At 44.3% G+C, this 121,896-nt stretch overlaps 3 protein-coding genes and 1 pseudogene across 9 annotated transcripts; 2 read left to right on the top strand and 2 right to left on the bottom strand.

Annotated features, from left to right (window-relative positions):
• The first annotated feature begins 29,013 nt into the window (after nt 1-29,013).
• LOC127686102 (vomeromodulin-like) lies at nt 29,014-40,431 on the top strand. The gene is made up of 14 exons (XM_052183983.1): nt 29,014-29,278; nt 31,206-31,704; nt 32,014-32,115; nt 32,840-32,995; nt 33,791-33,875; nt 34,223-34,280; nt 35,018-35,088; nt 36,206-36,352; nt 36,959-37,081; nt 37,243-37,310; nt 37,563-37,593; nt 38,646-38,706; nt 39,400-39,479; nt 40,203-40,431. Exons 1-14 carry the CDS (start codon nt 29,014-29,016, stop codon nt 40,224-40,226), a joined length of 1,770 nt encoding a protein of 589 aa, XP_052039943.1. The 3' UTR covers nt 40,227-40,431.
• An 18,192-nt stretch (nt 40,432-58,623) lies between these two features.
• LOC127684663 (14-3-3 protein sigma-like) lies at nt 58,624-59,519 on the top strand (annotated as a pseudogene).
• A 1,283-nt stretch (nt 59,520-60,802) lies between these two features.
• Cdk5rap1 (CDK5 regulatory subunit associated protein 1) lies at nt 60,803-93,259 on the bottom strand. 5 transcript variants are annotated; one of them, XM_052183987.1, is made up of 15 exons: nt 93,118-93,258; nt 92,597-92,716; nt 90,836-91,158; nt 89,028-89,131; nt 88,442-88,476; nt 86,224-86,324; nt 80,611-80,821; nt 78,958-79,078; nt 78,045-78,275; nt 77,038-77,135; nt 76,075-76,130; nt 73,920-74,050; nt 72,087-72,236; nt 67,562-67,702; nt 60,803-61,037 (listed from the first exon to the last, which is right to left on the bottom strand). In XM_052183987.1, the coding sequence occupies exons 3-15, from the start codon at nt 91,137-91,139 to the stop codon at nt 60,951-60,953; spliced, it is 1,770 nt and encodes a 589-aa protein (XP_052039947.1). In that variant the 5' UTR covers nt 91,140-91,158; nt 92,597-92,716; nt 93,118-93,258; the 3' UTR covers nt 60,803-60,950. The 5 variants fall into 5 exon arrangements, with proteins under 5 accessions (XP_052039947.1, XP_052039949.1, XP_052039945.1 ...); XM_052183989.1 differs by lacking the exon at nt 93,118-93,258 and adding an exon at nt 93,021-93,111; XM_052183985.1 differs by lacking the exon at nt 92,597-92,716.
• Nucleotides 93,260-96,979: 3,720 nt separating this feature from the next.
• On the bottom strand, nt 96,980-121,010 carry Snta1 (syntrophin alpha 1). 3 transcript variants are annotated; one of them, XM_052183993.1, is made up of 8 exons: nt 120,585-121,010; nt 116,764-116,949; nt 103,948-104,152; nt 101,836-102,043; nt 101,603-101,733; nt 98,788-98,963; nt 97,677-97,864; nt 96,980-97,578 (listed from the first exon to the last, which is right to left on the bottom strand). In XM_052183993.1, the coding sequence occupies exons 1-8, from the start codon at nt 120,874-120,876 to the stop codon at nt 97,486-97,488; spliced, it is 1,479 nt and encodes a 492-aa protein (XP_052039953.1). In that variant the 5' UTR covers nt 120,877-121,010; the 3' UTR covers nt 96,980-97,485. The 3 variants fall into 3 exon arrangements, with proteins under 3 accessions (XP_052039953.1, XP_052039952.1, XP_052039951.1); XM_052183992.1 differs by having other exon boundaries at nt 98,767-98,963; XM_052183991.1 differs by having other exon boundaries at nt 98,758-98,963.
• Between the last annotated feature and the right edge of the window lie 886 nt (nt 121,011-121,896).

Below are 121,896 nucleotides of genomic sequence, written 5' to 3' on the forward strand. Positions count from 1 at the left end.
CCAGACTCCGGCTCGGGGAAATTTCCCCCTGTTCCTGCTTGTCCACAGACTGTCCCACCACCAACACACTCACCAGTTTCCACTCAAAATAGCAAACTATAGTGGGTTTGCTGCCACTTGTGGCTCTCTAAGGAAAGCTTTAGAGGTGTGTCCTGTGTCTCCTCCACCTCCATCTCTCATTAGAGCTCATTCTCACCCTCCACACTTTTTCCCACTAAATGGGTCTGGAGGTGTCTTTCCTTATAGCCATCATGAGTTAAAATTATTGGCCACAGAAACAATTGCTCAGTCACTGTGAGATGCTACAGCTATTTGTGCTGACCATGAAATCTAGGATCCCAGTGTGAACAGGTTGGTGGGTATCCTAGATGAAGCAGGCATGGAGAATTGTGAAGACTAGCTATAGAGCAACAATGGAGAGAGAGAGAGAGAATGCAACTGTCCTTGCGTACACAGCCCAGTTGAGTTTTCCCAATCTTTGCTCACAGTTGGGTCTAAGACTGTTGCACTCAGTGCCTTCTGCTACTTGGTCTCTGTGAAGGATGGCAGGAGGCTACCAAGGGATCTCGCAGGGATGGGTGAATCCCACAGGACTGCTTGGGGGCTATATGCTGAATCTGGCTGACTTGCCTTAGGATAGCAGAACTATTCTAACTAGTATTACTCTACACAGATGACCACATTCCCTGAACCAGAACCTTGTAGGAACAAACAGATAAGCAGACCAGGCAGGCATAGCCCAACCCCAGCCTATGCCATATCCACCAGGAAAGAATACAGAGAATGTTGGTACCCAGATAGTTTTTGGCATCCTTTTGGATCAAACCTTACTCTGAGCAGGATGCTTTTAGAGGTCATCATGAGGATAAATACTTTTTTAAAAGATTGATTGATTGATTGATTGATTGATTTCATGTATGTGAGTACACTGTTGCTATCTTGAGACACACCAGAAGAGGGCATCAGATCCCATTACAGATGTTGTGAGCCATGATGTGGCTGCTGGGAATTGAACTCAGGATCTCTGGAAGAGCAGTCAGTGCTCGTAACTGCTGAGCCATCTCTCCAGCCTGGGGATAAATATTTTTATGACTTGGAATCTATGTGCAGAAGTATATGGAAACCTGCAATCTGCATATGTTTTCCTGTGTTAGAGCCACTGGACAAGATTATAGACACATAACAGCCTGAACTTCAGAGTTCTCTCTCTCTCTCTCTCTCTCTCTCTCTCTCTCTCTCTCTCTCTCTCTCTCCAATTCTGCTGTGCTCCTGTGGCTGTCTAAAGCCATGCCAGGCCAGTCTATGCTACCTGGCATCAGCTGCCAGGGAGCTCAGAAGTTAACTTGAATGCAGAGAAACAAAGCAAAAGGACTCTCCTGGTGACACTGAAAGAAACAGGACTTGATTCTGAGTGTCCTGGCCCAGTGCTAGGACAGATCCTCAGAATGATTCCTGCTGAGCAGTCCCTCCCTCCCTCTTGCCAGCCCTTCTCGCTCCTCCCCAGCCTCGTGGCAGCATCCTCTGCTATCTATTTCTCTTGTTTTCCTTCTTCTGTTTTGTATGTACGCCCCACCCAACTTGAGACCCATCCCATGGGCAAGAAACAATCCCTGACACTATTAATGATACTCTGTGTTGCTTACAGACAGGAGCCTAGCATGACTGTCCTCTGAGAGACTCTACCCAGCAGTTGCCTGAAACAGATGCAGAGACTCATAGCCAAACATTATAGACTGAGCTCAAGAAGTCTTGTAAAAGAGTTGGGGGAAGGATTGAGGAACCCAGAGGGGATAGGGGCTCCACAGAAAGACCAACAGAGTCAACCCACCTGGACCCTTAGGGGTTCCCAGAAATTGACCTACCAACCAAAGAGATACAAAAGCTATACCTAGGCCCCACCCCATGCATATGTAGCAGATGTTCAGCTTAGTCTTCATGTGGTTCCCCAACAACTGGAGCGGGGGATTAGCCTGACTGTCACCTGCCTGTGGGTCCTGTTTCCCTAACTGGGCTAACTTGTCTGGTCTCAGCAGGAGAGGATGTACCTATTCCTGCAGTGCCTTGAGGTGCCAGGTTAGGTTGGTACCCAGGGGGGACTTCCCCAGGGAAGGGGAGAGACAGTGTAAGGGGTGAATGGGAGGAGGGGCCTTCAATTGAGATGTAAAGTGAATAACTAAATAAATTAATAAGAAAAAAATAAAACTGTCCCCAAGATCAACCCATATGCTGCACCCTGGGGCAGACCCTTCACCCAGTAGCCTACATCACTATCAATTCAGGTACAGTACCTGAAGGAGTTCACATCACTATCAATTTAGGTACAGTACCCAGTGGACCGCAAGGATGCTACTCCAATGGCAGACTCAGTAACTAAGGAGCTTCAATATTCACAGGGAAGACTGTATAAAACAGAGAACCAACCACACACTTCTTGATTTTAAGGAAGGCCCAGTACTCAGGAGACTACATAAACTGTCCATAGGGAAGGCCCTATTTCTAGAGGGCAGCTGCAACATAAACAATACTAGGGCAGACTCAGTGCAGAGGGGACCACCCACATAATTTTGACAAAGTCAACACAGCATCCTCTAAGCCCACAGCCTTCTATTCTACAGTACTGCATGGGCATCCAAAAAACAAGTAGCATGATGACGTCAGGGCAAGATCAGCATCCCAAAGCTACTTGAGTTCTAATATGCTAGCATCATTAGAACCAATTGAAACCCACAATGCCCTTAGGGTAGCCTCAGTGGTACCCACACATTTCCCTCAGTACAGGCCCAGTAACTAGTAGGCTGTTCCCATGCCAACCTCTGGGAAGAAGCAATATTGTTTAACCTATTCACATTGACCTCTGGCAGGCCCAATACCTATGCAAATGCCCACATGCTGAATTCACTGTAGACTCAGTACCCAATAATCCAAATGTAGGTTGTCCCTCGGACTGGTAAGTACCCAGGGGACCGTTTGCATGTGTTGACATCAGAGAAGACTGAGTGTGAGCACACTCAGGTTAGCCAAAGTGAAGAATATCTAGGTAATCTTTTCCAGGATATCCAATATATAGGAGGCTGCCAGTACCAGGGACCCACCTCATCTGAGGGCAGGGCCTGGAGAAGGGTGGATGCAAGAGCAGAAAAGGAGAGGAAGGATCAGGCACAGGATTTCATTCATTTCATAAGAGATGGGACAGAGAGGAAGCACAACGCAGTATGTTTTCTCCTACTCTGACAACCTTTGCCTATTCAGGCTTTACTTACACATAAAATCATTTCCTCAGAATTTTTATTCATTGATAACACAGCTTTCAAAATACATTTTTCTTCCCACGTTTTCCTCTGTTACATAATATGTTGAAAGAGGAACAAAGCAAGCAAACAGCAACTTTATGGGAACTAAAAATTAACAAAGTGATAAAATCAATTTTCGTTAAATTCAGTATCTTCTTCCTTAAGATTGGTGTCATAGCCTCATAAAATTACAAAGTTTCTGTAAGGCAAAGGACACCATCAAAAGGACAAATCAGCAACCAACAAACTGGGAAAAGATCTTCACCAACCCTACATCAGATAGAGGGGCTAATATCCAATATATACAAAGAACTCAAGAAGTTAGACCCCAGAGAACCAAATAACCCTATTAAAAATGGGGTACAGAGCTAAACAAAGAATTTTTACCCAAAGAACTTCAGATGGCTGAGAAGCATCTTAAAAAATGCTCAACTTCATTAGTCATTAGGGAAATGCAAATCAAAACAACCCTGAGATTTCTCCTTACACCAGTCAGAAGGGCTAAGATTAAAAATTCAGGAGATAGCAGGTGTTGGCAATGATGCAGAGAAAGAGGAACACTCCTCCACTGCTGGTGGGATTGCAAATTGGTACAACCACTCTGGAAATCAGTCTGGCGGTTCCTCAGAAAACTGGGCATGTCACTTCCGGAAGATCCTGCTATACCACTCCTGGGCATATACCCAGAGGATTCCCCAGCATGTAATAAGGATATATGCTCCACTATGTTCACAGCAGCCCTATTTATAATAGCCAGAAGCTGGAAAGAACCCAGGTGTCCCTCAACGGAGGAATGGATACAGAAAATGTGGTATATATACACAATGGAGTACTATTCAGCCATTAGAAACAATGAATTCATGAAATTCTTAGGCAAATGGATGAAGCTGGAGAACATCATACTAAGTGAGGTAACCCAGTCTCAAAAGATGAATCATGGTATGCACTCACTAATAAGTGGATATTAACCTAGAAAACTGGAATACCCAAAACATAATCCACACATCAAATGAGGTACAAGAAGAACGGAGGAGTGGCCCCTTGTTCTGGAAAGACTCAGTGTAGCAGTATAGGGCAAAACCAGAACAGGGAAGTGGAAAGGGGTGGGTGGGAGAACAGGGGGAGGGAAGGGGGCTTATGGGACTTTCGAGGAGTGGGGGGCCAGAAAAGGGGAAATCATTTGAAATGTAAATAAAAATATATCAAATAAAAAAATATATAAGGTATAAAAATTAAAAAAAAAAAAAAAAGATTGGTGTCATAGGGCAGAGCAGCTGGGCCAGGGTTTGTCCAGGCTCCACCTGCACCCAGGAGTTGGGCAACAGCACAGCCATCTGTGCACTGATCCTGCCAGGGGAGAACTGCTCTGCAGGGAGTGATTTGACTCCAGGCTTTGGAGGTGAGGCTGCCATTTTCTATCTGGCACCTGAGCAGGCGGGTACAGCCAGGATCGAAGGGAGCACAGGAATGGCAGAGCAGCTGGGACAAGGTCAATCCAGGCTCCACCTGCACTTAGTAGCTGGGCAGCGCCACAGCACTCGTGCCCAGGGGTGCTGAGACAGGCTTGCAGGCCCATGGGGACAAGCTCCAGCCAGAGATAGCAGGACCAACTAGCACCAGAGATAACCAGATGGTAAAAGGCAAACATAGGAATGTTACCAACAGAAATCAAGACAACATGGCACCATCTGAAACCAGTTCTCCCACAACAGCAAGTCCTGGATACCCCAACACACTGGAAAAGCAAGATTTGGATTTAAAAATCACAGCTCATGAGGCTGATAGAGGGCTTCAAGAAGGACATAACTCCCTTAAAGAAATACAGGAGAACACAGGTAAACAGGTAGAAGCCCTTAAAGAATTACAGGAAAGCACAACAAAACAGGTGAAGGAATTGAACAAAGCCATCCAGGATCTAAAAATGAGGTAGAAACAATAAAGAAATCACAAAGTAAAACAACTCTGGACATAGAAAACTTAGAAAAGGAGTCAGGAGTCACGGATGCAAGCATCAACAACAGAATACAAGAGATAGAAGAGAGAAGCGCAGATGTAGAAGATACCATAGAAAGCATTGACAAAACATTCAGGAAATCCAGGACAAAATGAGAAAAACCAAACCTAAGGATTATAGGTATAGAAGAGAGAAAAATTTCCAACTTAAAAGGGCCAGTAAATGTCTTCAACAAAATTACAGAAGAAAACTTCCCTAACCTAAAGAAAGGGATGCCCATGAACATACAAGAAGCCTACAGAACTTGAAATAGATTGGACCAGAAAAGAAATTCCTCCCATCACATAATAATTAAAACACCAAATGTACTAAACAAGGAAAACATTTTAAAAGCAGTAAGGGAAAAATGTCAAGTAACATATAAAGTCAGATATCAGAATTACACCAGACTTCTCAAGAGAACTATGAAAGCCAGAAGATCCTGGGCATACCTCATACAGACCCTAAGGGAACACAAATGCCAACCTAGGCTACTATAACCAGCAAAACTCTCAATTACCATAGATAGCGAAACCAAGGTATTCCATGACAAAAACAAATTTACACAATATCTTTCCACAAATCCAGCCCTTCAAAGGATAATTAATGGAAAACACCAACAAACGGAGGGAAACTATACACTAGAAAAAGCAAGAAATTAATCTTCTTTAACAAACCAAAAAGAAGAGACCCACACAAACATAACTCCACCTCTAATAACAAACATAACAGGAAGCAACAATCACTTCTCCTTAATATCTCTTAATATCAATGGACTCAATTCTCCAGTAAAACAATAAACTAACAGACTGGATACATAAGTAGGACCCAACATTTTGCTGCATACAGGAAATGCACCTCAGGCACAAAGACACATACTACCTCAGAGTAAAAGTCTGGAAAACAATTTTCCAAGCAAATGGTTCCAAGAAACAAGCTGGGGTAGCCATTCTAATATCGAATAAAATTGACTTTCAACCTAAAATAATCAAAAAATATAAGGAAGAACACTTCATAATCATCAAAGAAAAAAATCTACCAAGATGAACTCTCAATTCTGAACATATATACTCCAAATACAAGGGCACCCACATTCATAATAGAAACTTTACTAAAGCTCAAAGCACACATTGTACCCCACACAATAATAGTGGGAGACTTCAACACCCCACTCTCATCAATGGACAGATCAGGGAAACACAAACTAAACAGAGAAACAGTGAAAATAACAGAAGTTATGAACCAAATGGATTTGACATATATCTATAGAACATTTTATCCTAAAACAAAAGAATATACCTTCTTCTCAGAACCCCATGGTACCTTCTCCAAAACTGACCATATACTCACTCGGTCACAAAACAGACCTCAGCAGATATAAGAAGATTGAAATAGTTCCATGCACCCTATCAAGTCACCATGGACTAAGACTGGTCTTCAGTAACAACAACAGCAACAAAAAGCCCACATACACCTGGAAACTGAACAACATTCTACTCAACAATAACTTGGTCAAGGAAGAAATAAAGAAAGAAATTAAAGACTTTTTAGAATTTAATGAAAATGAAGGCAGGAACAACATACCCAAACTTATGGGACACAATGAAAGCAGTACTAAAGATTTGATATTTGAGAAGCAAACTGTCACAGTGTTTTTTGGAAGGTGGAAGTGTATTTAAGATTATTTATTATGATATGGAATACTTCTATGTAAGTGTATTGATGTAAGTGCTAGTGATTTCTTGCTGTCTTTTAGTCTGTTTTGCTTCTCATAGACATGTTTGTACTTTATCATTGCCTTTTATTAAATGTGATGTTCTAAAAAAAAGAAGAAGAAGAAGAAGAAGAAGAAGAAGAAGAAGAAGAAGAAGAAGAAGAAGAAGAAGAAAGAAAGAAAGAAAGAAAGAAAGAAAGAAAGAAAGAAAGAAAGAAAGAAAGAAAGAAAGAAAGAAAGAAAGAAAGAAAGAAAGAAAGAAAGCAGTGCTAAGAGGAAAACTCATAGCTCTGAGTGCCTCCAAAAAGAAACTGGAAAGAGCAAACACTAAGAGCTTAACAGCACAGCTGAAGGCTGGAGAACAAAAGGAAGCAAATACACCCAAGAGGAGTAGATGGCAGGAAATAATCAAACTCAGGGCTGAAACCAAGTAGAAACAAAAAGAACTATACAAAGAATCAATCAAACCAGGAGCTGGTTCTTTGAAAAAACCAACAAGATAGATAAACCATTAGCCAAACTAACCAGAGGGCACAGAGATAGTATCCAAATCAGCAAAATTAGAAATGAAAAGGGAGGCATAACAACAGATACTGAGGAAATCCAAAAATTCATCAGATCCTACTACAAAAGCCTATACTCAACAAAAGTGGAAAATCTAGATGAAATGGACAATTTTCTAGACAGATACCAGGTACCAAAGTTAAATCAAGATCGGATAAATGATCTAAACAATCCCATAATCCCTAAAGAAATAAAAGCAGTCATTAATAGTCTCCCAACCAAAAAAAGCCCAGGACCAGATAGATGGGTTCAATGCAGAGGTCTATCAGACCTTCAAAGCAGACCTAATACCAATACTTTTCAAACTATTCCACAAAATAGAAACACAAGGAACACTTCCCAATTCGTGTTATGAAGCCACAATTACTCTGATACCTAAACCACACAAAGATCTAACAAAGAAAGAGAACTTTAGACCAATTTCCCTTATGAATATCAATGCAAAAATACTCAATAAAATTCTTGCCAACTGAATCCAAGAACACATCAAAACGATCATCCACCATAATCAAATAGGCTTCATCCCAGGGATACAGGGATGGTTTAATATACAGAAATCCATCAATGTAATCCACAAACTCAAAGAAAAAAACCACATGATCATTTCATTAGATGCTGAGAAAGCATTTGACAAAATCCAACATCTCTTTGTGATAAAAGTCTTGGAAAGGAGCGGTCCCTGGTTCTGGAAAGACTCAGTGAAACAGTATTCGGCAAAACCAGAACGGGGAACTGGGAAGGGGTGGGAGGGAGGACAGGGGAAGAGAAGGGGGCTTACGGGACTTTCGGGGAGGTGGGGGGCTAGAAAAGGGGGAATCATTTGAAATGTAAATAAATTATATCAAATAAAAAAATTAAAAAAAAAAATCCTGTTGACCATAGAACAGGCTAACAGAGCTCTCAGCATAGAACAGGCTGACAGTTCTGTCAGCACAGAATAGGCTGAGAGTTCTCTCAGAATAGAGCAGGCTGACTGAGCTCTCTCAGCAAGGGAGGGAAATGGCAGGTCAGAGAGTTTCCTCAGTGGGAAGAGGGCGCCACTGAGAGCTGAATGTAAGGGCTGGGGCCTGTTGACAGGTGAGAATGAAGACTGAGGAGAACTACTGCTGGCAAGAGAGAGCCGCACATACTGGACTGATTTGGGGGAAGGACAGGCCTGCCTTGGATGCATAGCAGACTGTCAGGGAGGTTAGGACCAGACGGGATGGGAAGTGCTAGAATGTGTGGGGACAAGGGACAAGAGAGGAAGGTCTGGAAATGTAGACTGTCCTAGCAACAGGATGAAGTTCGAGCGGAAGAGATACTAAGAAAGAACATCCATTTAAGAGCTGGGTATGTCAGTTACCAGACAACCAAAGCCTCGAGTCACAGCTGGTTAAAGCCACATACCATTTCCTTTTTTTTCCAGTTCTTTTGGTTTTTTTGTCTTTGGCCATCTCTGAAAGTTAGAAATATTTTTTTTGAAAAAGCTTGAGAAATGAACTTTCTCACTGTCAAGTCAATGGAGAAGTTCTAGTTTGTGATTTTTAAATTAATAGCCAAGTGAATAATTATTGGACAAAACTTATATCCATTCTTTTCCTGTGAAACATCTGCGTAACACTCAGGTTACACCTGAGTGGCTGGTTCATAGTGTGTTATTGCAGCAGTAGAAACCACAGTTTAGACAAGGACAATGTCCGGTTTCAATGTCAGAAGATTGGGCATCCTTGAGAAAGAAGTGACATAACATTTGTATCCATTATCTCATTTAATCCTCTTGCCTGCCTCTAACTTTTGAAGTTAGAGGATTAAGTTCATCACAGAAATAAAGACTCTAGAAGAGTGTATAGTCTGACTAAGGAGACAAGGTTAGTCATCAGCAGGACTAGATGTCACTCAGAGATGAGTGATTGAAGCCAGCATCTTGCCCCCTGTTTGTCTTTACGTGGCACTAGGTGACAGGGTCCTAGTTTTGGTAAGGGAGGACTGAAGTGGATTTTGGCACTAGAGAATTTTAGGAAGGGTCGTAGACATTAATCAGCCTTTGTATAAAATAAAAATCTGGCATATCAAAAAAAAAAGTCTTGGAAAGATCAGGAATTCAAGGCCCATAACTAAACATAGTAAAAGTAATATACAGCAAACCAGTAGCCAACATCAAACTAAATGGAGAGAAACTTGAAACAAACCCACTGAAATCAGGGACAGGACAAGGCTGTCCACTCTCTCTACCCGTTCAATATAGTACTAGAAGTCCTAGCCAGAGCAATTAGACAACAAAAGGAAGACAAAGGGATTCAAATTGGAAAGGAAGAAGTCAAAGTATCACTATTTTCAGATGATATGATTTTATACTTAAGTGACCCCAAAACTTCCACCAGAGAACTCCTAAACCTTATAAACAACTTCAGCAAAGTGGCTGGATATAAAATTAACTCAAGCAAATCAGTAGCCTTCCTATATTTAAAGGATAAAGAGGCTGAGAAAGAAATTAGGGAAATGACACCCTTCATAATAGTCACAAATAATATAAAATACCTTGCTGTGACTTTACCCAAGCAAGTGAAAGATCTGTATGACAAGAACTTCAAGTCTTTGAAGAAAGAAATTGAAGAAGATCTGAGAAGGATGATCTCCCATGCTCATGGATTGGCAGAGTTAATATAGTTAAAAAAAAAAATGGCCATCTTGCCTAAAGCAATCTACAGATTCAGTGTAATCCCCATCAAAATTTCAACTCAATTCTTCATAGAGTTAGAAAGAGCAATTTCCAAATATATCTGGAATAACAAAAAACCCAGGATAGAAAAAACTATTCTCAACAATAAAAGAACTTCTGGCGAAATCACCACCCCTGACCTCAAGCTATACTACATTACTATGTAATGACAGCTTCTAAAAAGCCTCCACCTATTTCAAGTCAGAGACTCCAGACCATGCCATAGATATTAAAAACAATCATCACTAAGTTTTGGTGGACATGAGGTACAAAGAGGACTTAGTATCAAGTTGAGCCAAGGGGTATGAATAGAGCATGTGGGCCCTCTATTGGCTTGGTCCATTATAGCATGGAGAAGAACTAACTAATATCATAGAAATTACCACACTCAGTCTTTGTCCAGTTCTGCTATACAGCATCACACATCATCTCTCTCTCTCTCTCTCTCTCTCTCTCTCTCTCTCTCTCTCAAAAATAAAACTCTAGATAAGACCCCTCCCACTTCTGGAATTTCTCACTTTCCTATAATTCTTTTTTTGTTTTAAAGATTTCTTTATTTATTATATGTAAGTACACTGTAGCTGTCTTCAGACACACAGGAAGAGGGCGTCAGATCTCATTACGAATGGTTGTGAGCCACCATATGGTTGCTGGGATTTGAACTTAGGATCTTCAGAAGAGCAGTCAGTGCTCTTAACCACTGAGCCATCTCTCCAGCCCCTCTGTAGTTCTTTAATAAAGCTTGCTTCCACTTTGCTTACTCCTGCAAGTGTCCCTGTCTTGAATCTTGACTGGTATGAGACATGAATTTGAAGCCACTGTCCCAGGATTGCACTTAAAGGTCCTTTGGTCAAGCACAACTTGGATGAGAAAAGTCCCATCACACCAAAACATTATATCAACCTCAGAGATGCAACTGCAACCCTTGGAGATCCAGGACTCTGGAGACCACATGCACAATGACCTAAGTGCAGCACTTTAACCAGAGAATCCCATTCAAGTGGATTTCAGAGCTGGTCTAGTACCTAGAAGACAGCCCACTTAATAAATCCAGGAAAGGCACAGTACCCAGAGTGTCATGTCTAGACTTCCATCAGAATAGGCTTAACACAACTTAGGACATGCCATTCAGACCCTGTATAATCCAAATGTTCTAAGGCTAACTGAACACTGCCCTCAGTGAATTGCTACTACCCATGGTACAGCTGGAATATGTTCCCTAGGACAAATTCAGTACCTCTTACTGCCTGAAGGATAGACTCAGTTCCAAAAACATGGTATTTTGAAAACAGTATAGGTCCAGGACTCTAGGGAAACTCACACACTGGACTTAGTTTAGACCTTTCCAACTAGTTTCAGGGTAGACCCGATACCAAGCAGACTGACTGAATCCTGTCCTTTAATTCAGGCCCAGCATCCAGAAGACCATATCTCAATGAACCCAGGACAAGACCATAATCCAGAAAACCACTTACATACTGTAGCTAGTGCAGGCCTAGTAACTAAGGATCCAAAATCATACTTCCTCTACATCAGTACCCAGTACCCAGGAGGCACCCTCACACTGACCAGAGAGTATCCCAGATCCAAGCATATGACTTCACGCTGAAAGCAGGTTTTATGTGATAATATGGGATGTTCAAATACTGACTTAAGTGTAGACCTAGTACACAGAGGACCACCATCATACTGTCCCTGGTGTAGGTCTGCTACACAGGCTCCTGTTGGTACAATGTTCCTAGGACACTCTCAATAGCCAGTGGCAGCCTGAATGCTGGCCTCCACCCTAATTTCATCACTGAGGCGGCCAGACATACATGCTTAGTTAAAGTACAATTCCTAAAGTCTACTGGAATTATGGCCCTAGGCTAGACCCAGTTCCCAGGGAGCCAGGTGCATAACACTCCTTGTTCAAGGCCTATGCCTCAGGGGAGGGTAGGCTGTCTCTATGCTGACCCTGTCAACAGAAGTAATAAATACTCTGTGGTCCAACAATTTGCTGATCTAAAAACAAGTCCAGTATTAGGAATACCTCCCACACTCCATGGCAGGCCCAATTCCTAAGACCAGACTTGTAGACTACCAGACTACTATAGTAGATCTGGTAGGCCAAGTGCTAAAATGACGATGGGCACAATGCCCACCCTTAGGGTGATCCCAGTTCCTAGGTGTGGGACGTAAAAACATGCCAGGAAGTTTGGTAAGGCAGAGCAAGCTGAGACCCAGGGACTCAGTGGGCACACACCTGAGGCTGAGGAGACTCTCAGCTCCCTGATTCCTGGCCTGAAACATGTACCATGTTCCTCACATAAAAGAAGCATGTCAGCCAGGTGGTGGTGGCGCACAACTTTAATCCCAGCACATGGGAGATAGAGGCAGACGGATTTCTGAGTTCGAGGCCAGCCTGGTCTACAAAGTGAGTTCCAGGACAGCCAGGGCTACATAAAGAAACCCTGTCTCGAAAAAACAAAAAACAAACGGAGGAGGAGGAGGAGGGAGGAGGAAGAGGAGGAAGGAGGAGGAAGAGGAGGAGAAGAAGAAAGAAAGAAAAGAAAGAAGAAAGAAGAAAAGAAAGAAGAAGAAGAACAAGAACAAGAAGAACAAGAACAAGAAGAAGAAGCTCTAGGGTCAGTAGGCTCAAACAGAGCTCTCCACGCTAATGAGGTATCCAGAGGCCCAGAGGGCTTAGACAATAAGCTTCTCTTCCCAGACATTCCTCCCTGCAAAAGGTATTTAACCTCAGGCCTACCCTGAGAAGTGGGGATGTTTTTTTATGCATCCATTTTCCACCATGAACAACCAATGAACTGTTTAGAACCATGCACCATCTCTTTTGTCACCATCCACCATGAGGAACCTGGGGAAGGCCTTTGTCTACACAGGGCCGTGTAACTCCTGTAAGAAGGTCCCTCTGTGCTCCTGGATAAATGTGGCTAAGCTAAGCCAGCATTCCCCTCCCCACTGCCCTAGCCTCATCGCAGGCCTGCAGGCCCTCTCCATTCCCAAGTTCTCCTTGAAATTTCCAGCAGCATCTGGATGTCTGGGAGTCAGGGAACCCCAAGTTTGGCCTATGCCATTTCTCACTCAGGCTGAAGCCCTGATCCTAGGCTGCATTCTCTCAACCCCTGAGAGATGTGTCAACCCTTCCCACAAGCCCAGCACTTGATGGCAGTGTAGGGTAAAATGCAGTGCAGCAGAGTTCACACACTCTGGTGGTAAGACTGAACGCAAAACCAAACAGCATCAGGCTGGAGAGATGGCTGATCAGTCAAGAGCACTGACTACTATTCCAGAGGTCCTAAATTCAATTCTCAGCAACCACATGGTAGCTCACAACCATCTACAATGGGATCTAATACCCTCTTCTGCTACACAGGTGTACATGCAGATAGAGCACTCATACATAAAATAAATAAATCTTTTTTAAATGTTTTTTCTTTAAAAAAAAAAAAAAAGCACTTGGGAGAGCAGGCCTCGTACCTCTCCTAGGCAGTGGAGTAGGGCTGGCCCTGATGGCGAGGTATGTGTGAGCTAGTCCCAAGGGTGAGAACAATAGAGAGGTGGCCTTATAAATCATTCAGCTGCCATAAGGTGGTATGGGGGAGGGGGTAATGCCCTCTGTCCCCTTGTCCCTGGCCACCTGTGGTAGTCAGGAGGAGAGCTAGCCCCAAGGATGTGAGAGCAGGAGGGCTAGCCCTGTCCCCTCACCAGCTGTAGGACTTGGAAGAGGGAGTTCTGCACCTGCACTGCAAAGGCAGGTGAGCCAGCCCCAAGGGTGTGAGAGCAGGGGGGGCTGGCCCAACCCCTCCATAGGCTGCAGTACTTAGGGGAGTAGGCCCCTGTACCTCAACTGGGCAGCACATGGAGCTGGCTCTGGAGGCATGGGTGGTGAGTGGGCCTGCTGACCCTGCCTCTTGATGATGGCAGCACTGGACAGCCTAGGGGGAGCAGTGCTGGAGAGCTCCCCGTGATGGTGCAGATACGGGAGAGCTGCTGTGCTGACCAGCTGGACCAACCTGGCCCAGGTCCAGGGCTCTGAGTTAGCCCAGCACAAAATCTATATCATCTGCAAATGGTTGGGGTTCATGAAAGGGCTGGTCCTGCTGATCCAAAGCTACAGGTTCTGTATGACACAAGGCAACAACAGGATAACCAGAAAAAATCCCTGTCAGGATCCAATATTGATAGTGTCACAGAAGCCAGAGATCTTGAACCAGCCCAACGAATGACTCATTGTAATGAACACTTACAAGTGAAGATGTGCGGACAAGAGGGTATGCTGTAGGGCATAACCACTGTGACATAAACGGTTTCCATGATGAGATGTTTTCTATGCTTTGGCTTGGTTTGGAGGGTGATTATTTTCAGTTTGGTGTGTGTGTGTGTGTGTGTGTGTGTGTGTGTGTGTGTGTGTTTTGGCTGTGTGAAGGGCGGATATGATGGGACTGGGAGATGAGTGATACTAATAAAGTGCATGATATGAAGCTCACAAAGGATCAATAAATGTATCAATAATACATTTTTAGAAAGTGTAGCATCTTATATATAGTTTGTAGGGGGAGTGGGAAAGATTGAGCAGAAAGGGATGTACAATGACACAGAGTCAGCAGGAAGGTAAGCAAGCACACAACAGTCTATGGATTGATAACCATAACCTCTCAGAGTAGAAAGAGCAGAGCTTCCAGGATTTGAAGAGGAAGCTCCCCCAAGGCCCTGGCCCAAGGTCATTACTGGCCTTGCCAAGCATGCTCTTGGTTTTAGACAAGGAACTATATTCCCTCTTCACACACAAGGGTCTCAGGGAAAGCTTTGCATTGGCCTAGCTCCCAAAATGTGTGGTAGACATACATCTTAACACTCAATCCTTTCTGGCCTTGCCACCTCGGTAGAGACATTACAGATAACCTTGTTGCAGGATTTTCCCTGTCCAATCACATTAGGGCAGTGGGCCTGTGACTGGACAGGAAAAAGGAGGCAGAGCTCAGAGTTACAGAGGAGGGGAGCATCTCGGGGTAGGGAGAAGAACCAAAATAGCTGTTGATGTGTACCTGCGTGGCATTTTCCAACCACAAGTAACTATAATTTCACAAGGTTAGAAATATTGAGATAGCCGGGCAATGGGGGCACACACCTGTAATCCCAGTACTCTGGGAGCCAAAGGCAGGTGGACTTCTGAGTTCGAGGCCAGCCTGGTCTACAGAGTGACGTCCAGGAAAGCTAGGGCTATACAGAGAAACCCTGTCTCAAAAAAAAACAAATCCAAAAAAACAAAACAAAAAAACAAAAAAAGAAATATTGAGATAAAGCTTTTATCATTATCATTTGTCTCTGAAATTATTATATTGGCATCTTACACATTGTGATTTTATTGATACATAAATCTGACTGGTTAATTAAGCTTTAAGAGTCATGATTCTACCAGGTAATTAGGTGTTGAGATGGCTGACCTTGAGGTGCGTGGGGCATTGCATGATATCTAGATAAACGTGAGGGCCCCAGCTGAAGAGATGCTAGAAGAGGGAACGCTGAGTGAGATGGCCTGGTGGGAGTCCTGTGCCCCAGTAGGGCCGGAGAGTTGGTGGGCCAAGAGACCACATGAGTGAGATCACCCAGCAGGATCCCTGTAGCCCTGTAGCCAGTTGATTGTCGGCACTAGTGTGGAAGGTGCCAATTCATTTTTCTAATATTTTCTGCAACATAACCTTCTTATCCTGATAAGCTTTTTGAAACTTCAGAGACTCCTGGGACAGTTCTGACACTGAGTGCCCTCTCCTAGAATAGCCTGAACTTATCTGGGGCCTCAGCAGCTCTTCCTACACTACTAAAGTCCTATACTCCACAACAGGATTCCCTAACATCTGAGAAACATTCACTAATATCTAAGCCTGTCACAGTTGCCCTTAAAGACTCTTACAACTTTCCTCGAAGGCACCAATATTATTTGAAGCCTAAAGCTTACAAAAGCTTATAACCTCCCATTGATAAATTCATGGATAACCCAGTTCCTATGGCCACCTGAACACTGACTTCAGGATAAGAGCAGTGCCCAATGTGATAAATAAATGCTTCCCTCAGGGCCCTGTACCCAATAGCGAGTAGGCAGCCCACACACTGCCAGCTAGCACATGGCCAGTATGAAGGAGATGCTAGCCTGTTGGTGCTGAGGCAGATTCAGTATCATTTGTCCCAGAACATAGAAAACTGTCTAAATCTTGACCTCATGGAAAGAACAATAAATACCCAGATCTGATACCAGCCAACTGACCAACTGTATCCCAGGTCAGACCCAGTCCCCAGGTATATGTCTTATACTTTCATCCAATTCAGGGCACATACACAAGAGGTAAGCACATGCTTCTCCCTAAGGAGGCCCAGGACCTAGTGAGATGTCCATATTACTACCGATATTGAAAGACCAGTCCTAGTACCTAGACTGTGGTCTCATATATCACCTCAGGGAAGGCACATTACCAGGAGGGCCGCATAGACTCTACCATCTACACCTGGATCAAGATTCAGGAGGGGCCCTATTGCTTCTATTTAATTCAAGATGAGTAAACAGGGGAGCAAATACTTACTTCCCCAAGCACCCTTAGCACCTAAAGAGCCACCTGCACCCTGACCCAAGATTGTAACAGTCCCAGGGGTCTAACAGCATGCTGCACCAACCCAGGCCACATGACCAACAGCCTGGCCACAGGCTTCTTGGCATGTCTCAACTAATTTAAATCTATAAAAGCACTAGAATAATGTTACATTCAAGTATTCGTGACAAAAGTGAGGTCTAGAAAAGCTGAATAAGAGTCCAAGACCACACACCCTATAAGCAGCTCAATCATACTTCACTCCCAAAACCTGTGACCTGGAATCCTGCCTCTTTCCAAAGTATGCCACTGCCATCCTTTGTAAACCACCAAATCTATCAAGAACTTTATTCAGACCCCATAATCCCAATTACTCCAGAACTGAGGCAGATGGTCACATGGTCGAGGCCACCCTGCACAAATTATTCAGACTAGTCACAAAAAATTAATCTGTTTGTAGTACCACAAATTTGGAATCCTTGCACTGGGGAGGTAAAAGCATAGAGATCAGGAATTAGAGATTATTCTCAGGTAAAAAGAAAGTAGGAGGTCCACCTGAGATTAATGTCACCTCATTTTAAAATAATATAAATAAATAATTCTTAAGGTGCTTCTCAGCCATTGGAATTTCTTCAGGTGAAAATTCTTTGTTTAGGTCTGTACACCATTTTTAATAGGGTTATTTGGTTCCCTGGGGTCTACCTTCTTGAGGTCTTTGTATATCTTGGATATTAGTCCTCTATCAGATGTAGGATTGGTGAAGATCTTTTCCCAATTTGTTGGTTGCCATTTTGTCCTTTTGACGGTGTCCTTTGCCTTACAGAAACTTTGTAATTTTATGAGATTCCATTTATCAATTCTTGATCTTAGAGCATAAGCTATTGGTGTTCTGTTCAGGAACTTTTCCCCTGTGCCTATGTCCTCAAGGGTTTTCCCCAGTTTCTTTTCTATTAGTTTCAGTGTGACTGGTTTTATGTGGAGGTCCTTGATCCACTTGGAGTTGAGCTTAGTACAAGGAGATAAGAATGGATCAATTCGCAATCTCCTGCATGCTGACCTCCAGTTGAACCAACACCATTTGTTGAAAAGGCTATCTTTTTTCCACTGAATGTTTTCAGCTCCTTTGTCGAAGATCAAGTGACCATAGGTGTGTGGATTCATTTCTGGGTCTTTGAAGAATTGATTCTATTCCATTGGTCCACTTGCCTGTCCCTGTGCAAATACCATGCATTTTTTAACACTAGGGAAATGCAAATCAAAACAACCCTGAGATTTCACCTCACACCAGTCAGAATGGCTAAGGTTAAAACCTTGGAGACAGCAGGTGTTGGCAAGGATATGGAGAAAGAGGAACACTCCTTCACTGCTGGTGGGATTGTAAGATGGTACAACCACTATGGAAATCAGTCTGGCGGTTCCTAAGAAAACTGGTCTTGACACTTCCGGAAGACCCTGCTATACCTCTCCTGGGCATATACCCAGAGGATTCCCCAGCATGCAATAAGGACACATGCTCCACTATGTTCATAGCACCTTATTTATAATAGCCAGAAGCTGGAAAGAACCCAGATATCCCTCAATGGAGGAATGGGTACAGAAAATGTGGTATATATACACAATGGAGTACTATTCAGCAATTAAAAACAATGAATTCATGAATTTTTTAGGCAAATGGATGGAACTGGAAAATATCATCCTAAGCAAGGTAACACAATCACAAAAGACTACGCATGGAATGCAATCATTGATAAGTGGATATTAATTAGCCCTGAAGCTCTGAATACTGAAGATACAATTAGCATATCAAATTATTCCCATGAAGAAGGAAGAAGAGGGCCCTAATCCTGGAAAGGCTTGATCCAGCATTATAGGGGAGTACCAGGACAGAGAAAAGGGAGGGGGAAAGAGGAGAATGGATGGAGAGAAGAGGACTTATAGGACATATGGGGAGGGGGGAACTGGGAAAGGGGAAAGCTTTTGGATTGTAAACAAAGAATATAGAAAATAAAAAAATATATTCATAATAAAATAAATAAATAAACGAACAAACAAACAAATAGGAAAAAAAGAGGTTTGGGGATGTACCCAGTGGTACACTACTAGCCTAGCATGCACATGACACTGGGACCAATACCTAGTACTAGAAAATAACAAGTAAAAAACAGCACATCAGACTGCAATGACGACAAAGTGGCTAAGAGCACTGACTGCTCTTCCAGAGGACCCAGATTCTATTCCAAACACACACATTGTGGCACACAACTGTCTAACTCCAGTCCCAGGGGATCTGATGTCCTTTTCTAGACTCCATGGGTACCAGACACACATGTGTTGCACAGATATTCATAAAGGTAAAATGCACATAAAATGCAATTTAAAAGGAACGAAAGAACAAAAACAACTCATTACAGTTATGTCACCACAAAAGCAAGGCTACAGTGCTGCGCACCTTTAAATCCCAGCACTCCAGAGGCAGAGGCAGCATGGTCTCTGGGTTTGAGAAAAGCCTGTGGTTCTAGGACAGCAAGAGCAAAACAAAGAAACTGTATCTTAAAGAACCAGAGAACAAGAGAAAGACAGAGACAGAGAGAGAAACAAAGACAGAGAAAGAGATAAACAGACAAACAGAGACAGAGAGACAGAGGGACAGAATGAAAGAGAGGCAGAGACACAGACACAGACAGACAGAGACGGAGACAGACAGTAAGAGAGAATGTCACCTTCACAGACAAGACAACATTACAGCTAAAATTTTAAAAGGTTCAAAGCACAAAGTAGCCAAGAGAGGGGCCCTGTGAACTGTGGCACCACAAAATCGGAATGGATCACCGCACAGAAACAATGACACAAGAGGCCCAACTCAGGCTCTCCTTGCAGGAGACCAGACACAGACAAACACATGGCAAGCAGAAGTGTAAGGCCGTCCAGCAGGTGTGCATTGTGTGTAAAGACACAGCAATCAAAGGTGGAAAACTTGATGCCTGTATCAACAGGGCACCTTTGGCTCAGCTGGCCTATAGTGATCTCTTCACACAGAGGCCATTAAGAGTTGGCACCTACCTTACTTATCAAAGGCAATTGTGATGTCAGGCCAGCTTTGGACAGCCTTCAAAGGCTCTCCCTTCAAAGGCACATCAGCAGGTCAAATCACTTAGTGTCTGAAATAAGCTGGCTTTTGTCAGCCCTTTGTGCCCAGATGGGAAATCTGACCTGAATGACATACTCCACACATGCTGGATTAGAAGAACTCAATGATTGCCCCAGCTCCTGAGGATCAGAGACCAGGAGCCTCCACAGTGCCTCCCGATGTGCCCACTCTCTACCTCTTCCATAAGTCATTTGTCTCTAGAGGATTACTGAGGACAAGAAGAGAGGTCAAATCACTGAGAGGTGGCACAGCTGGCATGAAAAACATGGCCGAATGTCCCTCAAATGTCCAAAAAATAAGACAGAACATTGGGTTCTGTCTTCTACTGAGCATCATGGGTAATGTTCTGAGTTGTGCTCTGAGAGAAAAGGTCAGCTGCCCATTGCTCTTTGCATCTGAATTTCACCAAGACCACACTGGGGACTTTGGAGAGGGAGCGGTGGCAGACATTCAGAGCCAGAACAACTGTGGTCAGGAGAAGACCTGCAGTGGGCATGCTGAGGCTGCAGGAAGGACCAATCAGGAAATAGGAAGACTGCACCATGCTCAGCACGTGGGGAACTGGAACTGCCATGGTGACCTGGGGTCACACAGCCCTATGCTGCTTCAGCCCTGGGATTGCACCAGACTCTGTGACATCATGAACAAGAGGAAATGGTAAACATTTCAGGGAAGGGAACCCAGCAGCCTTCTTTGGAGGTAGAAGGAAAACCTCGGGCCCAGAAGAGAGGCACGGAAGCTTGAGAGACACAACGTGAGAAAAGAGACAGCAAAGGCTCAGGCCATCAGACAGCGCCCTACGAAGAACAGAAGAGACGCAAGGCAGACCACTAACATCATCCATGGCCCATCCTGTTACAGAAGTTAGCCTTACACCAGTGCCCCATGCAGCAAGCCACTTTTGGACACCAGTTCTCCGTAAGACAATTAAAAGTCAAATGAGTGTAAAAAGCACACACAAATAAGTTTTAATCACTATGCCTATGCTGGGAAGCAAAAGAGAGACACAGTGACACACTGTCCCCTTCGAGCCCATGTTCAGGATGCTAGCATGAACTCTCAGTAAGTAGACGTCAGAGCTCTAAGCAGCTCTGTACAGCGAAGCAGACCCAGTCAAGATGTGCTGGCTGCCATCATGGCTCCCCTGCAGTCTCAGCTGTAGCCTGCTGATGAGCTGCCAGTTGTGAAACTCTCCCCAGGACACAACAATCCTCTGACAGGGATAAGCTCCGGCCTTTCTGTTCCTAGATTCAGAACAAAGGTGTAAACTCCAATCCACAGCAGTGCCTGGGTTCAGTCTGCTAGCCAGGGGGAACACACGTGTGTCTTTAAGATATCCTCATCCTAAACCCTTGCACACAACATGCCACTCAAATGGGCCCACTCCTTCCCTGACCAATAGGCAACAATTTCCTCCAGGATCTGACCCCCGCTGCCATGACATTTGAATTTACACCAAGATCCTCTACTCCCACTTTCCTGCCCTACTGCCCTGCTCCTCCGCAATCTCGCATCCCTGTGCCTGTGGGTAGGCCGGCTACTTTCCACCACACATGCCACTCAATTACTATGGGTATCTCATTTGCTATCAACACCAAGCCAACTGCACAAAACAATTTCAATTGTTTTCAAGAAAAACAATTTCAATTGTTTTCAAGAAAAACAATTTCAATTGTTTTCAAGAAAAACAATTTCTTAAACAAACAAAAAAAAAATGCCTACACAGTTTCAAATGGAACATGGAGCCGGGCAATGGTGGCACACACCTTTAATCCCAGCACTTGGGAGGCAGAGGCAGGAGGATTTCTGAGTTCGAAGCCAGCCTGGTAGACAGAATGAGTTCCAGGACAGCCAGGGCTACACAAAGAAACCCTGTCTCAAAAAAAAAAAAAAAAGCAAATGTAACATGGGAAGGTTTGTGACAGGAGGAAAGAACCCAACCTTCACTTAGTGGACACGGACAAGGAAGAGCGCCATGCTGAAAGCATGGCTTTTGTTAGGTTTACTCTGTGGGTTTTCTGTCCACTGTGCATTGTTTCCTTGTGTATGTAAGCAGGCATCCCTGCGGAGGCTTGAGAAGGCCACAGGGCATATTAGGTCCCCTAGAACTCACTTACAAATGGCTGGAAGTCGCCTGCTATGGGTAATGGGAACAAAATTTCTAGTCTTCTGCAAGAGCAGAGAGTGCTCTTAAGCACATAGTCATCTCTCCAGCCCCAGCATGTAGCAAATTTCCAACGAAATCACACAAGGACATTTCCCAAGCCTACAAAAAAAAAAAAAAAAAAAAAAAAAAAAAGATGCCTATTCATGTACAAGAGGCCCATGGGACAGCAAATAGACAGGACCAGAAAGGAAACTTCCACAACAAACTGCAATTAAAACACTAAAAACAGAATATGAAAGTGTATTCCAAGCTGCAAAAAAAGTCAAATGCCTTGTGAGAGCAGGTTCATAACAATAATATCTGATAATTAGGTAGGAACCTAAGGCCAAAAGTGCCTAAAAAGACATATTCCAAGTTCTAAGGCCCCAACTGCCAAAGCACACTAATGCATCCAGCAAAATCACCTATTAAAGGAAAGAAAAATAAAAACATCCTATACTAGCAAGACATAAAGGAATTTATGGCCAATGACCAGCTCTACAGAGAATACTGGTGGAGACAGTGCAGACTGAAGAAAAGGATAAACATGCCAAGGGGAAAAAGCACCTGGGCATGAATGAATAGGGGTGTGGAAGGAGAGACTGAGGGATGTGAGGCATCCTCTCAAAAAGGAAAAGTGTATTAGTGAACTATGTGAAAATCTGTGGGCTGCTTTCATCCCTATGTGGAAAACGGTGGCAACCATGAAAAATTCTGGAAACCAAGGGACAAAATTGGGAAGAGCAAGTGAAGAATTTGCCTGAGATGTTCAGGAAAGCTGGCTTTGTCATCAAAGCTTTCACTATACTCCACACCTCTGTGAAGGCGGCAAGGACAATAACTACTGCGTTCTGGACTGCGCTGTCTTTGTTCCCAGACTAGTATAAACACATGGAGTCCTAAGTCTTCAGAGTCGGCCCTGGGATCTGCCCTCCAGGAGAGGAGATGCATCCAGTGATGTGAGGGGAACCTCTGGGGACTCATTCACAGTATATTGTAGGAATTTAAAAAGCCAAAATACTAATTCTTTTGTATTGTGTAAGGGAGTGTTTTTAAAAACAAAGCCCAACTCCTCGTGTATTTTTAATCAACTCTTTCCTCAGAATCTCGCTCCAATGCAGGTCACTCTCCAATTATGAAGGAAAATATTTTTTATACTTAATTGCTGTAGGGACTCATTCCCAGAAAAAGCAATAGTCATGATTCTATGGAACTGATAAATGGATTGTTTCTAATAAATTAAGTCTGGCAATGAAGCTGTCTATTTAATTCCAAATATTGGTTAGAAAAAAGAACTTTCATGTTTAGAAACTCCTTCTCTGTACGGGACAGATGGCTCAGCAGTTAAGAGCATTGACTGCTCTTCCAAAGAGCCTGAGTTCAAATCCCAGCAACCAAATGGTGGTTCACAACCATCTCTAAGGAGATCGGATGCCCTCTTCTGGGGTGTCTGAAGACAACTACAGTATACTTACATATAAATAACACACACACACACACAAAAAAAACCTTCTCTTACCATTCAAAAAATGTTTTTAATCAGGTTAATAAATGTTTTTGAGATGAAAAACAGAAAGAAAGAAAGAAAGAAAGAAAGAAAGAAAGAAAGAAAGAAAGAAAGAAAGAAAGAAAAGATAGATAGATAGATGGATAGATAGATACACAGATCAATCGATCAGTGGGTTAGAGAGATGGCTCAAGGATGAAGAGCACTGACTGCTCTTCCAGGGATCCTGAGTAAATTCCCAAAAACAATATGGTGGCTCACAACCATCTAAAATAGGACCTGATGCCCTCTACTTGTGTGTCTGAAGACAGCTGTACTGTACTCACATGCATAAAAGAAACAAATGAAACTTATTTTGAAAACATAACAAAACGAAACTCTATGATCATCCAGTGCAAGGAAGGAAATTTTATTGGGACAGAATGTAACACAGAATATTAATGTCATAAAAGAAAACTAAAGGTTTACATGGGATAAGGGGTCAGGGAGAGAACAGAGGGGTAAAGAAGCCCAAACCAAGAGAACAGGAAGATCCATTATGGAAATCCACTAGTTTGTAAGCTAATTAGAAAACACTTCATTCTTCTTGTTTGGCGAGCACTGGATATCCTAGAACTCACACTGTAGACAGGGGAGGCCACAAACTCAAGATCTCCATGTCTGCACCCAAAAGGGTCCATTAAAAGCATGTAACAGCATGCCCATCTGGAAAATACACTTTTCTAAATTACTCTGAAACAGAACTATCCTGCATGATTAGACACTGCTACTCCCAAAACATGAGTTATTACAGGAAAAAATCTCAGTCCCTGGCACAGAAAACAATCCTCAAGTTATTGGACAGGGAGGTCCCAGAGGTACCCAAAATGGGACAGGCTACTGCTCTGGGCTGCTGGCTTAGAGTATCTATTGATGCAACAAAATGCAATGACCAAAGCAAACTGGGTGGAAAGGGTTTATTCAGCTTGCACTTTCATCTGACAGTCCATCACTGAGGAAAGTCAACACAGGAACTCAAACAGGAAATTTAATCAGGCAAGAGCTGATGCAGAGGCCAGGGACAGGTACTGATGACTGGATTGTTTCCGCATAGCCTGCTCATCCCACTTTCTTACAGAACACACAGACATCAATCCAGGGTTAGCAGCACCCACAAAGAGATAGATCCAACCCAAAGTATTACTAATTAAGAAAATGCTTTATAGCTGCACCTTATTGACGCATGTTACAAGTGAGGCTCCCTTCTCTCTAGTAACGAGTCTAGCTTGTGTCAAGGTGAAAATAAAGTAAGCAGCACAGTTGTCTACCCTAAATATTTTATACAAAGCTATTACAAAGTCATCACACAAAAAGATACTAGACCCACAGAAATTGAGCAGAGGCCAGAGCTATGTCCAACTAAGCAGCCCCAGTCAAGATGTGCTGGCTGGCTGGCATCATGTCTCCCCTGCAGTCTCTGCAGTAGGTTGCTCTGATGAGTTGGGGCTCAATGGACCAGAAAACTCACTCCATTCTGGGTAGCTTACACAGTCCCAGAAGGTACAAGGAATGCTTCTAGGGGAAGTAGGGAAAAAAACATCGAAGGGCTGACCCAACACTGGATGCTAAATACCATAATACTGATCTACATGACAAGATGTGCCCACGGGTGCAGTAGTGGAGTGATGGTTACAGGAAGAACCAAGCACTTTCTGAGTGAATGTGAGGCCTATACCACAGACAGACTTCATGGCTGCTATTGTAACCCGGTCAAACATAAATGAGGAAGGATCTCATAGGGCCGGGGGAGAAGACTAAATCTTATGTTGCTGCAAGTTCATGCTGTCAAATCAGTTTCTAAATTCTTGTGTATACACAGACATTTGTTGCTCTTGACTTTGGTCAAGACAATTCTTTTCATAGTGTGAAGAACTTAACATGGTCTCATGACTGGCCAAAATGTGCAGTATAAGTAAGAGTGAGCATTCATCTACAAGTAATTGACACCAACCTGACCAACCCAAGAATCAGGAAATGCCATGAAAGAAAGAAGAGCCAGAAAAAAATTTAAAGGAATGGGGAAAAGTATGAACTGCTGTCTTCTGAACATGACTGTCATACACAACTGTTCTATCCAGTGGTGTTCACCTGCAAAGCACCTCCAAAGATCAAAACAGTCAAGAGGCCAATATGGAAGAAGCAATGCAGCATACAGACCTGCCCTTAGAGGATGAACTATTGGCAGGTGTTGATAGCTAACATGGACTGGAACTCCTTAGCAGACGGTACAGGTACATCACCAAGACAACAGTGGGAAGCCTTAATTAGGCTTAAAGGATAGAAATACCAAAAGAAGGAAAGTGTGAAGCTACGGTGGAGAAGAAGCAAGGGCACTAGAAGCAGGTAATGGCAAATAAATATCATCAAATTTCATTGAATAAATATCATTTTCAAAGAATGAATGAATAATAATGAAAATATAAATGGACACACAGTTCTTCATTCATGGCAAGCCTGTGATGATTTCAAAGAAATAAGTGAAAGGGTCTCACACAATTAAAGAACTACTCTGCTTAACATAATCCTAGATAACTGCTATGTTCCCATCAGTTCACTTTATCATTACAGCCATCCATCCCTGTGCATCCCTTAATCATGGGTACATGTAGATATGCCAAGATGCTTCATGTCACTCATCCCTGAGACCAAGATTTGACAAGAGGTCATCACATAAAACCATGACCAAAGGGACACCATGGCTACACCATGAAAGCCAACCATTCTGTTGATGGGTAGGTGTCAGGTTTTACATAGGACCTTATGAAACACCATAAAAGTCCTTTCACATAACTGCTCACTGTCATCCCAATTGTGGACCTATCCATTTTGGTATTTCATGCAGTTACCCAACATCCTCAGGAATACAACACAGCAATACAGAAGAAAGGTTATGAGGATATAAAATAAAAAGAGGACAGATAAAACTCCTTAGAGAGCACTCCATAAACACATTAATGAGCTCAACTCCCTGGCCTCTCCCCACCCCAAGGTTGAAAACACAATACAAGAAACCATCAGGGGCCTAAAGGCATGGCACACGTTCTATATGACATGTCTGCTCTGCCATCCCAAGATCTCACAGGCACAGGAACATGCCAACAAAAGCAAGAACAAAGGTCAGCTGCTATTCTGGAAAGCATCACACCTGTCTTATCAGCACATCTACATCAGGCCCCTTCCTCCATCATGACCTTTAAGGAGGCACTGGATGTGCTATAAAAAGAGGATGCATGCTTCAGGTAGACAGAAGAAGTAGGAGCAGAAGAAGCAGCTCCTGAAGACAGCAACCCTTCAACAAGGGGCGAGGTAAGGACTGCCCAGAAACCCACACACAAGGGCAAACCTGGGGGAATGAGCATGGAACAAGTCACCTCTGGACAGATAACTAGGGCTTACTCCCTGGCTCTAGAATGTTCCTCAGCTGATGAGCTGAAGGACATTGTGACTACCCTAGGATGGGAGATAAGAATGGCCTAATAGACTGCTTTAAGAAAATGGGAAACTGAGTGCTGGACTCCCAGAGACATCCATTAGGTCAGCATATACCAGCTCTTCAATAGACACACATACCTTGCTTTTCCTTAGAGTGTGTTTAGATGAATGGCATGCTAATTGGATTTCCCAGAGTGCAGAGAGGAAAGGGAGAAAGCTAGTGAAAATGTGGTGAGATTAATTTCCAAAAGAGAAATTTGTTCAAGACAAGGAGTGTACCATTGGAATCATTTTACTAGAACCACAGTCTGATGGTGATGGCACCACAGGGTTTGATTTTGTTAGGTTAGTGCACAGTGCAAACCTAAGCCAGCATGCCCATCCTCTAAGATTCAGAACTTTTCAGACACAGGTCAGCTCATTTCTGGGAAGACTCAGTCACTCAAGACTACAGGAGTAGGCAAAGAGGTCAGGATAAAGCAAGATCTTAAAGATGAAAGGACAGGAAATTTAGATGACATTTTGAGAAAATATCAACTAATTATCAGAGTGATACCAGTCACAGGTGGAGGAGACACTGGACAGTGATGCCATGGAAGCTATGTTTCTGTCAGATTGATTAGTATGTTTATGGAAGAAATGCCACCATCTAACCACCCTGTACAAACATGTCATGGACATATACCTCAGCACCACTATACATGCTAGAGAGGGGCCAGTCAGATCATTCAGCTGGTCAAAGTACCTGTCTCCATGCTTGAGGACCTCAGTTTGATCTCTGGAACACAAATGGCAGATGGGAAGAACCAAATCAATCAAACGCGTTGTCATGTGGCTTACACACATTGCTTGGAACACACATATGCAACAATAGAAAGTAACTAATGCATGGAATTAGACTAAAGACAGGCCAGGCAAGGTGGTGCACAGCTTTAATCCCAACACTAAAGAGACAGAGAGAGGAGGATCTCTGTGATTTCAAGACCAACCTGGTCTACCAACCAAGAATCAAGAAACCCGGATTAACAACATAACACCTGTTTCAAAAGTTAACAGAGCTGCCAGGCAGTGATGGTGAAGGCCTTTAATCCCAGCATTTGGTAGGTAGAGGCAAGCAGATTTCTGAGTTCGAGACCAGCCTGGTCTACAGAGTGAGTTCCAGGTCAGCCAGGGTTACACAAAGAGACCCTGTCAAGAAAAACAAAACAAAAACAAACAAACAAAAAAGTAAATAGAGGTAAACTTCAGAGAAAAAGGCACTTAGAGCTAAGGGCAAGCAAGTAATCTAAGATGGTGAGGTAGGGAATAATCTCCAAAAGTCACCAGCACAGCTCAGATCTATCAAGAATGAGTTATGCCACCCAAGACAAGGGAAACTGGGATCAGAGGGGTTTTGCTGGCATGATTAGGTAGGGTGTCTCAGGAAAAGTCCTATACAAATGACTCACTAAGAAGATACTTAGTGAAGGGTACTGAGATGGTAGGTAAGGACACATTCATAGAATATGACTGGGACACTGATAAAGGGCTGAGGACATAATCCAGGATTAGGGCAATGCTGTAAAATGTAAAAGTCCTATGAGTAATCTCAACACTGAAAACAAAACTGTAGCAGGGACATATATGCTAGGGATGACTTGCTGCAACAAATCCTAGCAAAATGTTGAGGCACTGGAGAAACAATAAAGGAGAATGAGGGGTTCATCAAGATGTTTACTGCCATATATCCAAACAGAATTCCCATAAACAGAGGAGAAACAGGGTTGTCAAATATGTCAGTAATAAACTCTAACAGGGACCAGGGAGTCATCTACACAAAGTTCAATGAAATCTCTAAGATCCCTGGGGAATGTGACCTGTGACCCATTTCTCTTCTTCAGGTTTCAGACACAAAGATGTGGGTTCTCCAGGCCTTGGCCATCATGTTGAGCATCCAAGCAGGAACACTTGACCTGGTAGAAACACCGCCAGTGGTGGCAAGTCTTCCTGCAGTTGTGCCTGGTCAACTCAATATCCCTTCAGTACTCCCAAGTTCCCCAGACCTCAAAGGTCCACCCAAGCATCAAGGGACACCTCCCAAAAGGCCTGTACCTCCATTCAGAGGTGGCAAGTGTGTACCTGCAGCCAGATACTTCCTCTCCAGTGACAAACTCCAAGACTGTAAGTAAGATCCATTTCACATCTTATCTTGAGTCCTGTTCATACTTTCCAGAGGCTGCTCATTTCTGAGATCAGAGGGAGTTTAGGAAACTTTCTGAACAAGTAGATTTAAACATGATGACACTCTAACATATGCTTGGGGCCTATAGAGTCAAGGGACATTAGGGCATACCTACAAAATCTGGTGCAGCAAGAGATTGAATCCAGCTCATCCGAACACACTAGGATAAGGTGAAGTTGCTTGTATGTTCACACAGGTGGTCCAGGACAAGCCTATGCTACCCTGGACAAAGGAACTGTCCAGCTACAATGGCTGTCTCACTATCTGCCTTCCAGTTGACTCTTACCATCTAGAGGCTATGTCACACTACAGGTTCCGTCTTGCTGGGCCTGAAGCTTGCCTCCACTCCCGCAAATCCACAACCCTCAGCCTGATGTTCAGCATGACAAAACAACAAATTTAGTATTCTCTTACAAGCCCTTGACCACATATGTTCTCTCAAAACCCTCTTCATCTCCTCCTGGAGATAAACATTGTTCTCTGAGATAAAAATTCTATTCCCCGAGACTCTCAAAGGCTAAGAGCACAAAGATGTAATTCTCTTTGAGAAACAGAAAATGGATAGGACTCGTGGGATAAATGCCAAGAAACCCTTACACTTTTCTTAGCAGCTTCCTACAGTAATGGTCTAGCAAAGCCCTGCATCAGAGCGTGGCAGGATAAAGATAGAGGCCATAAGCCAATGAACAGGCAGAGATAAGATTCCTCAAAAAACCAGTTTATGAGGCACAGAACTCTTGGGCTGAGAAGGAGCAACTAGGCTGGAAAAGATGCCTTCTTCAACTTTCTTCAACTGTGACACTATTGAGCCAGAAACATTCCTTGGCTCAATCATCTTCAGCTGTAGATTCAGCAAGGCTGACCACAATCAATACTTCACTGACATTGTTCTATGCCATTCCTTGTACAGCCAGAAAGGAACTCAGAGAAAGAATTCTAGAACCTTGACAATTCGTCAAACCGTGGCTGACTCAGCCTCTTCAAAAATTACCTGCACTTCATCTACCTCTTCCTACTTAAATCAGATCGAGGGGGAAAAAATAAGCTCCTTTCTGGCCTCGAAAGCCCAAGTCTTGGTCAAAATAAAAAGGCACAGAAGTACTTCCTTCAAATATAGCGCATTCAAGGAAAAAGAATCTTCCAGATTAATAGGAGGAAAATGAAAAAAAGAACAGAGATATCTGGGACATAATGGCCTAGAAAGAAAATAATTGTCCTTTACTCTTCAAGACACTGACACTTCTGTAGACCCTCCACCTTGTAACAGATAATGACACTCATAACCTTTTCCTTTGTCCACAAGCCATGCACCATATCCAATTATAGATCTCACCAAATAAAGACACTGTGATCAGGGAAGCCATAGAGACTCTAAAGAACATACCTGCAATTGGGAACTGTACACAAGGACAAACAAACAAGTAAAACCATGTTGGCCTGACGACCCTCTTCACCAGAAGAGGACCAGATCAGATGCCCAGCATACCGAGTGCAAGTGGGTCTGGGCCAGGAAGTTGGAATCTTTTTATATCATTTGCATTAAAAGTAAATAAAAGCATAAAAAAGCAAGACAGAAGAAAAATGACAAACAAAAATGAGGTCCCACCCTCACTCCATGTCCATGTACCTTTCAAGGAAACACTCTCCTCACAAGTTATATCACTGTAGGCTAAAAGGAGCTGTTCGTGTCACAGAAGGGATAGTTCTCTGACAGAAACTAACTCTTAACTAGGGCAGAGACAAAACTCAAACTAGGAAGGCAGAATACAGAGTCCCTATGTGCCCCATATTTCAAGATGCTATCATCCAGAAAAGAACATTGCAAGGGCAGAACTGACACCAGATCTCTCTCTTGATCTTTTTTAGACCTCATGAAGACACTGCCCCCACAGATTGAGAACTTGGTGAAGTGTGATGATGTTGACCTGGGAGGCATGATTGGAAGTTTGATAACCACGTTGGAGGACTCTGATGTGCTTGCTATCTTAGATGTCACTTCCCTCCTAAATGGGGGAGGAGGCCTTGGCATTGGTGGACTCCTAGGCAATGAAGGTAATGAGGATTCCTCAAAGCACTCATCTGGCTCCAAGGTTGCTGGTGGTCTTGGTCAGCTAATCCCAGAGGGCCTCCCAGGCACAGATGTCCTGGGTGGCTTACTAAACCTTGGTGGAGACAAGAGCCCTGGAAAAGGACTGCTGAATGGGAATGGGCTCTCCAATATCAAGAAGCCTCTAGATGACATTGTTGAAGATGTAAGCAATCTAAAAGATACTGTCCATGACAAAGTGACCAATATGGTCCCAGATACCATCAAGGAGCCACTTGGAGATCTGCTCAAGATGGACATCAAAGAAACTGTGCTCAAGTAAGTGCTTTCTTACTCTTGGGTTTTGGACAAAGAAGCTGCTTTTGGAGAACCCTCAGATTCAACTACAGCAATCCCAGGGACAGCCACCCTGCCATGGAGAAACATACTTAGTTCTCCAGGAAGTCTCTCTGCAAAATAGGACCAGGATTCCTTGAGCTCAAACCTTTACATGGTGGAAAGGGAAGCTCGGGGCCCATGGGATTGGCTGGGATCAGTTGGTGGTGAACTCTCTGACTCACAGGTATTTCTCATGAGGGCCAGGCTGTTGCCATGGCACACAACTGAGTCTCTGCTGTCACTATGCAGATTAAAGGTCTCACAAGTAACAGTGGACAGCACGGATATAGCCGTGGGAGCTGATGAGATTCAAGTTCTCTCCGCAGTTACTGCCATCATAGAAGGACAAGGGTGAGTGTGTTTACACAATGGTTGCCTGGATCAGCCTGGATGAGGGTACACATGTGCTATGCTACAGCCAGATGACAAAAACATAATATGACAAAAGAGGATTGGCTTCCCACAGAGCCAGGCTTACAATAAAATACATTCTCCCAAAAAAGAAATACATCAAGCCTGGTGGTGATAGCACACACCTGTAATCACAGCACTCTGGGAGCCAGAGGCTGGAGGATTTCTAATCTCGAGACCAGCCTGGTCTACAGAGTGAGTTCCAGGAAAGCCAGGGCTATACAGAGAAACCCTGTCTTGAAAAAAAAAACAAATCCAAAAAACAAAAAAACAAAAAAAAAGAAATACATCATATTTATATATGTATTTCAATCATATCCATATACTGAAGAATAAGAAGTAGCCACAGTCGCTTCTGGCAGATGGATGTCTCTCATGTACTCAATAAGGAACATCCAATCCTTAGACTTGGGTGAACATTAGGGTGACCTTTTCAGGCTTGCTAAGACAATTGTTTGTGAAATACTGAATGGCTGCCCCCAAATGACCAGGCTCTTCTCCCTGTGGCAAGGGACTGAGACCCTAAGACCATGTGAACTGGGATGCGCAGTCCTGCCCTCTAAAGGATGGTCCTGGCCCACAGCTCTTTCCCAAATGCCTGTCCATCCCCTGGAGCCCCACACCTCAGGCAGCACTCTGTTCACCCTTACCTTCCTCTCCACAGCTTGCTTGGACCAGTCATCAACCTAATGCAGTTTCAGTCTCAGATGGACGTAACAATGAGAATTGCTGTTTCCTCCAACAACACCCAATGCGTCAACCTTGATGTGCAAGACACCCATATGCAGGTCAAGGAAATGAACATTCAGCTAATAGAGACGTACGTAAACCCTTTCTTTTCATTACTACCTTGATTCAAACATGTCTCAGAAGGCCCCTGCAGCTTTCCCAGAGGTGAACTGGTCCACCATAGTACAACAGACAATCAGGAAATGCTGACCAGCTAGCTAGAAGCTCACTAGCAACATCCTACTTGTTGAAGTACAGCCTTCTCACACCTACATCATTCCTCCTGCCTGTTTTAGTAACCCATCCCATATGTTTCATGAACTGTACACTGATCAGATCCAAAATGCAAAACAGGAACCATGTGGCTCCACAGTGAAAATCTGTCAGCTGTGTGGCCTAGTTCCCCTATCCTGACCTAGCAATAGCATGCAGGCTCTACTGACTTAGGGTCACACTGTCACTGGGGAAACACATGGACAGAGAAGCTTGCAGGCTGTAACTTCTCAACCTGCACAGGCCCAGCTTTCACTTTCTTTACTTCCCTATGCTATGGCCAAGGGAGGATCTATTACATTTTCTTTAGCTAGAGCATAGAAAGCTGTGTGTTCTGATCCACAACTACACAAGAAAACAAACAGGAATGTGAATGAATTTGCTCCACTGTCTGAAGGATGAAGTCATCCACGTGGACCTCAGGACTAGGTGTCTTGTGCATTGGTCAGGTACCGTTGCATCTTCCTTGAAGACCAAACCAAGAGCTCAGGTCCTCCACATAATGACATCACAGGCACCGTCCTGACTCCTTCATCAGTGAGATGATTTCTTTAACACATAGACGAATCTAGAAATACAAGGATCACTTGTTTCAACATGTATTCTTTCACAGAGTCAAAGAAACTGTGCCTCTGCCTGTGCCTCTGCCCTTGAATTCGGTCATCCCAGTACTCCTGACAGCAAAAATAAATGAAAATGTAAGTCCAAGGAAGGGAAGGCAGAGGATTCCCACAGGGAGCTAAGTCACTGGGGAAACACAGGGAGAGAAAAGTTCACAGGCCTGATGTTAGGAGAGCATTAGGAACAAAGCCAGGGCCCCCTGGAGCCCGAGGGCCACCTTGGACAAGCAGCACATCTGAACTACACTGCCTGGCAGCAGAACTACATACAAATCATGACACATGGCAACTATGGATAACTTCAGCCCAGGAGAGGCTAGGAAAGTGTCACATGAGAGGAAGTCAAGGGGAGAAGGGCAGGAAGCAGTGTGGCAAGACAGGCTACTGAAGCTCCCTCAGCTAAGGTCTGTGTGCTGACTTCACAGATGGAGAAATCCAACTCCTGTGCCATCGTCCTCAATGACTTCAACAACTGCAAGAACAGTGAGTACTTCTTTAGAGTTTCTATTAGAGCGTGGATGGCCCCAGCACCTTGGGAGATTTCATAGGGTGGCACACCACAAAGATGGACTTCTCAGATCTCACCCTCCAAAACTACAAAGACTCACAAATTCCTCAGCACACTTAGAGATGACATGGGTCCACGTGAACTTTCCCTTGCTGTACATGGATTCTGCCTTATGGAAGAGGATGGGACCCAGTGCTTCTGAAGGGTCTGCCTGGATCGTCCCAACCCAAACACCTTTCAAGGGCAACACTGCATAGAGTCTGAATTGAGGGCCTTCCCAGGCCCTTATCTCTGGCTGTCTGAGATCAGGAAACCCCAGAGAATCCCTAAAAACATGACAACAGTCACAGTTGGTGGGACAAAATGGGTTGAACCACTCAGAGAGGTGAAGTAGGAAACTGGGCACATTTCTCAAGTCCAAAAGTAAACAAATGGCAGGCTCTAGCTAGCCAGTCTTTCCATCTCTGAGTAGAAAAAAAGAAAGAAAGAATGAAAAGAAAAGAAAGAAATCCTTTCTAGTAACTGTAAAGTTCATAGCACACCTGGAGACAGAGACGTAGAAGCCTTAGAGCTCTTCCATGTGTCTGGCAGGAAGACAGAAGTAGTTGTCTAAACTGCTGTCTAGAGGGAAATGAGAGCAACAGAGTTTGAGGCACAGCAGCCTTGGTGCTTGTCTGGTCTCCCTTGATTCGTCCGTCTCTTCTGTCTGCAGCTTCCGGCTTATTCAGTTACCAAGTTCGTACTGCCAAGATGTCTCCAAAAGGACTTTCCATCCTCTACTGTGTAAGTATTCACTGGCTTTTCAATGACAACTGGATGAATGCTGGAAGCATACCTTGGCAATAAAAGACATCAGATGGTCAGAATAGAGAAACCATGGGCTCTTTTCAGACGCCTCAGCTTCTTCCTGGGGTCAATCTCCTGAGTGCCCAGTTAGGACAAACTCAGCCTAGCATACTTTTCCCTTCACCTCTGAGGCACTCCAACAGGACAAGCATTGCATGACCCAGCTCACATCTCCACTCTCAGTGAACTACACACAAACAAGCAAAAAGACCCTGCTCTTCCAACCACCCACAACCCAACCAGGAAGGCAGAAGCAGGCCACTGAAGTGATGAAGGGGGAGGCAGAGTTAGCTCAGCTTCGCTCCTGAGATCCATCGAAAAGGCTCCACTCACTTGATGAAGTGCAAAAAACTACATAACATGGGAGGAAGCTCATCAAACAACCTGCAAACATACACAGAGCACATAGCCAAGCTGAGGGTCAGATCTCTGTACACAGCACACGTGTGGTAACAGACTCTGCACATAATTTCACATGTTCCAGTCACGGTGTGGAGTAAGGAGGCCTGCACAAGATGTGCAAGCATAGGTGATGACGGACATGTGTCACTGTCCTTGGTGTTCCTCACTGATGTGCCAACATCCCTTCCAGAAAGAAAGTATTGGTCAGACATGTTACAAGAGAGGGCATATAAAACAGAAGAATGAAACTGACAGAGAGGGAGATAGAAAGACAGAGAGATGGAAAGGCAGACAGAGATAGAGACAGAGATACAGAGACAGAGAGACAGAAACAGAGACAGAGAAAGGGGGAGGATGGGAGGGGAGAGGGGGAATATCCAAGAAAATCCACAATATCTAAGAACTTATGCCTTTGTATGATGAGCTATGAAATGTGGAAGGGAAGGAAGGAGAAGGGAGGGAGAAAGAGGGAAGGCAAGGAAATGGAAGAGAAGAGAGAGAGGGAAGAGACAGGAAGAGAAGAAAATGACAGAAACATGACTCAGCTTGGCCTTTAGTTCTATAGAACTGTGTCAAGGAGAAGATGTGACAGGCAAACATATACATATTCTGGTGACTTCACAAAGATGTTCCTCTGCTTTCCCCTCCTTAGGTTAAAGCCAATATAGGCAACAAAACTGTCCCTGTGCCTGGAGGTCGGCTCCCCCCAGATCCCAAAAATGCCAGCATTGCTGTAACCATTTCCTCCTCAACACTGAAGACACTTATAAAACATGTGGCCAAGAACAGCTCTGTCCAGGTGAGTGTCCAACATCAGCCACAGGTCTCTACTACTCTGGGTATTAGCTGAGACTGTCACTTCTCAGGGAAATGATTCATGCAAACATTGAAAAGATCAATGACACAGGACATACATTAAACTTCATGATCAGGCCGAGGCCTGGACCTCATCAGTGGGGCATCAGGAGCAGGCTCAGGGCTTAGGGGTCAGGGGACAGGAAGGGCAGTAATGTTAACAGTATGCGTGTGTCATCCACTTCTCTAGGTACCACCATCATGTGAAATAGCATAGAAGTATATTCACCACAGAGTCCACAAGTGGTCATCTGAGAGCTTTGAGACACAAGGGCAGACAAAGATACTTCATCTTTGAAAGGCTTGATAGAGAGGAACATTCACAAGTTCTCTGTCCCGACATCCATCCACACACTGAAGTAAACAGAAGCAAGGGCTGGGAAAGCCCTGGCATTTCTTTTTCTCAGCTGCACTAGCACCCAAGCTGGGCAAGCTAGCCTACAAGCCAGAATGCAGTATCCTCACAAAGACAGAGGACACATGCCTGCCTCATGATATGGCACCTCTGTCCTCTTCCCCACACTAACTGAACTCTTCTTCTTCACCACAGATGAATGACCTGGAAGCACAAATCACCTATATAGCACTTGCCTCCCAGGAAAACAATACGCTCAGAGTCCTCTATAAGGTTGACATAAGAAAGGATGGCGAGGAATTTGCCACTGGGGAATCGGTGAGTGCCGAGAAATGGAGCAGACTGCTGTGGAAGGAGAACTTGGATGAGCAGGATGGACTCTTTCCAAAAGCCTGAGGCCCATTATGCCTTGCTGACCCCACAGCAGAGGGAAAGGCCAGGTCCCCTTGTGTCACACATGCTCTCTTGTGTCATTTCAGAAATTATTCATCTCCCATGGCAGCAAGATTTCAAACTCCACACTGACACCAGACATCAAACTCATAAGGTACAACAGACCCTGTGCAACACACAGGCATAATGGGATCTTGTTCTGAGCAAATATTTCAATAATTAAAGGAACCGGGAATTAAGGCTTACATGATCTCATTCCCATGTCTATTCTGACAAGCAGTGCCTAGTCTACAGATGACTCACCTCAAATCAATTCAGATAAGACTTGAACTCTAAACTTGAAATCTAAACTTGAGCAATACTCATCTCATGAACCTAATGTTTCTCTGTACTTTGTTGCTGACAGGTCCGAACACACTGTGGTGCCACCCGAGGCAGTAAGTTCAAGTGCCCTTGAATACTAGGTGGGAAATCACATCAAAGTCAGAGACACAGTGATTCAAGACTGGGGAAAAGAAATGCCCCTGGGGAAGGGAACACATGCCTATTGGCAATTCCCACAGGACTTGTGGGTGGAGGCTATGAGGAACACACACACAATCACATAACGGGAGACAAAGACACTGAAAGTCTGTGCCACATGCAAAACAGTGACCCACAGTGTGTGCGCAGAGAAGGGATTAGGAAATGTGTCCCTGTAACACAATGAGAAATGGGAGTCAGGAATAAGCTGATTCTATGGTGACTCCAAGGCCAGCAATCACTCCTCCTTTCCTTAGCAAGGGAAGTGACAGACAGAGCTTTCCAGGCTATGGCTCAGTTAAAAAGAACTAAGAAGGACTAACCCCTGACCTCACACTAGCTACTCATATACATGGGACACAGTGCTCTATGCCAACAGTAGACCTCTGGGTGTTAAAGGGCAGAGTTTAAAGAGCATCCACTGTGTGTAGACAGCAGGGCACTGCTACAGTGGCACCACAACCCACTACTGCAGTAGTGTGACTTCCCACAGAGGAGGGTGAGCATTTAGGAAGCATGGATGGAGAAGCAACAGCTCATGCTCAGAGGTGGGCCACAAGAGAGAGAAGGGACCAGCAGAACACAGACACCCAGACATGCATGCATTCGAACTTACATCAAAGCAGGCAGTAGTGACTAGCCACTGACAGTCCTCTTTCCTTTAGCCTCCAAATTGCTCCTGATGTCCTAAGGCCACCTGCTGTCCTTGTAGCAGGGTGTCACTGACCAGGCCAATACCTCTGCTCAAGGAGCCACAGGGGAAACAACACCAACAGGGACTCCCTAAATTTCCAAAGACAAGACACCTAAGGATACACGGAGAAACATCTCCACATTTGATGTTGACACATGACAGACCTGTCAACTAGAGAACCACAGGAACCAGCAGCCTGAGATAATATTCCTGAGCCCTGAGGCCAAGCAGAGGACTGCATGGCTCTACTGAAAATGTCTCCATGTCTTGCAGAAGGAAGAAGTAGAAAGCATTATGTCTGAAGTCACAAAGAAGGCCTGGTCCAGCTTCAATGGTATGTGGAGTTGATAACAGTGAGTGTTGGCACAGTTAGTGCCCATGAGAGGTGGGAGGAGGACACAAAAAGTGCACTAAAGCACCAAGCACAAGGCCACCCTGTCATCTGCTAGCATACACATAGACATACACACACACACACACACACACACACACACATTACCTTCTCTTTGCTTAAAAGGCAGCAAGTGGTGGTAAAGGAGAAAACAGATCCTCTGAAGTTCCCAAGATACCTTGTCCACACCTCTCTTGGGACCATGACCATCAGTATATACAGCTGCACAGTGGACCTGGGTCACTCACCCCTGTAGACACTTGAAAGCTAGGTTGTCCCTCATTGGACAACAATAACGATGGTGCCACATGCCAGGTGTACACATCCCTGGTTAGTTCTACTGTAGTTCCAAATAGTGCACTGACCCTCAAATGAGTGCCAGCCAGTCAGTCCATCACTAGCAATCAGTGTTAGGAGGCCACCAGGTCCCCACCTGCTTTGGGGGCCTCTCTTCCCATACACCATCCAATAGCCTGGGATGGACAGTATTCATGCCACCATGCTGAATGGGTGTGACAGTGACTCCTCCTAGGGCTACATACAGGACAGAGATCCCACGTGTGACTGTGGTCACACAAGCCAATCAGGTTGTCATTTCCTTTAACTCCTGTCACAAAATGATACTTTCTTTTTCAGAACTGTATAAAAAAATGAATATTCCTGAAGGAGTGTCTTCAAATACTTTAACGAACTCCAATGTCAAACTACTGAGATCAGTAAGTGACAGAAATACGGTTCTTTTCTTTCCTTGTTTCTTTTGCTTTGCTTTGCCTCAAATCCAGGACCTTGCACATATCTACCTGTACAAGCATCGTCAGATGTGACTCAGAAACAGCAGCTTCTCTCAAACGCCTCAAACCTTAAGCTGTCCTAGAGCCCATACTTTCCTACAGCTGAGCCTACATCAATCCCTAGAGTGTCTGACTGAGAGACTGTCAGCAGTTGTCCACAAGGGCTCTCTATACTCTCATTCTTTTATGTTGAACCTATGAGGGGCCATTACCACAGGCCAGCCTTGATCAGGGACCAGACCAGAAGAATGACATCTGAGCTATAGCTCAGTGACAAGACACACAGCCCATAGTAGGTTATGTCACAGCAGTAAACAGAACAGTTACTAAACAGCCAGCATGGTTCCAGCACCAGCAGGTGCTTCACTCAGAATCTTGTGAACACAGGAGTCAGTGCTATACAACTGCTGTCCTGAGATGGATCACGACCTCCTCTGCATGGATCTCCTCCTGCCAGAGGACTCACCTTCCAGTTCCTCCTCTCATAGTCTAAACTCTGCAGGGTGCTCACTGGCAGATGTCCTCTCCCCTCCCTGAAACAGATCTGGGGATCTGGGGATCTGGGGGGGTGGAGGAGTTGGCAATTTTCTCACCTGAAGTCAATTTCCAGTGTGAAAGGCAGAAACTATTTTCTTTCTCTCCCCTCAGAATGACCTTCAGGCAGCAAGCTGAGGCCAGCAGGACTGAACTACAGCAGTACTGAATGACAGCAAAACCCCCTGAGAAGTTTTTCCATGCCCTTTTGACCCCATACTTATAATTCAGGAGACAATAGCTATGGTCTCCTCAGCATGCCCAGAATCCTCTGCCTTGAGTGACAAGGACAAGAACAGTTGGAGGAAAAGGGCATTGTTGTAATCAGCTCCTTAATAAACACTCCCTGCATGCAAAAGTGAGAGATGACTGGTTCCTCAATGCTCATGCATATTCATGAGCATGCAAAGAACTTCTTACTTGGGGATCAACAGTAACTTGAGACAACAAAATCCTGTGATCTTCCTGCTCCAGGGACAATGATTAAACCTTTCTGCCCCTCACCTCCCTCTCATACTTGGATCTGGAGTGCCTCACAAAGGCTCAGGTGGTAAAGCCTTGCTCCCCACCTGGTGCTGCTGGGAGGAGGTGGGACCTGTGCTGTCTGAGGTAGTTCTTTAGGTCACTGGAAGCTTGCCCTTCAAGCAGATGGGGAGGCCTGCCTCTCTCTTGCGAGCACTTTGTTTCCCATGGCCATAGACTGCTAGCCACAGGCCTAAAGACCAAAGGAACAATAATAGGTCACAGCCTGGGTCCTCTGTCACTGAGCCTACATTTACCTCTTCCCTGATGAAGATGCTTACCTTGTTACACTGATGGAAAGCTAGCACAGTCTCCAACTCTAAATACTTCATGAAAAATCCAAACCAACAGAGCTCGAACCCAAATTCTCCAGGTTGAAAATGGAGAAGCCCAGTTTAAACACAAAATGTGAGATGGGTCAGAGCAGGTAAGAGCCTGATAACACTACAAACTGTGCAGAAAAGTTTGTGTATGTCCCAGGCCAGTCAGTACAGTCCTAGCCATGTGACCCAGAATGAAAGCCAAGACATCAGTGGCATAACTGTTTACAGCACTCTACCTTGTAGCACACACATCAAAAGATACCTGGGCTTCTTTGTCCATATATCCTGAGCCTGGAGAAGCAGGTACATCAAGATTCCTAGCCATCATTGGTCAGCAGCCAAGCTTACTTTCAGAGTGCCACACCTGTGGGAAACTATCACAGAAAAAAAAATAAGACAATATAAAACAACAACCTCAGTTGTCAGAATATAAACAGATCTCTCAAGCTCATGAATCAGTAGGATTAATGTAGTAAAAATGGCCCTCTTACCAAAAGCAATCTATAGATTCAATGCAATTCCCATCAAGATTCCAACACAATTTTTTACAGACCATCAAAAAGCAATTCTCAACTTCATATGGAAAAACAAAAAGCCCACAGTAGCTAAAACATTCCTGAACAATAAAAGAACTTCTAGAGGAATCACCATCCCTGACCTCAAGCTGTACTACAGAGCAATAGTGAAATAAATAAATAAATAAATAAATAAATAAATAAATAAATAAAGACCCTGCATGGTATTGGTACAGGAACAGACAGGTTAATCAGTGGAATAGAATCAAAGACCCAGAAATAAACCCCTACACCTATGGACACTTGATTTTTGACAAAGAAGCCAAAACCATACAATGGAACAAAGAAAGAAGCTTCAACAAATAATGCTGTTCTAACTGGTTGTCTGACGGTAGAAAAATACAAATAGATCCATATTTATCACCCTTCACAAAACTCTAGTCCAAATCAACCAGGAACCTCAACATAAAACTAGACACACTAAACCTAATAGAAAAGGAAGTCAGAAATAGCCTTAAATTCATTGGTATAGGAAACAATTTCCAAACAGAACACCAATACCTCAGGCTCTAAGATTAACAATTAATAAATGGGACCTCATGAAGCTAAAAAGATTCTGCAAGGCAAAAGACCCTGTCAGTAGGACAAAATAGTAGCCTATAGATTGGAAAGAGATCTTCACTAACCCTACATTTGATAGAGGGCTAATATTCAAAATATACAGAGAAATCAAGAAGTTAGACTCCGAAACAAAAAACAAAACAAAACAAAAAATAACCCAGTTAAAAAATGAAGTATGGAGCTAAATAGAATTCTCAACAGAGGAGTCTCAATGGCTGAGAAGCACTTAATGAAATGTCAAACATCCATGGTCAATCAAATCAAAGTGCAAATCAAAATGCCTCTGAGATTCCACCTTACAGCAATCAGAATTGCTAAGATCAAAAACTCAATGGACAGCACATTCTGACAAGTGTGTGGAGAACCGGTAACATTCCTCCATTTCTGGGGGGATTGCAAACTTGTACAACCATTTTGGAAATCAATTCGGTGTTTTCTCAGAAAATTGGAAATAGTTCTACCTAAAGACCCAGCAATACCACTCCTGGACATATACCCAAAAGATGCTCCAGCATACTACATGGACACATGACCCACCATGTTCATAGGAGTTATTTGTAAATAGACAGAAACAGGAAACAACTCAGATATCCCTCAACCAAAGAATGGATATAGAAAATGTGGTACATTTACACAATGGAATACTATCCAGCTATTAAAAACAAAGACATCATGAATTTTGAAGGCAAATGGATGTAACTAGAAAATATCATCCTGAGTGAGGTAACCCAGACCCAAAAGGACATTATAGTGTGTACTCACCCATAAGTGGATATCAGCCATAAAGTACAGAATACCCATGTTACAACTCACGAGAAGGAAGGAAAGTCCAAGCAAGGATACTTGAATCCTACTTAAAAGGGTGAAGAAACTGGCATGGGAGGCAAAGGGAGGGGGGATTTGGGTGGGGGAAGGGAGGGAAAGGGGAATGAGTGGGGGAATGGGTGGGCAGGATCAGGTGTGGGGAGAGACAGGAAAGAAGCCCAGAGGGCCAGGAGAATGAATAGAAACCTGCAGCTATTGGGGTGGTGGAGAGGCAGGGGACTCTAGGAAGTCCCAGAGACCTGGGATTGGGGAGGCTCCTAGTAGTCAATATGGGTGACCTTAGCTGAGATGCCTAACAGTGGGCCATGGAACCTGAAAAGGTCACCTTCTGTAACCAGGCAGGACCCAGCCCCCAGTGTAGGGATAAGGACACCAACTCACCCGCAAAACTTTTGACCCAAAATGTGTCCTGCCTAAAAGAAGTGAAGGACAAAGATGGAGCAGAGGTTGAAGAAATGGCCAACGCAAACTAGCCCAGTTTGAGACTCATCCCATGGACAAGCACCAATCCCAGACACTATTAACCATATCCTGTTATGCTTGCAGACAGGAGCCTGGGATAACTGTCCACTGAGAGTCTACACACAGCAACTGACTGAAACAAATACAGATAACCAAAGACAAACAATGGACAGAGGTCAGGAAGAGTTGGGGGAAGAATTGAAGGCCCTGAAGGCTCCACAGGAAGACCAACAGCTTCCACTAACATGGATCCTTGGGGCTCTCAGAGACTGAACCACCAACCAAAGAGCATACATGGGCTGGACTGAGATCCCCTGCATATATATATAGATAGATAGATAGATAGCAGAAGTGCAGCTAGTCTCCGTGAGTACCTTGTCTGGCCTCAGAGGTATGGCACACCAGAGACTTGATGCGCCAGGATAGGGAGATATCTAGAGGGGCCCACAGTCTCAGAAGAGAAAGGAAGGGGGAAAGGGAGGAACTCTGTGAGGGGGGATGGGAGGCAGTGTTCAGGATGTTAATTAATTAAACACTAGCAAGAACACACCAGTTGGCCTCAAATTGGTGATCTTTAGCTTGAAATTAGGCTTACTTCAAAGTAAAAGGTTATACCCTAGAAAATTGAGGCCAGATTACCTGATTGCCACAGCTCTTTGCCCACATCTAAAGTCTTGATTTCTCCACAAGCCACTGCCTTCTCTAGACAATCCACTGAGACAATGAGCTGTATAACCCATCTTCTTTCACTTCAAGATTCCCAGACATCATTCTCCTTGATGTCTTCTGAGTTTTCCTATTTGTTTTATTTTTGTAACAGATTTACTCTATCACTCTGTGTCTTATTTAGGGTTTCGTTGTTGTGATGAGACATCATGACCAAAAGAAACTTGGGGGCAAGGGAATATTTATTTCATTTACACTTACAGGTGACAATCTATCGCTGAGGGCAGCAGTTAATTGGGGGTAGGAGCTGATGAAGAGGCCACGGAGAAGGGCTGCCTACTGAATTGCTCCCACTAGCTTGCTCAGCCTGTTTTCTTATAGAATCCAGGACAACCAGCCCAGGGGTGGCCCCACCCACTTACAATGGATCGGACCTTCCTTCTTCATCAATCACTAATTAAGAAAGTGCCCTCCAGGCTTGTCTACATCCTGATCTTATGGAGGTCCTCCACCCTGATCCTCAATTGAGCATCCTTCATCTCTGATGACTCTAGCTGTGTCAAGTTGACATAAAACCAGCCAGCACACCCTGACTGGCCTCAAATCCCAAGTACTAGAATCACAGGAATGTGCACCCAGCCTGAAATCATCCCTACCTCCTCCCTTCTTCTTCCTATCACAGCAAGCCCTCCATGCTGCCTCTGCCTGTTTCTTCTGCTATCCTATTCCATGCTCCACAGAAAAACTTCCCTTGCTTCAGCTGTTGCTGCTCCAGTCACCTACAGATCACCCCACCCCTAAGCCTGAGAGATAGTCTGATTTTTTTCGTTTGTTTTTTTTTTTTTTTTTGGTGGGGGGGGGGTGGTTTGGTTTGGTTTGGTTTGGCTTTTGGTTTTTCGAGACAGGGTTTCTCTGTGTAGCCCTGGCTGTCCTGGAACTCACTCTGTAGACCAGGCTGGCTTCGAACTCAGAAATCTGCCTGCCTCTGCCTCCCAAGTACTGGGATTAAAGGCATGTGCCACCACTACCCAGCTAGTCTGCTCTTTATAAAACACAATTTTTCCTAATTAAGAAACTTCTATGTTATGTAAGATATGATTTCAAAAACATAAACCTTAAGAGTTGCTGGTGGCAATATTTTAAAAAATCACTTCCATCACTTTTGAATGGGAAGATGTCTAGTCCTCAAAAAATAAACATAAAGGTAGCATACTGCCCACCAATTCCATTTTCTCGTTAAAGACTGAAAGCAAATACTCAACTTTGAGCATATAAATCACAGCAGCTGCATGAACAATATCAAATGATATGAAATGCTCAAATGTTCATTTCTGGATAAATAAACAAATGTGTTGTCTACATGCAATGAGATATCATTTAACCATGAAATGTAACTGATAAATGCAGCAATGTGGATGAATCTTAAAAACACTACATTAAGTGAAAAAAGCAAGACACCCAGTAGCCAGCAAGGAGGAGGCAGCCTGCACAGGTGAAATTGGCCCTGCAGATTGGAGGATCCGTCCAGAGGCCTCTGGCAAGAGCCTTCCAGTTTCACCTCCAAATCAGGAACACCCTTGGCCACAGTGCGCCATCTCCAAGCAGTGCAGGAAGCCAGCTATACACCCAGCAGCCAGTGAGGAGAAGACAGCCAGCACAGCCTGCATCCAGAGCTGATCGGGGCCACAGAGGTACATACCCAAATACAACTACAAGAGAGTGAGTCTCAGCTGCCATCTTTGCTTCTGTGACTGTGCAACAGATTGGTAGGCAGGTTTCACCAGAGTTGAGGATCACTTGGGAAACAGCACACCAGGACTCAACCTGCACTCAAGAACTCTGCAGCACCACAGCAATTTGTGCCAGGAGAAAGCAGCTGACCCAGGGTTGCTGAGATAGGCCTACAGGCGCACACACACAGGAGGGGCAATCTCCAGCCAGTAACAGCAGGCCCAACTAACACCAGAGATAACTACATGGCAAAAGGCAAACGTGGGAACGTTGCTAACAGAAATCAAGGTAATATGGTACCATCTGAACCCAATTCTCCCACAACAGCAAGTTCTGGATACCCAAACACACCAGGATAGCAAGATTTGGATTTAAAATCACAGGTCATGATGATGATGGAGGGCATCATGGAGGGCTTCAAGAAGGACATAAATAACTCCCTTAAAAAAATACAAGAGAACACAAGAAAACAGTGAGAAGCCCTTGAAGAACTAAGGGAAAACACAACAAAACAGGTGAGGGAATTAAACAAAGCCATCCAGGATCTAAAGAAGGAGGTAGAAACAATAACAAAATCACAAAGGGAGACAACTTGGGACATGGAAAACCTAGAAAAGAAGTCAGGAGTCATGGATCCAAGCATCAACAACAGAATACAAGAGATAGAAGACAGACTCTTAAATACAGAAGATACCATAGAAAGTATTGATACAATAGTCAAAGAAAATGAAAAATGCAAAAAGCTCCTGACTCAAAATATCCAGGAAATCCAGAACAAAATGAGAAGACCAAACCTAAGGATTATAGGTATAGAAAAGAGTGAAGATTTCCAACTTAAAAGGGCCAGTAAATGTCTTCAACAAAATTATAGAAGAAAACTTCCCTAACCTAAAGAAAGAGATGCCTGTGAACATACAAGAAGCCTACAGAACTCCAAATAGATTTGATCAGAAAAGAAATTCATCCCATCACATAATAATTAAAACACCAAATGTACTAAACAAAGAAAGAATATTAAAAGCAGTAAGGGGAAAAGGTCAAGTAACATATAAAGGTAGACCTATCAGAATTACACCGGATTTCTCACCAGAGACTATGAAAGCCAGAAGAGCCTGGGCAGATGTCATGCAGACCCTAACGGAACACAAATGCCAACCCAAACTGCTGTATCCAGCAAATCTCTCAATTACCATAAATGGAGAAACCAAGGTTTTCATGACAAAAACAAATTTACGCAGTATCTTTCCACAAATCCAGCCCTTCAAAGGATAATGAATGGAAAACACCAAAAAGGGAAGGGAAACTGCACACAAGAAAAAGCAAGAAAGTAATCTCCTTTCAACAAACCCAAAAGAAGATAACCACCCAAACATAAAAATTACATCAAAAACAGCAGGAAGCAACAATCACTATTCCTTAATATCTCTTAACATCAATGGACTCAATTCCCCAATAAAAAGACATAGATTAACAGACTGGATTCGTAAATAAGACCCAATATTTTGCTGCATACAGGAAACACATCTCATTGTCAAAGGCAAACACTACCTAAGAATAAAAGGCTGGAAAACAGTTCTCCAAGCAAACGGTCCCAGGAAACAAGCTAGAGTAGCCATTCTAATATCATATAAAATAGACTTTCAACCAAAAGTCATCAAAAAAGATACAGAAGGCCACTTTATACTCATCAAAGGAAAACTCTACCTGGCAGAACTCTTAATTTTGAACATCTATGCCCCAAATACAAGGGTACCTGCATTCGTAAAGGAAATCTTACTAAAGTTTAAAGCACACATCACACCCCACACAATAATTGTGGGGGACTTAAACACCCCACTCTCTTCAATGGACAGAACAGGGAAACACAAACTAAATGGAGTCACAGTGAAACTAACAGAAGTTTTGGACCAAATGGACTTAATAGATATCTATAGAACATTTCATCCTAAATCAAAAGAATATACCTTCTTCTCAGCACCTCATGGTACCTTCTCCAAAATTGACCATATTAATTGGTCACAAAACAGACCTCAACAGATATAAGATGTTCGAACTAATCCCATGCCTCCTATCAGATCACTATGGAGTAAGGGTGGTCTTCAAAAGCAACAAAAACAACATAAAGCCCACATACAATGCTGAACAATGCTCTACTCAATGATACCTTGGACAAGGAAGAAATAAGGAAAGAAATCAAAGACTTTTTAGAATTTAATGAAAATGAAGGTACAACATACCCAAATTTATGGGACACAATGAACACAGTGCTAAGAGGAAAACTCATAGTTCTGAGTGCCTACAAAAAGAAGCTGGAGAGAGCATACACTAGCAGTTTAACAGAACACCTGAAAGCTTTAGAACAAAAAGAAGCTAATACACCCAAGAGGAGTACAAGGCATCATCAAACTCAGGGCTGAAATCAACCAAGTTGAAACAAAAAGAACTATACAAAGAATCAACAAAAGCAGGAGCTGGTTCTTTGAGAAAATCAACAAAATAGATAAACCCTTAGTGAGACTAACCAGAGGGCACAGAGACAGTATTCAAATTAACAAAATCAGAAATGAAAAGGGTGAAATAACAACAGAAACTGAGGAAATTCAAAAAATCGTATCCTACTACAAAAACCTATACTCAACACAACTGGAAAATCTGGATGAAATGGACAATTTCCTAGACAGATACCAACTACCAAAATTTAATCAGTATCAGATAGACCATCCAAACAGTCCCATAACCCCTAAAGAAATAGAAGTGGTCATTGATAGTCTCCCAACCAAAAAAAAGCACAGGACCAGATGGCTTCAGTGCACAATTCTATTAGACATTCAAAGGAGACCTAATGTCAATACTCTTCAAACTATTCCACAAAATAGAAACAGAAGGTATACAAAGTTCCTTCTTTGTATACCCAACTCGTTCTATAAAGCCACAATTTCGCTGATACCAAAACCACACAAAGATCCAACAAAAAAAGAGAACCTACATAGAACCAATTTGTTCTCTGAAACCACAATTTCACTGACACCAAAACCACACAAAGATCCAACAAAAAAAAGAGAACCTTAGACCAATTTCCCTTATAAATATCGATGCAAAAATACTCAATAAAATTCTTGCCAATGGAATCCAAGAACACATCAAAATGATCATTCACCATGATCAAGTAGGCTTCATCCCAGGGATGCAGGGATGGTTCAATATACAGAAATCCATCAATGTAATCCACTACATAAACAAACTCAAAGAAAAAAAGCACATGGTCATTTCATTAGATGCTGAAAAAGCATTTGATAAAATCCAGCATCCTTACATGTTAAAGGTCTTGGAAAGAACAGTAATTCAAGCCCCATACCTAAATATAACAAAAGCAATATACAGCAAACCAGTAGCCAACATCAAACTAAATGGAGAGAAACTTGAAGCAATCCCACTAAAATCAGGGACTAGACAAGGCTGCCCTCTCTCTCCACATTTATTCAATATAGTATTTGAAGTTCTAGCCAGAGCAATTAGACAACAAAAGGAGGTCAAAGGGATACAAATTGGAAAGGAAGAAGTCAAACTATCATTATTTGCAGATGATATGATAGTATACTTAAGTGACCCAAAAAACTCCACCAGAGAACTCCTACAGCTGATAAAGAACTTCAGCAAAGTGGCTGGATATAAAATTAACTCAAGCAAATCAGTAGCCTTCCTATACTCAAAGGATAAACAGCCTGAGAAAGAAATTAGGGAAATGACACTCTTCACAATAACCACAAGCAATATAAAGTATCTTGGTGTGATTCTAACCAAACAAGTGAAAGATCTGTATGACAGGAACTTCAAGTCTTTGAAGAAAGAAATTGAAGAAGACCTCAGAAGATGGAAAAATCTTCCATGCTCTTGGATTGGCAGGATTAATATAGTAAAATGGCCATCTTGCCAAAATCAATCTACAGATTCAATGCAATCCCCATCAAAACTCCAACTCAATTCTTCAGAGACTTAGAAAGAACAATTCTCAAATTCATCTGGAATAACAAAAAACCCAGGATAGCTAAAACTATCCTCAACAGTAAAAGAAGTTCTGGGGGAATCAGTACCCTGGACCTCAAGCGATAGTGTTAAAAACTGCATGGTATTGGTACAGTGACAGGCAAGTAGATCAATGGAATAGAATTGAAGACCTGGAAATGAACCCACAGAATTATGGTCACTTGATCTTTGACAAGGGAGCTACAACCATCCAATGGAAAAAAGATAGGCTTTTCAACAAATGGTGCTGGTTCAACTGGAGGTCAGCCTGCAAAAGAATGCAAATTCATCCATTCTTATCTCCTTGTACTAAGCTCAAGTCCAAGTGGATCAAGAACCTCCACATAAAACTAGACACACTGAAACTAATAGAAAAGAAACTGGAGAAGACCCTTGAGGACATGGGCACAGGGGAAAAGTTCCTCAACAGAACACCAATAGCTTATGCTCTAAGATCAAGAATTGACAAATGGGGGCTGGAGAGATGGCTCAGCAGTTAAGAGCACTGACTGCTCTTCAGAAGGTCTTGAGTTCAAATCCCAGCAACCACATGGTGGCTCACAACCATCTGTAATGAGATCTGATGCCCTCTTCTGGTGTGTCTGAAAACAGCTGCAGTGTACTTACATGTAATAATAAATAAATCTTTTTTAAAAAAGAAAAGAATGGGACCTCATAAAATTGCAAAGTTTCTGTAAGGCAAAGGACATTGTCAAAAGGACAAAACAGCAACCAACAAATTGGGAAAAGATCTTTACCAACACTATATCCGACAGAGGGCTTATATCCAAGATATACAAAGAACTCAAGAAGTTAGACTCCAGAGAGCCAAATAACCCCGTTAAAAATGGGGTACAGAGCTAAACAAAGAATTTTCACCTGAGGAATATGGAATGGCTGAGAAGCACCTAAAGAAATGTTCAACATCCTTAGTCATCAGGGAAATTCAAATCAAAACAACCCTGAGATTTCACCTCACACCAGTCAGAATGGCTAAGATCAAAAACTCAGGAGAAAACAGGTGCTGGTGAGGATGTGGAGAAAGAGGAACACTCCTCCACTGCTGGTGAGGTTGCAAGCTGGTACAACCACTCTGGAAATCAGTCTGGCGGTTCCTCAGAAAACTGGGAATGATACTTCCAGAGGACCCCACTATACCACTCCTGGGCATGTACCCAGAGAATTCCCCAATATGTAATAAAGATACATGCTCCACTATGCTCATAGCAGCCCTATTTATAATAGCCAGAAGCTCGAAAGAACCCAGATGTCCCTCAAGGAATGGATACAGAAAATATGGTATATATACACAATGGAGTACCATTCAGCCATTAGAAAAAATGAATTCATGAAATTCTTAGACAAATGGATAGAGCTGGAGAACATCATCCTAAGTGAGATAACCCAGTCTCAAAAGAACACTCATGGTATGCACTCACTGATAAGTGGATATTAGCCTGGAAACTTGGAATACCCAAAACACAATTCACATATCAAATGATGCCAAGAAGAAGGAAGGAGTGGCCCCTGGTCCTGGAAAGGCTCAGTGCAGCAGTGTAGGGGAATACCAGGACAGGGAAGTGGGAAGGGGTGGATTGGGGAACAGGGTGAGGGAAGAGGGCTTATGGGACTTTCGGGGAGGGGGGATCCAGGAAAGGGGAAATCATTTGAAAATTAAGAATATATAAATAAAAATATAAGAATAAATAAAGAATATATCAAATAAAAATAAATTAAAAAAAGAAAAAAATAAAAAGTTTTAAAAGGCCGCTTTTTCCCATTCTTTGAGATAGGGTGTCAAAACTGGTCTCAAATTAGCTGGCAGTCTAGGCTGGCCTTGGACTCCTTGTGCTTATGCCTGCTTCCCAAGTACTGGGAATACAAGCATGTGCCAGAGCATATTTTTAGGCCACATTTATATTTCCTGTTTATCTTAAATGTTCAGAGAAGCAACACATATAGACACAAAGTACATAACGCTGTTAACCAAGGGTTTGAGGTGACTGCTAATGGGATAGGGTTTCTTTATGGACTCTGGAAAATGTTCTCAACAAGCAATGATGGTTGAAGCGTCTTATGAATATGTTACAAATGTATACACTGACAGGCGGTGGTGGCGCACGCCTGTAATTCCAACACATGTTAGGCAGAGGCAGGCGGATTACTGAGTTCAAGGCCAGCCTGGTCTACAGAGTGAGTTCCAGGACAGCCAGAGCTACACAGAGAAACCCTGTCTCGAAAAAACTAAAAAAACAAATGTATACACTGAACTGTATACATCAAAATGGTGATATATACATCCTACAAAGTTGTCCTCAGACCTCCAGATGCCTTCTATAATGTACATACTCACACGTGTGACCCTACACACACAGAGACACATGCACACACACAAATTGATTTCCAGAATGGTTGTACAAGTTTGCAATCCCACCAGCAATGGAGGAATGTTACCGGTTCTCCACACACTTGTCAGAATGTGCTGTCCATTGAGTTTTTGATCTTAGCAATTCTGATTGTTGTAAGGTGGAATCTCAGAGGCATTTTGATTTGCATTTTGATTTGATTGACTATGGATGTTTGACATTTCGTTGGTAGCTTGACAGGTAGGAGATTAAAGGAGAGAGCACAAAGCATAAGAAATACATCACCGTAGATATACCAATGTCACATCTTACCAAGTGGAAGGGCTGGAAAGCTGGCTGAATAGTTAAGGGCATTTGCCTTCTTGCAGAGTACATGGGTTCAGTCCACAGCACATGCCTGGTGACTCACAACCATCTGTAACTTTAGTTCCATGGAGTTTTTTAGAGATAAATGTGGTTTCAAATTGCCTAGATCTGCAATCAACTATAACACAAGCTGCTGAGTGTTCCTGTAAAGGTTTTTCTTGATCAGATTATTTGAAGCAGGAAGATCTGCCCTAAATGTAAGCAGCATCTTCTGGTGGTGACACAGATGAAAAGACCTTGGAGAAGGGAATGGTGGCTTTGCCTGCTTGCCCTCACTCTTGCTGGCAAGTTTATCTATCCTGTTGCTATAATATTCCTTCCCCCAATATTAGAACTTATTTCTTTGGGCTTCCAAAATAGATAAAAGATCAGGAGCTATCCAGGAATCCTCCAGGCCTTCCACGCCAGATTGAGACTACTACACCACACAGTCTTGTGAATTTAGCAACCTCATGATAATCAGACTGTTCAGTTCATTGTGAAGTCACTCTCTGGGAACTACAAGCCAAAATAAATGCTTCCATAAGCTGCTCTTGGTCATGGTATTTTATCACAGCAACAAAAAGCAACTTAAGCAGAAATTGAGAACAGAAAAAGTACTGCTCTGAAGAACATGACTCTTTGGGGGAGGTTTTTTCATGAGTTTGGAATTCACACTAGAAAAGCAGTTAAACCCTAAAAGCAGAGTTTAATGGTCCATTCTAGTAGAAAACCTAGGAGACAGCCCTGCCGAGCAGGATGCAGACTGTAGAGGCCCAATTCATAAGGTTCAAAAAGAAGCAAAGACTGAATTAGCAACAGGGCTAAAGGCCATTTCTGTGATACTTTGGAAATATATGGCTATTTTATGCCCATATATTGAGAATTTAAATGAGGCTACAGTAAAAATAATGGGCTAATTTCTTTGGCAGAGTAGATTTTGAAGTTGTTACATGGTCATTACTGATAAGTCTTTTTTTTTCTATTTTTTCTTAATTTATTGATATATTTATTTACATTTCAAATGATTTCCCCTTTTCTGGACCCCCACTCCCCGAAAGTCCCATCAGTCCCCTTCCCTCCCCCTGTTTTCCCACCCAACCCTTCCCACTTCCCTGTTCTGATTTTGCTCTATACTGCTTCACTGAGTCTTTCCAGAACAAGGGGCCACTCCTCCGTTCTTCTTGTACCTCATTTGATGTGTGGATTATGTTTTGGGTATTCCAGTTTTCTAGGTTAATATGCATTTATTAGTGAGTACATACCATGATTCATCTTTTGAGTCTGGGTTACCTCACTTAGTATGATATTCTCCAGCTCCATCCATTTGCCTAAGAATTTCATGAATTCATTGTTTCTAATGGCTGAATAGTACTCCATTGTGTAGATATACCACATTTTTTGTATCCACTCTTCTGTTGAGGGATACCTGGGTTCTTTCCAACTTCTAGCAATTATAAATAGGGCTGCTATGAACATAGTGGAACATGTATCCTTATTACATGCTGGGGAATCTTTTGGGTATATGCCCAGGAGTGGTATAGCAGGATCTTCTGGAGGTGCCCAGTTTTCGGAGGAACCGCCAGACCGATTTCCAGAGTGGTTGTACCAATTTGCAACCCCACCAGCAGTGGAGGAGTGTTCCTCTTTCTCCACACCCTTGCCAACACCTGCTGTCTCCTGAATTTTTAATCTTAGCCATTCTGACTGGTGTAAGATGATATCTCAGTGTTGTTTTGATTTGCATTTCCCTAATGACTAATGAAGTTGAGCATTTTTTAAGGTGTTTCTCTGCCATCCGAAGTTCTTCAGGTGAGAATTCTTTGTTTAACTCTGTACCCCATTTTTAATAGGGTTGTTTGGTTTTCTGGAGTCTAACTTCTTGAGTTCTTTATATATATTGGATATTAGCCCTCTATCTGATGTAGGATTGGTGAAGATCCTTTCCCAATTTGTTGGTTGCCGATTTGTCCTTTTGATGGTGTCCTTTGCCGTACAGAAGTTTCTGTACTGATAAGTCTTATGCCAATCTACAATTAAAAAAAAAAAGAGCAAGTATGGCAGAAAGAAATACAAACTGTAGTGGAGGGCGGTGCACGGGGAAGCTAACTGTCACAGTCAGGGCACGGGCTGAGAAGGACTGACTGGGAAGGATATGGCACCATTAATTAAGGGGAAAGCCTCTTGCTCTGCACTGGAATAAAAAAGTGCCTACCTACACGCTAAGACCCTGTCCCTCTAAGCTGAGAGCTAAGGGGTTCCCTGCTCCTGGAGAGAAACTGCATTCAAAAAATGCTAATATAATTCAAGGGGGACAGAGTCCATCCTAAGCTAGCCCTCAAACATGGCAGAGTAGTCACATGGTCCTCCTTTTGGAGACAAGAAAAGATGCAAGAGTGAAGGGATTATGGATACTTTCTCAAGGTTGTTGGACGGTGGTAGAGCATGCCTTTAATCCCAACACTTGGGAGGCAGAGGCAGGCGAATTACTAAGTTTGGGCCAGCCTGGTCTATAGAGTGACTTCCAGGACAGCCAGGGCTATACAGAGAAACCCTGTCTCGGGAAAAAAAAAAAAAAAAAAAGAGAGACAAGATTTTCAAAGGATACTTTCTCCATGGTTTTAAAAAGCCACTGAGGACAGCAACAAGGGGCAGTGCTGGAATCACTCCAAGAATACCCTGAGAGGTCACTCTGTCAGGCTATAAAAATGAAGCATGAGTTGCAGAGGAGACCCCAGGAAGCTGGAGATACCAGAGACATGCAACATCTGCCAAGGATAATTATATATGGAACCAGAGAGTGGTCTATATCACTGGCAGCAAAGCAGTAAGGGTTGGAGATCTAAGCCCTTGGAAATGTCCCAGACACTGGACATAGAACCTGGTGTTTGCTGTTGTCTTAGGGTTTTATTGCTGTGAGGAGACACCATGACCAAGGCAACTTTTATAAAGGACAACATTTAATTCGGTCTGGCTTAGATTCAGAGGTTCCATTTGCATCATGACAGGAAGCATGACAGCATCCAGGCAGACATGGTACTGGAGAAGGAGCTGAGGTTCTACATTTTGATCTGAAGGCAACCAAGAAGAAGTGTCTGTTCTGCCCTGGGTAGAACTTGGTCCTGGCACAGGACCTCAAGGCCTACATTGACCCACTTCCTTCCTCCAACAAGGTCACACTTAGGCCACACCTCCTAATAAAGCCTCTTCCCGTGTGCCACATATATTTACACCACCACAGCCCTGCTGGGTTTTGGTCTTGCTTTACTGTAATATTCCTCACCATGCCTCCATTCTTCCCCTTTGAAATGAAAATACATAATTCTGTCCAATCATGTTCAAAGTATATAACCTGGTGTTTTGTTTTGTTTACAAGAGGTCACAGTTACAAGATTGCCTTGAGTTCAAAAGAGATTTTTTTGGACATTGGATTCTGAACAGCATTGAGATCATTAAAGACTATGGAGACTTTGAAAGTTGGACTAAATGTGTTTTCTATCATGAGACTGTCAATAGCCCATAGGAGCCAGGGAGTGGAATGTGGTGGCTTCAATGAGCAACATTCCCCCATGGACTTGTGTACTTTTTCTTTTTTTTAAAGATGTTTTGTTTTTTTATTATTATTTTGCTTAGGAGACAAAGAACTGGTTTCACAGCGACGTTCCCAAGGATATGCAACATCCTGCTTTGCTCTTTTGTTCTTCTTGCTCCACCCCCATTTAGCCCCACCTCCCTTGCTCCAGCCAGTTTGCTCCAACTCTAGGCTTAGGCTTTTTAATACTTGGTCCAAGTTGGTGCTGCTTGAGAAGTCCAAGGCATAGTCGTGGTAGGTCATGCTTTGAGAGTTTATAGCTTCGTCCACTTCCAGTTCACTGTTTTCTCTGTGCAGCTGTACTGTGGCCTCTCAGTTTCCTGCTCTAGCCGCCTGCCGCCATGCCTCCTCTACCATTACATACCTTCCCTTCAGAGACATAAGCCAATATAAACTCTCCTATAAATTGCTTTGGGTAGTGGTATTTTATCACGGCATCTGAAAATTACCTAATACAGGATCCGACATCCCTTCTGGCCTGTTAAGGCTCCAGGCACACACAGAATACATATACATGTATGTAGGCAAACACTAACACACATAAAATAAATAAAAAACAAAAGCAAAAAAACCTTGCTGTTTTAGTTTAGGATATTGTTGCTGTGAAGAAACACCATGGCCAAAGCAACTTGAGTTAGAAATGGTTTATTCAGCTTGCACTTCCACATCACAGTTCCTCAGCAACGGAGGTCAGGAAAGGAACTCAAACAGGGCAGGAACCTGGAGGCAAAAGCTGATGCAGAGGACAAAGACAGATGCTGCTTACTGGCTTGCTCCTCATGGCTTGCTCAGCCTGCTTTCTTATAGAACCCAAGACCCACCAGCCCAGGATGGCATGACCCACAATAGGTTTAGCCCTCTCCCATTAATCACTAATTAAGAAAGTACCTTCAGAAAAAAAGAAGGAAGGAAAGAAGGAAGGAAGGAAGGAAGGAAGGAAGGAAGGAAGGAAGGAAGGAAGGGGAAGGAAGAGGAAGGAAGAAGGAAGGAAGGAAGGAAGGAAGGAAGGAAGGAAGGAAGGAAGGAAGGAAGGAAATTGCCTCCAGCCAGATTTTATAAAGGCACTTTCTCAACTGAGGTTCCCTCCTTTCAGATAACTCTAGCTTATGTCAAGTTCCCAAAAAACTATCCAGCACACTTACCAAGTAGGAAGCAACAACATGGCTCAGCAAGTAGAGCCACTTGTCACCAAGCCTTACAACCTAAGTTCCATCTCTTTGATCCACACAATGGATGCAGAAAACCAACTCCTGCACGTTATTCTCTGACTGCCTATCATGCACATGCACACATACACACAATCATATACACACACACATACACACAAGTGAGAAAGAAAAGAGGGGAGAGAGAGAGAGAGAGAGAGAGGTCGTAAGAGCTAGAGAGAAAAAAAGAGCTAGAGAGAATAGTCAATGGAGTGGTAGGATTTGAAAGGATTAGAGGGATTAAGAGGTGTAGCCTTATTGGAGAAAGTGTATCAGGAGATTTTGAGCTTTCAAAAGCCCATGCCAAGCCCAGGGTCCCTCTCTGCCTACAGATCAGGATGCATTATTGTTCCAGCATCTGCCTGCACGCTGCCATGCTTCCGGTCGTGATGAATATGGACTAACTCTCTGAAATTGTAAGCAACCCCCCGCCCCAGTTAAATGGTTTCTCTTATTATAGCTGCCTTGGTCATGGTGTCTCTTCATTGAAATATAACAGTAGCTATGACAGACTATACTACTCTTGCAGAGGACATAAGCTCCGTTTCAAGCACCCACATCAGGCAACTCACAGTAGTAACTCCATCAAGAGATCCAATACCCTCTTCTGGGCTCTGCTGGAACCTGCACACACACATGCATATATTCACGCACAGACACACATATGCACATGGAAATAATAACAAATTTTTAAAATGTTAAGCAACAGGTAGTAATGCTATATACTAAATGAATTTTAATTATGAAATGAAATACAGAAGTAAAATTTTCCTTAGATTTAAACATATATAATAAAGAAAAAGTAAAAAGCAAATCTCCCAAATAACTGTTGCTGATGTCTTCGAGCTGTGGAAGCAAATACAGCTCACTTACACAGCTGTAAATTCCTAAGGAGTGGGTAATCATCTTCTAAACTGCAAGAGGCTTAAAAGGTAGAAAAGAATGCCATTGTATCACACTTAGGCTATCTTAGAGTATTTAGATATGGATGAAACACACTTGTGGGATATTGGCTAGTCAGAAACTAAGCAACCAACGCTCCTATTTAAAGCCCGTCAATAGCTTCTAGAGGTGAAAATATCTGTGGGCCATCTTTGAGTTAATCAGACTTGTTTGCAGAAGTCTATTGAAGGTTCACATTAGTGCTTTAAGTTTAGGGTGAAGACTTTTCTTTGTTTCCTTATAAAACTGCACCTTTTCTCTTTCTGGCAGATACCAAGTCTATTTGGTGACTGAGGTAAAATTGGGAACAAGAATTACGGAAGGAGAGCAAGGGAGCCGCAGAACCCAGCGCTAGGATCAAGACAGCCAGTTCGCCCGCCTGTCTGTCCATCCTCAGAGTCATGGAGAGAGCAAATCTGATCCAGAAGGCCAAGCTGGCCGAACAAGTCAAGCACTATGAGGACATGACAGCTTTTATGAAGAGCACCGTGGAAAAGGGTGAAGAGCTCTCCTGCGAGGAGCGGAACCTGCTCTCTGTGGCCTACAAGAATGTGGCAGGCAGCCACAGAGCGGCCTGGAGGGTCCTGTCCAGCATCGAGCAGAAGAGCAACAAGGAGGGCTCAGAAGGGAAGGGCCCGAGGTGAAGGAGTACCAAGAGAAGGTAGAGACCAAGCTCAGAGGTGTGTGCGACACCGTGCTAGGCCCGCTGGACTCCCACCTCATCAAAGGGGCTGGAGAAGCAGAGAGCCACGTCTTCTACCTGAAGATGAAGGGTGACTACTACCGCTACCTAGCTGAGGTGGCCACTGGTGATGTCACCAAGAAGCACATCATCGATTCTGCCCAGTCAGCCTACCAGGAAGCCATGGACATCAGCAAGAAGGAGATGCCTCGCATCAGCCCCATCCACCTGAGCCTGGCCTGAACTTTACCGTCTTCCACTACGAGATAGCCAACAGCCCCGAGAAGGCCATCTCACTGGCCAAGACCACCTTCGACAAGGCCATGGCCAATTTGCACACCCTCAGTGAGGACTCCTACAAGGACAGCACCCTCATCATGCAGCTGCTGAGAGACAACCTGACGCTGTGGACAGCCGACAAAGGTGAGGCTACAGAGGAGCCCCAGAGTTAAAGCAGCCTCCAACCTCCCCAGCTCACCTTGGCCCCCAGTCTCCAGCCAGCAGAGAGGACTAAAACGGAGTGGGACTCTGCCCTGCCCAAGCCCTGGTGTTTTGCCACACCTTAGCAAAGACTCCTTGGAAGGGGCGCAGCCAAGCTGAGGCACCAGGGCTGGGGATCTCACTCTTTGTGATGGGTGTTCCCAACCCAGCCCACCCCTGCTCTCTGCATCCCCACTTCCTCCCACACTGCCGAACCTGGGCCTCCCTCGGGCCTCCCTCAGGCACCTGCTGCTTCTGGATCCTGGGAATCAAGGAGGCTCCCCACCCCTGTGGCTGAGAACTGGACTGTGGCAAGGGCTGTGTGTGTGTGTGTGTATGTGTGTGTGTGTGTATGTGTGTGTATGAGAGGGGAACACATGTTTGCTGGGTGTGGCCATATTACCACTCAATAAAGTTGCCCTGTGACAAAAAAAAAAAAAAAAAAAGAATGATGGAAGGTAAAGAGAGATGGTACAACACTCCACATGACCCGTTCTGATCCAACAGCTCTTTAAGATGAACACTGAAATAGAACCAACTGCCCAGAGGTGAACCATCCCTGAAGCAGACTCCCGTGAGCAGACATGCTAGTCAGCAGACTGTCTGAAGCACATCACAGCCAGACTCAATGAACGGCTCAGTATGCCCAAATACGCAGTCTGTTTCAGCAGCACATCTTTCAAGGACCATTTCCATTGGTAAGAGCCTACAGTTTAGGAGGATCATTTGCTCAGCATGCATCAGGCTCTAGATGTGATCCCCAGATGTGCACACCTGGTGTGGCAGGTGGGACACACCTCTAATTCTATCATTCAGAAGGAAGGAAAGGCAAACTCAAGGTCAGCCTGCATTACAAAAAAGAACCTACCTCAGGGTAGAGTGGGTGAGAGCTCTCTAAACATTTTTCTTTGCCACCCCCCCCAACGTACCCCACCCCCAACATACACACACACACACATACACACACACATACACACACACACACACACACTGGTATAGCACTTGCCTATAGGCAGAGTTACATACAGAGCCTCATACAATGGGACTTGAACTGAAATCTAGTTCTAAATATCCCATGCTACCATCTCAGTTTAATGTTCTTGTTTTTTGTTTTAATGTCATAAAAATAACTGCAATGGTAAGCAAGCCAAGAGCCATTGCTCAGAGCCCACTAATAGGTAAGAACATTTTCCAAAACGCCAAGTGCTTTTACATCTAAATGGGAAAGCAGAAAAGATGCCCATGAGGAAAATCCTTAGGCCAAACAAACAAACAAACAAACAAACAAATGGTGCATAGCGGCCGAGTCAATAGCATTACATAACACTGTGCTGAGAAGCACTCTAACAAAGAGACAGGAAGAACCCCACAAATAAGCCAAGGCAAAAATGAAAAAAGTAGAGACAGGAAGCCATTAATTTATGAAATTTATTATTATAATGGTTGTTCAAGTGACAACAAAGAAATGTACTCTTCCATTTGGTGCAAAGACACTTCAAGACTATTACCTTGTCTCCAAAGCATGAGAAAAAAGTGCCCAAGTCCACCACTAAGCCACCAACTCAAGTCATGCAATACGCTGATGAGTCTTTCATAGTGGTCCTGCAGAGAATGTGTCCTTTCAGAGTTTGAGAACTGGCAGAGGTGATCTGAAAGAAAACCCATCAAAAGAAGACAAGGTAACCTGACAGCACTATGGGGACAGGACTTGTATGGAGATGACAGGAAGTGCACAGTGCTTGTGCCGCCTCAAGCCTGAAAGGAAGAGATGTCAAAGAGAATAGAATACACAATCCATCAGGCGCGGAAGGCTTGTAAGGGACCGAGAACGTCCCAGCTGCAGTGATCAGCATTCTGACAGGGCACACAGTTGCACGCCTGACAGACTAGAGCCATCAGCTTGGTCTAAGCTGACCTCTGGCCTGATCAGCATGCAAGAGAGGGCCCAGCCTTCCCAGGAAGGGAGAACAGAACCACAGGCCCCTGAGTGGGCTGGGCAGAGCAGGACACACCTGGGCCTGCTGGGAGCCACACTAATCAAAAAGCAGCAGTGGACCCAGAGGGGAGCGTTCCTCCCTCTGCAGTTCCCTTCAGTTTGTTACTATGGAGACCGTCTCCCTGACTGCTGGCGTGCTTTCCACACTCTGTGAACACTTCCTTTCTCAACAGAGAAAGGGCCTCCAGAGCCCTGTGCCGGCCACCAGATCCGGCTGGAGTTTAGTGACATTGTTTTGTTTTCATTATGCTTATTTTTAAGATTACTTTCTATTTATGGCGCAAGATGCTGGCTTTCCATTTATGGAGGGATCTAGAGTGTCCTTTTGAAATAATAAACTTATGGGTCTTTTTTTAAGATTTATTTATTATTTTATATAGGTACACTGTAGCTGTCTTTAGACACACTAGAAGAGGGCATCAGATCTCCTTACGGATGGTTGTAAGCCATCATGTGGTTGCTGGGATTTTAACTCAGGACTTTCAGAAAAACAGTCAGTGCTCTTAACAGCTGAGCCATCTCAACAGCTCCAAAATTTATAGGTCTTTTTAAAAACTTTTTCAGTTACTGGTTGGTACCCAAGCTGAATGTATTTGTTAGACATACCTATGTTTTACATATAGAGTAGGTTTATAATATAAAATCACAAGGTTAGTTTTATGATTTTTGAAAAGCCAGGAAATTGAGTTCCGGAGCAGTCACAATGACTCTGAAGCACATGTGTGCTCTTCTGGAGTGGCACTAAAAAGTATTACTTTCAGTATTTTTCCTCTGGAGTCAGGCAGGTAAAATAGACCAGGCTGACCTCAAACTCAGGAATCTACCTGCCTCTGTCTCCTGAGTGCTGGGTCTAAAGTCAGATGCCACAATTGACTGGCCAATCCTTGTAATATTTTTATCAAAACTTAATGAGAAAGTTTATTTTACCTCTTAGTGAGAATTGAATAACTAAGGCCCCAAAGTCATCATTAATCACATTTCTCATCAGAATAAATTGATCCATCCATTAGTAAATATTTACAAAATGTATACTTATACTAGGGATTAACTTTGGTGCTGGAAATACAACTGTAAACAAAATAGGTATTACCTTACCTGAAGTAGAGCTTTCAGAGAAAGACGGGTAATAAGCATAATATACATTGGACAGGTTGCTAATAGGCAGGAATTATGGAATAGTGGGGAATTAGGCAGGAAAAGTTGCTTCAAAACAATGATGTTCAGGGAAGGCATCTCTGAGGTAACATTGAAGAGAGAACTCAAGATTAAAAAGAAAGCAACCAGGCGGGAAAGATCAGGAGCCTCCCAGCGTGTATGCAGTTCCTGAGAACAGAACAGAATCTAAAAGACAAAAAGGAGGTGGTGAGAAGGCGGAGAGAATGAGAGGAGGACATCAAGAGGAAGTAGCCGCCTGCACAGGTCACATGCGGCCTGATTATGCTCGGGCTCCAGTGCAGGGTCCAAGTGCAGACAGAGTTCAGGACTGGAATCAGAAAGATCACAGGAACAGAAGCAGAAGGGGAAATTTCTAGAATTCTCAGCACTGCTAGCAGGAATGTTAAACACTTGGGCCATTCCTATAACAGCCACCTTATGGCCAGCAATACCAAGCCAACAGAAATAAATATGTATGCACTTTACAGCACACATACAGGAATACTCATAGCAGTATCAAATGGGCTAGGTTCAAACATGAAACAACCAGGATGGCCCACTAACAGTACAATGCATAACAAATTATTATGATGGAGAAACAAATGAAGCACAGAATACTGGTAGGGAAAAGAAAGCAGGCATTCAACCTATACAGTATAGAATTCCATTTGCAAAACAAAAAACAAAACAAACAAACAAAACCCAAAAGTGACACATGAACAGGGTGTGACACATGCCTATAATTCCAGCACTTAGGTGGCTGGAGAATAACTTGGAAGTATATGAAAGGAACTTCTGGGCTCAAAAAAATTCTTTTTTATTTCAGAAATAACTACCTGAGTGAGGTCACTATAAGAATTCATCAAATAATTTATTTAAAATATGGGTAATTGGGGCTAGAAAGATGGCTCAGCGGTTAAGGGCACTGTCTGCTCTTCCAGAGGTCCTGAGTTTAATTCCCAGGATCTACACAGTGGTTCATAACCATCTGTAATGTGATCTGATGCCCTCTTCTGGAATGCATATGTCTGTGCAGATAGAGCACTTATACATAAAATAAATAATCTTAAAATAAACTTTTTAAAATGTGGGCAATTATTTACATTAACAATATATCTCAATCTAATGTTTATTTTAAAAACACAGCAACTCCCTTCATGGCTGTGTTTCCTTTTGTATAGGTCTTTTTCTTAAACTGCACTCCCTGTCTCTCCCTCCTCCCTGCCTCTCCCTCCTTCCTGTCTCTCCCTCCTCCCTGTCTCTCTCCCTCTGTCTCACACACTCCCTTTCTTACAATACTCATGCTTAAACTATAGTAGAACTCACTCTCTCTTTCTCTCTCCCTCTCCCCCTCCCCCTCCTCCTCCCCTCTCTCTTTAAGCAGCATTTTACTCTATAGCCCAGGCTGGCTTGGAACTCACTATGTGCCCCAGGCTAGCCTTGAATTTGTGGCTATCCTCCTGCCTCAGGCTCCTAAAAGCTAGGATTGCAGGTATGAGTCATTAATCTGTTTACCTTTTTGCTTTTAGTTAATTTAATGGCTTAAATCTTTTAAAAATCAGGTACTTTAAATCTGTAGGTAAGCCAGGCTTAATGGTACAAGTCTTTTACCCCAATGTTAAGAAGGAAAACAGATCTCTCTTGAGCTCCAGGTAGGCCTACTCTACACAGTGAGATTCAGGCCAGGCACAGGTATATAGACTTGTCTTAAAAAAGAATTATACCACTATAACATGGGAACTTTGACAAGAAGTAAACTTTTATTTTTGGTTTGATGATAAATTCATTACTTTTATTTATCTTTTCATTGTGAACAAATGCATAATTAATATGGACATATATACACTTAGTGCACAGATATGTATGAGACCAAAGATCAACCATGGGTATCATTACACAAGAAGAGCTGTCCACCTAGTTTTTGAAATGATGTTCCCTGGGTCCTGGACTTACCAACTAGGCTGGACTGGCTGGTCAGTAAACCACAGGGCCCTCTTCCTATCGACTCCTCCCCAGGGCTATGACAAAGTCATGTGCCAGAAGCTAGGTAAGGTAACCCAGCCAGGAAGCTGAGAACAGCATCTCTGCGATGTAGAGGTCTGATCTATCTATATAGTGAGTTACAGGCCAGGGCTACAGAGTGAAAACCCTGTCTCAGAAAACAAAACAACAAAATGGTCTGCTAGGCCAGCACGTAATTTTAACCCCAGAGCTTGGAATGGGGGAAAAGGCAAAAAGGGGGGAGGGGGGAGGTAAAGGCAGGCAGACCTCTGCAAATCCAAGGCCAACTCTATCTACATATTGAGTTCCAGAACAGCTAGGACTACACAGAAAAAAACTGTATGAAAAATAAATTAAAAAAATAAAAAGAAAGATAAACAAACAATGTGGCTTATGCCTTTAGAGGCAGAGGCAGGCGGATCTCTGAGTTCCTGGCCAGTCTTGTCTATTGAGTGAGTTCTAGGACAACCAGGACTACACAGAGAAATCTTACTGGGGATGGGGAGGGGGGCCAGAAAATAAATAAAGTAAAATAAATAAACATAAAAATAAAAAATCATGTGCCAGCATGTCTGGCTTTTAAAATGGATACTAGAGATAGAACTGAAGTCCTCACACATGCATGGAGAATCTTAGTTGTTTGTATGTGATTGTACAAAGACATCCAATGCTTCCCTCTTTTTTGGTGTGAAATAGAGGTAGGGTGAGATATAGAATGTAAGCTATACCAAACAAGGCTTCTTAGTCCTGTTCAGAGGTATACCCTAATGAAATATCGACAGGCTAGCTAGAGTCTAGAAACCAGGTGACCTTGAGAATAAAGACTCTTAGCAGGGAAACTGCAGAAGGAGCCCAGACTCTGACATCACAGTCAGTGGCCAAGGACCCTCCACATGTACTCTCAGGGAAAAGAGAACTCAAATCTGACTGAAGTCACTAGATTTTGAGTGACTTCAATCCAACCTTCCCTAGCATATTTTCTTTTAGAGATTTACTTATTTTGTATGTATGAATAGAGTGTGTGTGTGTGTGTGTGTGTGTGTGTGTGTGTGTGTGTGTGTGCGCGCGCGCGCGCGCGCGCGCACCTGCCATAAACCCCCTTGATCTGGAGATATCAACAGTTGTGAGCTGCCATGCAGGTGCTGGGAACTGAACCCTGGTCCCTTAAAGGAGCAGGCCAACCACTAAGTCACTTCTGCAGCACCCACTCTGCCATCTCACGTGTGCTTTTTCTCTGGCATTGTTAAGCTTCTTGTTGGAGATGCAGAGTATGCAAGGAACCAGTTTCAGTGAGATGGAATTTAGGGAAAAAGGAAAGAGTGCATGGATTCCATAAGGGAGTGGTTCTCATGCAGTCAGGAGACCTCAGTGGAAACAATGTGGACAGCAGAAATGAATGACCAATGCAGTCTCCTTCCTCGCATCAATCCTTCCACTAAATCTATGTATGTATAAATCTATGTCAGGTTGGAGGTATTAAAAAAATCTTAAGTAACTCAACATCACCTTTTTCTGATTAAATGGAATTCTATTTTTGCAAAAGACTCCCACACAAACAGTGCACTCTGATCACCAACTAATCCTCTTTCTAAGTGACCTCCAGCTACCATGGGAAGAAATTAAGAGGCAGAATAAGAAGGCAATATAAGTTAGGTTTCGAGCTGTCCAAATATCTAGAAATGAGCTCAGACTGGAGTACAGGAAGATTTCTAGCTGTTTGATAAAAGCCAGTTTTTCTTAGGAACTTGTAAAACCAGTTCCCATCTGCCAAAAGGAGTTGTTTCCCTTACCTCTAGTAGAATTCTGGGTAGCTACCTATGGTTGCATATCAAAGCCCAGGCCTGCTTACAGGCTCACTGAAGTACTAGCTGCACATTTCAAGGCCCACACTAGCCAGCATCCTGGTCTTCTCATCTGGATCCATCTCTTATTCTACCCCCTGCCCCTGGCCATGCTCCGTGTTCTCACTGTTCCCTTTCTGTGTTCTGTTCTGTTCTCTTCTCTCACAGAGAGCCCTGGCCATCCATGTCCAGTCTGTTTCTCTTTCTCTCTGCTTTGGGCTCTTCCATGTGCATAAGAACTCTCTCTCTTATGTACTTTTATAATAAAAACCTTCCCTGATCATGGACCAGTCATGCCCACAGTTACTTTACTGCACCCCCTTTCATATAGCAACTAAATCTGAAGCTACATTGGTATCTTAGAAAATAAACTCGGCTGGAGAGACAGCTCAGTGGTTAAGAGCACTGGCTGTTCTTCCAGAAGTCCTGGGTCCAATTCCCAGCACATGACAGCTTACAGTTGTCTGATGACTCCAGTTCCAGAGGCAAAACACAAATGCACATAAAACTAAATTATTTTAAATAATAATAATCTTGGCACTAAATAGCTCAGTGATTAAGAGCACATACCATGGAGACTGGAGAGATGGCTCAGCAGACAAAAACAATAGCTGCTTTCCTGGAGGACCTGGTTTCAATTCCCAGGACCCACTTGGCAGCTCACAATTGTCTATAAATCCAGACCCAGGAGGGATCCAGTGCTCTCTTCTGACCTCCACAGGCTCTAGACACACACATGATATATAGATATACAAGCAGGTAAAACATCCATATAAAAAAATAAATAAATGAATAAATTTAAAGAAAAAAAAGAGAGAATGCATACTGCTCTTCCTGAGGACTTGAATTCAGTTCCTAGTTCCCACATCAGTAGCTCACACCCACTTATAACTCTAGCTCCAGAGGGACCTGAGACTTCTGGCCTCTACAAGTGCCTGCATTCACATGCACAGACAGACAATTAAAAATAATAAAATAAGGTCTGAGAGATGGCTCAGTAGTCAAGAGAACTTGCTTCTCTTCCAGAGAGCCTAAGTTTGGTTCCTAATACTCACACTGGAAATTCCCAACTTAAAGAAAGGCATTTCTTGGTCCAGTGTCAGGGAAGGAACACAGGACTATGAGACCTCCAGACAGTAAACTGGTTGTATTCTGAGGTTTTGTCAGATGGACAACTTACCTTCACCAGCACATAGTCCCCAGGTTGAGCTCTGACCTTGAGCCCAGGGTTAGTGAGATCCTCCACCTCTGCATCAGGGAAAATCACCTTAAGGTTTGCATCATTCCGGCCACACAGGTCTGTGGTAGAACGTTTGCTGAACTGCAGAAGGCAAAGAGAAAAATGTATGCATCTGTCAGTCCTAAGTTTTAGGAGGCAGACACTGATTGTGCGTTTTGTCTGAGGCTCTCCAGGATCAGAACATCTCTTTCTTTCTTTCTAATAAATCTCTTTTTTTCTTCTTTTTCCCCCTTCCCTTTTTCCCTCTTCTCCCCTCCCCCCCTCGCTCCCTCACTCTGGCCCATAGGTTCTTTATTTGTTTCTTATTGTGGATAATTATAAGCCATCTTGTGGTTGCTGGGATTTGAACTCATGACCTTGGAAGAGTAGCTGGTGCTCTTAACCGCTGAGCCATCTCTCCAGTCCTGAATATTTCTTAATGAAAGCTCAGTATGTGTGGTTGTTTCAACAACAGGACAGCATGTGGTGCACAACAGAAACAAAGTCCTACTGACTGTTTTGTGAATCTTTACAGACTTGGCTTCTGCAGGAACGATTTTCAACATGCATGAAGCCCAGGTACTGGAGAGTGACATGCCTGACCAGTCAGCACGTGTGTCTCCCAGTCTCACAGTGAGCACTTGGATTGTTTATGTGGCTGAGTTACCTGCCCCCAGTAAATACGCCAATTGGACAATAATCTCCATCATGGCATGGGATCAGAAAGAAAGATAAGCCACAACGAGAAGGTAAAGTTCTAGAAAATAGGCAAGTCTGTCTATGCCTGCCGAGATGCAGTGACAGGAACCAAATTGACCCTATAGTCTAAAATCAGAAAATAAGACAAAATACCAGAAACAACTGTCTTCACTTCACACAAGGCCAGGTCCACAGACTCACCCTGTGTCACCTGCTAGTGCTCTCAGTGTAGAGACCCGGAATCCCTTCTTAGCGTCCCCACACTTAGCAAAGAAGCCTGGAGGACCAAGGTTTCTAAGAAGTTATGACTAAAATATGCCTGAACAAACATAAACAATAAATCTAGTTCTAAAATAACACATATGGCTTCTAGAAAGATAAAGCAGACATATTTCCCACTAATTCTCTTGCTAAGAGCAACTACTGTCAATATTTTATAAATATATATAAACATTTAAAAATAATCAACAAATAGAAATTTCAAAAACTAAACAAAAGAGATAGACTCAAGAAAAATAAACAGAGCCTCAGACACTTGTGGGACAATACAAAAATCTATCACCTGTGTTGACATTGCATCACAATTCAGAAAAGTGTTCAATCTAGCAGCAAATATATTAAAACTTTAATAACACAAAATGGCAGAAGAGGGGGAAAAGTATTCAAGTAATTCAAGTAGTCAAGTAATGACTAAACATTTTCTGAAATTTGTCTAGGATTTCCATACCAAGGAATTCCATACCAAGATACATTACAGACAAACTTCTAAATAAAAAAATCTTGAAAGCTTTCTCCCTGTACCGATGTCCTCAAGGGTCTTCCCCAGTTTCTTTTCTATTAGCTTCAGAGTGTCTGGCTTTATGTGGAGGTCCTTGATCCATTTGGATTTGAGCTTAGTACAAGGAGACAAGGATGGATCAATTCGCATTCTTCTGCATGCTGACCTCCAATTGAACCAGCACCATTTGTTGAAAAGGCTATCTTTTTTCCATTGGATGTTTTCAGCCTCTTTGTCGAGGATCAAGTGGCCATAGGTGTGTGGGTTCATTTCTGGATCTTCAATCCTGTTCCATTGATCCTCCTGCCTGTCACTGTACCAATACCATGCAGTTTTTAACACTATTGCTCTGTAGTATTGCTTGAGGTCAGGGATACTGATTCCCCCAGATTTTCTTTTGTTGCTGAGAATAGTTTTAGCTATCCTGGGTTTTTTGTTGTTCCAGATGAATTTGATAATTGCTCTTTCTAACTCTGTGAAGAATTGAGTTGGGATTTTGATGGGTATTGCATTGAATCTGTATATTGCTTTTGACATTGGTACAGGGAGAAAGTTTCTGAACAGAACACCAATAGCATATGCTCTAAGAGCAAGAATTGACAAATAGGACCTCATAAGGTTACAGAGTTTCTGTAAGGAAAGGACACCATCAAGAGGACAGATCGGCAACCAACAAATTGGGAAAAGATCTTCACCAATCCTACATCAGATAGAGGGCTAATATCCAATATATATAAAGAACTCAAGAAGTTAGACTCCAGAAAACTGAACAACCCTATTAAAAAATGGGGTACAGAGTTAAACAAAGAATTCTCACCTGAAGAACTTCGGATGGCGGAGAAGCATCTTAAAAAATGCTCAACTTCATTAGTCATTAGGGAAATGCAAATCAAAACAACCCTAAGATTTCATCTTACACCAGTCAGAATGGCTAAGATTAAAAATTCAGGAGACAGCAGGTGTTGGAGAGGATGTGGAGAAAGAGGAACACTCCTCCACTGCTGGTGGGGTTGCAAATTGGTACAACCACTCTGGAAATCAGTCTGGCGGTTCCTCCGAAAACTGGGCACCTCACTTCCAGAAGATCCTGCTATACCACTCCTGGGCATATATCCAGAGGATTCCCCACCATGTAATAAGGATACATGCTCTACTATGTTCATAGCAGCCCTATTTATAATTGCCAGATGCTGGAAAGAACCCAGGTATCCCTCAACAGAAGAGTGGATGCAAAAAATGTGGTATATCTACACAATGGAATACTATTCAGCCATTAGAAACAATGAATTCATGAAATTCTTAGGCAAATGGATGGAGCTAGAGAACATCATACTAAGTGAGGTAACCCAGACTCAAAAGGTGAATCATGGTATGCACTCACTAATAAGTGGTTATTAACCTAGAAAACTGGAATACCCAAAACATAATCCACACATCAAATGAGATACAAGAAGAAAGGAGGAGTGGCCCCTGGTTCTGGAAAGACTCAGTGAAACAGTATTTGGCAAAACCAGAACGGGGAAGTGGGAAGGGGTGGGAGGGAGGACAGGGGAAGAGAAGGGGGCTTACGGGACTTTCGGGGAGGGGGGGGCTAGAGAAGGGGAAATCATTTGAAATGTAAATAAATTATATCGAATAAAAAAATTAAAACAAACAAAAAAAAATCTTGAAAGCAACTGCTCTCTGCCATTTGAGGACACAGCGCTGAGGAGAGCCACCAGCCAACCAGGAAGTGGATCCTCCCTCTCAAGAACTTGGCTGTGCTTATCTCTGACTTCCAGCCACAAAACTAGAAAAAAGAATTTCTATTATTTAAGACAAAAAAATAAAAGAGAGGGAGACAAGGAAGGCAATAGACGGAAAAGGAAATGGAGAGGAGAGGGAAAGGAGAGGGGGGCAGGAAAGGAGAAGGGGAAAGGAAAACAGAAAGATCAATAAACCTTGATATTTCTTTACTAAAAGAGATGTAGCTTTCCTAAAATTAGAAAATTCCAATAAAAATGTCCATGATTTCTCATCAGAAACATAAAGGCCAGCAGGAAATGGTACATTTTTCAAGACCAGAAAAGAAAGCACTAGCAACTCAGATTACAACGTGCAGCAAAAATATTCCTCTCGGGCTGAAGAGACAGCTTAGCAGAGCTAGAGTGCTCGCTGCTCTATCATAAGGACCACAGTCCAGACCCTAGCACTGCCCAAACGTCTGTAATTCCAGCTCCAAGGGATCTGACACCCTCTTCTGACCTCCCTGAACACTCAAATACACAAATGCACAAACATTCATGCTCTCTCATTCTCTCTCTCTCCATCCCTCTCTCTCTCTACCCCCCTTATACACACACACACACAAAATAATAAAAATAAATTTTTATTTATTTTTTTAAATAAATTTTTAAAGAAACTATTCTTGAGGAAAGAAACAGGAATGAAGACAACCCAAAATTAAGAAAATTTAAACAAACTTATCACTAGAATATTCACAGGAAGCTCTCTAAATGTAAAAGAAAATACTGGGTACGTTGGAAAGAAAGAAAATCGGCATGGTTATATACATAAAAAATTCAAAACACTAACAAGTAAATAAGCCAGAACCACAAAGTTTACCAAGGTTATAAAACGCAAGATAAAAGTGAAAAGCTGGGGCTGGAATGGTAGTGTTTGTCTAGCACGCAGGAGCCCCAGGTTTGGTGGACACCACATAACCTGAGCACTGACAGTGCACTCCTGTGATCCCACTGCTTAAGAAGATATAGGCAGGAGGCTCAGGTCAAGATCAAGGTCACCCTTGGCTGCACAGCAAGTCCAAGGTCAATTTAGGTAAGCTATATGAGACCAGGTCTCAAGACAGGGTTTCTCTGTGTAGCCCTCACTCTGTAGAGCAGACTGGCCTTGAACTCAGAGACCGTCCTGCCTCTGCCTCTGAGTGCTGGGATTAAAGGTGTGTGCCACCATGCCCAGCTAAAGAGTAAAATTTTAAAATGAAAAAAAGAACGAGGTATGTGACCTTACCCCTTCAACCAACACCACCTGGGTACAACCCACTGAGGCCTTGTTGGCTTTTGAAGCTTCTTCTCTGAAGACAGTAATGAGCTCCTCCAAACGCCTTAATTTTACTTCTTCTGGAACATCATCCTTCAGCCTATGATACGCTCGTGTCTTCTATAAAACAAAACAGGATAAAGGTCATTAAGGACTTGTCAAATCCTCAGAGCACAAAGAGAAGAATATATTTATTCTAATCACCAGTTACAGACATATACTTTGGTCTAAAGCCCAAACCTAAACCAGATTTACTTCTCTGGTTCTAGGAGCATTCCATGAGAAAGGGTAACTGAAATAGAATCTTTGTAGAGTCACTCTAAATTTAACAAATGAAAATCACACACTTATGGCTGGCAGGATGGCTCAGTGGGTAGGTAGGTGCCTACAACCAAGCCTGATGACCTGATTCACTCCTAGAACCCATGGAGTGGAAAGAACCAACTCCAACAAGTGGTCCTCTGGCCTACACACATACTCTGCAGTGCATGCACACCCTACAAATACATACAAAGTAAACAAATAAATATGCAAACGTAAATAAATGAATAATTTTTAAAAGAAAATCACAGACTCAAAATTAGTCTTTATATTTGTCCTAAGCTTGTATTTAGACACAAGCTAAATAATCCATACACTAAGCTACTCACTAGTGTTGTCTATAGAGACATGTAAAGCAGTCTAAATACTCACCAACTAGTACCTAGTAAGTTGTGGGTTATCAATACAATGGAGTATTAAGCAACTGTTATTAAGATAGCTCCACATTGGGGGCTGGAGAGATGGCTCAGCGGTTAAGAGCACTGACTGCTCTTCCGAAGGTCCTGAGTTCAAATCCCAGCAACCATATGGTGGCTCACAACCATCTGTAATGAGATCTGATGCCCTCTTCTGGAGTGTCTGAAGACAGCTACAGTGTACTTACATATAATAAATAAGTGAATAAATCTTTAAAAAAAAGATAGCTCCACATGTACTAATGTAACTGTGTTCCAAAATACTCTGCAAACTGAAATTAACAAAGCACAGATCAATGCATATGTCTTTGGTATGGAAGGTATTCATTTTTATGAACACATAAAATCTTCCTGAAAAGTGATGGAGTAGTTGCCTATAAGAATGGACCCAAACCTGGCAGCAGCAGAATGAAGATGTGTTTTAACCCTGTACCTCACACTGTAAGCACAGATTACCTAGTCAGAAACAATAATTATCCTTGAGAAGTATTTTAATATCATCATGGGTACATAGCTACATATGTAACATATGCTCATGTTCAAGCCAGGTAGAGAACCACTGAGCTAGGCAAGGGCCAAGGAATACAAGGAAAGGCTAAATACCACTATCTGGAAATTCAGACCAATGTGCCCTAAAAGAACTACCACACCCACAGATGAGAACAGAATAAGGAATGGGTGTAAGATCCTGAGGCCCGGGCTTTACTTGGCTAACGTGTTGTTAGTGGTGATAATCATCCTGATGGCAGTTACCACAACTTAAAAAAAATTTTCCGGGCTGGTGAGATGGCTCAGTGGTTAAGGACTCTGACTGCTCTTCCAAAGGTCCTGAGTTCAAATCCCAGCAACCACATGGTGGCTCACAACCATCCATAATGAGATCTGACACTTGTGGTGTGTCTGAAGACAGCTACACTGTACTGTATATGTAAATATAACAATAAATAAACCTTTAAAAAAAAAATTTTCCCCAGGTCTGCCTTGCTGTCATACCCTTTCTACCAGACCACTGCCAATCAGCCCCAAGCTAGTCAGAGAATGAGGCTGTCTCCCAGCAAGGACTTACTTGCCTCATGCTGTATGCAAAGAGAAAACCAGTATTGTACTGAACTTCTCGAAGTAACGACACTGTCTGCTGGTGATCATCCTCTGTCTCTCCACAGAAGCCAGTGATGAAGTCGCTGCTGAGGCTCACACCTGTCAACATCCAACAGAGGACAAAGCCGGGCACTTAGAGTGCTGTGGCTGCCTACCTCCAGAAGGAATGTAGTGTCATAGATGACAGAGGGAAGGAAAGCAAACGGGACTACTCAGCCCACATCTAAGTGAAAAAGAAGTCATGCCAGGCACGGTGGCACACGCCTTCAATTCCAGCACTTAGGAGTCAGAACCGGTAGGTGGATTTCTGAGTTGGAGGCCAGCCTGGTCTACAGAGTGAGTTCCAGGACAGCCAGGGCTACACTGAGAAACCCCGTCTTGGAAAACGGAAAAAAAAAAAGGAGAAAAAGAAAGAAAGAGGAAGTCATTATAGAGCAAGAGGAGAGAGCTTGCTCTTCTCTATCAGGCCAGAATTGGCTTCTTCACATTTCCTTCAGTGCTAGGAAGGATTCTTGGCTTCACATGCTAGATTCAGAGATACTGCAGAAGTGCAATTTCCAACTGGTTAAGACAGGGTTAAAGATTGACCCTTACTATGTGCTAGATAAGCATTCTACCGCTAGCATTCCACTCCCAGGTCCTGCTTTTATTAGTGACTCTTTCCATATTTTACACAAATATATACATCTATGCAATTTGTTTTGTTGCTATCATTTGGAAATAGTGGATTGTTTTTCTACAGTGATAGGGATAGAACTTAGGGCCTTGAGCACTATACCTCTAGACTAGACTATATCTGTATATTTTAATTTATTCATAATAACTGAGTATATGTATATATGATCAAACACTGAATTTAACATTATGTTCATTTACAATGCAGTAGCAAGAATTATCAGATACTAATTATGTAGAAAGTGCTATGTGTCATTAGCTATTCGGCTGCCACCAAAATCAGATGACATGAGCACTATTTATTTTATAAATGGCAAATCTTTGTTGTCACATAGGCAGTCACACAGTACTCACTATACACACAGAACATGTAGAGAGCCTTATTGAGGTGCCACCTGGCAGGAACTTGACATTGACCAATGTGAAGTTCCTCTCCCAGCCTTTAAGTGGGAACTCCGGTGTGAGCCACAATTCCCTCCACCTAGGATGGAGTGCTCAGACCAAGGTGAAGCCTATTGTTCTTTAAGGACCTGCAGTTTCCTGAGAAACACTAGCCACCTGCAGAGCAACTGAACTGGTTCTGCTGAGAAGCTTCCAGCCTTTGAGAAAGGGTTTTCCCTGGCCTATGTATTTGGAGTTCTTCATTAAACTTTGAGACCTTGAATAGCAGGTGTTATCTTGGTCTCAGTCTCTTTTTGCCACCTTCCCATACATCCCCAGCTTCCCTTCCAGGTAACCCGTTCGATGTAACTGCAGGCAGTTACAAGTACACCCAGCTGCAATAACATCCTGACCTATCAAGGCACAAATAAGTACACATAATACAAGAATCAGGATTTATAATGTGGGGGTGGTGGCACATACCTTGAGTCTCAACATAAGGAAGACAGAGGCATTTGGAACTCCATGAGACTGAGGCCAACCTAGCATACACAGTAAATTCTAAGCTCAGAAAGAAAAAAAATTAGAATTTGAGGGAAATTTCAGACATTCTCAACCAAATCTCAGCAAAACAAAACAGACAGACAGTAATGTATTAGAAGGAAGGGAGGAGGAAAAGCATATAAAGGGATCATGTCTAAAACCTGCCATAAACCTAATAATAGCTGAATATATGGTTTATAATCCAAGCAATAGCAATGAAACGGAAGATCACGCTCAAGGCCAGGCATATACCCTGAGCAACATAACAAGACATGGTCGGTGTCAAAATCCAAGCATAGCGATGCAGATCAGTGGCAAAGCAAGAGCCCGTAAGATGTGAGCAACACACACATCCAATCCGACAGACAGAAAGGAAAGCGGAATAGAGGAAAATGGGGAAGCAGGAAGTGAACACAGAAGCCACAAAAACTATGACATGACAGAGTGAGGAATTTGGTAGAGGCTGGTAACTCAACAAGATGACTGTGGACTGTGGAAACGGACTCAGCATTTCTTAAATGTACCTGGGATAGACTCTCTGATGTGATGAACTAACGCCACATATGCTTCTCTTGAATACCTGCAGTAAAGAACAAAAAGAGAAGACGCAGATGAACTATTCATCCTTTTCAGGGGAGGGGAGGGCAGGGTTACAAGAAGGTCTCATGTAGCTCAAGTTAGCCTTAAACTTCTGTTCTTCCTGGCTCTACCTCCCAAGTGCTAGCATCATAGGAGTGCACCACCATAGCTGGCTCAATCTTACTTAAATAAACACAATACAGAGACAACACTATGGATTTACATGAGTATTCATTTTTCAATTTGTGATTTCACATCTACAAATGTAGAGAAGTACATAAAACACCCCTCTGGGCCAGTGAGAGGTCTCAGCAGATAGATGCTTATTACCAAACCTGATGATTAAGGTCAATCCCTGGAACATACATGGTAGAAGAAGGAAACCAACTCATGACACTTGTCCTCTGGTTTACACACACACACACACACACACACATACACACAAGATACTAAAATTTAAAATATGCCCCCTCCCCTGCCCCAGAGGGCTGGAGAGATGGTTCAGCAGTTAAGAGCACCAACTGCTCTTCTGAAGGTCCTGAGTTTAAATCCCAGCAACCACATGTGGCTCACAACCATCCAAAATGAGATCTGACTCCCTCTTCTGGAGTATCTGAAGATAGCTATAGTGTGCTTACATATAATAAATAAATAAATCTTAAAAAAAAAAAATGGCCCCCAGTAAGCACTCGCTTTAAAAAATGTTAAGCAAATAGAGACTCAATCCCTATTCTGTTTAGGGGCTGCATAACAGCAAATTCAACTGTCCACAGATTTATTCAAATGATAATCACTTATTAATTTGTTACTGTGTATTGTATACTATACTAGGTCCTTAGCAACAAATGTGGTGTTTATTCAGGAGAACTGGAAAGATAAAGGATGTCCTCTCCCCAAGTAAGTCTGACCCTCTCCGCATGGCATCCAGTACACGGCTGCTTCCACTCTGGGCTGGCAGGTGGATCTGCTTACAGATGTTGTGTCTCTCACGAATCAGCTGAAGAACCTGGTTAAACAGAACACATTATGTGTGACCCAAGGCTCACCAAAGAATCATGTAGAAAAAAAATATTCTCTATATTCCAGAAGGAGGTTGCTGTTGTTTTGCTTCATTTGAGAGTAGATTACTCTGTGTAGACAAGGCTGGCATCCACCTCAGCAACTGCTTGACTCTGCTTCCTGGGTGCCGGAATTAAAGGCATGTAATGGCTCGGTGCTCGGTGGGATACTCCTCTCATTGCTTCTCCTCAAAGGCTAATTTTCAAGTAATTAAAAGGTTGACTGGGTACACACATTTAATCCCAGCACTTAGGAGGCAGAGGCAGGCAAACCTCTGAGTTATAAAGTGAGTTCCAAGATAGCCAGGGCTACACAGAGAAACCCTGTCTTGGGAAAGAAAAAAACAAAAGATATAGTCTTGCTAAGGTGTCCTAACTGGCCTGGTACTCACTATGTAGCCAAGGCTGGCCTGGAACTCATAATCCACCGGTGTCAACTTCCCAAAGCTAGGACTATAAACATGAATCACACACCAGACAAGAGCTGGAATTTGAGCCCAAGTGTGTCCCAGGCTACAGGAAGTCTGGACACTTTCCCCCTACATCATATTGCCTCCTTCTGTCCTCACTGTATCTCTGCCACCACCATCACTAACTACCATGCAGATGCCCACCTTGACCGAACATCTCACTACACAAGTGGTGGCAAGCTCCCATTCAAAGCCATCCTATCGCCTTCCTGACCCTGGGGGACTTTAAAACCTTGCCAAAGGACCAGCAGGTCTGCAAGGAGATACTGTAATGTAACATAGAATCCTCAAAGCAGGACTCAAGGTCTCTGCTGTATACTACTGGGTCCAAGTAATCATATGCTTTAGGGTGCTGATAACGTTTGTTACAACACTGTCAACACGCACCTCATCAGGAAAATCCTTGGGGTGAGGAGAGGTAAAACGAATCCTCATTTCAGGATCTATTCTCGAAACCTGGTCCAGGAGATGAGAAAAACGAAGCCCTCCTTGCTTGGGTTTGCAGTTGGCGGTAAAGCCTCTGCTGAGGTTGGCAGGCCCTGCACTATTGAACTGGACTTCTGAATTGTCCCGAAAACTATTAACATTCTGACCAAGAAGTGTTACTTCTTTTAGCCCCTGAAAACAGGAAAAACATGTTGAAAACAAGTTTAAAACTTAGTGAACAGCTTCATGTCAAACCACTGATTAAAAATTAGCTGAATCAGGAGCTAGAGAGATGGCCAGCGGCCAAGAGCACTGGCTGCTCTTCCGGAGGACCAGAGTCAAACCCCAGCACCTACAGGGCAGTTGAAAACTATCTGTAATTCCAGTTCCAGGTATCTGACACCCTCATACATGGAGGCAGACAGACATGCAGGCAAACCATGAATTTAAATAAGTTTTTAAAAATATTAGCTGAGTCTACCAAGAAACATATGGAAATCTATCTTTAAAAATTTCACACTTGTGCATCTTATCCAAACACTGAACAACAGAATAGAACCTTGAGTGAAGAATGTGCATGCCGCCGGGCGGTGGTGGCACACGCATATAATCCCAGCTCAGGAGTAAAGGCAGGCTTCTATTACCACCAATACCTGAAATGGAATATACCCATCCTAAAGGAGTTGTGTACTATAGGGGAGTTGAAAACGGGGAAGAGGCAGATAACTTCAGTCTTTAGGCAAATGAAAATAGATTTTTACAAACTAGCAATGATGGAACTACTTGTAGCTAGACAGGGGAAGAGATAACAGGCACATAATTAGAAAGGTTGTCCTCAGCCTAGCCAGATCATGCTCAGCTTGAACAACTTCACCTGCTCAGAAAGCTTCCTCACTTCCTCCAGAATGGAGGCGACTGGCCGGCTCCTCTCCCGGCCGCGAGTGAAAGGGACGATGCAGTAACTGCACATGTTATCACAGCCTCGCATGATGGACCTAGGGAAGAAAGTTCAGAACACAGTTAGCAAGGGGGCAACGTCTTAGCACATCTCAAGCAATGGGTCACAGCTCTACAGCTGTCTTAGGTGTTCTCTTTGCCTCTAACGCCACACTGAACTAATGTGAGTTCTGGAAGTACATAATCACAGACTATGAACCAGATTTAACTGGGGGCATGCTGCTGGCATGACTCAGCACTTGTGGCACTGCTACCATTTTTTATAGGTATATTAGTATAAACTAATATTAAGACTTTTATGTAGAGGTTGAAATCTCTATACATGTTATAAAACAGACCCTGAATTTAAAACATAGTTTCCATTTCTCATACAATCTTTTTCTTTGAGATGGGATCTTATGTGGGTCAGGTTAGACTTAAACTTGCTATATAGCAAAATCATGGATGATCTCATATTCCTGATCCCCTGCCTCCATCACCCAAGTATTGCATTTCCAGGTACGCATCACCATATCTGCCTCCAGCTTTGCTTTTCTGAGTCAGGGTCTCTCAGTGGAGTCCAGGTTTGCCAGACTGCCCTTGAACCCACAGCAAGCAACGTTCCTGCCTCCTGCTCCCAACTGGTACTCACTTCTTCCCAGCTACTGCTTTCTAATTCTAAGATGATGGCTTTCCAGATAACAGAAACTAGCCTGGAACACACAAAATGGCCACAAAATCACAACAATCTTCCTGCCTTGGCCTCAGATTGCAAGCAAAGACTACCACAGCTTAAAAAAAAAAGGTTTTTCTATCAAGAAAGCACAAAATATTTCCTTAAGTGAAAATAAACATAAAGCAATAATATTGGGCTGGAGAGATGGCTCAGAAGTCAAGACCACTGGCCGCTCTTCCAGAGGTCCTGAGTTCAAATCCCAGCAACTACATGGTGGCTTATAACCATCAGTAATGAGATCTGGTGCCTTCTTCTACCTTACAGGCATACATGCAGGAATATTTATGTTTTAAAAGGAGGAAAGAATCCATAGTATATGACTGCATATACAAGGGATAGTTCTAGAAGGATTAAGGAAGAAATGACAAGCTGGGTGGTGGTGGTGGTGGTACACTCCTTTAATACCAGCACTGAGGAGGCAGAGGCAGCCGGATCTCTGAGTTCAAGTCCAGTCTGATCTACAGAGCAAATTCCAGGACAGTCAGGCCTACACAGAGAAAAACCCATCGTGAAAACCAAATAAATAAATAAATAAATAGAAATAAAAAAATTACTGACATGGAAACCCAACCAGGCCTACACAGAGAAAACCTGTCTTGAAAACCAAATAAATACATACATACATATATACTTAAAAGAAAGGACTGACATGGAAACCTTTGAGAAATGGCCCTGGAGAGCAGGGAACAGGAATGACGAAGTGGGGGGTTTTTACTGCATCAGAGGTTGGTTTCTGTACGTTGTACCATAACTGCACACTTACTCCTTTTCCTATGCTCAACATAAGATTAACATGCTATTTCAAAAGCAAGAGAGAAGGGCGCCACTCATCCCCCAACTCTCAGAGGGACTCACACAAAGGCAGAAGTGGCGCTGGGGCTTGTTTGGACTGGCATGATATCCGCGTAGGTCTCATCCAGAGAGAGAAGCACATTTGCTGCTTGCTGCCCTGACTCCACAACAGCCAGCAGCCGGGGAAGGTCTCGATAGGCGTCTGGACCAGCCAAGAGATCTACCATTTTCTCCCTGTTGAGGAGCTCTCCCTTCAGTCTCTCAGCCATGCAGCCTAGGAAACAAAGAACCAGCATCTTTCCCCAGCTCTTCCAGTTCCTGGCTCAGGCTCAGGGCATGTGATTTATAACTTGCATTGAAGACCAACAGAAAGAACACAGAAAACTCCTCTGAGAGTTTAGTTTTAACCTTCACACCAAACCCATAGCACTGAACCCATATCTTCAAACACAAAAACATCATAGTAACATTCAGAGCAACTCAATTTTTTTCATCAACGCCTACATTCTAACCAAGCTCACCATGAATGACTAAACAGCATCCTCTGCCCTTCAAAAGCCTCTCAAACAAAAACTGCTTCTTCCCAAAGTTAAAAATTAATTACTATTAAAATAAAAAATATATTACATCAGAAGCCGATTTCTAAGTTTATAACTATACTTACACTTTTTTTCTCTTTAGCCCATAATATTTGCTAAATCTATGAGAAATGATATAATTATGCTGATATAATTCATACCCCCCCAAAACCTATTATTTTATTAAGTCAGTGGTGGTGGAGGTGGTGGCAGCAACGGCACACACCTTTAACCCCTGAACTGAGGAGGAAGAGGCAGATGGATCAATGCCAGCCTGGACTATGGAGTAAGCTCCAGGACAATCAGGGCTTCACAGGGAAACCACGTCTTAGAGAAAAAAAAAAAAAATTCAAAGTACACCTTTTACAAACTCCTTGTACTGGTTAGTTGTTTGGGGTTTCTTTAAAGATTTTATCTTTATTATTTTGTTCATGTGAATGTGCACCTGTGTATGTGCACATGAGTAAAAGGGTGTTGAATCCCCTGGATCTGCAATTACAGGCAGTTGTAAGCTGCCCAACACAGATGCTGGGAACCAAATTTGGGTCCTCTGTAAGAATAGTATATGCTCTTAATTGCTGATACACCTCCCCAGCCCCACAGTTTACTTTTAAGATTATTTTAAAAGTTTTTATTTATAATTATTGGGGCAGGGATACACGTGAGTACAGGTGCCTGTGTAGTCTAGAAAGGTGTTGGATATCTCAGGGAACTAGAGTTGGAACCAACTCAAGTCCTATGGAAAACCAATATATGCTCTTAGGCACTGAGCCATCTCCCCATTCTAGCCCCATTGTTTAAGCTGTTAAATTGGCCCAACCTAGACTCCTGGCAGACACCACACAGGAGGAACAGTAGCGGGCAGGTGAGCTTCCTGGAGACAGCTGTGATGGCTGTACCTTGAAGAGACACAGCCCCAGGGGCTTCATCCCACGACCACTTCTTGCTACTGCTGTGTCTTCTCATGTCTGCCATTGCTATAGTCCTCATATATCTGGCATGGTGTGATTGTCATGGAGACTCTCACTGCCTATAGCCTGGTGTGATTACTTCCTGGATGACAGCCCTCTCTGTTGGGCAGCTTTCCTGCAGATCAACATGAAGATGAACTTTCATGAGATAATGCTGTTTAGATGAATTAATGATTTTATGGAATTCCTGATTTGACTAAAATAGTTTTAGAAAGTTAGGGTAGTTGATAGGAGGTTTAAGGAGATGGTTTCAGTTGTTTTGCCAGAAAGATATGATAACATTAGAACTGAGAGTAGAACGTGGCCCTCCATGCAGAGCAGTGAGGGCTACACAGTGAGAAAAGGAGCACGGTGAGCGTTCACGACCACGCAGTTGTACTGAGAAGAGAAGAACAGGCTTGGGACCAAAGAAAACATTCGTTCTCGGTAGGGTCTGAGCTCCTAGATCCTGTGATCTAGGGATATAGCAACAGGCTTCAGTGTGTACCAGGAAAGAGAGGGTTATAAATAAAGATGAATAATTCTATTATAAGAATAGAGAATAGTTCAGTTGACCAAGACTTCAAAAGTAAGACATAAGATATAAGATAATCTATTTCTTGGTAAATACAAATTGTCATCAGCTAAGCATAAGAAAAAGCTTGCTACTAAAGACTGGCTTTCTTAAACTTTGTTAATCAATGAAATAAAAATTATTGCTTTCAGGTTACAATGAACTTGTAGAGAGAAAGATAGATGGGAAATGTTTAGTTAGGAATTAGTTTCAAAAGAAGAATACATAATCAAAAATCTGTTGCAATTTCCTTTTGTGTAATGATTTTAATCTGTGTTTGAAGAATATGTTTTTGTGGGCAACTTTTTTGCAGAAGATGAACTTTCTTCTAAAGTTCTAAAAAAAGATTCTCTTTTTTTAGAGAATATGTAACTTGTGGCTATAAGGTAATCTTTTTCCTACATAGAGAACATCTTTTCCTACATAAAGAACATCTTTTCCCTACATAGAAAACTCTGTCTTAGGTGGTATAAAAAGGCTAAAAGAAAAAAGTAGTTGTTCGAGTGAACTGGTTAGAGTTTGTCCACCCACCAAATATGTATATACATTGGGCTGGAGAGATGACTCATATATATTAAGAGCTGTGGCTGCTCTTCCAGAGGTCCTGAGTTCAATTCCCAGCTACAACATGGTGGTTCATAACCATTTGTAATGAAATCTGGTGCCCTCTTCTGGCTTGCAAGCATACACGCAGGCAGAACACTGTATACATAATAAATAAACAAATCTTTGAAATAGTATTTATTTTAAAAGGAGGATAGGAAAAGAATCCATATGAGTTAGGCTGGAGAGATGGCTCAGCAGTTAAGAGCACTGACTGCTCTTCCGATGGTCCTGAGTTCAAATCCCAGCAACCACTTGGTGGCTCACAACCATCCATAAAGAAATCTGAGGCCCTCTTCTGGTGCATCTGAAGACAGCTACAGTGTACTTACATATTATTAAAAAAAAAAAAAGAATCCATATGAATATATGACTTGATATACAAGGGATAGTTCTAGAAGGATTAAGGAAGAAATGACAAACTGGGTGGTGGTGGTGCACTCCGTTAATCCCAGCACTCAGGAGGCAAAGGCTATACTAAGAGTGATCAAGTTAACCACACTACAACAGGCAGTCTGCTATGCATAATATTAACCAAAATCTGGGACAGAAAAAATGCAGAGGTTTTTTTTTTAATTAAAGTATTTTTTTTACATTTGTGTGTGTGTGTGTGTGTGTGTGTGTGTGTGTGTGTGTGTGTACAGAAGACAAAAGCTGGTCCTCTCCTTCTACCATGAGTTTCCAGAATCAAACTCAGATCAGCAGGTTTGACAGCAAGTGCTTTCCCCACTGAGCCACCTTGCCAACTCCCCAAGCTTTATTTTTGAACTGCTTCCTGGCCACCCAGACCACAACTGTGCAACAGAGCTTTCTAACATGGAGAAGGATATGCTAGACAGAAACCACTGCAGGAGCTGCACAAGCTGGTGGCCCTAGTCAGCTGCGGCTACTGAGAAGCTGAAATGCATCTGATGCAAAGGAAAAAGGGATTTTCAAATTTTTATTTTAAATGTGACTACCAGCTACCACACTGGTCAGGACAGATCTGGATTTTCACTTGGGAATGTTCAGTATTTCACATCAAAGATAACTACACTGGAAACTCATGTTGTCCTCCAGACTCCAAAGGCTGCTCCTATATCCGTCACTGCGTATACATACTATATCAGCCTCTGGGAAGCCCACCCCTCTAGGAAGCTCATCACCATGAGCATCTATACCTCCAAGTCCTACAAAAGCTCTTTTAGGAGCTTCATCTCATTTAATCCTGCAGCTCTAACATCAAGTAAAGGAGATGCGTGGGCTAGATAAGGTTAATTTACACCCTGTGATCTAGGCCTCTAAAGCAGTAGTTCTCAACCTGTGGGCCATGACCCCTTGGGGCTTTCACAGAGCTTGCATATCAAATATCCTGCATATCAGATATTTACATTATGGTTCATAGCAGTAGCAAAATTAAGTTATGAGGTAGCAATGAAAATAATTTTATGGTTGGGGTCACAGCACATAATACATAATACATAAGGAACTGTATTAAAGGGTCACAGCATTAGGAAGGTTGAAAACACTGCTCCAAAGGAAAAACTCTAGTGCCAGTGGCTTATCCCAATACCCAGTCTCCTGAGGAAGGCATCGCAGGGGTATGGAGTAAGTGATCAGCAAAGCCAAATCTACTTTAACTTTGGCAAGTCTTCTATTTTTTTAACTCTTTGCTATTCTAAGTCCAAAAACCTCTGGCTTCTAGCAATTGTCTCTTTCTGCTACCAACAGGAGATTAAGAAAGAAAAATCTAACTATATGGGTTCTTTGTTCTTTAACTCACGGGCCCCTCACTGATCAGATGAGAGGCTTGGTATTTTTACCTTATGAGCCAGAGAGAACAGAAGAGAAAGAAAGGGAGATTTAAACACACACATAAACACACACACATATGCTTTTCCTGGGCCCAACCACCTGTCTCAACAATTCCACAAGTGTTCATGCATACTTACATAATATACATATTCTTATATGTATATGTATGTATGTACATATATATAGACAGTCAGATACATATACATATAGACATATATACAAATACACATATATGCAAATAATATATATTTGGTGGATGGGGCTGAACCCCAAATGCCACACATATACATTTGGTGGATGAGGCAGAGGCCCAGATGCCACACCTCTCTGGCTTTCTTAAACCTTCTTAAACAAAAGTTCTTTATAAAATTACCTCAGATATGTTATGCAAAAGGGGGGTTACAATAGGATGTCTATAGTAAATTAGTAAGCTCAAAACAGTGTTTCATTGTATAAACTCATTATAAATTCAAAGCAACAGCTTCACATGGCCTCGCTTTATCATTAGTGCACATCTGTGGCCTGACCTAGAATGAATGTTTTTTCTTGATCACAAATCTGTCCCAAACCTATTTTCTTATCCTAGTACAATTAGCCTATGACACATGAAGGTTTACAGAGCACTCTTTGCAGTTTTTAGAGCACTCAAAATTACTTGTATAAATGTAGGAATTGGGGGGAGATTGGGGGGGTAGAATTTGGTTTTTTCGAGACAGGGTTTCTCTGTATAGCCCTAGCTGTCCTGGAGCTCATTCTGTAGACCAGGCTGGCCTTGAACTCAGAAATCTGCCTGCCTTTGCCTCCCAAAGTGCTGGGATTACAGACGTGCGCCACCACCGCCCGGCTAAATGTAGGAATTATAAAAATCATTAATTTATCTATCCAGCATGACTACAGAAGAGTGCAAATCCATGTTGACCTGCCCAATAGGGTGGGCTGATGGCCAGGAGTCAGGAGGCTATGTAACAGTGACAGGAAAGGATATCAGCAGCAAGAAGAAATCCTGGGATGAAGTCTCCCAGGACCCTACATTTTTAGAGTTCACCTATCACAGGTTATCCAAAACAGTGGGCCATCTCCAGAAAAGTGACTTGCTAACCTTGGCCCTTCTTAGATGGCTTCTGTCACTCAAGTACCACAAGTCTCAAAATACAGTAATCTGAAAATAACTGGATACCTAGAATCCCAATCCTCAGAGGTACTCGGGAGCGTGGTCGCTTTGTCTTCAGAACTTTGAGCTGATGCAAACGGTTCCAGATGGTCTGCTCAGCCTTCTCCCTGCAAAGATCCGAAGTGGTGAAAATGAGCCAAAAATAAACTATAGAACAAAATAGGAGAACAGGACAATGCAAAGAAAATGGAAGCCATCTGAATCCTTTCACAGGTATCTACCTTTAACTCAGGGAAAGAAACTGGGAAAGCACCACTTGCTATTATTCTCTTACCCTGATGACAGCCTCCCTATACTTCCCAAAATCTAGACTAGACTAACAAAACTCAAAAACCACATTCTTCACAAACCCTTCCCCAACTCTTCTGTGAGTCTCCTCCCTTCAAGTACACTCTACCTTAACTCTGCTTCTCCTGAACTTGGCAATTTGTCTTTGTGGTTTCAAACATTCTGTAGCCCAGGCTAACCTAAAACTCATTATGTAGCCCAAACTGTCCTCAAATTCACAGCAAGCCATCTTCCTTGACCTCCCAAAGACTAGGATTGCAGGCATAAGTCACCACCCTGGCTTGTTTGATGTTTACTTAGTATTTTCTGTCATATGTTAGTGGAACACTTGTCTCAGTCCCAATATTAGACGAAGCTCTTTAAAGACTGGCTTTATGGAAGGTTCATTTCTGAATCTCCCCTAACAACCAGCTCAGCATCATTCAACAGAGGCCCTGTAAGAACACATCAGATCAGCCATGCGGTGGTGGCACATCCCTGTAATCCCAGCACTTGGGAGGCAGAGGCAGGAGGATTTCTGAGTTCAAGGCCAGCCTGGTCTACAGAGTGAGTTCTAGGACAGCCGGGACTACACAGAGAAACCCTGTCTCAAAAAAACAAAACAAAACAAAAAAAGAACACATCAGATCAATGAGTTAATATTAAAGGCAGCTGTAGAAACACTAACTTGCTTTGGACAACAACAACAAACAAATAAAAGAGGATATGTTTGCTTTTTTTAAATTATTTCTTTAATTTGGTATGTATATGGGTGTTTTGCCCACATGAATGTTTGAGTACCCAACATCTGTGTGCCTAGTACCTATAGAGGAATCAGGGGGTTCTGATGCTGAGTTACTGTTCCCCAATTGGTTCTTGATTGATCAATGGATCAATCGGTAAAGATGCCAGAAACCAATTACTGGACAAAGGAAAGAGACAGGACTCCAGATCCTTGAGGGAAGCTAGGAGATGCAAGAAGAGAAGGGAGATGCTGTGGTGGGAGAAAAGGTGACCAACCATGTGAGATCTTAGGCAGAGAGACCATAGGCTGCTTCCCCAGGTGGGAGATTAGAAATGTACAGCAACTGAGCCAATAAGGCAGGTTAAAAATAAGTTAAGGTGTGGGGGGATGGGGAAAAATATGTTTCCTCCACGGATCCGAGGGAACATGGGCTAAGCTGGTAGCATGGTCTGCCAGGAGCTTAAAGCGGGGTGGCAAAAACTACACGCTACACAGATGCCCTGGAACTGGAACAAAAGACAACTGTGAGTTGCCATGTGGGGGCTAGAGACTGAACTCAAGTCTTCTAGCCGAGCAGCCAGTGCTCGTAACTGCTGAGCCACCCTACAGTCTATCACTTCTGATGAACTTCTTATGATCAACTACCTCCTAGCCACTCCTGACAATACCACTCATCTCTTTTCAGAATTCTGTTTCCCAATGATTTGGCTACACATCAAATCAGGGACATACAAGAATATGCTGTTAGTAGCCAGAAAACATCAGGAAATTAAAGAGCACAGCACTTTTAGTTTAAAAACTCTATAAAATATACAGAGCTTGGTTTGGGCATTTTTGTGGCTATTCTTTGCTTTTAAGGCAGATCTCACTGTATAGTCCAGGCTAGTCTAGAACTCACAATCCTCCTCCTCAACTTCTACAGTGCTGGGATTGTAGCGTGTACTGCTATGCCCAGATAACATGGGTTTTATAAAAGAAGCAACCTCACAAATTGCTACTGTGAGAACAAAATTAATACAACCATGTATACTGTTCCCATGGAACCCAGCACACAGGTCATGCTCAGCAAATGCCATCCAGTTGTATCAGGACTATCTGGAAAAACTCCTAACTCTCGCTGGCCTGCGGCCATTGGTTCATCTCCATAAGTAAGCCTCCTTGACATGATTATACACAATATATTCACTTCTTAGGGAAAGAAAAAATTTGTACCTGATAGAACACGTGACAAGAAGAATCACATCAGCCTAGTAGAAAGCAAGAAAAAGAAATTTATAAACTTTGTATTAGCCTTATATAATCACTATCATGCACTCCACCTGCTTTTTTTTCTATTATTTTGATAAAACAAATCTTATCATTTTAACCATTTTTAAGGCTACAGGGCTATAATCAGAACGCTTGCACACTATAATGCAACCACTCCCACTGTCACCTTTGAGAACTTCCCAGTGAAAGTGCATTATCCATTATGTTTTAACTCAAGCCTTACCTCCACTCTCCACAAGCAAGCTTTCTCAAATTCTACATCCTCCTGCCTCCACTTCCCAGGGCTGATTACAGCCACATGTTACCACAACAAGTTTGATCACTCCTTTCCTGAAGATGAACAACACCATGAAAACTCAAAATAGCTGAACTAATATATGCCAGTCCTACAGTACATGTCACTAAAAGAAAGTGACACGTCACTCAAAGGCAGGCAGCATCCTCTTCCTGAGATACACTGCATCTAAGAACCCACACCAAAGCAGAGGAGCCCAAGCCCAGGAAACAGGGAAGCAAGGAATTCAAGTACCTCTTGGAGGTTGCTGGTCCGCAAGTAGCCGCTCTTCTGTAAAATGGACCAGGCTATCTCTGTGTCATTCACATTCATCTGACAGCCATAGGTCTCGAGGTAGACTGCAATGGAAGGCAGGCTGAGTCCAAGGGCCACATGTCTTGGGCCTCTTTGCCAAAGCCCTCAGAAATACCCGAGGCAACTGATTATCCACAAAGCCCAATGTTGCCTCAACCCTAAAACAACGCCAACTGCCAGAGGGACCGCACCGCCCCCCCCCCCCCCGCAAAATTAGTAATAGCCTTTCAGAACAAAGAAATACAACATCATATACATACACCTATTATATGCATAGTACTTGAAATACAAGGGAAGTATGCCTCCTTAAGAATCAAGGAAACAGTAAGGGTTAATGACCATTTTTATTCATCTAAGGAAAACCTAAATTCAAGTCCCTGCATTACAGTCCTCACTCTAAACAGAGTAGTTCTCTAGCCTCTGGAAGCAGCAGCACTGGCCAGAAGGTACACGCCACAGAATAAAAATGGAAAAGACATGGTCATATTATGAAGTAAAAATACAAATTTACACAACGTTCCAAAACACGAATCTCACACTTCAGTAAGTTCTTTCAAATCCTATTTCCAGTTACAGCCCCATTGTCACCAGCAGGCTATAATTCCAAGTGGAAGGCAGGTTATACCCATAAAGTCAGCACATGGTAGGCCAAGGCAGGAGAATCATGAATGTGAGTCAGCCTGAGCTACACAGTGAACTCCAGGACAACCTGGGCTAAAGAGACAGATTATTTCTCAAGAAGTAAAACAAAAAAGAAAAAAGGAAGCATGGGGGTTTTTGTTTTATTTTGTTTTGTTTGGGTGGGGGTCTCACTATCTTACTCTGGCTAACCTGAAACTCATTATGTAGACCAGGCTAGCCTTGAACTCACAGAGAACACTGCTCTGCCTGCCACATGCTGAGGTCAAAGGTGTGTGCCACATGCCTAGCCAATATTTTCTATATATATTCTGGAAGACAGTGGGCATATATGCCATGGCACCAGTTAGGAGGTCAAAGGACAAATCGTGGCAGTCAGCTCTCTCCTTCCACCATACAGGGGTCAAACTCAGGTCATCACACTTGATAGCAAGCAACTCTACCTTCTGAGTCATCTTGATAGCCCCAAGAAAGACAATTCTATGTCAGAGGAGGTGGCAGACATCGGTGATTCCGTCAGTTAGAAGCCTGAGGTAAGAGGATTTATGAGTTCCATTCTAGCCTCGGCTACACAACTAATGCCCAGCTTCAAAAGATAGGGAGTAGGCTTGGGCAAGATGGCTCAGTGGATAAGGGCTTCTGCCACCAAGCCTCATGACTTTTAACCTCTCAACTCACATGGTGGAAGGAGACAACCAAGTGTCACAAGCTATGCCCTGACCTCCACAGCTGCCACATACTGACCATAAATGGTGTAATTTAAATGCAGTTCTAAAAATTATAATATAGTATCTGCATATGTACCCAGTGAGAGGGCTCCAACTCACGTGTGCATAGCTTTGAGTTTTTTCTTGAGGATGCTGTGGATGGCACTCAGAGCTTCATGGATGTTGGGAATTCACCCCACCACACAACTCTCCCCCAGCCCACCCCTCGAGTTTCTTTAGAGTAATGCTACTTGGTGGGCTCTGATGGTTTTATATTAGGCAACCTACCCACACTATCAATGCCCTAAAGCCAAAAATATAGTAAGAGAACAGCAAAAGCAACCAGGCCACAGATGCTGCGATGGAGCAAGGAAGCCAAAGGGAAAAAAAAATAAAGCCAACCTTTTCTCTGCCTTCCTAGAAGTTCATCCCCTGAGAGATAGGGAGGTGGGTCCTCCACTTCTGGAGAAGATGGTTTCTCTTGAGGAACTGAAGCACTTCTTAAAAAATGCTGAAAAGTCGGTCCAGTGGCTAACCTGGAGCTGAAATCCTTCTGGACTCCTGCTGAGCTCTTCCCCTCTGGACTAGCACAGGACGTGCTGGACGCACTACTGTGTGCCCTGCAGGTCCTAAGCAACACCCAGCACATGGAGGTCCATGGTGCTGACAACCTCTGTGCTTGGAAGACACACTGTAAAGGATGCATGGCACCTGCAGTCCAAAATCTGCAAAAGAACCAAACACACCAGTATTTACATTCCATACAGGACCTGCTCTAGACACTACTCCTAGATAAAACAGAAGAAAGTGTGGTTTTTCAGAGGAGCAGGACTCGTAAGAGGTGTTGAGACAATCTCAGGATTATCCAGGGCTAGCCTATAACTCAACCCTCTATGTAGTCCAGGCTGGACAGGTTGAGAGGTTATGTGAGATTAGGTTTCATTTGTTCTTTTTTTTTTTTTTTAATCTTCCCATGTAGCCCAGACTGACTTCCAACTCTCCTCATTCCTCCCAATTCAGTCTTCCAAATGCCAGAATCACAGGCACAAACTATCATACACACTTCGAAGGTACTGTTTTGTTTTGTTTTGTTTTGTTTTGAGACAGAGTTTCTCTGTGTAGCCCTAACTGTCCTGGAACTTGCACTGTAGACCAGGATGGCCTTGAACTCACAGAGATCTGTCTGCCTCTGCCTCCTGAGTTCTGGGATTAAAAGTGTGCACTACCACCTCTCTTAAGGTACTCTTTATAATAGTTTACCCTACTCCAAGCATGGTAAGCCTATATTCCCAATAACTTGGGAGGCTAAGGCAGACGATCATTTGAGCCCATTTGAGCCCAGGAGTTCCAGGACTGCCTGGACAACATAGTGAGGGCTCTTAAAAACGTACTGTATCTCAAATTTACAGGTGAAAATAACTAAAGGAGGCCCAGTGACATGGCTTGGTGGGTGAAGGCACCGGCCACCAAGCCTGACCTCTCTACACACACACTACGGCACACACTACAGTGCATGAGCACACAAACAAAAACCAAAGAAGTAAAATGTAATTAAAAACAAAAAGCGTTAACCTACTCTGTGTCAGAAAAGAGACTTTTGAGTTTTAAATTTTTTTCTTCACATTTTTATTCTTGTGACATCTTAACAGCCCAGGTGTGAGCTTTCAAATCATCTACTTCTGCCCTTTAATTGCTGTGTGACCACGTTTTATAAGTCAAATCTCACCTCTGGCCTACAAATGTCACATCTATTTGGACAAAAAAAAAAAAAGTACACTAGGACCTTACCCCTTGCCAGGTGTTAAAAGAATCACACATTAAAAACCTAGATTGGGGTGGGGTAGTGGTGGCGCATGCCTTTAATCCCAGCACTTGGGAAGCAAGACAGGCAGATTTCTGAGTTCGAGGCTAGCCTGGTCTACAGAGTGAGTTCCAGGACAGCCAGGGCTACACAGAGAAACCCTGTCTCGAAAAACCAAAACCAAAAAAAAAAAAAAAAGAAAAAGAAATCCTCTCTCCAAAAACAAAAAACAAAAAAAAAAAACCTAGATTGGGGGATTGGGGGCGGTTAGAGAGATGGGGCAGTAATTAAGAGCACTGAATGCTCTTCCCGCGGTCCTGAGTTCAATTCCCAGCAACCACATGATGGCTCACAAAGCATACCTCTTTTCACAACATGGACCTTAAGAATCAGAATGTCATTGCTGCCTAGCCGACCAAGGCCAGGATCTGGAAGCCTTCATTTCTGAGTGTTGGGATGGGACACGGTCCTTTCTGATGAGCCTGGTGGGAGGATCAAATGCAAGCTTAAAGTTTTGCACAGCACAGCACGGCGCAGAACCACCTACCACATCCAAGCACGTGAGTGCTGGGCGCGGCGGCGGGGCAGCGTGAACGCCCCCAAGAGCCCGCAAGAACCCCATAGCCACCCAGTGAGGCCTCTCAGACCCCCATCTCTGCTTCACAAGAGGAAACGCCAGGGCTTGGAAGGACGCTGTGACTTGGTCAAGGACAAACAGGAGTAGGCAGCGAGGCTCACTTAAACTCGCAGCGATCTTACTCAAAGCCTGACACTCCCCAGTGATACCTTTTCCTAAGGCTTTTGGCTTTTCCTGGACGCTGCGAGCCCGCCTGCGCCACGGCAGGTCACTCGCAGGACACCACGTCTAACTCAAGCCTCTCACCTCCTACAACTGCGAAGTCCGCGTCTGAAACCGGAAGCTGTCAGCCTGCGTGAGTCCCTACTCAGGAGTCCTCCGCTACGCTCCTAGGCGTGCAACTTCTGTTCCGCCATGACGTTCGCCCGCGGTGTTCTAAAGAAGTGTTTCGTGCCGGCCTCGAGGTCCAGGTCACTGGCTTTGGAAAATAGAGACGTGAGACCCACTTCTTTAAATGCTAATACCCGTCCCCAAAAGATTAAATAAAACTTAAAACCAGGCGGACAGTCTGTATCTGCCCTTGCCCCAAGACAGTAAAGGATTTAAGGGATTCTTAGGGATTTTCTGACCCCAGAAAAATAGGAGCTCTGACTTCTCCCCATGCCTGTCACTTAGCTCCCTCCTGTCATACGTACTTTCCTTCCCTCCCCTCATCAGACCCTTTAAGAAAAGGGCCATCATGGAGCTGGTGAGATGCCTCAGCATGTAGGACACTTGCTGTCAAGCCTGACGACCTGGGATCTAATCCCCAGAACCCACAAGGTGAAGGGAGAACTGACTCCCACAAGCCCTCTGAACTCCACAGATGGGACATGCAATGTCCTCACCCAACCTCCAATCCCCCCAAAACACACACACACACACACACACACACCTGCCAGACAGAGCTACATAGTAAGATTCCGTAGATAATAGATAGATAGATAGATATAGGATAGATGTAATAAATAAATAAATAAATAAATAAATAAATAAATAAATAAGAAAAGTGGCTAAAGAGTGGTTTCTGCCGGGCGGTGGTGGTGCATGCCTGTAATCGCAGTACTCTGGGAGGCAGAAGCAGGCGGATTTCTGAGTTCGAGGCCAGCCTGGTCCACAGAGTGAGTTCCAGGACAGCCAGGGCTACAACAGAGAAACCCTGTCTTCGGGGCGGGGCGGGGGGGGGGTGCGGAAGAGGGGGGAAGTGGTTTCTGTGGCTAGCTCTGAACTGCCACGCCTTTCCTGGATCTCCCACATGGCCCTGAACAGCCGAGTTGTCCCTCAGCACCTCCGTGCCCTATTCCAGTCACATTCCTGCCTTGACCCTCTCAGTCATTCTCCCTTCCCTGTGGATCCTGACTCTAGCCAAGGTACCTCTTCTCCCCCAGACCTAACCCATAGTCCCTACACTCAGGAAAAAGCTGAGAACAGGACCCAGCCAGATCAGAGTCCTGAGGTCAGAACCACCTTATGTAGCATAAGTGTTTTTCCAAGCTTCACCATAAAACCTAGTTTTAAAGTGCAAAACATTAGGTTGAAGCACAGACTACTTGTGGACAGTCCAAATTCTACAAGCATAGAATGGTAACAAAGAGGCGCCCCCTCCTGGCATCTTCCTGTCATGACTCTCATCAAGAGGCTGGATTTGAAGGGAAGGAGTGGGGGGCATTGCCAGCCTTCCTCTTTGCCAATGGGCTTTTGTTGTTTTGTTTTGTTTTGTTTTGTTTTCATTTATATGTTTATGTATCTGGGCAAGAAACTGGAAGCGCTTCTGTATGGAAAGCCAGAAACTAGAGTTGGCTCAGCCTGTAGGACACTTCCAAATAAAGCTAGAGTTACAGGTAGCTGTGAACCATCTGATGTGGGTACCAAGAGTCAAACTCTAGTACAATGCTCCAAAAACTGCCCAGCTATGTCTCCAGCCCTCCAACAGGTTTCTTTAATACGTTACCTCTGCAATCTCTAGGTAAGACATTTTTGACCTCACTCTCTACCTCAAAGACAGTCTCAATGCGTGTGTCCCCTCAAATCCACACATTGATACCATAACCTTCAAGAAAGTGAAAATAGGAGGTAGGGTCTTTGCATAGCAATTAGGTCATAAAGATAGAACCTTATGGTTAGCTTATTTAAAAGACCCCAAGCTGGGCACAGTGGCACATACCTTTAATCCCAGCACTCAGGAGGCAGAGGTTGGTGGATCTCTAAAAGTCTGAGGACAGCCTAGTCTACAAAGTGAGTTCCAGGACAGCCAGGGGTACACAGAGAAAGAAACTCTGTCTCAAAAAGCAAAAACATAAAAGAAAGAAAAAGAAAAAAAAATTGCAACAGATAAAGGGGGAACTCTATGAGTTTGAGGCCAGCCTAGTCTACAGAAAAAGTTTCAGAACAGCCAAAGCTACACAGAGAAAGAGAAACCCTATCTTGAAAAAAAAAAATGTTTTTAAAGATTAACTCATTTTACAAATTTAAGGGTGAGAATACAAAAGTAGCCACGTGAAAAGACTCAGGCAGCAAGACAGAGCCGTGCAGTCCTTGGGATCCACCCACAGTTCAGTCTGATCCCAAAGTCCTATTCTTAGCACTGACTAGCTCAACCTCAGACTGGCTGGGTTCCCTCTGGGATTGTGCTGGCTGACAGTTGAATAACCATAGCCAACTAGTGACTGCTGACTCCAGTCTTCTTGCCTGTCGGGTGGCAACTATGTGGTGCATACATCGCGGTGTGGGGAAGAAGCAGATAAGGAGCAGAGGCCAGCAGATCAAAAAAACCCACTGGGGCTGGAGCAGTAGTCCACTGTGGCAGTAGTCCACGGTGGCAGTAGTCCACTGTGGGTTCCTGGGCTAATGTGGGATTGAAGGTGGTGACGGTTTAAAAAAGAAACAAACTCCTCTGATTCCAGAAGTTTGGGAACCCTGTGTTCTGCCAGCTTAAAGACCTGAATGTTCTACCCGCCATGATCATCTCTTGCATCTAATTCTACTAGTTGGTGAAACTTCCCATAGTGAGCACTCACTCCTTCTCCACCCCACTGTGAGCGAGTGTATTTTCTCTTCACAGCTGTCAAGAAGATGACCTGAATGGCCTATGTGATTGACTGTTCTTTGCATCCCACAGACCTATACCGGGCAAGCACACCCCAGGAAGCCCAACCAACAGCCTGGAACAAAAGTGCCCTGCCCAGCCCAGGAGTGAAACTGTCATTGCACAGCCCAGGCCCAGTAAAGTAAATGTCTGCTGTTGCAGGCACAGAGACGGGACTGGGTTTGTGCAGGGTTGGTGTCACAGTACTACCGCAGGAGAAGCTGACTGAAGCATCCTTCTCTACACTGCATCTGCTTCAGTGTCTCCTCCTGACAGAAATGAAACCGGGCAAAGGAGGTTCCACCGTCCTCTCTGCTAACTCCCTGTGTCTGACCAACTGGAATCACACATTTGATTGCAGGAGATTTTGATGGATTTCTTCCTGCTGAAGATAAAGACCTGTCAATGTTGCTCTCAGCTACATCACCAAGGACGACAACCAGTGTGTCCTAGATGCTTCTGGGGGAGCTATTGATTGGCGGATGCATAAGTGAGATGGATGGGTAAGCAAGACTGGAAAATCTCTACTTAACCACTTCTCAGTACCTAATTTCTTTTTCTTTCTTTCTTTCTTTCTTTTTTTTTAATTTAATTTTTTTTTTTTTTGAGACAGGGTTTCTCTGTGTAGCCCTGGCTGTCCTGGAACTCACTCCGTAGACCAGGCTGGCCTCGAACTCAGAAATCTGCCTGCCTCTGCCTCCCAAGTACTGGGATTAAATGCATGCACCACCACTGCCCAGCTAGTGCCTAATTTCTAACCAAGTTAATTAAGTAACTTCATGGGACAATTTTCTCGCTGGCTGAAATTCCATAAGAGACCCCAGACAGGAATAAATCCAACTCAGTCATTCTCAAATTTCTGACCCCCAGAATGGAAGACAGAATGAGCTACTAGATTGTAGGGTCATTTATCACAGCATAGATAAAGCCAGTATTCACTTGAAGACCCAGTTTTCCAGGAAAGGAGTCTTACATCTTGTCCTGCTTCCTCAGGGATTGCAGAGCCACCTCACAGTCCCAGTGTAAAGACACAAACCACAGACATGGAGCCAGGCTGCCTATGTGCTCACAGGCTGTTTATTATTCAAGATGAAGGAGGAGAGAGAGGAGGAGGAGAAAAACCCAGACGCCCCATGGGGCCCAAGGGAAAGTGAACAGAAAGGCTCCTCTTCTTCCTCTTGCCACTGACCCAGAAGACTCCAGCTGCAGAGATCTCAGGGTGGCTTAGGGGCCTCCAGGAGGCCTGGCAGCTCTGCTGTTGGCTGGGGACAGGATCCCCACAGGGTCAAGTCCCAGGCTCGGAATGGCTTCTGTGTACACAAAATATCTCTCTTCGAAAGGCACTGGTGGAGGTGAGCAGTGGGAAGGCTGCCCATCACAAGCCAGACTCGCTGTCCCAGGTCTCCATTCTGCTTCCTCAGGCTGTTCTCTGAGGCCCTAGTTCCCCTCTCTCCCTTCCCTCAGCCCACAGACGAGCAGGCAGTGAGCAGAAGGACAGGTCAGGCCACAAGATGAACGATCCTCTTCAGGGCTGGTGCATCTGACAACTTCTAGGCCAAGAGCCCCAAGCGGGTGACCTTGGCGGACAGGAAAGAGTGGATGATAAAGACCATAGTTTTGGGACACGAATGCAGGTCCAGCTGCTGCAGAGTGGACAGAGAGAAGGGTCAGGGATTCTGTCCAGACTGGCCTCCAGGAGAGCATTCCCACCCCCAGGATGCCAAGGTGGCCCTCCACTTACGACCTCTCCTTCAGCACCCCCAAAGTCCAGGAAAAGGAGACTCGTGCCATCATCTGATGACATCTGAAGTTTCTCGAAGGGCTGTCGGAGCAGCACGGCTCGGGCTGCTCCTGGCTCAGCTGCCCACAGTGTGAAGCCCTTGTCAATGTGCACAGATAGGCTGCAGGGACGGCCATTCCACGTGCAGGCTGCGGGAGAGCAGTGGACACAGACCCTGGCACCTCAGCCGTCACAAACCACTCAACTCCTAAAGCAGCTCCGGAACCTGGCTGTAATTCCCCCAGGGACCGGAGGCTCTCTCTGTCATGACACCTGAACAACCACTGGCCCAGTCACCCTATCCTAAAATACAGAAGATGGGCCCTCAGAGGACCTACACCTGCATCTTGCTTCATTTCTAGCCAAGCCATGTGTGTTTGGAAAGCTTGGGCTGGGTGTGGCTCAGTAGAAGAGTATGTAGCTATCATGTACAAGTTCTCGGGTTCAGTTCTCAGCACAATAAAATAAATGGGAGTTAAATTCTGTGATGGACACAACGTTTATCCCATAATGGCTCAAGATTGACAGGTTAAATTTAAATTTTATATAGACTGGATAATTTACATTGACATAAGAATACATATATTGACATAAGAATATTATATATATATACACACATATATATGCATATATATACACATGTATATATAATAATATTGTATATGTGTTTACCTGAAACTCAAATCTAACTGGTGCCCTATCTTATCTATAGCCTCACCCCTATGACAGTGTCTTACTGTGCAGCCCTGGCTGGGTTTGAACTTGCTATGTAGACCAGGCTGGCTTCAAACCCATAGAGATCTACCCTGCCTCTGCCTCCCCAAGTGCTGGAATTAAAGGTGTGCACCACCAAGTATCCTCACCAGCAGAATCACAGGGATAACATAAGAAAAGACACCAAGAAAAAATGTCTCCCTTCCTCCCAGAGCACCTGCATACCCCAAATAGGGGCCTCTGAAAAGCCCAACCTCCATTTGTTCTCTCCCTCCAGAAGCACCATAAAAGAAGAAATTTGACTGCCTCTAGGCACAAGAGGCTCCACCTGGCACACCTGTAGACACTTCTTGCACACCTTCAGCAGCCCGGTGACAGCCATCCACCAACTGTCGGGTCCAGGCTGCCAGCTCTTGAGGCGACTCCACACTGAACAGGTGAGTGTCCACACCATGGCGTGTGCCCGTGCGCAGGGCAAAGGAGAGTTCTGCATCATAGGGCACTGAGCCCTTGGAGGGGCCCGAGTGCACCAGCCTGTGTGCAGAGCAAAGGGCCAAGCATGAGGCCTTGGAGTGGGGCGGGGCCAGGGCAATGGCCTGCATCCTTCAGCATCTTGCAAGGGGCAGGAATTGCAGGGGGTTCACCTCCTCCAGCTCCCCAGACGCTGATTCCAGCCTTGCCCTCACACATGTGAGCCTTGCCCTCACACATGTGAGCCTTGCCCTCACACATGTGAACCTTGCCCCCACACATGTGAGCCTTGCCCCCACACATGTGAGCCTTGCCCCCACACATGTGAGCCTTGCCCTCACACATGTGAGCTTTGCCCCCACACATGTGAGCCTTGCCCCCACACATGTGAGCCTTGCCCTCACACATGTGAGCCTTGCCCCCACACATGTGAGCCTTGCCCTCACACATGTGCTTTCTCTGACTGAATCCTCCCGCTCTCCCACTGGCTCAGTCCCACTTCCTGTAGGTCGTTGCTCAAGCAGCCCCTCCTCTGAGAAGAGCCGTCTGAGAAGAGCTCCTTTGTCACTACCAGCCTTACGTTTCTCCAGGATTGCAGAAAGTATACACGTTGAGTGCTTTTGTTTTTTGGACAGTTTCACTGTATCATCACTGTGTCACCTCGGCTAGTCTGGAACCCGCTGTGTAGATCAGGCTTGATTCTTCAGCTTCCTGACGCAGCCAAAGTGACACATGTTCCTTAGTAGTTTTGGTAGCCTTTAGCTGACCTTTCCACTAGCTAGACTAAGGTAGAAGTTTTACCTATTTTATAAGACACTATATTCCCAGCAATTTAAACAATGGGCACATAGTAGGTGTTTAATAAGTACTTAATTAACAAGCCACTAGATTAGACACCTGTCAGCTGGCCCAGAACCCAGTCCAGGGAGAGGAGTCCCAGTAACAAGGGCCCCAGACCCTGCAGCCTGATTCTCACATGCTGTGTGGCCTTGGACAGCTCTGTGTCCCTCTCTGGCCACCAAACCTCTAAGTTCTGGCCCTGAGCCCCTCTGTTCCTCACTCCACCCACTCTCAGCTTCCCTTGGGAGTGTTAACTGAAGCTCCCACATTCAGGCCCTGAGCCTCAGACGCTCCAGCCCCCAGTCTTCTGAGTCACATTCCCTGTGTCCCACCTATGCTCTGGACATGACTCAGCATCTCCAGAACCTCCTCAGACACCCCACCTCCATTCCCACTGCCCCCACCAACACACACACACTCACACACTCACACACACACACACCGCACTGCAAACCTCCTACTCACCCATGGCATCTCCCGCCCATCTGGCAAGCACGGAGCCTGTGAGCTCCCACCCACGCGCTTTCCACTGCAAACGCCGTGGTTCTTCTCCATCTGTGTCCCCACCCACCTGCCCCCCTCAGCCCCAGGTCTCCCAAAGCAATGGCAGCCCCCCAGCCCCCCAGCTTCTGTCCTTCCCTTCCCAAGGAATGTCCTCTGTGGCCAACACGGAGCTTCCTCTACGACACAGCCCCAGGCTCCTGACCCCCAGCTTAGCCCTCCGGAACAGTTCGCCAGAGAGTTAGGATGGTGCTGGGGCTGGGGAGGTGCTCAGTGGGAACAGTGCCACCGCCCAAGCGTGAGAACCTGAGTCTGGCATCCGAGTACGAGCCAGGTATGGCAGCAGACATTCAGCGTCCCGGCGCTACAGAAAGCTGAGACGGGTGAGACCTCTCAGCCTGTCAGTCCAGCCAAAACAGCAAGCTCTGAGTTCAATGAGAGATTCTGTCTCAAAAAAATAGTATGAAGTAGCAGTGACGGTTCATGCCTTTAATCCCAGCAGTTAGAGGCTGAGGCAGGAAGATCTCTGCAAGGTCAAGAGATCAAGACCGATTCATTCTGTGTCGCAGAATGACTAGGTTCCAGACTAGCAAGGGATACATAGACTCTGACTCACAAAAATTATGTATGTGTATACACATATATACGTATATATACATACACATACACAAATATGTGTGTGCTTACCATATATGTATATATACATATATGTTTATGGACATGTTCTAGCACTTCATGCCTTTGTACATCTGACCACACCTAAAATGTCCTACTACCCTTCCTCAAAAGGCATACTCCTCACTCCTCAAAGTCCATTTCAAATGTCACCTCCTCCTTCCCCGGCCAAGCCAGACTTTGACGTGTTTCCTATAACCTTCAATGTAATGGCTCTTCTCTGTCTGTCTCCCAACTCTGGATTCTCCCTGTGGGTAGAAACTGTCCCCTGTATCATGCATTATAAGATGTAGGTGGGCTGGACAGTGGTGGCACATGCCTCTAATCCTAACACTTGGAAGGCTGAGGCAGGCAGATTTATGAGTTCAAGGCCAGCCTGTCTACAGAGTGAGTTCCAGGACAGCCAGGGCTACACAGAGAAACCCTGTCTCGAAAAACAAAAAAACAAAAACAAAACAAAAAATATGTAGGTGTAACTGAGTGACAGTTGTCACTTCACATTTTTCTATTCTGAGCCTCAACTTTGTAAATGAGGAAAGTGAGGCCTAGAAGGAGCAGAACGTGCTTCAGATCACCTGGGGAATAACTGGAGGCAGAGAAAGGCTTAGGTTTGGGGCTTCTGGGGCCCATCTGGAATACCACCTTCACAAGTTTGCCCGCAACAGAGTCCTCCTGCTCCTCCGTACCTGGTGGTAATGAGCGGGGAACTGCGGGCTGGCCTGCTCAGGGCCTCGCGGGTCTGAGGGAGAGAGCAGTAGAGGAGCAGCTCCTTCTCAGTCAGCAAGGCCAAGGTTGGTGCTGTACCCCCACTGGGCAACTGCAAGCAAAATGGTAATTAGGAGAGTGGAAGGAAAAGAGGTCCCAGGGCCAGGAGGAAATGGGGCAATAAGGGGTCCCGGAAGTGGGACCCAGCAAGCACCTGTTCTGTCAGCCAGCCAATCTGCTTGATGTCCTGGCTCCCAGCTGTACCTGTGGCTGTCAGCAGTGCCTGTAGCTCATCCTTGACCCAAGGTATGAATGTGCTGATCTGGGCTTGGATGGCACCTGCCCATGACCTTGCGCTGGCCTCATCCTTGGCCCTCAAGAAGACAGTGTCCTGGCCATCTGCTGAACAGACCTCCAGATATCTGAAGGCAACATGGGATAAAAGACAGGGCATGTGACTATTCAGCCTAGACATGTGGCCCAACAAACCCACCCACTGCCAAACTGGAGTAAACCTCACAGGGCATCCCAGTAAGTTTGTTGCTAGAATCCCAGCCAAAGGTGTTAGAACCTGACAGGATCTAGAGACAAGAAGCTACAACACACACATATACACACAAATTCCTATACACCCACTCAAACATGTGCTAGAGGCCATAATTATGGTATAGAGGCCTTTTCTCCTGGTTTCTATGAAAGGTTCCTGCTGAGATAGCTTTCCAGTCATCCCTGTTGCCTAGAATCTAATTCATCTACTAATAGGGGAAATATATTTAAAATCTTAAGATATAAAGTTTACTTATAATAAACCAAGTGGTATACAAGTACCAAGTAATCAAAGCACTACTAGGCTAAGGCAGTCAAGAACACACTAAAGAGACTCTACCCGGCCCCAAAAAAGCCAGGTCTGGTAGCTCACTTCTGCACTATCAGCACTTGGGAGGCCGAGGCAGAAGAATCCGAAGTTCAAAGTTATCACTAGGGCAGTCATGATGACTCAGTGGATAAAGAGGCATGCACGTGCAGCCAAGTCTAACAATTCCTGACTCCTGAGACCCACACGTGCTCATGTGCATGCATACGGAGAGACAGAGACACAGCAGACAGACAGACAGACAGACAGAATAAACAAATGCAATAAAAAAAATTAAACCTCAACTACTTAAACTAGATGAAACCCTGTCTCAAAAAGAAAAATAAGTTGGAAAAAGAGAGAAAGGCCATGCCAGCCAGTGTGACAGGAGAGTTCCAGGGGATAGCAACAGTGGTGCTGGAAAGGATTTCCAAAATGTTTTGGGTTACATTAAAGATTCACTCCATTTAGATTTTGGTACTACACAGAGTAGAACAGAAAAAGGAGGCTGGCTCCCAAAAGGTGGAGCCATCCCCCTTTACCCCTGCCTTCCTCTACTGCTGAACTAGAAAGCAAAGTACTTGAATTCATGGCTTCCCTTGCAGCTATGCTTGACATGTGACCCAATTCTAACCAATGAAGTATACAGAGAAGTCTCTGGACATGAAAGATAAACTTTTCCTAGATGATAATCTCCAAAGACAGGCTCTCCCAAATCCACTCCTCCCTACACACATAGTCTACTTCTCCCAGCAAAAGTATAAAATTCAAAATACCAGATGTGGTGTTGAATGCCCCTGCTAAGTGAAAGCAGAAGGATTAGAAATTCAAGGTCTCCCTAGGCTATAGAGCAAAATTGAGAATACGTTGTCATCTACTAGAGACCCTTCCTTTAAAAAATAATTATCAGGCTGGAGAGATGGCTCGGCAGTTAAGAGCACTGACTGTTCTTCCAAAGGTCCTGAGTTCAAATCCCAGCAACCATATGGTGGCTCACAACCATCTGTTAGGAGATCTGACCCCCTCTTCTGGAGTGTCTGAAGACAGCTACAGTGTGCTCACATATAGCAATAAATAAATCTTTAAAAAAATATTATCAAAGAGAAGCCAGGGCTACTCCATAGATCAAGAACCAGGCAGTGGTGGAACATGACTTTAATCCCAGCACCTGGGAGGCAGGTGGATCTTTGTAAATTTAAGGCCAACCTGGTCTACAGAATGAGTTCTATGACAACCAAGGACACACAGAAAAACCCTGTCTCAAAAAGGAAGAAAAAGACGATGGAGGAGAAAGAGGAAGAAACAAGAGATGCACACCATCATCCCATAAAACCACCCATGCGTCCATGTGATCCAGTTGTTAAGGGTCTGCTGCACGACAGCATGGACGCTGATACCATGCTCATCACTTAGATACACCACAGATATCTCTATTTGCCTTGTATGAGCACACACACCCCACTCCAGCCTCACCTGGGCTCCGGGTCAGTAGGGGTACACCTCTTTGAGACATATGCCATCTTCAAAGATATGTGTTTGGCCTCACTGAGGTTCCGGGCTTGGGGGCCAGGGGAAGAAGGCTGCCGCTGAAGAGGTGTGGCAGGTGGTGAGTCCCAACCAACAGAAGTCCCGCCAGCAGAATTCTTGAAATACGGTGAGACTTCCTTCATATACTTAACTGGTCAGGAGAGAGGTCACCTGTTATCACTGTGGCATGAACTCCATGTAGCACAAATCACAATGGTCACTAGCTAACTAAGAGCTTAATTTATGTCTACTATTCTAAGTTTCTAAGCTAAAGCCTTTGACAAGACACAGGGGTAGAAAATATTGGACACATGCAAGTACCCATCTACTCATTTAACCTGTTTTATGGACATGTGACTACCTAGAACAAAGACTACACTTCCCAGCTTCCTTTGCAGCAAGCGTGGCCAAGTGAATAAGCTCTAAGCAAAGAATCAAAAAGTTTGAGACCCCTGATGTAGCCAGTCTCCTGAGAGGCTCTGCCAGATCCTGACCAATACAGATGTGGATGCTCGCAGCCAACCATCGAGCTGAGCCCAGGGACTCCAATGGAGGAGTTAGGGGAAGGACTGAAAGAGCTGAAGGGGCCTTATCTGGCATCAATGGGAGGGGAGGCCCTTGATCCTGTAAAGGCCTGATGCCCCAGTGTAGAGGAATGCTAGGGTGGTGAGGAGGGAGGGGGTAGGTGGGTCAGGGAGCACCTTCATAGAAGCAGGGTAGGGGGGATGAGATAGGGGGTTTGCAGAGGGGAAACCAGGAACGGGGATAACATTTATGTAAACAAGTAAAATCCAATTTAAAAAAACCTGACAAGTTAGAACAACTGCACAGGAAACTTCATTGCTTTATCATTTGTCACAATGTAATATTTTTAATATTAAAATTTAAGTTTGAATGCTTTTTTTAAAAAAAAGTTTGGGACCTTCAGGTGGCCTTTCAAAAAAAGACAGACCACAGAGGCAACGGTGGCACATGCCTACAATCCCAACCTGGGCTATGGAGTGAAGTAAGTGAGGGCAGGAGAAGGAAAGGAAAACAGAGAAGTGGATGGGAGAAAAGAGAAAGGAGGGAGGGAGAGAGAGAGAGAGAGAGAGAGAGAGAGAGAGAGAGAGAGAGAGAGAGTCAGGTACTCATAATCCCAGCATCTGGGGCAGGAGAATTGCCAAGAATTGGATGCTATAGAGTAAGTTACAGGCCAGCCTGGGCTACAGAATAATACTCTGCTAAAAATAAAATAAAGTAAAATAAAATAAAATAAAAAACAGAAGGATGAAAAAGAGGGAGATGGAAAGGAGGAAGAAAGGAAGGGAAGGAGGGAGGGAAAGAGAAAAGAAAAGAAAAAAAGAAAAAGAAACTTCTATTACATTGCTAGCCTTTTTAATTTTCTTTTTATATATATTTTATTTTATGTATATGAATGTTTTTGCTTGAGTGTATGTTGATCCACCACATGTGTCCTCAGAGGTCAGAGGGGGGCACTGAGTGTCATGTGGGTGCTGGGAATCAAGCCCAGATTCTCTGCAAGGACAGTAAATGCTTGTAACCACTGAGCCCTCTGTCCAACCCCGCTGATGACCTCTTTGAAACGTTATCTCTTAGAACTGGCCCAGGCTGACTTAGAACTCAGTAAGTAGCCCAGGCTGGCCTCCCCCATTGCCTCTGAGGCACGTGTGATCATGTCCAGCCAACTCCATTACCTTTACGGCACAATAGTTTATGGGTCTATTTCTTACACGGGCAGTTAGTGGCTTAAGCAGTACACATGCCCAGGGGACCCTGATAAATCTCCCCAACATCACTGAGCAGGGATAATGGACCTCTCTATGGTAGAAATATGTGGCGTGTGCTCTGTACAAGAGGGTCACCAGTGGCCACACATAAAGATGGGCACATGAATTAGACTAGTACAAACCTGCAGAATTGTTTAAAAGACTGACTTATTTATTTTATGTGGATAGGCACCACATGGATGTGGATAGCCACATAGCAGAGGGGGTAGTCAGATCCCTGAGCTGGTATGACAGGCAGTATCCCAGAAATCCTTCTGATATGAGTGCTAGGATCCGAACCCAGGCCCTGTACAAAAACGGCGAGTGCTCCTAACCACTGAACCATCCCCCCAGCCCCTAAACAGAACTTCTTTTAATTTTTTTAAATTTTATTCATTTAATGTATGAGTGCTCTGCTGCATCTACCACTGCAGGCCAGCAGAGGGCGTCAGATCCCCTTATACATGGTGTGAGCCTCCATGTGGTTGCTGGGAATTGAACTCAGAACCTCTGAAAGGGCAGAGAGTGTTCTTAAACACTGAGCCTCCTCACCAGCCCAGAATTTAAAATTTTTAATTTAACTGTAATTAAAATTAATTTTGGGACTGGGGAGATGGCTCAGTGGTTAAGAGCACTGACTGCTCTTTCAGAGGTCCTGAGTTCAATTCCCAGCAACCACAGTGGTTCACAACCATCTGTAATGAGATCCAATGCCCTCTTCTGCCCTGCAGGTATAGATGCAGGCAAAACACTGTATCCATAGTAAATAAATATTTTTTTTCTTTTTTTGGTTTTTTTTTTTTCCCGGAGACAGGGTTTCTCTGTGTAGCCCTGGCTGTCCTGGAACTCACTCTGTAGACCAGGCTAACCTCGAACTCAGAAATCCACCTGCCTCTGCCTCCCAAATGCTGGGATTAAAGGCATGTGCCACCACTGCCTGGCTAAATAAATTTTTTTAATTAATTTTAAGCGAGGCAATTATGGTACATACCTTTAATTACAGCACTTAGGAGGCAGAAGCAATGGGATCCCTCTGAGTTTGAGGCCAGCCTGGACTACAGAGCAAGTCCCAGCAGAGACTATACAGAGAGACCCTGTCTCCAAAAAAAAAGAAAGAAAGAAAGAAAGAGAGAGAGAGAGAGAGAGAGAGAGAGAGAGAGAGAGAGAGAAAGAGAGAAAGAAAGGAAAGGAAAGGAAAGGAAAGGAAAGGAAAAAAGGTTTTAAATAAAAAAAAAAAAAAAAAAAAACCCGCAGGGCGGTGGTGGCGCACACCTTTAAGCCCAGAACTTGGAGAGGCAGAGGCAGGCGGATTTCTGAGTTTGAAGTCAGCCTGGTCTACAGAGTGAGTTCCAGGACAGCCAGGACTATACAGAGAAACCCTGACTCAAAAACAAACAAACAAAAAATCAACTTTAAAAACCAGGTGTGGTAGCACACACCAGTAATCCCAGCACTCAGTAGACAAAAGGTCATCCTTAATCACATAAAGAATTCAGGGGGTCTGAAAGATGGCTCAGAGGCTAAGGGCACTGGCTGCTCTGCCAGGGGTTCCAGGTATTTGCCAGCACCCACACGAGAGCTCACAGCTGTCTGCAACTCTAGGATCTGACACCCTCACAGAGACATACATATAGGCAAAACACCAATGCACATAGAATAAATAAATTATTTTTAAAAATAATTCAGAGCCACTATGGGCTGCATGAGGCAGTATCTAAAAAAGAAAAACCAGGGCCACCAAGATGGCTCAGCAGGAACCAACAACCTGAGTTCGATTCCCAGAACTCACATAGTGGAAGGAGAGAACCAACTCCTAAAAGTTACCCTCCAATCTCCACGCAAATGCTGTGACATGCTCCATTCCTGCCTACCAGTAAATAGTAAATGTAAACAAAAAATATTAATCAGTTGTAGGTAAATTCAAATAGAGAGAGCTAATGGCAACCACAATGGACAGGGCATTCCAGAATATCAACCTAGATCTATTTCTCGATCTGACCGACCCACAAAGCCCTGCCTCTGCCCTGTGACCCCACCCTACCAGCTATGCTAGGACAGGAAAGGACACCTGAGCCAAAAAGCTACTCGGACTGTGACTCAGAGAGCCTATACTGGGAGGGGGATACTGGAGGATTAGAAGGTTGAGACTATATTCAGCTATAACGCAGATTCAAACCAGGATGCTTGAGACCTGTCTCAAAAGAAACAGAAACAAAAGCTTGCACATGGCCCTGCATGAGGAATTCGGGGTTATCTTTGACTACAAGGGGAGTCTGAGGTCAGTCTGGACTATTCAAGAGAGAGACAGAAACAGAGACAGACACAGAGAGACAGAGAGCTCGATCTTGAGAAGGCATTGCGGCTCACACCTATAATCCTAGCACTTGGGAGAGTTTAAGGCAGTTAGATTGCCAAGAGTTCTAGGCTAGCCTGGGCTAAAGTATAAGCTTCCCTTCCCCACACCACCCCCATTTCAAATGACTGAAACAGAAAAAAAAAAAAAGTTAAGGAAAATAGTTTAGTTCAGGGGATGTGTGTGACACTAGAACTTGGGCCTTACTCTTAGCTTCTCCCTCACAGCCTCAGGATGGCTGCCATAGCTCAGATCAATCATTCCTTGGGTCACAAAATACAAAACAAAAAGATGGAAGAAAAGCAGAAAAGTGACTTCCCCCTTGCAGCTGTCTAATGTGCCTGGGGGCCAGAGGTGCTGGATCCCTTGGAGCCAACATCATGGGTGTGAGCTGGGAACCCAAGTCCAGTCCCCTGGGCTCAGTGTCCCCACCTGGGGAGAGCACTGTAAGGTCAGGAACTTCAGGAGACTCATCTATGTCCTCAGAGCCCGGCAGGCTTCTCATATCCTACATACTCAGCAAATGAACATTTGTCAACTCTGAAGCCAAGGAAACGGGTCCCTGAGCCACTGCTCACCCCAGAACCGCCTCAGAACCAGGTCCTCGCCTCTCCCTTCCCACAGCAATGTCCCATAAATGAGGAGTGCTCCAGCTACTGGTGCCAGAAACAGGGCTTGGATTTCACAGACCAAGTGACCTCTCCCTGAGTGAGGGTGGAGACCTGGGGGCCCCAGAGTTTGGCCATAAATAGCCCAGTTTCAAAGCTGCCCCACCCCCACTTCTGCTTGACTCACTGCAGCAGATAGCTAGGGTGGGACCGCCTACAGACTCTGGCCTCCAGGACTGAGGGCATGATGACCATGGCCAGCAGCCAAGAGTTTGGAATCTACAAGGACAGGCCCAGCCAGCGTTCACATTCGCCCCAGCCAAGTCTCTGGTCCAGAAGTCTGGTGAAGCTCACACAGGAAGCTGAGGCTAATGAAGGAAGCCAGAGGAAAGCCAGAGGCAAGCCCTAGCTCCATGACACAGGACGAGTCCCCTTGATGCATTCCACGAGATTCCACAACAGAGCAAGGTCATACCCCTGCCCAATTTAACTGAGAAGACACATGGGGTCTCATGTGTCTTGCTGAGAGGAGTCACATTGTTTTGGCTCAATGCAGAAATTTCCAGAATACATCCCAGGGCTCAGTAAATGTCTGTGACTCAATGTCCTGGCCTGGAATCCTGGAAATCTGTTGGCTAGGCTCAAGCTGTTCCCTGTCTGTCCAGAGTGGGTGTTCTCTTCCCCTGTAGAAATCATAGCATGAATGCATCTTTTTACTAATCTAAGGTCTCTCTACTTGAACCCAAATGTCAATTCTGTGAACAGAGAATCCATTCTCATCTCCCAGGGGGACACACCCAGCACTTGACCTATACTATGTATCAAGAAAATAACTCAAGCCAAGTGTGGTCATGCTTGCCTGCAGTTTTAGGAGGGCTGGAGAGATGGCTCAGCAGTTAAGAGCACTGACTGCTCTTCCAGGGGTCCTGAGTTCAAAGTCCAGCAACCACATGGTGGCTCACAACCATCTGTAATGAGATCAGATGCCCTCTTCTGGTGTGTCTGAAGACAGCTAATTTCTGAGTTCGAGGCCAACTTGGTCTACAGAGTGAGTTCCAGGACAGCCAGGGCTATACAGAGAAACCCTGTCTCGAAAAATAAAAATAAATAAATAAATAAATAAAAAAGAAAAGAAAAAAAAAGAAACCCTGTCTGGGAAAAAAATAATAAAAAATAAAAAAATAAATAAATGAAGAAGAAGGAGGAGGAAGAGGAGGAGGAGAAGGAGAAGGAGAAGGAGAAAAGAAGAAGAAGAAGAAGAAGAAGAAGAAGAAGAAGAAGAAGAAGAAGAAGAAGAAGAAGAAGAAGAAGAAGAAGAAGAAGAAGAAGAAGAAGAAAAGAAGTGTGTGCCAGCACTCCCAACAAGAACAACATTTATTGATATGATTGTGTAGCAAGCCGCAAGCCCTGCTCTCTCACATACTTTAACCTAATGTGATAGCAAATGGTGGCTGTCAAGACTCACAAGCCTCTGGCACATCTGTGAGGGACTTTCTAGATCAGGTTAGAGAGGTGAGAAGAGCCGCCCTTGACATTGCTAATGCCATTCCGAGGGCAGGGCGAGGGTGGCGCATGAATACAGAGGAAGTGAGCTGGACAGCACTCATCTCCATCTGCTTGTGGACTGCAGAAGCACTGTGACCTGTGACCTGTGACCTGTGACCTGTGACCTTATCACGCCCTTGCTGCCAGAACTTCAGGACTTCTGTGCCACGATGGACTGAACAGATCCTTCCTTAAATTTTTTTTTTTTGTTGGTCGGTTGGTTGGCTGATTAGTTGGTTGGTTTCTGAGGTTTTGGGGTTGGTTTTTTTTTTGTTTTTTTTTTTTTTGTCTTTGTTTTTTGTTTGTTTATTTGGTTTGGTTTGGTTGGGTTTTTTTTTGTCAGTTATTTGATCACAACAAAGAGAAAAGTAATTAAGATAACCTAACTTCTGGCTGGAAAGAAGGCTCAGCGGTCAAGAGCACTGACTGCTCTTCTGAAGGTCCTGAGTTCAAATCCTAGTAACCACATGGTAACAACCATCCATAAAGAGATCTGACTCCCTCTTCTGAGTGTCTGATGACAGCTACAGTGTACTTATATATAATAAATAAATAAATCTTAAAAAAAAATAACCTAACTTCACCTATTCAATGAAAGAGATTAAAATCCCTTTGTGATGGATAAACTAGAGCCACATGCCTTACACGGGGAATGTTTAAAAACATCACTGGAGAACAGAAGGGGTATGGAAGGAATGGAGGAGTGCATGTGCCTTTATATCAGCACTCAGGAGGCAGAGGCAGGGGGATCTCTGAGCTGGAGGCCAGCTCCAAAAGAAGATTGCTTCTGAGAAATCTGGGTTCAATTCTTTTGTTTGTTTGTTTGTTTGTTTGTTTGTTTGTTTGTTGTGAGAAATAGTTTCACTTCGCAGCCCCTGCTTGCCTGGAACTAACTACCCAGACCAGGTAACCTCGCCTGGGTTTCAGTGTTCTCATGATGAGTATGATGAGATTAACAGTATGGCTCATTCAAGACAGTGGCACCGGGAATGCAATGAAAGGACTCAGGGAGGACATGCCCAGCACATTATGGAAACTCAGTAAGCATCGGACACTGCTTAGTGTTTTCATTCCCATTGTTATTTCTTCTCTTGTCACTAGCCAGAGGCCATCACAGGAAGGGGGCATCGACCTGTGTCTAAAGACCCATGGTTTTTCCATGTGTTTGTTGTGTTCAGGGGAGTCGATGGCGTTGGGGAGTAAGCACCCTGCCACCGTACTACTTCCTAGCCCTAACTGTTTTAACTAAGTTCTATTTATTGCATGTGTTTACATATATGAACAGTGCTGGTGTGCAGAGGTCAGAGACCAGCTTGCGGGAATCAGTTCTCTTCCTCCAGCCTGTGCTTTCTGGAGATAGAACTCAAGTCATTAGGTTTGGCAGCGAGCGCTGTTACCTGCTGACCAACAACTGGCAGCAGCCACAAGCATTTCAGCGGAGTTCTGCAGACCGGGCCAGCGCTAGGCTGGGCCAAGTTTTGTCTGTGAGGAGTCACATGATCCAAACTTCTGTGTGTGCAGCCAAAAAATGTCTCCTTAAGAACAATGATCAAAATAACAGGTCTTTGCACTCATGGGAAACCCAGACAGGGATTCCATTTTTGTCTATTCCAGGCACAGAAGTCCCCCTGGCACCTAAGGGGTACAGAACACTCAGCTCAGCTGATGAGATCACCCCAAATTAGCTATATCCACTTTAAAGCAGTTAACGCACGCAGCCAAGTCACAGGGGACCCAGTGGTGTCTATCCTCTCAGAGGAGGAGCCAGAGGTTGACCGGCCTCAGTGTTCCTGAGCCAGAATGAGCCTGGAGACCTTCTCGGTCCCAGCCCTAGAGGGGGGAGTAGGGCTCAGAAGTATACGATGGCTTTTGTTCCCAGGAAGCGACCAGGTAGAGCTGGCTCAGTGGTACAGTTCTTGCCAGTCACACATGAGTTTGATTCCCAGCACCAGGGAGGGAGGAAGAGTTTCTATTCTAGACACTTGAAGTGCACTGTCTCAGCCTAATGAATGGGCTGCCCTTGGCTCCACATGCATTATTCTTTACACTTGCAAACCACAACACATGGCAGGTCGTATCATCCAAGACTGGGGCAGTCATGGCCTCTGTGTCCAGATAGAAATCAGTTCAGTTGTAGTCAGAATCTTCTTAGCTGCATAACTTAAGAAAAGTGACTTGCCAGTATAAAAAACAAAAACCTGTAATAATAATAATGATGATGGTGGTGGTGGTGGTGGTGATGACAGCACTTCTTACTATTCTAGGCTGTCTTTTATCATGAGCATTTATTATATGCTAATGTACACATATGCCTTTTTCTTCTCCCTTGCTCCCTTTGGCTTGTTGGTATATTTGTTTATTTGTGTTTTTTTTAATTCAGGATCTTACTTATAGTTCAGGTCAGACTGAAACTCATAGTAATCCTCCTGCCTAAGCAGGGTGCTTAGAATTAAAAGCATGTGTCACCATGCCCAGCCTTTTATTTTTTCTTCTTTTTTTTTTCTCATTTAAAATAGAAAGATTGATTTCTTTTTATTTACATCTGTCTGTGTGGATGTATGCCACGGTGTGTTGGTGCTCACAAGGCCAGAAGAGGGTGTCAAAGCTCTGGAGCTGGTCTCCGGGGCAGTTGTGAGTCACCCCAACATGGGCACTGGGAGTGGCGCTCTGAGCAGTAAGCACACTCAGGCACCAAGCCATTCACACACGCTTATTTTTTTCTAAATGTCTCTATATTTTATTTGCAAAACCTAAGAAATAAAATGCCTTATACCTTTCAACTGGGAGAAACTCTAATAAAGTGTGTGTGTACTCGTGCGCACACTGAATCCCATACTTGTTACCCATATGTACACAGGTATAGGACTGACCGATTCAGCTTGGGTGACCTATCAGGGGGCTCATCCCTAGAGAAAACTGACTCTCCTTTAGTAACCATTAACTGCGTATAGCTCTTCAATAGGGGAAAGGCCTTCTGAACCTTTCCCCATCCATGTTGGCATGTTATCTTGGTGTGCTCTTGTGAGGGAGCCATATTGCTGAGAGGTTCATGGTTATATCACGTTATATCCCCATCACGTCTGGAAGACTATCTCCTAGCAATGCCCTCCGCCCTCTGGCTCTGACAATCTTTCCGCCATCACCACCACCCCTTGCTCTGTGTCCCTTAGTCCTGGGTACAGGGTTATCTTACAGGTGTCCCATCTGAGGCTGGGCACACTACTGTCACTTACTCTCCACACCTTGGCCAGCTGTGGGTCTCTGAAAGAGCCCATGACCATCGCAAAAGGAAGTTTCTTTGATGAACAATAAGAGGTGCATTTAGAAAACACATGAATTTTTTTTTTTTAATTCCCACTGTGTCGTTAAGGAGGACTCTGAATGTCTGAGCTCAACAGATACTCTTGCTTCTGTTTCATGAGTACCTGAGATTACAGGTTTGTTCCACCATGCCCATCTTCATGTGTGTGTGTGCGTGTGTGTGTGTGTGTGTGTGTGTGTGTGTGTGTGTGTGTATAATAATCTCAGTAGAGGATGGTGGCATATACCTTTAGTCCCAACACTTGGGAGGCAGAGGCAGGTGGATCTCTGTGAGTTCCGGGACTGCCAGGGCTACACAGAGAAACCTTGCCTGGTGAGGGTAAGGGAAGATCTCTGTATGACGTGTAACTTTACCACTTTGAATAAAGCATTTAGACTAAGACTTACTTTATTATCTTTTACTGTGCCTTAGTATTATTTTTCAGTGCATGACAGATTCCCTGTCACTCTCAGTATGTTCAGCCAATTGGAAAAGGAACAGAAGAAAGAAGGGCATTTTCCCTGCAGGTGCCCATCCCTCTCCTCCCCGGCCTGGTCTCAGGGCCCAGGCTAGTCCTGGCATGAGCTCTGCATACACAATGGGCCTCTCTAAGCAACAGACAGAGGCGTGCTGGCTGCCAGCTTGCACCCAGGCTCTAGTCACAAACAGGCTCAGAAGATTTGTGCAGATCCCTGACTTAGCAGAAAAAAATGGTTCTAGGAGGCGGGCTGGGGTGGCAGGCCTAGCTGAGGCCCCAAGCTTGGGCCAGGGAAGGAGGTGTATGGGAAATACCTGGAGTTCACTGGTGACACCTGTTCTTCCAGGACATTCTCGGAATTCTATAGCCCCCAAGCTGCCTTGCAAAGTTCACATCCAACTGACAGTCATGCCTTGCATGACCCTCCCAGGTGGCCTTAGTAGACTGGGGCTGGGGAAGTTCAGAACACTGTGACCAATGATTGGCTCTCAGCAAACCTAGACTCCAGCAAGCTCCTAAGAGTCCTGGTTTCTACCTGGGAAAATTGAGTGGCTAACCCAAACAAACTTCTCAAAGTCTCAAGGGACAAGCACACCCCAGCATCCTCCTGTCCTCTAAGCTGTTTAAAATGTTCCTGCAGTGCAGGCTTTGAAGCCCAGCTCCTCACCTGACACCCCTCCCTCCATATCGGCCTGTTGTGCTGCCTTGAAGAGACTGTCCCTTTCCTAAGGCAGCTTGCAGAGAGACCAGACCAAAAAGACTTCACGGCTGGGAACAGAGCTCAGTGGTAGAAAAGCACCTAATATGTGTGGCCCTTAAGTTCAGTTCCATACTGCCCTTCCAGAAGAGCCATGCTCAGTCCCAAGCACTCTCAGGGGATGGTAACTCCAGCTCAAGCAACTCTGACACCTCTGCAGCGGAGCTCACTCACACACACACATACACAAACCCATATACAGACTTATACACATCATTAAAAATAATAAATACAATTTTTTACAAAAATCCAGGCATGGTGGTATAGCATGTAATCTCCACACTCAAGAGATGAAGGCAGAAAAATCAGGAGTTCAAAGTCAGCCTGGACTACTTGAAACTACATCAAATCACTAAAACATAAAATTAAGGAGTGGGAGATGTTTCAAGTATTCTTTCCTTTGTTTTTTGAAAAAGAGTCTCACTGTGTAGGCCTTGGCTGATCTGGAACTAAATTTACCTCTACCTGCTTCTATCTCTGTGTGCTGAGAAGAAAGGTGTATGTACCACTACACCCAGCTGCTATTATTCTTTTAATAAGAAGTGTCTGTCAGTCTGTCTATCTATGTGCCTCTGGTGTGTCTGTGTCTATATATGCCACATGTGTGAGGATGCTCATGGAGGCCAGAAGAGGGCATTGGATCCTTCATATATACACTACATACACCAAGTATAATAGTACATACGTGTAATCCCAGCACTCAGGAGGTGGAGGGAGGAAGAGCAATTCAAAGTCACCCTCAGTTACATCAGGAGTTCAAGTCCAACCTGAGCTATATGAGACACCATCTAAACCAAACCAGACAAAACAAAACCACTATACACAACGAGATAAATAGAATGTATCAATAGTAGGGATAGATATGCCTAAAATATAAACTAATACAAAACCAAATGGGAGTTGAGGTCTTGAACCACAGGAATGGCAAAGGTGAAGGTCTGGGGCAATAGCTCAGTGGCTAAGAGTGGGTCAAAAGAAGACCTGGGTACTATTCACACACAAAGTGTGCAGATATACAGGCTGGCAAAAACACCCATTCAAATAAGATCAAAATTAATCTTTATAGGTAGCAAAGGACACCCAGGGTCCCAAAGCCTCGTATGTCTGTGTCATCTCGGAGACCCTTGGAGAAAGCTGGCAGGATCAGGGTCTGGGACTGGCCCCAGTAGCTTTGCCAGCCACGCCACTGTCCGCCAGCCTCCACCATCTCTCCATTCCTATTCTGGGCAAGAAGCCAAAGATACATTCCTCAGGCCCCTGCAGGCGAGAGCTGACACAGTGGAGTTTGAGGGGAACGCTGAGCAAAGCAGAAATCTCCTGAGAGTGTCAAAAGGCAGATCACCACCTCAGGAGGCTTTTGGGGGTGGGGGACAATGGAGCAACTGAGAACCAGAGGAGGTGAGACTCTTCAAGACCACACATGAACAGCTTTGCAGAGAGCCACCCAAGTCAGATTCTCCTCAAAACATTTTCTGATCTTCACTGGATATGATAGGACACCACACACTGCCCAAATCTAGGGATTTGAGGGTCCCTAGATGCTGAAGAAGTCTGGGATTAGAAAGCTCCTGTGGCCCTTCAGCAAAGAATCCTAGTTTTTCTTTCAGGGTCCTCACTCTTTTCCTTGACTTAGCATTCAATGGGGTGGCACATTCTCGTCACAACCCAAAGAGCTGGGAGTTATGTCTCCATTAAAAGAGGAAATTAAGGCCCATAGACACGAAGTGACTTGTCCAAGACCACACTACTAGAGGGTTAGAAACGAGAAACACAAACCAGAACTGCGTAGCTCCGCGCCTGCTCTCCTTCCAGCAGGCACACTGACCCCAGGTAGGTCCTGAGTCTATTTTCACGCCCACATCCCCTTAAGGCCAGACTGGAGCCCCTGGGGCCTTGGGAAGGCAGAAAGACATTAAAACAGCCCTTGCCAGCCTCTGAGTTCTGTACTTACCCTCCAACACAACCTCCTTGCCTGTCTTCTTGAGGGCCTGTACGGCTTCATCGTGGGTGGCAGAGGACAAATCTTCACCATTCACAGACAGGATGGCATCCCCAACAAAGAGGGCCTCCGTCTGGTCTGCCGCCAGTCCCTTGAAGATCTTGGAGATGAGAATAGGCATCTTGTTTTCCCGGCCCCCTGCACAAAGGCACAAAACCAAGAGCAAACTGAGGCAGGTGTGCTTCAACGCTTGGGAAACAGATCAAGGTGAACTGACTCAAAAGGGGAGCTGAGCAAATAACGAGAAATAGAGGCACAGTGAATCGCGGCTGTGATGCCGGCATTCAGGGGGCTCAAGGAGGAACGGATTGCCGTGGGTGCAGAGCCACCCAGAGATACAGCAAGACAGGCTAATAAGATATTTTCTGAATCCATAATGCTATAGGTTGGCTCTGGATCTCTTGTTTAAATGTTTTGTGTGTTCGTTGCATGATTAATTTTTTTAATATTTTATATTTTAAGCAATTTCCCACAGTATGACAATTTATCGATAACCCCCAATCTGGATTTAAGAGGAGTAAATGAAAGGCCCTCCCTCTTCTATAACCATCAAGTTTTTTAATCCAGAGCTGGGTATGGTACAGAATGCCTGATATCCTAGCACTAGGAAATAGAGGGGAGGAGGGGCATTGAGGCCAGCCCAGGATATATAAGGCCATCTCAAAAATAAATTAATTAAATGAACTTTGTTAACCAGGATTCAAACTAGAAGGCTTTAAGTTCTAGAGATTTCAAAAGCATATCTGAATTTCATCTCTGATATAAGAAGGTAATAATACATTTTACTGGATTACTTTACTATTAAAATCTTAAATGTCATTTAAAAAATTTAACATGTATTAATTTATTTTGGGTCTGTATATATATATATTCAAGTACCCATGTGCTATATATACACCTGTGTGGAGATCAGAGGACAACTTGTAGGATGTGGTTCTCTCCTTCCACCATCGGGGTCCTGGGGTGCTGGGGTCCTGGGGTGCTGGGGTCCTGGGGTGCTGGGGTCCTGAGGTCATCAGTCTCGGCAGAAAGCACCTTTACTTCTAAGCCAGTGGTTCTCAACCTATGGGTCTCTCTCTACCTCTCTAAGGGGGTCAAACAACCCTTTCACAGGGATTGAACACCAGACACCCGTTATATTGGATATCTACGTTATTATTCATAGCAGTAGCAAAATTGCAGTTATGAAGTCACAATGAAAATAATTTTACGATTGGAGATTACCACAACATGAGGAACTGTATTGAATGTCTGCAGTGTTAGGAAGGTTGAGAAACGCTGCTTCTGAGCCAGTTCATCAGCCCTCAGTGGCTGCTTGCCTGTTTGTTTGCTTGCTTGCTTGCTTGTTTGAGACAGGATCACACTATGCAGCCCTGACTGACCTGAAACTTACTATGTCCCTCAGACTATTCTGAAACTCAGAGAGGTCTATCTGCCTCTGCCTCTTAAGACTACAGACATTTGCCACCACTCCCAGACCAAATGTCTTTTTAAAATAGTCAGTTGGGCTGGGCATGGTGGTACTTGCTTATAATCCCAGCACTGGGGTGGCAAAAAAAATAAAGGATTACTGCACATTCAAGACCAACCCTTTATATATATGGAGTTTATACATTTTTGTACGGACTACACAGCAAGACAGTCTCCAAAAGACTCAAGTCAGACCCTTGAATATCATATTCCTGGTTCACCCTCATAGTACTGATGAGGAGAGATTGGTGGCACAGAGCAAGAGGTCATTATCTCAAGGTTATATAAGTCAGTGACATTTGAGCCTGGAACACCTCTCCCAACCCCCACCCAGGCCCGACAGTTGCTCATGGCACTGCACAAGGCTTGAGGCCTAGGAGAAGAAGGTGTTTCTATTTATATCTAGCTTCCCCCACCTAAAAGTAGGGACTTCAGTTCCATTTGAAGCTATGACCATTCCCAGCTGCCTCATGGACTCAGCTGGACCCCAGAAGGGAAGTTACCATGGCAACAGGAGCCCAGTCTTCAATCCAGGAAGAATTGAATGAAACTGTTACTTTCCCTAAAGTCTCATAAAAATGACCTTCCAACACATGGAAGTACAGATTTGAGTTGTGTCTCCGTACCTTGGCAAGACCCTGCTCCTCTGGGAGTTGGTTTGTCTGTCTGCAAAGTAGAACTTTATAGAACTCTAGTTCCTTCCTGCTCTGACACACTGAGTATTTTTTTTTTTAATTGGTCTTTTTCCTGGGTCTATCATAGAGTTTGGGATGAACTGGCGCCTGCTCTCTGTTTTTCCATTCCCTCTTTAGACTCTTGGGATTGGCTGCCTGGGAAGGGTATGATTCCCTGGACAGTCTTTAGGGCAATAGTGGCTCTATAATTAAGACTGAAGTCCCAGTTCTGCCATTCACCGACTGATCCTTGGGAAATTATTTTTCCCTTCTGAGTCTCAGTTTCTTCACCTGCAAAAATGGAGATTAAACTCACCACTGATCATTAAACTCACCTTTCACCACTGCTAGTCAGGATGAAATAGACCATGAGCTAAGTGTAATGGTCACAACACCTAACACTGTGACATTCACCACCATGCTCAGTCCCTAACCTGGGGCAATGGATCTCAGTGAGCTATCGATGAACACAGCCACCTCCCAGGAAGCCTGGGCACATATGGATACTTTCAGTCTGACAGAGGAACAGGAGGAGCCTAGCAGCTGGGTATGAACATAGATTTTAAGCACCACATTTAGTTGTGTTGGGAGTCCCCCTGGACTCTTTTTCTCTCACACATGCCAGCAAGCCCTGCTCTCAGAAACATCCTCATTGTAAAGTCACCAAAACAGACTCAGGGATGGGAAGTGACTTGTGGAAGTTCCCAGAGTTCTAGAACTCCGATGGCAGCTTAAATGAGCTAGGGATGGAGTCCGCTGGCAAAGTGCTTGCCTAGCATATATAAAGCTCTAGGCTTGATCCCCAGCACAACATAAACCTATTTTAGCGGCACATCCCAGTAATCCCAGCACTCTGGAGGTGGAAATAGGAAGATTAGATACTCAGTGTTTTTCCTTTGCTACGCAGTGACCATGAGGCCAGCCTGGGATACATGAGATCATGTCAGATAATTGTCAATCTTGGAAACTAAGGAATTCTCAGGAAGGAATGGCAACTCCGGGTTCACTCTCTCCATGTACCTGTTCATGTACACATGGGCAGATGAGGAGTCTGAAACGTAGCCATCAGAACTCCCAGCCTAGGCAAAAAGCCTCTGGAACCCAAGACGTCTAGGTCCTTACTGGCCCCGTCTCTGTTACCATGCATGTGCCTCCTACCCATCTCTGGCACCCACATTAAGCTCCTGCACTCCAGGCCTTCACCTGTCCACTTAGGTTGTGTCTCATGACTTACCGGGCTTGCCCCTAGCAGTGTCCCAGGCCTCAAGTCCCGTTCCTTTCACCGCCGCCCCCGCCCCCGTCAGTCTTCCCGAGGACCCTCCAGCCCTTGGTACCCATAGCTACCGTTTTTGCTTCAAAACAGAACTAAGCACCTATGTCTATGTCCTTGATGTGCCCCCATCCTTCCACACTTGCGTCTTCTGAGACCCCAGTAAGACACCCGAACTCCCCAAGCCCCTTCCGACCTTGGTGCTCTTCCCTCACTCTGTTCCTTCCTCCCCTCCGCACCGCCCTAGACAGAAGGTTTTCGGTTACCTAGTCTCCGTGCGCTGCCAACCCCCGTGACCCCTGAGCGCTCCGCAGCGGTACAGTCAACAGGACCCCGTGCCCTCGGTGACCCGCACCTACCCTTGATGCTGATGCCCAGCCCGCCGGCGTCGGCCTTGCGCACCGTCACGCGGCGCCTCTGGAGCAGCAGCGCTTCTGGCAGCTGTGGGGGCGCCGCGCCGGGCTCAGCGGCACCGTTGAGCTGCGCGGGCTCGGGCTCCGGGCCGGGCTCGCCGTCGGCGGGGCTCACGGTCAGCGCGTCCTCCGCCAGAGAGAGCAACACCCGCTGCCACCGCTCACCACCCGCCCCGGAGCCCGCCCCGGAGCGCAGTTCCAGCAACCCGGTGCGCGGAGCGCGCCTGCCTGTCGCCATCTTCGCCTTGAAGTCCCAGTACGCTGCGCTCGCCCGGTCCCGCCGTACCCGGCCCGCTCCGACCCAGCGCCCAGGGCAGAGGGCGGCGGCGGGGCAGCAGAGCCAGCCGCCACCCTACCCCGGGCCTCGGGGGCGGAGCTTCGGAGGACAGGCTGTCGGGGGCGGGGCTAACGGGGGCGGGGCCCCGGGAGTGACTGAAGAGACTCTACCCGGTAACCTAAGGATGTGCAGCAGGATCACTTGCGAGTGGGTCAAAACCGCGTTCCCGCGAGGTCACAGTTAGAGGAGGTTGAGGGTGGGGTGCTCTGCGGGAACATAAAGAGGCCAGGTTCTGTAGATGGGGCAACACAAGGATCCAGTTCTGTGCGCCGTCGAGGATTGGACTGTAGCTCGTGGAAGCAGAAGGACAAGAAAAAGAATCAAGGATCCTGGGGTAGGGCTGCCTGTGGCGGGACGGTGGGCTCCAGGGACTTTGCAGACAGAGTTAACTGGTAAACGAGCTAAGGAAGAAGATGGGGAGAAGGTACCAGCGGCAGTCTGTGGATGTGACTCAGCTTGAGGGTGCAGCCTCTTAAGAGGTAAGCCTACACACCAGAAGGAGAAATTCCACTCCTTTGAGGGTTTGGTCCCATCACTTGGAGGTAGAGGCTGGAGGATCTGCAAGTTTGAGTCCAGTCTAGGCTACATGAGACTCTGCCTTTAATAAAAAAAAATAAAAAAACATAAAGAGATAGAAGGCTCAGTGGTTAAGAGCATGTGTTGCTCTTATAGAAGAGCAGAGTGAAATTCACAGCACGCACGCTGGGCAGCTCGCAACCACTTGTAACTCCAGCTCCATGGAGATCTGACACCACTAGCTTCCTTGGGAACCTGTATTCATATTGCAAACACTTACACCTGTGCACACAAAAATAATGAAAATAAACAAAAAGATGGTGTGATATGCATAATATGTCACTTATTCCGTGTTTGCATGGCACATGAGCTGATTGATCTATGCTATCATTTGTGCCTTGTGTA

The sequence above is a fragment of the Apodemus sylvaticus genome, chromosome 5 (assembly GCF_947179515.1).
Source record: "Apodemus sylvaticus chromosome 5, mApoSyl1.1, whole genome shotgun sequence".
Taxonomy (NCBI): Eukaryota; Metazoa; Chordata; class Mammalia; order Rodentia; family Muridae; genus Apodemus; species Apodemus sylvaticus.

What these genes read in the sequence shown, in the direction of transcription:
- LOC127686102 (XM_052183983.1), top strand. Translation starts at nt 29,014, where the DNA reads ATGTGGGTTCTCCAGGCCTTGGCCATCATGTTGAGCATCCAAGCAGGA. An exon ending in CAGTGACAAACTCCAAGACT is followed by an intron (nt 29,279 to 31,205) that starts GTAAGTAAGATC and finishes GATCTTTTTTAG; the next exon opens with ACCTCATGAAGACACTGCCC. An exon ending in CTTCAACAACTGCAAGAACA is followed by an intron (nt 34,281 to 35,017) that starts GTGAGTACTTCT and finishes TTCTGTCTGCAG; the next exon opens with CTTCCGGCTTATTCAGTTAC.
- Cdk5rap1 (XM_052183985.1), bottom strand. Translation starts at nt 91,139, where the DNA reads ATGCATCCTTTACAGTGTGTCTTCCAAGCACAGAGGTTGTCAGCACCA. An exon ending in AGCGCCACTTCTGCCTTTGT is followed by an intron (nt 79,079 to 80,610) that starts GTGAGTCCCTCT and finishes TTTCTTCCCTAG; the next exon opens with GTCCATCATGCGAGGCTGTG. An exon ending in AGGTGGTGTTGGTTGAAGGG is followed by an intron (nt 67,703 to 72,086) that starts GTAAGGTCACAT and finishes TGCCTTCTGCAG; the next exon opens with TTCAGCAAACGTTCTACCAC.
- Snta1 (XM_052183991.1), bottom strand. Translation starts at nt 120,876, where the DNA reads ATGGCGACAGGCAGGCGCGCTCCGCGCACCGGGTTGCTGGAACTGCGC. An exon ending in GCTGGGCATCAGCATCAAGG is followed by an intron (nt 116,950 to 120,584) that starts GTAGGTGCGGGT and finishes GCCTTTGTGCAG; the next exon opens with GGGGCCGGGAAAACAAGATG. An exon ending in TTGGCTGGCTGACAGAACAG is followed by an intron (nt 101,734 to 101,835) that starts GTGCTTGCTGGG and finishes TTTTGCTTGCAG; the next exon opens with TTGCCCAGTGGGGGTACAGC.